The sequence below is a fragment of the Puccinia triticina genome, chromosome 12A (assembly GCF_026914185.1).
Source record: "Puccinia triticina chromosome 12A, complete sequence".
Taxonomy (NCBI): Eukaryota; Fungi; Basidiomycota; class Pucciniomycetes; order Pucciniales; family Pucciniaceae; genus Puccinia; species Puccinia triticina.
In genome coordinates, this window is record NC_070569.1 from 4,098,614 (window position 1) to 4,230,715 (window position 132,102).

Sequence of the window (132,102 nt, forward strand, 5' to 3'; positions counted from 1 at the left end):
GCAACTGAAGAATGTGTCACACAAAAGTACATGTGCATGTTTATGTGACACTAAAGTAACATACATAAAGATTTTTGGAATTTATGATAAACACATGATAAATCCAAATATATCATTCCTCATGAAAAACCCCTTTTTTCTGCATATTTGATATTGCTTTGCAAGGCAGTTTGAAATGTGTTCTCAAATAGTTCCAATAATACATAGAGTCAAGTTTGGGCTGGTTTTCAATCAAATTCAACCCTTTTTCAGCATTCCTTCAGCTCAATTGAGCATCATCTCAACATGAATTCATCATGACTTCAGCATGTTTTGAGGTTAATGTTCCAGGATGTATCTAACAGGGTTCTTAAACAATATTGTGCAATGGCACTTGCACGCAAGTGCCAAGCAAACTCCCATGGTGGATCTATTTATTTTCCTATTGTTGAGGGACACCAGGGACTGAAACTGAGGGGCTACCAGTGCTCACGGGCAAGGGGCTTGACAGTGAAGAGATAGATTAGATTCAGTGAGGAAGAAAGGCAAGTGAGAAGCCGGTAGACAGTAGTGATGGGCTGCTTGGTAGAAGCATATCTACATACAAGCATACAAAGACTACTTAGTACTAACAGGCTTCAACATCTCAACACCTATCTCTCTAAAATCATCCAGACTTTCACATTGAGCTAGAGAATGTCAAAACGGACCCGGGTACCGGTTGCACCGCCGGTACCCGCGCGTTTTTTGAGAAAAACGGGCACCCGGCACCGCATCTGGCACCGCCAGGCGGGTACCAGCGGTCTTTTAGGCGGGTACCACGGGTACCAGCTGGGTTTTTTTTTATCAAAACTCACTCCCAAGCCCCGAAGGGAGGGCATGAAGACTCACTACCCTCTTGATGGCCGGCAGAGACCGGTCATTGAGAGGAGTGCACCCCCTCGATGACATTAAGGGGGCGGGGGGGGGGGGGGGGGGGGGGGGGGGGAAACACTCCCCTTTATGGCATCGCGAGGGAGATATAATCCCCTCCATGCCTTCGAGGGATTTAGAGGGATTCTACTCTCTAGATATTCCCCTCGGCTCCCCTCGGTCATTGAGGGGATGGTGCACTCCCCTCGATGGAATCGAGTGGGGTGTGTCCTCTTGATGACATTGAGGGGAATACACAACCCCCCTCGGTGTCATCAAGAGGACGCAATCCCCTCGTCATCGAGAGGACACACTCCCCTCGATGGAGGGGAGTGTGTCCTCTCAATGACATCGAGGGGGGGGGGGGGGGGTGCTCCTCTCGATGACATCGAGGGGAGTACACACCTTGATCCCATCAAGGGGAGTTTGTACTCCCCTCGATGGCACCAATGGGAGTCCATCCCCCTCTGGATGCCATCAAAGGAATGGTTAACTCCTCTCGATGGCGTCGAGAAGAGGACACGCTCCCCTGCCGGCCATTGAGAGGAGTAATTGATCCCCTCGATGGCCGGCCAAAGGTGGCCGCGTGCCGGAGTACCCGGCTCCCCGGCCGGGGATGAGCGGTACTTGGGGGCGGTACCCGGGTACCGCACCGCTTTTTGCCAAAAAACGGGCACCCGGCACCGCATCCGGCACCGCTGGGCGGGTGCCGGGCGGGTGTGGGCGGTACCCGCCAGGCGGTGCCGGGTACCTAGCAACGGGTACCTTTTTACATTCTCTACATTGAGCAATTCCACAATTTTTGTTTGAATTAGCAACACAAATACACCTAAAAAATGTGGAGTATGGGTTTTCATTTAACAGTCCATGCCTCTATTTCCTGGTTTGATCTTCCTATGGCAAAAGTCTTTTGCTCTGCCTTCCTCACCCACACTTGGTAGTTCAACTTTGAGAAGCAAAAACTTCACAACCTCCTAAGGAGTGCGCTGCGGCGTGCTCCTGAAACACCATAGGAAGTGTTTTAGATGTAATGGATGAGCCAAAATATCCAAATTTTGCAGCTTGGAGCACTGGAGGACTTGCCATGCGAGCTGGGACCCAGTTTGTCAAATTGATCAGGGGGGTTCAGGATTGAATTGTACTAAACTTTGGAGCTGGGCTTGTGAACCCCCCTATATTGAAACCTACTCCCGAGGACTCCCATGACTTGATTAAAAATGAGCTGAGTGTTTTCCCCGGGGCACGGGTTACTGCGCGGGTCCAATCGGGGAGGCACTCAAACGCCCAAGCGAGTTGTGTGCTTTGTACCACCAGTGCAGTTTGGGTTGAGACCAATAGACCATGTGAGTTATCTTTCAACCATTTGAAGTGTTTTGGGCCAGCGATTTGATTGCTACATAACGGTACGGTTTGTCTGCTCCTGCTGTGCTAATTTCTTCCCTTCGATTTCAAGCCACTTCGGTCACCCATTGGTATCCTTACAATCGCCCGACATTCGAATGACCGGTTATCATCTCATCATCACGCTCCTGGACAGATCGCACCCCAATTCATCACGACAAATCTTACGCGGATCAGCCTCCACTCGCTCTGCAGGCCGGACGCCACACCCCACGCCTACCGGTTTACCGGGCGAACTAGACTTCCGAATCGCTGATACACCGAGTTACTTCCCTAGTGAACCTGCTGGTATTTGGTCCGATCTTAGCCAAGCGCCGACCACCCGACTTGGCGAGAGGTGGGACAAGCTTGAAGAAGTTGCCCCGCTCAGTCCGACCGCCCTGTGGTATGAACCTGACAGCATCATCCCCTCAGCTACCGCCGGATCTTCGTCTTTTACACCTGGACCCACGTTAGATTACCGCTTTGGTCCCATCAGTCTCGATTGGATCGATCATCCCGGTAGTCACCCTGCCTTCTCATCCTTTTCCGACCCAGCTGATCACCAATCACAAAAATCAAATTCAAATTCAAGCTGCCATAAGAAAGCAAACATTCCTCTGAAAATGGCTCAGTCTAAGAAAGCGTCTTCAAGCTCCAAAAATTCTCAGAACACTGCACAGCCCTCTACGAGCTCATTACCACCAGCAGACCGAAAATCATCACCCGTAAGCTTAACCTTGCCCACTGCGCAATTCATCTCCGAATCTTCCGAAAAGGCCAAATATCAACTCGGCTCGACCGATTTCGGTTACGGTTCTATCCACCTTTATCGCGACTTTGAAGAAGCTTCAGCTGCAAAAAAGTCTCACGATGACGCATCAACCGTGTCATCTAATCAGAAAAACCCACAGAGGGGTAGTCCTCGCAAAGAATCCCTGGGCAGTGATCATCTGAGGCAATGGGAAGAGTTAGATGATGAAAATGGTATGATCGTTGGGGTCTTAGCAATCCCTTCGTATATGACATCGCAAGGTAAGAGTTCTTCAATCTTGATCCAAGGAAGCCGGATTCATTAAGTGTCATCATTTTTCAGATTTTCTCGCATTCATTTCATCTGTTGTTGAGTCGATTGAAAGTGTGCGAATGCTCAGGTGAGAATCAATCAGTGTCACTTTTCCTTCCGAAATATTTTGACGTGGTTAGTCATATTATATTCCCTTGACCACCGGGCGTTTCTTAATTTCTCTTAGAGATTCACTTCCGAACCGATGTATTGGGTTAATCAAATTCCGTACCGGCCAAGCAGCCAGGCACTTTGCGAGCGAGTTCAACGGAAAACCTTTTTCTCATTTACAAGTAAGCACTCTTTCGTACATTACATGGATGATACAAGAGGGGACTAAAACATCTTGTGGATCTCTGTTTCAATTTTATCTAGGACCGAGAGATTTGTCATACTGCATTCATACGCTCCGTTCGGTTCAAATCGTCATTAATCCCCCCATTCACGTTTCCTGCCCTACTTCCTCCGGACCTCTTAACCCATTCGACTCACGAATTGCCGACTTGCCCGGTTTGCCTGGAACGTATGGATGTCTCAGTGTAAGGGAATGCATCAGATGCCGCGTCACTTGATCAACTGGCCAAAATGCTGAAAGAAAAATGTGTGGTTTATACAGGACAGGCTTGATGACAAAGACCTGCTCTCACACTTTCCACTGCCACTGCCTGTCGAATTGGGGCGACTCGAGGTGTCCCATTTGCCGATATTCCGAATCAAAGCTCAATAAATCTTCTACGCCTGACCAATCGGAGTGCGCTGCCTGCGGAAGTCAGGCGAATCTTTGGATCTGCTTGATCTGTGGTCACGTTGGATGTGGAAGGTATCAGGGCGGACACGCCTATCGTCATTTTGAAGAAAGTGCTCATCTGTATGCTCTTGAACTTGGCTCCCAACGGGTATGGGATTACGTTGGTGATAAGTGAGTAGTAATACACAAAAGTCATGTGGGCTTAATCCACGAAGGTTTTAAAGGTATTGTGCTTTCTTTTCGGCAGTTATGTTCATCGATTGATACAAACGAGAAGCGATCAGATCGTCGAGCTACCTGCCTTATCATCTGCGGTCTTCGATAGCGGGGGTGGTCCTGGGAGGAATGAAGTTGCGTACCAATCTAAGATTGAGGCGATATCGGAAGAGTTTGGCCATTTAGTCGCCTCCCAATTGGATTCTCAGCGGGCGTTTTACGAGGAGGAGATAGAACTTCTGAGAAGTCGCCTTAAAACCACTCAGCAAGAAACAGAAGAGCAGAAGGCGATAGTCAAGAAACTTCAAGCCCAGCTACAGACAATGGAGGAGTCAAGCCAATCCTTAGAGAAGATGAGCAAGAAGGAGAAATCGACGATGGCCAAAAAGGCCGGCAAGACTTTACAACTCAGTCAGAAACTAGAGAACGAATTGAAAGAAGAACAGATCATGTCGGCTGGAATGCGGGCACAGATCAAGAAACTTGAAGAAGAAAAGAATGAAGAGAAAAAGAAAACGGAAGAGTTGAGCAAAGAGATTGTCGACATTAAGGAACAACTTCGAGATAGTCAGTGCAGCTCTCTACTTATCCTTTTGGTGGTCAAAGGAGTTGTTGCGAAGTACTCATCAGCTCACATTTTACTCCACATAGTGATGTTTTTTATCGATATGCAATCCAAGATTCAGAATAATGACAGTGGTACCTCTGAACTTCAAGGCGGTTCCATCGTCATTGGAAAGCCAGTCTCTTCAACACCCAAATTGACAGGTAAAAAGAGATAATGATTTATCTTTTGACTTTTCCCTTCGCTTGCTTATCTCAATTGATACCCGAGCATGTAGCTTTCTGTCTTAGTATCATTACGAATTAAGAGGGGTCTATGGTGTCATTGTCAAAACAACACAAAAAGATATCCATCCTCCCCGATTGTGGATTATAAACCGATGTAAATGTGTATTATGGACTCGATTGACTAGCCTCCCCATGCACGAATGTAAAGACTTCGAAGAATATAGCGCGTGTCACTGCTCACGCGCCCGTCGGACGAAGGAGCAATCCAGAGCAATCCTCATGTGTACAGTGCCCCCCACAACTTCTCAACTACCCCGCGCCTGCAAAAAAAAATTGAACTTGGAACAATGTGTTCAAAGTCACAAGGCATGTATCACATGTAAACTATACATTTTTGAGCCCTACAGAAGTAGGAGAACTCAAAGATGTAACTTTGAAGTCTGTGCAATTCCTCAAAAAAAAGTTTCATTTTTTTCAGATGCAAAATTTGGAACAGCTGGTTTTAAGACCATAGAATGTGGTTACAGAAGTGTACTATGGACTTATAGACTATTTATTATGTATTTAGAGACTAGAATATCCATGTACATACATAATACAGGTGTAGGTATTTATGTAAATATGTACCTCCTTAGTTATTGACGATTCCCAGATCCATCAGCACACTCTATGGAATGCGGCAATGTGAAGAATATTTCTTCATTTCTCTCTTGGCAGCGGGTCCAGTAAAATTTCAATAACTTTGGCATATTATCATGCATGTTCCCAGGTCAGGTTGTTGAAATGTGACATTTGCATCAAAAAATGGGCCAAAAAAAGCTCAGCATCAGCCCACTTTTAATTTTTTTTTTTGGAAAAAAAATCTCCAAAATTTGGAACCCCCCTGTAGGGGTAGTTGAGAAGTCGTGGGGGGCACTGTATTTACAACGTATGCACATAAATTGATCACTGGGCCCACACCTGCCCACACACGTCCAGAAAACACCGTCGAGTCGCTTGGACAGCCGAAGTTCTGACGGTTTGGGGAAAAGGGATGACAGTCCAGGACAGTCCCTGAGAAGGTTCTACTGGAATTTGCAATTTGATGCTGTCAAAAACGATATATAATCTGCTTCATCCAATCCCAACTCCTGCCGCCCAACAAACGACCCGACTGCTCAGCTTGTCAAGATCCTGAACCACCCAATAACATCTATTGAAATGCGGTCGATCCTGCCTCTGATGAGTGTCTTCCTTATGGTCACCATACACTTGTATGCTGCTTCTCCTGCCCCTCTCGGCGATCAGGCAACACTGATCGACAAGAGAGCGAACCATTATATAGCCCCTCACCGGCGTGAGTGAAGTCCTTAATTTTTAATCCACCTGACACTAGGAATCTCCACGAGTTCCTCATTTGTGCTTTCCAATCAATACAGATTGTTTTCCACCGCAATGCTAGACCGTGAGGACGCATCAATCAATCGATAAAACAGCTGGCCATTCTCACCTTTGGAAGTTCCCCGTTCCTGCTTACATCTTGATAGCTAGAAATATACACACATCATTCTACTCCAACAGTCCTGCACCCCGTTCTGTACTGCTGTTCAATTGCTGCCTTTCTGCCACCAACTTGGGGCCAATCCATGAATCATCACAAATATTATTATAAGACGTGCTGCATTTATTTCTGCTTCTGCTTGCATCGTGATATTCAGACCCAACACTTGCATCCTGTTTTGTAATGCTGCTCAATGCTGTTCAATTGCTGTCTTTCTTGAACATTGAAATTCACCTAGAAAGAATCACCAAACAATTGGATTGATTGGAACATTGGCCTGTACATAGTGTCCCTGCTCCAAACCTCACCTGGGCAACAGTCACCAACACAAAGAAGAAAGCAACCTTTGGATCATCAAAAGGTCCGCAAATACCACCATTACCAACTAATACTCAATTGAACGAGTCCAAGTAAGCCAGCCTACACGGCGGATGCACTTTTAAGGTTTTTCGCCGAAAAACCTTCGAAGTGAGGGTTCTCACTTGGAGGACCTCCGAAGTCGCCGTCCTTTGGATGATCTTTGAAGAAAATCCGAAGATTTTCCGAAGGTGGGGCAAAAACTTCGAATGACATTCGAAGGTGACAGAAATATCCGTCCGACCACCGGGTTGGACCGGATAAAACCTTATTTTTTGACATCTCACTCTACTCCGAAGTCCATTGGGAGGAAGGACCCTCCCCTCCCAATATTCTTCGGAGGACCTCCGGAGGACCTTTGAATGCCGCTGACTTCGAAGGATCTTCGGAGGCGGAGCCCCCCCCTCCCAATATTCTTCGGAGGACCTCCGGAGGACCTTCGAATGCCTTTGACTTCGAAGGATCTTCGGAGGCGAAGCCCTCCCCTCCCAATATTCTTCGGAGGACCTCTGGAGGCCTTTCGAATGCCGGTGACTTCGATGGATCTTTGGAGGCGGAGCCCTCCCCTCCGATTATTTTTCGATGGACCTCCGGAGGACCTTCAATTGTCAACCCGTTCGATGGAGGCAAGTGGTGCCAACATCCATGGCGAAGGGCATTGCTCACCTGGACCAGTCTCCTCGACATCCCCCACCAGCTCCCCTCCGCCAACGAAGCCACCGATGTCGTCTCAGCAGGAGGACACCCACCCAACGGTAAGCGGGTTATTTTTTCTTCCCTCCTTGCTGACAAGAAAGAACTCACATTGACCACATGATTTGACCCAATAGGCTCGCGAGGATTCCTGCGACGGGTCGCCGCCTATCGGCCCCCAACAAGAAGATGTGGCGTCGCAAGAAGACAACCCCGGCCCCCAACAAGACAATGTGGCGTCGCAAGAAGACGACCCCAACCCCCCCCCCCCCCCCGGCCACCGAAACGCAAGTCATTCTTGGAGAAGTTTGTCGAACAGACGGACAGGTTCTTCTCCGGCGACTTTGGTGACGACAACGCCCACTCGCCAAAGGAGGAGCGGTCGTCACGGGTCGATCAACTAGCTTCATCCGGTTTGTCGGCTCATTTGACTCAATCTCCCCCGACACCGAAGCAAGTGAAGACCGACAGTCAACCCCAACCCCTCCAACCTCACCACGCGACCTGTCAATGGACCAGTATCTCGAATTGTGCCACATCAAGGCCGAGGACAAGGTGACTTGAGCTGTGATCGAGAATCATTCGCTCTACCACTGGACTATCTTCAAGACCACCTCTGTCAAGACCCTCTGCGACCTCAGGATGCGCTACGGGCCTGCGGTTTTGCTTACAGACGGCGTCCCCAAGGCCATGAAACGACTCAACCAGACCTGACTTGTTCCCTCCCGCACCCGCCACCACCCCCACTGCTCATTTGTTTGTTTAAAATGTCCTGTTACCCCTGTGACCCACCCCCTGCAATTCTTGTTTTGTCCCATAAGCTCATGCCCCCCTTGTGTGTTTATGATGGATTTATTTCTGCTGATTTATTCTATTGTGCTTGCCTCTATTACCAATCCTGCTCTCTCTTGGTTTGACCTGCAATCTCCTGCAAGCTGATGCAATCTCTGTGTCTTATTTATTGTTTTCTTGTGAATTACTCTGATGGGAATATCATGCTTATACAATTTCCCTCTGAAGAATACTTATCCAAATTACCTCTGAAGAAAAATAAAGAAGTCAACCAAAAAAACTAAGTTCAATTGGGCTATACAAAAGCATTCAGACTTGCTTGCACAACAATGATGGAGAGAAATTCCCAAGCTAGCTTCATAAATAATGATTGACATAAAACATGCTACACCCATTAATGAAATGTATGTGGTGAACAGCTACATCCTTTGGATGAAATGGTTGGGGTCCCTTGTATGAAATGGATGGGGTGAAAAATTCTACATAGTAGAGGAACATCCATTCAAATAAACAAAGACATTTTAATCACTGAGATCATCAGGCTCATTTTCTCCGCGCCACTTCTGGAGTCCCTCATGTAATGCGTTCATCATGAGTGATTCAGGAATGTATTGTGGCTGCAAAGAAGATTCATGGCGGTGGATCTGACCCTCATGATGTGCAAAGGAATTCAGCAGATAACTGTTATAGTTTGTGTGTTGGATGTGATGACACACAGAAGTTCCCTCCTGTCGCTTGTTGACTGGCACTGCGCCTTCAAACATATTGCAGCCTCCATCAAAGCAGTTATGCTGTACATTGAGACAACACTTGACCATCTGTTCGTAATTGTCAGGAATCAGCTTTCTCTTTTCCTTCTTGATTATTTTCAGTGGATCCTCATGTGTTTTTTATATCAGAGGGACTTACAGGGACAGGTACAATGGTTGATGTGGAACTTTTGGCCAGCGTCCACATTCGTGTATGATGATTTATCTGCCCACGTGTGCATTCCACTCGACGCAAATAGAATCGATTCCCTGGAGTGACCTCCCAAACTGATTGAACACACGCTATCACATGGCTATTTTGGGATCCTTGCTCCTATTAGCCACATAAAATGGATAGTGTTGTTATTACTGGTTATCAGTGGTAGTATTTTATGAGTGTTTTGCATGCATCTTTGCTCACCAAATAAAACATTCCCTTGTAAATGGTTTCCTTTGAATTAAGTTTGATTGAAGAAACTTGCCTGATTCTACTGTTTGGGAAGTTTAACCTCAGTGCGGATGGGATTTGCTCTTCATCATATGGATTCACTTTAGGATTGTGTAAGTAGGGGTATGAAATCATGTGGTTCACTGATTTTGAGTTGTAACCAAAAGAGCGTTGAATATGTTCATTCTGTGCAAATATGTTTGTAATTTCTGATGATGCTTGGAAGTATTCTCCTGTTTGACGATCATAAATATAGGCACCAGAGAATAAGAGCCTCTCTACATGATAATTGCTGAATGTGAGAGCCAGATCATGACTGGGAGCTTGTCTGTTGGAATGAATAGACGCAGTGCGGACTATGCCATTGTAACTCTCAAATTTCTCTGTGGCAAACAGAATTGGTGGTCCAAATTGCCTGATTGATTGAGGGAGGTGTAGTAGCATGTGAATCTTTGGTTTATTTGACCATCTGCCTGACATTTTAGATATGTGATACATAAACTGCCAAATAACAGCTGTCAGTTCTTGTAAATACTCTTCCATATCTTGGATGGTGGTCTGAAACACCATACTTGCTATGTAGCACATTGAGAACCATAGATCCTTCATGTCTTCTGTCATATATGGGAAAAAGACAAATGAGGCCACCTGCAATATTATTCGAAAATCTTTCCCAATGAAGGATGCATGGTGAGCCATCATGTAAGTGGCCTGAAGAGGTGGGAGATTGAGTGCATCAGTATTGAATGATCGTAATCTGGCTTCCACTTCTTTGAGGTGCCTCTTGCTTAGCCGATTTTTCATGAAGTCCGCCAAAAGGTATTTCACACAACCAAGTAGGACTACATGTAGTATTTCCACTGGTGTGTCATTACAACCATCAAAGGAGGCAAGTTCTAGGTATGAATTGAATATTTGTGGTCGTGCATTTGTTGCAAGTTCATTGATTCTGATCCTTTCATGTACCTTCTGTGTGTGCAATTCAATCAATCTATGGTTGATTTGGTCTTTCAACCCATACTGTGCAGTTTTGGTTAGGAATTCATTCTTGGTCTTTGTATAATATGTTTCCCAAAGATCATGAGATCAAGATCTAGTTTCATGCCACTGTCTGGAAACTGGTAATTCTGGGAGGCCAAAGAAAGATCGTAGAAATTCCAATGTGCACCTCTGGCTTTTGGATTGCACGCTCAGATGGCACATTCTGCAAGGATTATTTGCTTGGCCAGGATTGGGTGTGCTGGTAATTTCAGCTGCCATTGGTGAGTCCGCCAGGAATTCCAGAGGGACAATCATATACATCACCTCCTGTTTCATACCGGCGTCATATGCAATGCCACCTGCATTTGCCAATGTGCTATGTGCATTTGGTATAATTTCAGATTCAGATGTCCTTCCTGAAAAGACTTCAACATTTCAACATATATTGGACTTACTTTATTTCTGCTACAATTGGCTCCCCAATTTCCAAGGCTGATGCAACATTAGAGGTGGCAACAAAATGACAATTATACTCCATATTGGTCATTTCTGGAGGCAGGCCACCTAATGTGAAGTAGTATGAAACATTCTTGTTCCATTGTTTGGACTGGTTACCTGAGGTGTCATCCGAATATAGGGTGATGGGAACATGGCGGATGACCCTGTTGTCAGCCCTATTTCTCCATTCATTGGGAACTGGGATTGGTTCGGAATAAGTTGGCATTCCATGTTCTGTCATTAGATACAGATTCAAATGAGGTGATTAGTGAACATGAACAACCATGTGAAGCATGATATGTGAAAGGCAGCTTACCCCATATCACATTGCCACACTTGGACATCAACAATTCTCCAGATCTATGAAAGATCTCCTGGTAAGCCTTGTTGAATAATCTGACAGGTATCTCCTGTAAATCTTGGTCATGATACCCGATGTCTGGCCGTATGTAGCAATGGAATTTTCCTTCTTCATCTGGATGAGTGAATTTGGGCCTAATACACTTTGCGTATAAATCATTTTCTACCTCAGTGACCTTCTGGTAGAAAAATATTGGCACCAAAATGTAACTATCTGGTGATCCAATCAATGTGATTGGCTCAAAAATATAGTAATGTTGGTTTCCTACTGCAGCCATCTGCACACGGTGTTGTCGGGGGAGGTGTTCACACCATTTTGCACTTTGGTACAATGCTCTGATGTTCTTACCATTGGTGTCATGTGGGTAGAATTGTAAATGTGGGTGTACTATTGGATTAGCCAATTCCTGGAAGATGAGACAAGGCAGGTCAGCACTAGGTCACTATTTCAGAACTCATCAACAGTCAACAGTCATAAATCAAAAGAGGCCCACGTGTCCAATAATATCCCTCAGACTCAGATAATAGCAGGTGTTATTGAACACTGACACATGCTGTTTTAATTGAACATCTAACGCTTTCCTAATCAATTCCCGGTTTCTCTTGATGCTATCCCAGTGTGGGAGTTCTATGCCACACACAGTCAATATGATACGTATCTGATTGTACATTGTCCGTGACAATCGATTATGAAGGTGCCCAAGCATGAGAGCAGAGACTGCATACTGGTGAAAGGTATTGATATATATGGCCATGCCAAGCAAAAAATCAGCCATTATCTATTGAAACTATTGATGATGATGAGACATAGCTGTGAAATAGACAGCTTACCTCCTTGGATCTGAAAGGGAACCAAGAGGAATTTTTGCATGCTTCTGCAAATTGATGATCAGGGAGAGGTGCATCTTGACTAGGGAATAAAACCTCTTCATCCATCAATCCAGCCGCCAATGCATTGTGGAACCAGCGTTCCATTTCTTGGGGTCCACAAACAACTTCATGTCTTGCATCCGATCCAAAACCAAAAGCATCTGAATTATCCATATCCACCTCCACCCTTTGGGAATGGCCAGGTGGAGAGCCCTCAGGCAGAGGTGGAGGCAGAAACTCTGGACCAATGTCAACATGCAGCTCGGGGGGGTCCTGGGTCCAAGTGTGCGGTATTGATGAGGCAGGTTGTTGTGAACTTTGTGAAGAATGTGCCATCTGATTACGGAAAGCCTGTACTTCATTGAACTTTCTTATATGTGTGGAGGCTTTAAGATGTAATGGAATATTTTCCTCCTTGGCCCATTTTTATTTACACATAATGCATCTGTATCTGTATGTACCATCAGGATACATGTGATGCTCAAAACCTGATCATAAACCAGAAAATATCAGCAAGTTCACCCAATTGGTGCAATCAGACCCAACCCTGCTTACCAGTGTGAATGTTTGGGGGGGCTGTGGGCCGACCCCAGGGAATTTGTGGTAGCATGGCAAAAACAGAACCTAGGATATTCCCAAGCAAGCTTTACTTATGATAGCGGAAATGGGGCAAATGATATACGGTATTTCTGTGGGGAAATGGGAGGAATGAATGCCTTTATTTTGACTGTGTTTTTGAATGTGTTTTGTGTGCCTTTATTTTATGAAAGTGTGCTTTGAAAATTGTATTTTATCATTATCATAATTCAGACAGAGCTTGCTTTTATAAGAAAGGGAAGCCCCTGGACTTCAGTTGATGCACAATCCGCCCCTCTTAGCCGCGCAGTCCGCAGCGCAGCGCCGCCATGAAACCCCGACTCCATCGGACTCAAGGAGTCCAAACACTGCCACATCACCAGGGGACCAACCCATCACCGCCACTCGAACTCAATCGGACTCCACAACGCCCCTCGGACTCCACGGCACCGACACCATCCCAGACCCTCGGGCCTCGCCCACACTAGTCTTCCCAATGGTGCAACCAATGGCGCAACAGATGGCGCAACCAAATCCGATGGCGCCACAACCAAACCCAATGGTGCAACCCAATCCAATGCCCCACCCGAACGGTTTGGCGCAGCCCAACTCAATGGCGCAACCGCTTTTGATGTCGCAGGCAACCCCAGTGTTGCAGCCCCTTGGTGGGCAGCGATCCTGGGACGAGTTTCAAGGTAATTACGACCCTTTGGGCAACCATCAAGACTACAGCTTAACCCCCGGACATGACCCACGCCTCATCCCCGGTAACAACCTCTCCGGACACCCAGGCCCCCCATTTGGAAGCAACCCCGCCTCCTCCGTCGGAAACAACTCCCTTGCCCTCAGAGGGCCCAATCATCCTCCTGGTGAGTATTGATCCACTCACTCACTCCTTCCCCCATCTCATCTCCAACCCCCTCCCCTTCAGCTGAAAGCCTGTCAGGTTCCAACCCCCCAGACGTGCACAACCGACCGAGCGAGGCAGGACCCCAACGCACGCCCACAGTGGCCCGAACTGGCGCGCCGGCGTCCCCTTACGCCATGAATCCGTTACCACCCGAACCCCATCAAGCGTGGTCGCCAAGCAGCGCCAACTCGAGGCAACTGAGTCAATCCTCACAATTGAGTGCCGGACGGTCTGCGGCCCTTTCGCCCAAAGACCTTGAGGAGATGCAGGTGGCCCTACAAGCCATCGAGGGCACCTTTTCCCTCAGTCCCGAGCTGATGGAACGGGCCCAGCCCCTATTTCAGGTGAGTGATTGACCTTCTTACTCGGGTCAGGTAGTCTGTTGAAGCCTTCCAGATTTGCAGATGACGCCAGAAGCCCGCAACATGGCCATACTCCTATTGGCCCTCCATAATAATGGGCAAAGAGGGAGAGACCTGAAGCAGCACAGAGGCTGTGATGAGCAAGAGAACACGCAGCGAACACGGGAGCGGTGGAGGCACACCTGAAGCAGCACAGAGGCTGTGATGAGCAAGAGAACACGCAGCAAACACGGGAGCGGTGGAGGCACACCTAGAACCGAGTGAGTTGAGAGTTTGAGTGAGTTGATTGAATGGTGTAAACAAATGAAGAGATGAAGGAAAACGACAACAAACCTGAAGCAGCACAGAGGCTGTGATGAGCAAGAGAACACGCAGCGAACACGGGAGCGGTGGAGGCACACCTGAGACGAAGACATAGAAGGTGTGAGAACGTGAGAACAATAGTGGAAGTGAGAAGCATACCTAGAACCGAGTGAGTTGAGAGTTTGAGTGAGTTGATTGAATAGTGTAAACAATGAAGAGATGAAGGAAAACAACAGCAAACATAAATGGTTGAAATACTACATCTACACATAGGGTTTACAGTATCATCATCTAGGTACAAACCCTATCGGTCCAAGTCCGCAGCACGGCGCATGAGAGTATGCCCGGCCTATGCCTCAATACATAATGGCCTCAATCCGCGCTTGACATCCGTTGGCTCAATCACTATTCCGGACGAAACCGCTTCCCCCTTTGAGTTCAGCAACCTCTTCAAGACCCATCTCCGCGAGACCGTCCGACGAGTGTTACTCCGTGAGGACCTTTGATCTTACGGCAGCCGCGCCGCAACTTGGTTGCGAGTCAATGAGACCCCGGTCTCCAAAGCCATTGTAAGTCTCTCTCTCAGTATATTGCAGTACATTTTCTCACCTATCTCTCAACAGGGTGCAATCGAGAGTGCGTCGGCAGAATTCCGCGCCGCGCACTTACCGCCTTCGGGTCACAATGGCCCCGAATTGAAAGCACTTGTTACCGAGTACGTGAAGCAAGAAAAAACCGCCCAGGCTCTGCTCATCAAGGTCGGTCTCACGGGGGGGGGACCCCCTCCAAGGTACCCAACCTCTATTCGCTCATTGCGCACGTTTACTTGACTTTCCACCCCGATTTCAAAAAGGCGGACGATGAATTCATTCATAAGAAAGTTCCCGCCGGCGCCAAGATCCGCTTGTCCTACCTGCGCTTCATGGCCAACCGTAACCAAATCACCCAACGTCGACAATCGACCCGGAAGCAAATCTCCTTCTGGGACGATATCGACAAGGACCTAGTTAGAATCAGGAAGAAGTCGCCCACATACGGCGTGGCGTACTCTAAGCTCATCCTTGACCTCGACCAACAACTCTGGGACGGTAAGAAGACCGTCCGCGATGTCGACGACAACCCGGCCAAGAACCAAGAGCCCCCTTCCGAAGAACAAATCATGGAGCACGTGGCCTCCATTGCTGAAAATCCACCCCCCCCGGAAGTTGTATTACCTCCCAACTAAAACCCTATCCCTTTCTCTCTTTCCCCCTTCTCTCTATTTCCCCCTTTCTCTTTCCCCCTTCTCTCTATTTCCCCCTTTCTCTTTCCCCCTTCTGTCTCTCTCCCCCCCTTCTGTCTCTCCTCTGTACGTACAATGATATATTAGCCAAATGAGAAATACACGCAGCGATATCCCAAGCAATTGTGAGGGGCGGGCCCAAGGGCCCGCCCGATCCCGGAGCATTCTGTCCAATCAAGCCCAATCGGGGGAGCCCGATCAGAGGTGCCCAATCAGAGGAGCCCGATCAGAGGAGCCCGATCGGGGGGGCCGATCTGGGGAGCCCGACAGGACGCACACTTCGAATGGCCTTCGAAGAATCTTCCGAGTGCCTTCAAAGGCCAGTTCAAATGCATTTGAAGCCTCTTCGAAGTCGCCATTCGAAGGGGCTTTGAAGTAGCAATACTTCGAAGTTTTTCCAAAGGCCTGGCGAAGGATCTTCGAATGTCATTTGGAGTGCCTTCGGAGGAAGGTTTTCCTCCAAAGGCTCTCCAAAGTACATTCAAAGTTCCATTGAAATCTTCCTTCGGAGGAACTTCGTCAGATATTTTGACCAAGTGCCGACCGTCCGCTGCTGCTGGCGGGTACTTTGGAGGCTCTCCGAAATACTTTCGGAGATACTTTGGAGTTTTGCGTCCGCCGTGTAGTCATTTGTGTGAGAATGCATGCCTAGTTGAAAGGCATCAATCTCATAAATTGAGAGAGATGCCAGGATCTCAATCAGCTGCGGACAAAGGTAAGCAAAAAGCAAACCTTTTCTGCAGTCCAAGACTGCGCAAGCAAAGTTGAAAAAACTGATCCACCCCTTGGGTGTATGCAGCAGGACCCAGGTACAGCATACGCAAGCCAGAAGACCAGGCTTGATGATATTTCCAGTCCCAAGACACTTGGAGAGAGAATCACAGCAAGCGCCAAAGGTAAGAGGCTGGATTCCTAACCAAGATGTAGATGAGATGAGAGCCAACCCTCTGTCTTGTTCCTTTAGACAAAGTCAAACAGACAAAGACCAGGACCGATTCCACTCAAAGAGTTGGAGAGACAATCAGTAAGCCATAGGGATGAAAGTGGGTTGGGTCAACCCGGCGGGTACCCGGCCCGTGTTGGGTCTGGGGCTGGGTTTGGGTTGGCTTTTGTCTCAATCAACGGTGGGCCGCTACGCTACACCAAAAAATGAGCTAACAGCGGATTACGCGGCCCTTTCCGCAGCATTTAACCACTTAAACTGGTGAGAATATTCTATGAGCCTCCCTGATCAAAATGGTCCAGCAGGACCATTGCATCAGGGAGTCAGGACATCCTGGTTACCAGATGCAGAGCCAAAATTCCATTTTGAGGACAGTTCAGCTAACATGGTCTGTTTTGCAGCATTCAACTGCTTGCCTTGAGTGGATTGAACTATAAGCCTCCCTGAGGGATCAGTCAATTAGGACTGCAAAATTCAGGGAGTTTGGAAAATCCTGTTGCCAGCTGCGCTGCTGTAATTGGAAGTTAGCTGATTTCTAGCACAGCGTAGCGGCCCACCGTTGTCTCAATAACTGGTTTTTGACCCAACCCACCACAGACCCGCTAGATTTTTGGGTCAGGTTTGGGCAGCCTATTTTCTAATTGGGTCGGCCTGTGACCCAACAACAACGCCTCCAATAGTAAATTTGGGGGTTTTTGGCGCCTAATAGGTTGGGTTGACCCAAGACCCGTTGGGTCAGAAACCAACCCAACCCAAAACAGTAAGACATTGGGTTGGGTTCGGTCAGCATATTTTCAAATCTGACCCACACTAAATTCTGGGTTGGGTTTGGGCACTGTTTTCTGGCTTGAACCCGACCCGGTTTCATCCCTAGTAAGCCCCCTGTGTCCACTGCTAGCTAGACACAAAGAGAAAAAAGGCTAATGAGGGCAACAATCAATGTAAACACAGAAAACATTGCTTGACTCCTCAGCCGTCGTGAGAATAAAAGCTGGTTGGTGGGTAGAAATGACCACTAGCCGGCTTCTTCAAGAATATATGTGTCCGGGCTGAGTGATTATTGGTGTCTTGGCTCTGCACTGCTACTATCCGCTAGCCTTCAGCGCTCCTCAATGATCCTGATCTATAGCGTAATAATCTGCAAGGGAACAAAGCTCCGCACTCCGCAAGTGATCCTGTAAGTAAAGATAAGGTCACATGAAAATCTTCTAATACTCTTGTACGTCCGTAAGTGTAAGCAAAAATGGGTAGTTACATTACTTTATTTCATCCACATAAATTGATTAACGTAACTACTGTGAGCCTGAGTCTCTATAGTGACAACAGGACACAAGAAAATGGGGGGCAATATTTGAATTTCTTTGGATAAAGAAAATACAAATATAAGAGAGAGAGAGAAAGAGAGAAAGAGACTGAGAAGATTCAAGATTAAGCAGATATTCAAGATTATTCTGGTGGGAATGCACGTCCACTGGCAATGCTACCTCTTTAGAAGAGTGCTGCCAAGCTGTGCTAGAGAGTGCAACAGCCTCCTCTCACCAAAGAAACGTGGAGGGCTTCTGGATTAGACAAATTTAATCCAGCCACAATTTTTTAGCTTCCTTCTGGATAGTCAAGGTTCTTTAAAGGGAAACCTATGTGGTTTGTTTCTTACAAAAACCACAGAAAAAGAATGATGTTAAAGCAGGTGCAGACCTGTGATCAAGGATGAGGCAAAAGCCAGCAAAAGAAGAGCAAATCAAGCAGACACAGAGTTGTACCTCTGATATAAACAAGGTTCAGTGAAATAGGTTACTTACTGTCAATATCCTAGGCGCCTGTGACGGTAGGTATACTGGGAGCGTGGTAATCTCTTTGGTGGTGATCCTGGGGTTATCTGGGGTGTGGTTCTGGTGTGCTGAAGTCTGTATCCTCCAGCTGCATGGGGGATCCTGACTTCGAAAATTTTCAAAGTTGGATGACATAATCACACATGTACATGTGGTTTGGAGCGCTCAGGCGCGACTACAAGGCGCCGCTGCGCATGTGTGTCACAAACCACAAACTCTATGAAGGAGTAGAGATATTGGAAAGTGATCAGTGAACGCTAGGGTCAAAATTGCATTAGAAATCAGAATATGAAGTCAAAACAACCTTATGTCTTAAGGTTAAAAGGATATGAACACATTTAGATATAAAATGGAGATAAAAGGCAGTTTTAGGTCAACTGTGTTGACTCTAAGGCTGACAACTACCCTTGTTAAGTGTAGCTCCCCGTTATGTTAGTAGTAATGTTCAAACTTTTTGCCCTCTGGGTAGCGTAACAAGATCCTCTTCTGTTTTTTTCCAGAGGGTTGCTAGTGTAACTGTGATAACGGCCTGTAGCAGAGATAACACGTTGAAAGGCGTGTATTGCCCCTTGCCTGCGCAAGAATTCACCAAAACAGGGTTTTCTACTGTACAAAAGGCTGGGTGGCTTTCCCGACCAACCTCAAACACCCCTATCCACCCCACGCTCCCCTCCCATTTTGCCTGAACTTAGCCGGCCCATACCCATCAAAAATACCTCCATTCACCATGGTTTCAACTTCCACACCTCAACAGCCAATGGAAGAAGAAGAAGATGCTGGAGACCAGACTGACTGGTCTCAACTGCGTCAATCTAAGCGCGCCTCCTCTGTCACCATCATACCAAACATGGTACCAACCTCTTCAGCCTCTAGAGTACAAAATTCTCAAAAAAGGCCGCCAGCACCCTCTTTGGAATCTGGAGATTCACCTTGGAAGAACAAAAAGAAAGGGACTAAGAGGCCTCATCAAGTTGGATCCTCTGGTCCTGCCAGTGCCACCAAGAAAAGAAATCAGGCTAAGAAGACTTCCAAAAACAACAGCCAGAAGTCTGTGGTGGATAGAACAGTAAGGACAAATGTTGGTTTATAAATTTTAAAATAGCTGATTTGCTGTGTTTTTATCTTGTGCTTGGTTTAACTTTGGATGATTGAAAGGCGGAGAGGGCCACTCAATCTGCTGACTTTAATGATTTCTACGACTACGACCAAGATTTGGAGGACGGATCTATTGAAATTCAACCTAGGGAGGCAAAAAAAAAGGAAGAAAAGTTTTCTGATGTGGTTGAGTATTACCACGCGCCCTTTTTTAAGGATGGCGAGGAAGAAAAGGGGGGGGGGGGGGGGAACCTGTGAATTATAGGTGCAGATGGTGTCATAAGATTTATTTTGGACATGGATCAACCAATGGAAATCTTGTAATGCATTGTGATGGCTCAACTCAGGCTGGACGGAACACTAATGGCTGCTGTGGTGCTCCATTCCAAACCATAAGTAGTATTTTATTGCTTTCCTTTACATATATTCATCATTACATTGCCTATTACCCCATCACCCCTTCACAAAAACCTCATTATTATTGCATATTCAAATTCTACGCCAAATTTCACCTATAGTCACTTATACATAGTACCCCTTTATATTCAATGGTTCAATAGTTATAGAGGATATAAGACTTACAGAAACCCTACAGTCTTCATTAGTTACAATAATCATTTCATTAGTAACCTACTTGAATCATTACAGTACATTCCTTTTACATAGTTATTCTCACATACTAAATCCTTTACATACATTGCTCATCATGTACTATGCCTATTGTACACATTACATCATTGGATCTGTGCTTACCCTTTTCAGTAGTGCTCATCATTACAAGTTGTTACTATGTTCTCATCACTCTTCCCCATTAGTACATTCTTTTATTCCCATAACCAACATTCCCCTTTCAGCATTGCTCATCATTACATACTGTTACTATGTTCTCATCACTCTTCCCCATTTGTACATTCCTTTATTCCCATAGTCAGAATGCCTCCACTGTCTGTGCTCATCCTTTCTTCATATAAGAACTTTCCTTCCCCCCTCACTTGTACCCTATGCAGAGAACTATATGCAGAATTTATAGAGAATTTCAGATACAGAAATTATAGTGCCCATTCTCATCAGCCCATTGCCATTGAATCATTACCAATTGCTTTCCCCTTCAACCATTGCTCCAACCCTCTCACCCTCAGTAGTCAGTAGTCAGCTCATAGTACTAGCTCCTAAGATCAAGTAGAAATCAGCCACACCTTTTCTTTCTTTTTCTTAGTGTTACTCTCATCCCCTCAGCATTAGTCAGGAAGGCAGCCTCATCAGCACCCTTGCATAGCTTACATTAGTACTAGTGTTGCTATCCATTTCCCTTCCAAGCTCTATTCTCCCCTTTGAGTAGTTTCACAAGTGGTGTCCCAACAGTGGCCTTTCTATCCCTCAGATATCTTCAGCTCTAGTAACACTTTTACCATCAGCTACATACTACTTCACCTACACTCCTCAAACTCCTCCTTTTATAAACCAACTTCCTGCTTTTAGAATCTACTTCAACCAACAGTAACACTATCAGCACTTCCATTATCAACCTTCAACACCTTTAGATTCAAACACAACTTACTTATCTCAACCATGTCAGCCCAAGGAACTCCCAACACCAATGTTGCCCCCAGTCTTTACCCTCCAGTGGATCCTTCCAGTAATGTTGCAACCCAGGACTCCACCACTTCCAATGCTGGCCAGACTCAGGCTCCTCCTACTGGTCCAGGTTACCAACCTTCTTCTACTGGTCCAGGTCCACAGGCTCCTTTCAATGCTTCAGATCCACAGGGTTCTTCTATTCCACAGGCCAACTCCAGTTCTTGCAGACCTCCTCCTAGACCTCAGACTTCCAGTACTCCTAGATTCACAGGATACAGGGATACCAATCAGCCATCAGATGATTCAGAGGATTTAAATGCTCCACCACCCCGCTTTCCCAGATTTCAGCGCCAAAGGGACCATTCAACTCACTCTACCAGGTCCAACACCCACTTCTTGAACAGAGAACCAGCCATGCCAAGGTACCAGGATCCAGTCAGCAGAGGAGTCAAGATTAAACCCATGGACAAGGAGCTCTTCTTTGATGGAACCAACATGCCTGTGGAGAAGTTTATTAGAAGGTATGAAAGTGCTGGAAGAGATGATGGTGCTAACTCTAAGGAACTAGCTGGACAAATCATTGCTTTTATCAAAGGACTGGACCTAAAAGATGAAGTGGAAGACATGTCAGGCCATGAAAACTTGGATTGGGAAACCTTGAAGAAACAGCTACTCACCAGGTTTGGAACTTCTCAGCCCTTGGTCAGATACACTAGGGAGGATCTCAGGAAACTAGTCTACAAATCTTCTCAGGATGGAGGAATCAGCACCTTGGAAACCTTCAACACATTCAGAAACAAGTTTGAAACCATCACTCACTATTTGTTAAGAATGGGGTATAGTACCAGCTTGGAGGAATTCAGACATCTTCTCCTGAAAACTCTCCACAAGGATTTGGACCAAAGGGTTACTAGGAACCTGATGAGGGACAATCAAATGCTAGCTTCAAAAGATGGAGGTGATATTTTGCCAGACACTGAAACCCTTCTTACCTACATTCACCAGGAGGTTTACTCAAGATCAGTGGTCAACAGAAGGACTGAATGGAGGGCAGAAGAGAAATTCACTTTGGACACCTCACCTAGGACCTCCAAACCCACACCTGCTACTCAAGGAGCTGCTCCTACTGCTTCTACTTCTCTGGACAAACAAGTGGAACTCCTTACCAAACAACTTGCATCTCTCACTGCTGGCAAAGGACTACCTCCCCACATGGACAAACCTGCTAGGACCTGGCCATTCAAATGTTATTATTGTCACCAGGAAACCCATGGAACCAACAGCTGCTCTCAACTTGCCCAGGACATGTCTAGTGGTGCTGTTATCAAGGATGGAAGAGATTACAAACTTCCAGACAAATCAGTTATTCCATGGATTCCAAGCAGGCCAATCAGAACCCCAGTGGAAGAGTACTCTAAAACTAAGCTCACATCTTCTTTTGGCCAATTAGAGGAGGACCCAGCCTATTATCAAGCCCATAGTTATGAAGCAGACCTTGGAAAGAGGACCAGAAACAATTCTAAGGATCAGGATGAGGAGGAAACAGCCAAGTCAGACAAAAGGATCAGAAAGGAAAAACAGGACCTAATGGACATGGATACAGAGGACTTACTTCACATGGCCCAGCCCCCCACTCTTAGTGCTTCCAAATCCCCTGCTTCTAAAGGCTCCCCTCAAGTCAGATTCCAGGATAAGGACAAGGATTCAACCACTGCACCTAAGGACAAACCAGTTAAGAAGACCTATTTGGAAAAGACCTTGGCCAAGGAATACCCAGGAATTGAAGAAGAAGTGGCTAGTAGGATGTTGACTGCAGGAAAGATGGAGTTGGCCTTTGGAGAAATCTTTGCTATATCACCAGGAGTTACTGACTGTATCAGGAAGAAGATCACCAACAGAAGAGTCCCATTGGATGGTGTCAAATCAGCAAACTTCACAGACATGGAGGATGAAGAAGAACCAGCACAGGAGTCACCCACTACTCACTATTCCTGTCCTCTTGGGTACATCACCATCACTATTGGAGGAGAGAAACATCAAGCACTCTTGGATACTGGGTCTATGGTCAACATTATTCCTGAAACTCTTGCACACAAGCTTGGATTGGTACTTACTGCTAAATCTATGAAGCTCAAAGGTATTGGAGGCCACCTTACTGATATTCCTGGGATTGCTGAAGATGTAGAGGTAACCATTGGGAAAGTAGTCAGGACTGTTCATTTCTGGGTAGCCAAGGGACCAGTTCAGATGATTATTGGAAAGCCCTTCTTGATGGATGTCTCAGCCAACATCAACTACAATGGAGCCAGAGGAGAAGCACTTTCAATTATGGATTCAGCTGGTCAGACTTTCTTGGTCCCAATCATACTCCCTAGCAATCAGAAGTGGGAAACCACCATACCTTCCAATTCTGGCCTAGTAAATTTTTTAGATTAAGACCAGGTTTTCAGTTCCCCTCTCTTACAACTGCAACCCTGGAAAATAACCAAAAGCAACAAACTGTAGTCACTCATTCAGCAAAATATAAATCAACTCTAAAAAAAATAAAACCAGTAAACCAACCAATGCCATTATCTCTCAACCCTCCCTTATCAAGGCCACCACTCTCCAGGGATCCTTACCTCACTCCTTTGAACCCTTTTCCCCCACCATTCATTCCTACCTCCAAGATTACCCAAGAAAGGCTGGACCTCATCAACTTTGGACCTCCTGGATGGCTCTCTCCTCAAGAATATCTCCTACTAGTATGGGTAATTGTGATTAGACAAGGTGCTTTGGCTTTTGTAGAAACAGAAAGAGGCCTTCTTAAACACACCTATGGACAACCTTATATCATTCCAGTCATCCCCCATGAACCTTGGCAACAGAGACCAATTCCAATCCCTGCACCCATCAAAGACCAGGTTATAGAATTGGTGAGGGAAAGACTCAGCACTGGCCTCTATGAACAATCCTTTTCCAGTTATTCCAGCCCTATATTTTGTGTAAAGAAGCAGGATGGTAAGCTCAGAATTGTACATGATCTTCAGAAACTCAACAAAGTCACCATTAAGGACGCTGGACTACCACCAAAGACAGAGGAACTCATTGAATCATTCACTGGAAGGGCTTGCTATGGACTAGGTGATATCATGGGAGGATATGATGAAAGAGAATTAGCTCCAGAATCCAGACCCTTAACCACCTTTGAAACACCCCTTGGAAGATTTCAACTTACCAGATTACCCCAAGGAGCCACCAATTCAGTTGCAGTTTATCAGGCCCAAATGATGTGGATACTCCAGGATGAATTACCTCAGCATATGGGTATCTTTGTGGATGATGGAGGTATAAAAGGACCAACCTCTGACTACAATGAAGAAACTCTAAAGGACAACCCCCAGATCAGAAGATTTATCTATGAATATGCCATTACTCTGGAGAGGATACTTTTCAGGATTGAAGAAGCTGGACTCACTATCTCTGGGAAGAAATTTGCTTGCTGTGTACCTGCTCTGGATCTGGTTGGCCATGTGGTTTGTAAGGAAGGAAGAAGGATATCCATCAAGAAGCTCAACAAGATTGAAACCTGGCCAACTCCCACCACTCCTTCAGATGTCAGAGGATTCCTAGGTATCTGTGTATATGTTAGAATGTTCATCAAAAATTACTCAACCATCACTGCTCCACTCAGAAGACTCACCAGAAAAGACTCCTCTTGGGATTGGACTGAAGATTGCCAGGATGCCTTTGAAGACCTCAAGAGGATTGTTGGAACTGACATCACCCTGAAGAAATTGGACTATGGACCTGATGCTGGCCTAATCAAACTCTCAGTGGACTCCAGTGTTATTGCTGCAGGTGCTGTACTTACTCAACAGGATTCTGATGGAATGGATAGGCCTGTGTTATATGAGTCAGTAGTCTTTTCACCCAGGGAATCAAAGTACTCACAATCCAAATTAGAACTCTGTGGTGTTGCCAAGATCCTCAAGAAACTTCAAACCAAACTGTGGGGCCAACATTTTCAACTCAGAGTGGATGCCCAGTGCCTTATTGGAATGATCAACAACCCTTCACTTCCCAATGCCCCTATGAACAGATGGATTGGATTTATTCAGTTATTCTCCTATGACCTTGTTCACACTCCTGGAAAAACTTTCACCTTACCTGATGGACTTTCAAGAAGACCCCCTGATTCTGATGAAGATGATTGTCCTAGCTTTGATGAAGATGAAACCTGGATCAAACCTCACCCTGGATTTGGAACTAAACATTCTTCTTTTGGCCTGCTTCTGGGGACATCAGCTAAGTTGGGGGAGGGGGTAAGTAACTTGCAGCAAGGAATTTGGAAGCACCTCCAGGAATACCTTTCAACCATGAACAAACCTCCAGGATGCAGCAGCCGGGAATTCAAGCAAATTTTGCATAAATCAGCCAACTTCTTCCTTTCCAATGGAGTCTTGCACAGGATCAACAAACCATTCTCTCAGATAGTAGTCACCTCTCCTTCAGCTCAGAATTCCATCCTCAATTCCCTTCATGAATCTTTAGGCCACAGAGGTATTGCTGAAACCTACAGAAGAATTAAACTTAGATTTTGGTGGCCAGGTCTCAAGAGAGGTGTTACCAGGTGGGTCCAGTCTTGTGAAGCTTGCCAGAAGAGGAGTTCAAAATTGCCAATGGAACCCAAGAAACCTACAGGAGCAGCAACCATCTTTGGAAGAGTCAGTTTGGATACAGTTCACATCAAAGCTGGCAAATGGAAATACCTGGTAATTGCAAGAGATGACCTTTCTGGATGGGTAGAAGCAGTTGGACTAGAAAAGATTCAAGCAAAGAAAATCTCTCAGTGGTTCTTGGACAACTGGATCTACAGATATGGAGCCCCTTGGTCAGTCACTGTGGATGGAGGCTCTGAATTTGGACAACAATTTCGAAAATCCCTTCTGGAATCTGGAATCAAAATCAAAGTCACCACCCCTTATTATCCTGAAGCAAATGGTATGGTAGAAAGAGGACATCAGGCAATTAAGGATACCTTGGTCAAGCTCTGTGGAAAAGAAGGCAAGAAGTGGAGGAATTATTTACCTTTAGTTTTATTTGCAGACAGAATTTCCACCAAAAGATCAACTGGTTACTCACCTTATGAACTAGTTCTTGGACAGCCTCCCATCTTACCCATTGACCTAGAATTGGAAACCTTCTTTGGAGTGGATTGGTCAAAGGTAGAATCAACTCAGGATCTTTTATTGGCTAGGACTCAGCAGCTTGAAAACAGGGATCCCATCTTGCAGCAAGCACACCATCAGCTTATGGATTCCAGGAAGAACTCTGTGGACTATTGGAACAAGAAGAAAACATCAAGACAGCCACTAAAGAAAGGTCAATTAGTAGTAGTGTATAATAAATCTTTGGACTCTCAGTTTGGCAAACTCTTTGAAAACAAATGGAATGGCCCTTACAGAATCAAGGCTCAAAAACCAGGAGGATCTTACATCTTGGAAGAATTAGATGGCACAGAATTAGCCAGAAGGTTTGCTGCAGTTCATGTCAAGGAATACCACTCCAGGTGAAAACAATAAACAAGGAATAATCAATGCATTTCTCTTCTCTTTTTCTCTTTCTCATCTTCTTACACAATAACATAAAAACAAAATCAAAATCAAATCTATAAACAAATCAGAAACAAATCAGAAAAAAATCAATATAAATCAGCTGCAAACAATCTCAAATAAAATAACTAAATATAGAATCAAAAGCTCACCTCTTCTTCTTTTATCATTACATCACCCTCTTCCATTTCACTTTCCTCCTTCTCCTTCTCCTTCTCTTTTCCCTTCTCCTTATCTAAAAATAAAAAAAATAAAATCAAAAGACATAAAAATAAAATTAAAGCATAACATTAGTAAAAATCCTCAATAAAGAATAAAAAAATAGAATATATTAGAACTTACCTTCAGCTCTTATCCTCTCCATTTCTGCTTCTACCCTCCAACCATCTTCTTCCTCTTCCACTTGGTCCCTCATCCTTAATAGCTCCAGGGTATTCCTCTCCTCAGTTTCCTCAACCATGGCCTCTATGATGGAATGAGTATCCATCTAAAAATCAAAATAAAACAGGAATAAAAAATATTAGTATTGTAATCAAATCTCTCTCTCTAAAAATTCTCTTCATATACATACAGAATCAAGTCAACATACATGTGCAAAAGCGTCGTGGAACCGGCTATACAACCTAAGGCGTGCGTTTCGTGCGGCAACCGGGTCGTCCAGGTCCTCGCGAGCAAAGGAAAGGAGTCCTTGTTGGATGTAACGGCGCAAGGCATCGACCTCTTTGGGCTTGAAGCTATCCCGCATGCCAGCGTTGTACGCGTGGACGTTGTTGACGAACGAGTGCGCTCTTCGAATAGAGAACGGTATTTCATAAGACGGTCTAACGGCGGCCTCTTCGTCTAGATGCGATGACAAGACGGAGGTATCTGACGGGTGATTCACAGGAGTACTAAGGTTTTCTTGAGACAACGATGGCGGGGAGGAGGCGTTGAAGAATAACATTACGGATAATGATGGATAACGGAACTTTCCGTTGGCCGATGACCAGGGCCTTATATTTACGTTCTCCTCTTCATTCTATGACGTCACTATGGACGCCTTCACATTTCAGAAGCATTTGGCGCGGTTTTTCTTTCATTTCTTTATTATTGACTCTGGTGTTCGACCCAGTTTAATTAATCCTTGGATCACTTTTGGATCGCCTACACGTCATTCATTATTCCTAAAATCTTTTTCAGTCGAATGGCCAGCTTCAGGAGTCCATTTGGACAGTTTCTCGGCGGTACCTTTGGCTTATTTCATTATGTATTCCTTTAATTTCAACTCCCTTGCGGCGGAAACCGCGGAAATCATAATGAAACTTTGAACCATTCCAATAACGATTCGGCCGACCTCAAAATTAACATTAATCTTTCCAGTTTTCATCTTCCCGATCTCACCTTTCGTTTGAACTTGGTTTCAGCCGATTCTATCGAGCGGTTTCGGAATTATACGCGCTCAAAGTCACCCTAGTGTTTCCACGGGCTCATTCACAACTTTCATTCAGTGTTCACGGCGACCTATTGGTCGAATTAATTCTAAATATACCGTAATCCTTAATTCATCTTCTCTTTCCGTTCTTTCAAACGAATCCGGAATTAGACAATTCCATCGACTGAAAGCTGAGTTATATCCGAAAATAGTTTGCCTTATATTGACGCGGTGTTACTACTACGCGCACCCGCGGATCTCGCTTGGATCTTTAACCGGCCCTACACAATCGATACTCAACCCTTAAAAATAATTAGTATATACCATTTTAATCTAGAGAATCGTATCTTTCGAATGAACTCGGTTTCAAGAAATTTCATCGAGCCGTTCCGAAGATACAGGTCGACCATTTCCTACTTTTCTTTTCGTCAGTCCGCATGCGCGCCTCCCGCACGGAGCCCCTGCTCAGACATCAGGACCCCTCTTGCAACAGCACACGCGCATGGACCCAGGTTCCATTCCTCATCTGGACAAAATTCAAGGCTTTTTTTTCGTAGAAATGTTGAAATAAAAGACCATTATCAATGATTCCTCCTGGGAGGAAATGAGGGATTTTTTCCCCTCCATCATCAGAAAGAAAAGAAGAAATCATTCATTCATTCCTCATTGACAATTATCAATCATCCAATCATCCATCATCATTCCTTACCATCCCATAGCAATTACTGGACATCCAACCACCTCAATACTGGAATTTCCTCATCATCTTCACCATGTATTCTAAGAATTATTGAACCATCAATTCAAACAGTCATTCATTCACCATTATAATCAATTTCTTCCAACACATGGCAGCTCAGAAACCACTCAATTTGAGCAAGAATATTCTTTGGACAACTTATCAACTTCTCTGGACTTCAACTTCTCTTCACAGAACTCTACAATATATATTCAGATACTCAGAAATTCAGTCATTCAACTTCAAATCATTCACAACCTTCAGAAATTACAATTATCAACCCCATCAATCAATCATCATCAATCATTGCATTCTTCCATTTGCCTCAGTTAGGCAGGAAAATTAGTGTATTCTTCAGAATGGAATCTAGTCTAATATGTGTCTGTCTCAAGGATATTGCCTTCAGCAGAGTTAGATCTTCTTAAACATTCACCCCTCATTGATAATTGGACCTTCTTTTGGATACTGGACTCTTTGGATTGGATACTGGACTATGGATACTTTGGATACATAGGACTATTGGACTTTGGATTGGACTTGGATACCTTGGACTCAGATATACTGGACTTGGATTATACTTGGATTCTATTGGCTTTGGACACTGGACTTTGGATTTGGACTGCTACTCAGGATTTTGGACTTCACCTTTTGGAGGAAGAACACTGGACTTTGGACTTTGGACTCTTGGACTCAACATTCTTCAACTCTTTCTGGATCACCCTTCTCTTTGGTGCATTGCCTGGGGACAGACAATAAGTTGGGGGAGGATGTGGTGCTCCATTCCAAACCATAAGTAGTATTTTATTGCTTTCCTTTACATATATTCATCATTACATTGCCTATTACCCCATCACCCCTTCACAAAAACCTCATTATTATTGCATATTCAGATTCTACGCCAAATTTCACCTATAGTCACTTATACATAGTACCCCTTTATATTCAATGGTTCAATAGTTATAGAGGATATAAGACTTACAGAAACCCTACAGTCTTCATTAGTTACAATAATCATTTCATTAGTAACCTACTTGAATCATTACAGTACATTCCTTTTACATAGTTATTCTCACATACTAAATCCTTTACATACATTGCTCATCATGTACTATGCCTATTGTACACATTACATCATTGGATCTGTGCTTACCCTTTTCAGTAGTGCTCATCATTACAAGTTGTTACTATGTTCTCATCACTCTTCCCCATTAGTACATTCTTTTATTCCCATAACCAACATTCCCCTTTCAGCATTGCTCATCATTACATACTGTTACTATGTTCTCATCACTCTTCCCCATTTGTACATTCCTTTATTCCCATAGTCAGAATGCCTCCACTGTCTGTGCTCATCCTTTCTTCATATAAGAACTGTCCTTCCCCCCTCACTTGTACCCTATGCAGAGAACTATATGCAGAATTTATAGAGAATTTCAGATACAGAAATTATAGTGCCCATTCTCATCAACCCATTGCCATTGAATCATTACCAATTGCTTTCCCCTTCAACCATTGCTCCAACCCTCTCACCCTCAGTAGTCAGTAGTCAGCTCATAGTACTAGCTCCTAAGATCAAGTAGAAATCAGCCACACCTTTTCTTTCTTTTTCTTAGTGTTACTCTCATCCCCTCAGCATTAGTCAGGAAGGCAGCCTCATCAGCACCCTTGCATAGCTTACATTAGTACTAGTGTTGCTATCCATTTCCCTTCCAAGCTCTATTCTCCCCTTTGAGTAGTTCCACACTGCGCCAATTGTAACCAAGCTAAGGCAACTGGTGTCCTATTACCACCTTCAGTTGCAGAGCGGAGGCTCATTGATGCCAAACAAATCCCAATGAGCACTTTCCTTAAACCAAAGGCGCCGATGTTCAACAACCGTGTCTTGAACCAAATACTTATGATTTGGCAAATAAGGCAGGCACTTGCGTGGGCCCAAATTGAAGACAAGTATCTGCGTATGGCATTCATGTATGCAAATCCAAAGGCGTTGCTCTATGGCAGAAAATGGTTGGCAGACAAGTCAAAGAAGCTGTATTCTATCCTAAAGAATGCAGTTTTTAATGATTTGAAGGTAGGATAATTTTATTGGACTATGTACTTGATGTGTTCAATGTTAAAAAATTGAAAAAATAAGTATGTGTCATGTTCTTTTGTCTCAGAAACTCAACACCAAATTTACCCTCATCCATGACGTTTGGACAACTATGGTGTTCAAAATTGCATATGACACTGTTTACATAAAATCATAAAGCCAATTTTGGCTGGGAGATGTCAGTGTGCATAAAACTTAAAGTGACATCTCCCAGCCAAAATTGCAGTTTATGATTTTATGTAAAAATATCCTATGCAATTTTGAACACAATAAACAAAGGGAAATAGATTTGCATTTATCGGCGCCGCAGTGGCTTACATCAACTCGAACTGGGATTACGTGGTCCATCATCTAGCGCTCAAAATGATACCTTGGAAGCACTACGGGCATCTACTAGCCCGTCCAATTGCCGCTCTCCTTAAGAAGGTGTTGGAATATATGCTTCAAGCCTCATCTGAGTGGCCAAGCTGTATGATCTAATATCCAAAAATCATCAGTAAGACCAACTGTGTGTTTAGCTCAGTGGTCTAAGAGCAGCTCTCATGAATGTAGAAGGTTGTGGGTTCAAATCCCACAACACACAATTCTTTTCACCTGAGTAATTTCAACAGAAAGGTGATCTGTACAAAAATTTGTTGGCTCAGACAACTGATTCTGGCTCAAACAACAATACTATGGCCAGTACAATGTATCATCTGCTTGAAGATAACAAACCAACTAAGGATTCAGAACATGTTTGGAACCGGCTAGCATGCATATTCTATGCTTCTGCCATAAGCTAGCTTTGATTGTGAACGCTGGCTTGGACACATTGAATCTCAAGACTTTGCCTCCCGGGAAGGCTAAGGAATCAGTCATTGGTTTATTTCCTGTGCTTGGAAAAGTTCTTGAGGAAGAAAAGCCTGAATCTCTTGACGTAGCTTCCAAACTAGCCTGATAAACCCAGTCAAACTAGAACAAGAAGATGAGGACAAAGAGTGGGAAAGTGACTGCAGTAACGCCGACAACATTTCAAATGACAAGCCTGCTGCTGCTGAAAAGAAAAAGGATTTCAATCACTCCAGCTCTGCGCAAACCAATGTTGACACTGCTACTAGTACTCGGGGACAACACACGAAGACATTGGAACTCAAGGTGCTTATCACAAAACTTGACATTATGATTAAGTAGATAACTCAATCAGCGGCCCAGCGGGCCAATGTTTTGAGTTGCCAAAGAAATGAATGTCCAGGTGGCCCCCTTAATTGCCGGCTATGGCATCTGCTGGAACATAAAGTACCAGAGCCACCAGAAAGCCATTGATGTGCGGGAAGTTATTGACCGCTTGCTTAAGGAAGAGCAGGGCCAAAATGGGCCTGGGAACTTTGAAGATGCTTTCTTCCTGCCTCGCGACTGGATGGAGATTGACACTCTCAACCGTGAGCTCGGGGTGTGTACACAATACCTCCAATTTGAATGACATCATTTTTTGTTTGGAACTCATCCATTTACACTTTTACCTCGGTTTTTGTCAATATGAAATTGCAGATGGAGGGCAATCAGCCCACTGGTGCCCATGTAATCCCAAATTACCTGGATCTCAAGTAACAGCTATCTGAGAAGCTTAGTAGCTCCAAGGAAGATGACGCTTTGTACCCAATGTTTCATACTATGCTCCAAAAAGTCATCAAATACTTGGATGAAGCGATGGACTGCGAGACTCTGGTGCTTGCCACAATCTTGCATCCGTGCTTTCACATGCACTTATTTGAGCTTGGATTTGGAAGCGAAAGCATTGAGGTCTCCAACTGTCTCAATCTACTCACTCAACACTTTCAAATCTACAAGGAGAAGGCCCGCAATCAGCGTGCTGTACCAGAATCAGAAGTTGTGGAGATCAAAAAACCACCGCCCGCCGAGCCCCAGACATTCATGGCGCGCCTGGCCTCAAGGATTTTCAAGAAACCTGCACCGCATGAAGATGAAGTTGAAGCGTTCTTGAAGGCTGATATAACCTTCAAGAACAAAGCCATCAAGCTCAAATCAACACCATTAACATGGTGGAAGATGAACACCAATACCTACCCGGTACTCTCCCAGATGGCTCAACCTTATTTGGGAGAATCTGGGAGCTCTTGTGCTGTTGAACACCCATTTTCTGCTGCAGCAGATGTATGTTCAGCTAACCGGGGGCGCTTACTCCCATCAACCATGTCACACTGTGTAAGCAGCATGATGTGGCTTCAGGAGGAGGTACCCCTCACACAAGTGTTTGAGGAAGCGGGGACGGTATTGAGATCATTAGCCTCCCACAAAACAAAATGATTCTTCTGTTTCTATTGTTTCTACCCCACACAGCTTATTCTAGTAGTCATGCGTTATCCGTAACCAAATTACAACTGCCCCAGTGATAATGTAACTCAAATTCTATTTTTTTTCCCTGCCTATTGTGGACAGCGTCATGGGAAAATGAAAAAAGCACCAAAAAAACAGGTACCATAACTATTACACGTTACACGTAACGGGATGGATAACTTAAAAAATCTTGTTACGTTACTGTTATCTGCAACGTAACTACCCATTGTTGGTGTAAGTACAATGATGAGTAGTAAGTAAGATGATAGAAAGAAAAGAGAAGAGAAGAGAAACTGTGAACCTCCACCCCCTTCCTTCCCTCCATGCAATTTGCCTTTCCCACCCAATCCCGCAGATTTGACACTTTCCCGCACTAGTCCGTCAGCTCCGCCCGCTTTCCCGCACGCCACTATCCCAGACTCCTCTCCTCTCCAACGCTTGAACTCCCATGCCATCTGTCTAGCCCCCGTCAGTCAGTCTATCGCCACAGCCTCCGCCCAGTTCCAACCGCTGGTGGAACCCTCTTTGGCTGCCTTGGCTCACCTGCTGAAATGCTGTTGCTGCAGTCCACAAGTGTAGTCCGCCGCAGTCCAGCCCTGTCTTTCCACTCCGGTCCGCCTATCCAATCCGTGATCCGCAATCCGTGCATTCCATCTGCGCGTGACTTTCCGTAAGCTTTCTTAGCGTGCTTTCTGACATCATCCTCAGTGCCGTTTCCGCACCGCCTGTGCGCCGCACTGATTGCTCCGTCGACAATTTGACACGTGTTCCAGAGTTTATCACCACACCACCTGCGCTATCTCCAAGTGGACATTCTACCACACCTTCCTATATAAATCACCACACCGTCTTGCTGAAGCGCCATAAGCCGGATAGAAAACAAGAAACAGACTTGTATCCATATTGATCAAAACAAAGCTGTTGTTTTATCTTTTGTATTTTTCATACTTTGCCAGAGCCAAAAATCACCTTCTCTTAGGCAATTTGCTTTCCTAAGAGCTTAAGATCAACACTTGTAAATAGTTGTGATTAAGATTTTCCTTGTTGTCACTTTGGAGGCACAGGCCCACAGTTGTAGAGATAGTCATTCGGTACCCGCGGCGGGTACCCCCTTGCACCCGCCTCGCACCCGCGCAGTGGTGCCGGGTGCGGTACTAGGTACCGGCTTTTGGCCGGAAAGCGGTGCGGTACCCGGGTACCGCCTACAAGTACCTCCCACCCCCCGGGAGATTGAGGGCCTTGACTCGGTAGATCCAGCTCGGCGAAGGTCTCCCAGCAAGCTGGGAGGATTCCTCTCGGCATTTCCAGCTCGCCGAGGGGACTCCTCCCGGGGAGCTGGATACACATATTGTATCCAGCTCGCGGCCGCCGAGGAACCTCCTGATAAGCTGGAGAGGAGTCCCCTCGCCGAGCTGGATACATATGTATCCAGCTCGCCAAGAGGAATCTTCCAAGGGAGCTGGATGTGTCCAGCTCGCCGTGAGACCTCCTTAGCCGAGCTGGACATTGTGTATCCATCTCGGCGAGAGATGAGTCATCTCGGCGAGCTGGATACATATTATGTCGGCGAGGGATGTCCACCCGGCGAGCTGGACGCATATCCAGCTCGCTGGGTGGCCTTGCCTCTTTGACCGGAGCCATTCCTCCGGTCAAAGAGGTGTACATGCCTCCAATCGGATGGATCAATTCCTCCGGTCAAAGAGGAGAGCCAGTGCTTGCCGGGAGGAGTCCCTCCCGGCAAACAGTGGTCTTTTTGCCCTCCAGCTTGTCGCAAGGGCGGCAACAAACTGGATGGAGCAAGCAGGACAGCAAGATGCTGTCACACCAAAAAATATCACGGGTGGTACCCGCGGTACCCTGCAGCGGTACCCGTGGTACCTCCCAGGCGGTGCCGGGTGCGGTACTAGGTACCTGAAATTGGCCAAAAAGCGGTGCGGTACCCGGGTACCGCTTGGTACCCGGGTCCCAAATGACTATCTCTACACAGTTGGCCTGACCCGTCCAACTCAGCAGGCAGGCCAACTCAACCAACTTGCTATGTTGGTGTGACCCTGTGGCTGAAACACAGTTAGACATGTTGGGTAACCCACCCCAGCCAACCATAGGTGGCCCTGACAGGTGGGCCCACATCATTCTCTGGTTGGGCCCATGTATGGCCAACCTCCCCCCCCCCCCCCAAAAAAAAAAAAACCCTGTTTTTTGTGCCTCTTTCCATGACAGGAAAAAGGCTACATATGTGAGAAATTACAAAAATCTCCTACAGAGATTTCCCGGTTTCTGAAAAAAAGGCTACCCATATGAGTCTGAAACTTGGGCGCCTTGCCTTGACCCTCTTCCCAACAGCCTCTATTTATACCTTTTGTCTCCCCCATATCTACAATGTATTCCCAGTACCCTACTTCAAACCTTTGTTCTTCTCTTCTGGCAATTGATCTTGTTGTTTGTTCTCTGCATCAAGAAACTTTAACCTTAATTTTGACTATTCATTGTACTTTCTTTACCTCAAAACTGAACTCAATCCTGCACCGTACAAATGCACAACCGGGCTGATCCTGGCTGATTGTGAACCACATGAAACAACTCTCTCTCACACCTTCCAATAGCAACTCTTTTTGTGTTACATACATAGAAAATGTAATCTTTACAATACCCTTGACAACAATAGGAATTCTTAAACCGACTATCATACCTTTTTGAAATGTACAACAAAAAAAAATCCTTTATGAGACCATAAAACGACATCAGCAATAATTATTAGACGTTCATTCCTTTTCCGAGCCATGAAACAAAACTCTCCATGCCTTTTTCGACATCACAACAACAGCATATCCGGTCATCCTCTTGCTATCATTGCTCAAAACAAAGCACCAACATGGCCAAACGGCGAATGATAGCAATAATTATTAGACATTCATTCCTTTTCCGAGCCATAAAACAAAACTCTGCATGCCTTTTTTGACATCACAACAACAGCACACCCGTTCATCATCTTGCTTGCTCATCATTGCTCAAAACAAAGCACCAACATGGCCCAACAGTGAATGATGATACTATTTGTTGAGTTTTTTGCCGTGACAGCTCTGCAAAAGGGCTGACTTGTGTAGAATTTGAAATAGTCTCTCAGTTCGCTCACTCCATCCGTTGGTTGACCTCCTTCAATCCCTCCCTTCCTTTGCTCTCCCAAAAAAACCACTATCAACTATCCTCTCTCTCTCAGTCTTGACATTGTTCAAGATTGAATCTTCAAACCGCTACTCTCTCTTGACATCGTTCAAGCACTCTCTCTTGACATCACTCAAGCTCCTTGGCAATCATTGGATAGGCTCTTCTCTCCAATTTGGTGAGAAAAGAAAGGTGTTACTCTTGGTCCCTTCCTCCCTTGACTAATACCTTTTCACTTCTTTCTATTGTTCTTCAGTGTCCTGGTCCCACCTTCTCTCCTGTCCTTTCCTTGGTTGTCTCATTGTCTTAAATCTATTGTGGTGTCTGGTTCTAAATTCTTCAGCAATACAGTCTAAATCTCCACACTATTGTTTGGAAACTCCACATTGCTGGCCCACTTTAAAATTCCATTATTCACCTCTCAACCAAAAACAATTTCAAATATTCTTCTCACCCAATCACTGGTCCTTCCTGAAAATCTCCCCTCACTGGCTTTCAGAAACCTAATCTCCACCTCTGTCATAGTGTTTCAAAACACTAACATCAAGCCCATTCCCTTTACCCAATTGCCAGTCAAATTCACTCCCCTTGCACAATGACCAGACCTGTTGTCAGCGCCTGTCTTCATATTTCAAAACTCCACCTTGTCACTTCCACCCCTTCATCCATCACACACTTGTACTCATCTGCTTCACTTCCCCCCTCTACAATTACTGATCCTCTTTACAAGATCAAACTCCACCGTTCAACTGAAACATCACATTACCTCAATAATTGGCTGGTCTTCAAAGGCCACCTCAATCTGTCAACTATTAATTCTACATCCATCACAGCCCACGTAGATGTAAAATCACAATCCTGGACCTTTGCCAAATATCCATCCCCCACAACTCATAATCAACTTGAAATTGCCGGCCACCTACGCCTCTTAGCAATGGAACCCAATTCCCTTGAAAGTCAACTCTACCTCAGTATGCACATGGGAGCCTCAATCAGCTCTGCGCCGGGACCTGGATCAAATAGACTTGACTGTGTGGGACAAGATTTCACTGCAGAATTGACTCTTGGTAGAAGCAGTGGATAGGTCTTTTCGTGACTTGAAGGGGCGCAATGTTCCATTTGGTGGTGTCAAGGTCATCTTTGGTGGTGATTTTTGACAAACTCTACCCATTGTTAAGTTGGGGGACATGTTCTCACAATATAAATTATGCATGTTAAATTCTTCATTGTGAAACAAAGTCCGGAAATATCACTTACGTTGCAATGCTCAATTATTGGGCCCTTGGCCTGGGTCAGTCCCAAATGGAGCTGTCCAATTCAACAAATGGCAGCTCAACGTTGGCGAAGGTACAATTCAGAGGGAACTGGTAGATCAAATCCCGTTGCGTTTTTGGTCTCTGTTCAGGAACAGTTCAATCAAAGCCCTGTTTTCCAACATAATCAACTTTGTATATGGTGATTTGGCCACAGCTGGACAGGACTTTTCAGAAGATTTTCTGACAGGGTATTACAAATCACAAGCAATAATTGCACCTTTAAATAAATATGTGAAATATTACCATTGAAACTCCACACCTCAGCCGTGATCAATCAGATAACTGATTCTTCTGAAAAAGCTCTGCCTGAAGAAATTCTGAACAAGATTGACGCACCCAATTTTCCTGAATACAAGCTGGAATTGAAAGTTGGGCAGCCTTTAGTATTACTGCAAAACCTATGTTTAGAGGTTGGGCTAGCCAATGAAACAAAGCTTCTCCTCCTTGAGATTGAACGTACTGTTTTGTGTGTCAAAGTTTTGACAGGTACTGCAGCAGGAAAAATTAAAGCTTTGCCTTGAATAACTCTTAAATACAAACTGGATATGGAGTTTGCCTGTACCTTTACTCAATTCCAGTTTCCGGTTGCCAGCGCTTTTGCAATGACTATCAATAAATTTCAAGGCCAGTTGTTGGATCATGTTGGGTTTCTTTGCCAAGGCCTGTTTTTGCTCATGGGCAATTATATGTCGCCATCTCCAGGGTTAGGGATTGCCTATGTTCCCAAGCAAGACACTGAAGTGACCACCAATGTTGTGAACAAAAGTTTGCTCTCATCACATCTGAACTCATGATTTTCAACTGTGCCCATAACCTGTCATTATGTTTTAATTCTCAATATTTGTGTTTCTATAATGATATGTTCAATGTGCCTGCGATGGATTTGTTATATATATTTTTTTTCTGAAGTAACAATCATCGGCATGTTCCGCGGCGCAGCCGCGATTTCCCTAGTAAATAAAGAAAACATAGACTTGCCAAACTTGGGAGGTCTGATACACTGAGGATACTTGTAATAATGTGTAGTTATCTTGAAGTTTGTGGTTTCAAGCCCTGGTGGTTTCCCTGGCAGATCTAGGATTTGGGACAATTGAGCCCAAATTTCCCCAGAAAATCTGGAAACATCTGAGTTCCCAGATTGACAGGAACTTCCTGTCGCAATCTGGGAGCAATCTGAGAGCCTCCCAGAGTCTCAAAGCCTCAATTTCCCTGCAAAATTTGGCTCAGATCTGGGTCTGGAAGGGGTTCCCAGATTGATGGGAAGTCCTCCATTGACGGGGAGTCCTCCAAATCTGAACTTATTTTCACTTCTGGAGGATAATGGAGGACTTCCCGTCAATCTGCAGCCCCCTGCAGAACCAGATCTGCAGTCAGAAAACCTTAATTTTTGTGGGGAAATGCTGTCCCAGGGGCTGCAGATCTGGTTCTGCAGGGTCTGTAGATCTCGACGGGAAGTCCTCCAATTCTCTGAAGGCCAGATTGGGGGCCCATACACGTCCAGAAAACACCGTCGAGTTGCTTGGATAGCCGAAGTTCTCACAATTTGGGGAAAAGGGATGACAGTCCAGGACAGTCCCTGGGAAGGTTCTACTGGAATTTGCAATTTGATGCTGACAAAAATGATACATACATCATCTGCTTCATCCAGCCTGAAGTCCACCCGCTCAACGAGCAAACCAACTCCTCAGCTTGTCAAGATCCTGAATCCCCCAATAACATCTATCGAAATGCGGTCGATCCTGCCTCTGATGAGTGTCTTCCTCATTGGTACCATACACCTGTGTGCAGCTTCTTTTGTCCCTCTCGGCGACCACAAATCCCTGATGCACGAGAGAGGCACCTACCATCGTGAGTGAAATCCTTGATTTTCAATCTGCCTGACCCTGGCTTTCGAGTTCCTCATTTGATCTTTCCTATCGAAACAGATTGTCTCCCACCGAATTGCTAGACCGCGAGGACGACCCGCTCATTGTCTGATAAAACAGCTCTGCATTCTCACCTTTGGAGGTCCACCGTTCAGACTTGATAACTAGCAAAAAAAACATTCTTCTCCAAGAGTCTTACACCCCGTTTTGTGCTGCTGTTCAATCGCTGCCGCTCTGCCAAATGTTTGTCGATAGCATCTCCAATCCATGGATCATCATAGATACGACGTATTGCATCCATTTCTGCTTCCCTTTGAATGATCAGCCTAGTCGAGATAGTGTTATATCATGGAACTGCCTTTCATCAGCAATTAGATGGCAGCAGAAATGATACAATCGATCTTATTATTGTGATTAAAAGGATAGCACGATTGTTGCTTATCGGAAACGAAAATCCAGTGGAGGACTTCCTGGAGTCGTTAATCTACGAGGAAGGGCTGGACGTTACTGGCTTGTAAAGGTTGATTGAGTTCTTGCCAGCAAGCTATAGGCTGAAAGCATCTTTTCAAGTCAAGCCATTGTAGGCAACGGGAAGATGACTTCCCGCCGGCTGTGTAATACTATTTGGGAAGGACAGGCTGAGCCTTACCTGCTGGGGAGAGTAAGTTGAGATAGATGTTTCACCAGCAAATAAGACAGTCAAACCATGCCGTTCGAAGAGAAGTCCTCTAGCGATTTCCACCTGATGAGTTTGACAAGAAAAGCGCGAGCATACATCGACGACCTGGTAAATAACATGGTCAAGTGGCTCGCGATCGAGGCAATGCAATGAAAAATGGTCTCATCAAATGCAATTTTCTGGTCGCGGAATTTTGCTTCGGCAGACTTGGACCTTGGTGGGCAAAAAGATCATCAAGTCCATTGGTGCCGAGCAAAAAATAATCCGCTCGGCAGTTTCTACTACGTACTTCGACAACTGCAGGATTTGAACCTGCGCGGGAAATCCCAATTGATAACGAGTCAAGATGATTCGAGTCAATCGCCTTAACCACTCGGCCAAATTGTCTGTTGTGACACTGAGGCAAATTTTTAAGTTGTAATTCCAATCTTGAAATTTGTCAAATTAAGAATGCGCGTTGTGCAAATTTCTCTCGGGATGCAAGAGGATGGAGTGCATGGTTCATGGGACGGTACCCAAAGTAGTGATGGGATTTCTTGAGTTATGCTACAGAAATGGAAGTTGCAGGAGTCTATGAAGCGAGACAGATGAGGATGGCGATGGCGACAATACGTTAACCAACTTCCCCAGTACATATTACAGTGTTCTTTTGAGCTCCTTCAACCGCTTCAAGCCAATCCGGGAGAGATGAAAAAGGAAAGCCCCCACGTCGGAGCTCTTGATAGATGGAACTGGCCACTTTGGATCCGATATCTGTTGTATTTCCTGCTGGAAAAGTCAAACGAAGAGCTTGTTTGAGCGGTGTTCTACCGGGGAAAGGGTCCACAAGTTTCATTCCGGCTGAGAGCTTCATCTTCGGTTTCCGGACAAAGGAAACTCTGAAGACACGACATGGCGCTAAAAGGTTGCCGGTGATGCTGTGACCGCAGATCAAAGTCGCCGAGTCAAGAGGAGACCTCGGGAGACCACTAAAGATCGCCAAAACAGGACCCACCTCCATCATCATCAAACAGATTCCTCTTTACCTTTCATCCAGTTACCTCTTCTCCGGCCAAGTCACCATCAGTACATAGCCCTGCCGTCAGTGCCAAGCTTTGGGAACCTGAAGGGTCACTTGACTCTCCAAGACCAAGGCAAAGAGAATCTGCGGAACGCGAAAATCACAAGCCTGGTCAAACAAACAAAAGCTTTTCAATAGCCAACCAAACATACCTACAGCGCCTCTGTCCCTCGAAAACCACACAAGTTATATAATTCGATTTGACACCACCCAACACCCTTCCTCACCAACTCCCTTATCCGGCCCCTAGAGTCGAGATTAACTTCGCTCTTCGAGTCTCCTCTACCCCTGGCCCATCTCGACTTGCCTTTCCCTATCCCGAGTCCATTCCCCGTAATAATACATTTAAAATATTTGCTACCCTTCGTCCCCTTCCTCCCTTGCCTCTATAATCCCAAAGTAACTTATCTTAGTGTCGACTCTGTCCATCTCTTCATCCCGCATACATTCCTCGCTAGACTCGGAAGATCCAAGCTAAAAACCCGATCACTCCAACCCTTGACCGCTCACCACCTACACTCAAGGTGCTCTTGGTCATCGACTCAACTGGTCCCCTCCAACCCGAAGCTGGAATAAAGCACTTCCCATAACAGAAGCACCCAGAGCGAATTCCGTCAACAGAGCCCCAGACCCAGCGTATCGATCATCCACCAGTGCTCTCACATCTCTCACTGACATCATCATGACCAACCCGATTGCATCTGCCGGTAGCAGTCTAGCCTTCGCAGCTGCCATCATATTCATCTTCGTCGGAATCGCAAACTTCACACTCGACCAGGTAAGTTCTCGACCCTCTCCCCTCTCCCACCCCACAAACCTCACGAGGAGTCGGCTTCGGCCCTCCGTGACGATCGTCTCCACGCGAGTGCGTGTTGACCCAATCGGTACTTCCTCCCCTCACTCTTAGGTCGTCCCCCGCCACATCAGATTCGTCGAGCTCACAACCGAAGGCCTAGGCGCAGTCCTCTCGAACTCCGGCGCACAAGCCCGTGCCGTTTATGGAGACCCAAATGCGCCCGACAACACGCGCAGAGTTGGGGATGGTTTGCGACTGTTCTACACTTGGGGCCTATGGAGTATGTCCAGAAGATAGTTTTCTTTCGAATCCATGTTTTGGATTGTAGGTTTTGGGGGCTGACTGGCCCGCTTGGTTTCCTTTCCAGATCGGTGCGCCGGTTATACTGGCCGCTCGGACCCACAGTACTGCACGGAGAGCCGATGGGCTTACAAGTTCGAGCCGACGGCGGCGCTGTTGGAAGACGTGCCGAACGGCCTGAGGGCCCGTGCGACGAGTCTACTCAGTGATCAGTACAACACTGACCGCTACTTCGGGGTCTGGAGCCGGATCGGCTTCTACTTCATCTTCATCGGCGCCTGTCTCGTCGGACTCATCCTGCTCTTCTCGCTCATCCACGCCCGCGGCCCCGGCAGACTAGGCTCTCTTAACCTCTCCATCGTCAGCCTCCTCGCCTTCATCAGTAACCTCATCGGCACCGTCATCTGGACCGCCATCGCTGGCATCCTTAAACACCAGCTCAACCGTGATACTCTCGGCATGAGCGCCTCTTACGGCAATGCGATCTGGCTACTTTGGGCTATCGATGGTCTCTTGCTCTTTGCCAGCTTCGGCTATCTAGGCGTCAGTCTCTCTGATTATCGTCTCATTTTCTCTTGATCGTAACTAACTCAAGCCTTTCTCTTTTTATTACAACTGCTAGGGCTGCATCAGAGGCAGGAAATCACAAGTCGTCTAAGCGTCCTGATTCGCTCCCCTGTTTCCTGCTCTGAAACCCAATCAAAACAAACACGCGAAAAAAGGAATCCAAGGACTATTTCTCCATTTCCGACACCATTCCTCTGAAATTCATTACCGCCGACACCATCCTATTAATCATCTTCATCAAAATCAAGAGGGACTGCAAAGAAAATGTCTCTCTTCTTTTGTTTTTATTTTGTCCATGCATTCGACCACCCACCCCACCAAAAAGGTCTTATTCAATTTTTGCTCTCCTCCACTGTTTTGCCAAATATATCGTCATTCTAAATCATCGGACTCGAAACACGTGGGAATGGAAATCAAGTTTAATTAGCATGTCTCCAAACATCCTTAGTTGTATCATCTGTGGTTTTCCTCCATTGTTCTTTCTCGCTTTGTTTTATTACATATTTGCTTATCCACTCCCGATGAAGATACATTATATCTGCCCGTTTTTTATTTGACCGCTATACTCTCGGAATAAATAGCTTCGGTCAGGAGTGCCCAATCTGCATTTTCTATGTTTAAATTTTTATTCATTTCTGATCAATAAATATGTATGCCAAACATGGCTTTCAGTCAAAGGAGGTTGGGGTGATCGAATCAGTCATGAGTTAGTGATTATCTTCGCCTGGAGTGGAAACAGCCCTGCCATGGATTGAAACTCCTTGTAGTCACATCAGTTGTGAAGTTTGAGCGGCCTTGATATTGATAAACTTCTTTGCCTCATGATCCAGACTCAGTTTCCACAAAGCTCTTGCAAGATAAAATCAATGATCTACTCATTATTGGACTTGGCCGCTTTTGTGGAAGCTATGCATGACAGCAATTACTCCTTCCTTTTTTGTAGACAAATATTATCTTTCTTTGGACAGATGATTTCGCAACAGAGAGCCCACCTGAGCTACTGGACTACTAGCTTTTTTTGAGTGTTGCCCTTCTTGTCTACCATGAATAAAAACAAACCATACAAGAGTGTCTGTAAACTTTATCTATGTAGTCTTCTCGTTATACAAGTTTTTATAGAAGTGAAGCAGCAAAGTTTAAATTATTCACTGTCCTGTTCATTAACAAACTATTCAATATTTTTAGCTACAGAGCAAGAAATTCAAGTAAAAATTAAGAATTCATATTGGACCAAGGTTGTTAAAAAGTTTACATCAAACAGATATTCACATGTTTGCACAAGTATGATTATTTGAAGGAAGCAAGTCATTTTTTCTAAGGACAAGCAAGGAAAGTAATTAACGGTTTTCTTGAGTTGGAGAATCAAAGCATTGAAGGATTTCGGTGTGGACAACTGTATACAAACAGTCCAGCTATGTATCAAAAAGTATGCATGCCCCACTACAGAAATTGACCACTCAGACGGCCTGGTCTGACATAGCTCTTAGACAAGCAGTGTATGTAAGTTCTGCACTCTTGTGGGTCCTGGTTGCAGAACTTGTTGGCCAAACTCTGCCCAACAACTGCTCAGACGGACTTGTACAAGCACTTCATATCTGCTGTACCCCTGGAATCCGGATTTGGATTTTCTTTCTTGCTTCGTGGTGGGGCTTGAAGCTGTCCTTTTGGTTCAGCGGCCCTTTGTAGCATCCATCAATATCTGATCGGCTTTTTTTTTGACGAAACAAAATTAGAGAGAAAAAAACACGACTTCAGCTCAATGCATTGGATGAAATTGAAACTTTTGGAAAGCTCATCGGATGAATTTAGAAAACAAGGAGATGAAGAATAAATTCTGACCATCTACTACTTTTTTTCGTGTCTGCTTTATCTTATCAAGTGTCTGTGCGAACTGTTTTGGATCTTTTTCATCTCGAAATGTGCGCTGGTCAATATCTTTCCTGTGTTTTGGAGAGTATCAGGCAAAAATCTTCAGGAAAACGTCCAGCTTGGATCAGAAATAACGGAGTGAAGATTTTGAGATGTCTTACAGGTACGTGGCTTGATCTGCAGTGACTTTGGTTATTGTATCCTTGACTTGAGGGAAGCCTGCGCCAATTTTCTCTCTAGCTCCCGAAGCCCGATTTTGCTATTATGGATTCAGCCAATTCACACCACAACAAACCAACAAATAAAAAAAATCAATAAAAAGGCCTTTCAAGAAATTTCCAAACAATTCTTCCAACTGCTCACTACTCGAATAATCGTATCGATTCTGCGATTGATAATGCTTGTATCGAATTTCTGTTTTCCGGCAACCATTTCGTCGAGATCTTTGAATTGAAGGTCGATTTTTGTAGTTAGTTTGCCCAAAATAGTAGCAGTAAATACCGCCTTCCCTTTTAGGTCGCCCCCGGACTTGCTTCTTCCTTTTCTCTTGACAAGAAGTCCCCTGATGTGATGTGGGTGTTTGTCGGTCTCGCCCAATTGTCTGGAAAAGTGTTTTTTTTTTGTCTCATTCAGTATGAGAGTCCGAAACCAACAGAAGGGAGTCGATTGACTCACCGTCTTTCAACCTGTTTCTCTTCAAGAGTCACTGATGAATCACCATGGTAGGGGGCTGCACATACATAGCCCATTAGGGTGAGGAAAGCAAGAACTGCCAAGATGGCGTGTCGCGTCATAAACAATTTGAACATGAAGTCGCACGGATAAAAAGATTTAAGTATTTATGTACAACGGAGGTGTATGATTTTTTTTTTCGTCAAGCGGATTAGAAACAGGGTGACGTTGGACTTTCTGATGTATCCCAGAATCGGAAAAGAACATCAGGGCGGTTGATAAGATAGGCGCTCCTCCACTGCAAATAAAAAACACAACATCAACCGAGTCAGAGTGGCAGGTCAACCGAGTCTTTCAGATTCGGCCACATAGCTACCCACGACACGATCGAGTGTATAGATTGTACGCTAAGATCATGGTCATTCAACCCCATCATGGGGAGTCCGACTCCGAGGGAGATTGGAATTCATGGTGATGAATGCCGATGGGCGCAGCGGCATAGCCACCGTAGAATAGCAATAAGTTTTCAAAAATAATAATGTGGAGCCGAAGATAGGGACCGAGTACGACTGCGTCACAATCGTCCAGCAACCCAGAAATCTGTCTTGGGAACCAAGGAGAGAATACTTCAACCCGTGCCGTATTGATGGTGAAGTTCAAGCCCTAGAAAGGGGTCGGTGGGGCGCGTCAGGCCCGGCGGGGGCCTCTTAGAGAACCCCTTTCGAATTTGAACGGAAGTGCCTGTCTCACCACTCAACAAGCATAACACGGAGCGAATTAGGACGGGCGGGCAGAGAAGAGACACCACCAATCGACAGCCGACCCAGAAAACTCCGACATCTCCAGGTCCACATCATGGCTTCTCAGTACATCCCTCGGGCCTTGAACAGGCTGAACCATCAAGCATCTCCTCTCAGCCGCCTCTCCGTCTCTCCGCGACTCCATCGAACCCCTCTCCTTCAGCAACATATCCAGGGATCATTGCCATCAGTGGTTAGGTTCAGCTCGGGCGAACCACATTACAGTTCAGCATCATTCCTCTATCAACACGCTCCTCTTCGATAGACGAAAGAAAGAAGGAGACCGGCTGAATTCAATACACTGTTTGCCACCCGTTTTCTCTTAGATCAACCCTCGGGCTGGCTGTTCGGCGAAAAGCCATTGAAACCAGGCCAGAAAAGAGTCCGAGAAGACTGGGAATTGATCTGGTATATCGGCTTTTGGGGCACCACTTTCGTCGGAATAATCATGCAGATCTACAAGCCTGATCGATCGTTGAGTTTTCCACCCTCCATCTACCCCTCCATTCGGCTCGTATTACTTACCAAACTCTACTGTTTTTTTTTGTGTTTGACGCCAACTACGACGCCCATTTCCTTCTATAGTATCACCACTTGGGCCAGACACGAAGCTGAACAAAAGATGGAAAAGCCGACTTATGAGAAATCTTGATTGTTTTCTTTCCTTTCTTCTGTTTTCAGATTGACCAAGAAAAAGCATATTATAGTATATGTACTGTACCCTTCTTTCCTTGTGAAAATTCAAGACATACTGGAGTTTAAAACCGCGCCACGTGTTCCAGTTCAGCCTTCTCCGCCAAAATCGGTCTCCCTAGATCACAGCTCTTGACATATTCACCACGCCTAGTAGGCATTCTGCTTGCCATCAAGGTTCCGTGTGTGCCATTTGAACAGATTGCTGTGACAACTTGAGGATTGTGCCTAGTCCAAAGACGGCTTGTGCTGCCAAATTATTTGCTGTTACATACAACAAAAGCCTTGTAAAAGCTGTTTTTTTTTTGCTTCCCTGTGTTGCATTGAGAGGGAGAATGATGCAAATCATCTTTCTGGGAATGGGTTGGAAGAAGCTCTGTCTCTGTGAAATTTTCTTGTCTTTCACATGCTGATCTTGGGTGCACTCAGGGTCTGCAACAAACAAGTTCTAAAGACTGTCATATCTAGACTTCAATGTTGTGATTTCAGAAGATAAAGGCTCCGTTTGGCTGTCCACAAAAATGTGGGAGCGTAATAAAAAACTTTGCAGATTATTTTCGGGGGGACAGGGGATATTACGCTATCCCCTGTCCCTGTTTGGCAGCCCACCGAGCGTCATAAAGTTGAAGACAGGAGTTCACGCTCCATTATTCCCCCCGCCATTTGGAATATTTCACCCTGACCCCAAAACTTGCGGTCATAATCGCTCCCTTCGGCCTCGAATCCGTGCGACTCAATGGCACCCCGACGCAAGAGACCTCCATCCTCGAACCCTCCCCCCAATCGACCGAGGCTTCAATCCCGCCTCCGCTTCCTGACCCAAACGAATCGAGGCTACAATCACCATCAAGATGAACAGCTTGATGACTTTCTGCTGGTGTTCGTGTTGGAAGCGAGGCGAGAGGCAGCTGTTGTCGAGGGTTGCGGAGCCCGGTGGGGGCATCGTGGCATCGGATTTGAGGAGGAGAGAAGCGCAGGCCGGACTTGTTTTTGAGTGGCGCACCAAACAGACAGGACTGCTGTCGCTATATGACGGTGGCCGTCCCAAACGGCCCTCTATAATTGTGTAAGCCCAGTAATAATACAAATAAGGTTTAATAAAGCTTATTCGGATTATTACGTTGCGGTTTATTACCACATATGACGCTGGGCCCTGCCAAACGGGGCCAAAAAAAACCCCGCTATTTCATTATATGACCACAGCAACAATATACATAGTCCAAGGAAAAAAAAGTGTTGAGACTGCAAGTAAAAATAATAATTTGCTGGACTGTTGACAGGAAGTGACTATTCCAATCTAGGGTAAATATCATCTCTTCTTTGATTGAGTATCGGCATAGATTTCCTCAGGTGCTCTAAAGATGACAGATCAATATCAGCCAACGCAAAACTAGTGCTCCATTGAGGATTATCTTCAATTGAAGGGGGAGGTAGAGAAGGGACGAGGTCGGGTACTTGAGCAAGCACTGTGCCCCACGGATCGATAACCATTGCATGGCCCCACGATTGTCGCAGCGGCTTATCGATGTGCGTTCCTACCTGTGCTGCTGCAATCACATAACACTTTTTTCATGTACACGTAAAACTTAGTTTTCTTGCCATAATCTGTCCCGTCTCTCGGATTGAGGCTGATTAGTTGAACTGTTTCTTACTTGTGTTTCGATCGCACGTGCTCGCAATAGAGTTTCCCAATGTGAACCACCTGTTCTCATAGTGAATGCGGACTTGCAAAAAATCGACCCCCCGGTACGCTCATGAGCTTCACCATTCGATGGAAAGTTCCAAGACTATCGTGCAAATCCTTACCGGGAAAATCAGGATGTTTGCACCTCTTCGACGATGGATTAATGCTACTTCAGGGAACCTACAAATATACATTTTGTAGAATATATCAATACTCAAGTCGACTGGAGAATTGACTTTTGAAGTTTGAGAGGGTTTTTGGCTTGCTGACCTTATATCATAGCATATTAGTTGTCCCACTTGTTTTGTGGGAGATTGAGGTTGTATGAGTGAAAGAAGTTGCTCAGATTTTCTTCTTGATTGAAACAGCGCGACATGAGTCGTTATTAGTAGTGAAGTTTCTTACCATGTCCTATTGGGGTTGGAACAGGCTCCTCGATGGTCTTCCCAGGTATAATGTACTTGGACTCGTTTGCTGATGTACTATTCCCGAGGTCCTGAATAATCATGTTTAATAAAGTTTCAAAAATAGAGGGAAATTACAATACCCGCGAGTGGAATATGTGAACTAACGATGTCGAAAAGATGAAGTTTTCGGTAGGCTTGCTGAAGGATCCCATCGTTTGAGATAATTAAGCTCGTATTATGACACCTGTTTGGATCGTCTGTACTCTAAGTCGAAGAGGATCAAATTTGGGCTGAGTTGGGACCAGTACGATTTTTCTTCGTAATCTGATGCGGCTTGTAATGCGTTCACCTTTTCATGGACGCCGACGGAAACCCAACAGTTGTTTTGCTGAGCGGAGGCTTGGATGCCTTGGACAAATTGACTGTCTTTCAGAGGTTGAGCCAAGGAAGGTGATTGAGAGGCCGGTGCAATATAGTCGGATGCTTCGGGGAGGAAGACGATCTGTATAGGGTACAAATTCGAAACCCATTCACGTAGCCAAAATGTTGCGTTCTTTAAGATGCCACGACAGAAAAACAAGAAGAAGACAGCCCACTTTAGCCCCCGCTTTAGCAGACCTGCTGATGATCGACTGGCATCTGATCAGGTTTTCTACCACGTTCCCTCGACTGTTCCGAATTAAAAGTGTGCAATGGAGATTCGGATCGATGGGAAGATATATCCAGAGATTTAAATAAATAAATATGTATCGAAGTTCTCAAATCGGCCTGGGTTTTTGTTATTTACCTGCAGAGTTGGCCAACAGCGCACAAAACCATACTGGGGATCTCGTCTCGTCTGAATCTGATGCCTTCACTGACACTCACTCGAGGATGGCATGGTTCCAATGGGTGCTGCATCCAATTATTCCACCGTCATCTCCCGGATCTCTCTCGGATATGGGCGGAGTCCATTGATCCGTATTCAATCTACGCAACCCAATCCGACCGCACTCGAGCTCGAAAATCGGATATGATGCCACTGGTCACTGGTCACCCAATACATAATTTTTGGTTCAGGCACATGGTTGGCTTGGCACTAAAAATGTTTATGCTGTTTATGTGGATGGCGGCAAAGCGTGGGTTGTTGTGCTGCAAATATTTACATAATTCACGTCGATCAGCATCGATCTAATTTCTACAAGCTCTCGTTTGCTCGCCGATCTTCCCCACCTCACTCACTCCCACTCGGCAGTCCGACAGTCGCACTCGCCACCCCTTGCTGGCAGGTCTATCCCCTCAGATAAAGTCTCATTCTCGCCATCAAAGAAACCGACCAAGTGTACATAAATTACATAAACATTCACTTTTGCTATCCAAAGATGATGTCCGGCAGCACTGCAGCTCAAGATGAGAGAATCAGCTACAGCGCATTCTATCCCAAGACCTTCCTGTTCTCACTCTTCGTCGCAGCCTACAGCCACCGCCGTCGGTCGCTCCAACTCTCGGGGGCAGTGACTGCCAACCTGATCGGCTACCTTACCCTCGCGAATCCCAACCCGATTTTCGGCGGCGCACTGCTCTCCTTCTTCACTTTGGGAACAATCGCGACGAAATATAAACAAAAGATTAAAGCGGGTCTGGTCGATGAATCCGAGCAAGACTGTGTGCCATCCGATCAGCACCATCACCATATCAGCAAGAACGATAAGACGAACAAGCTGCAGACTGGCGGTCCATCACCCACACCAACCGGCCATCCTCGTCCCGCTGGTAGGGACTGGAAACAAGTACTCTGCAATGCCTGGTTTGGTACCCTTTGTGCACTCTCCTATGCTTTCTTCGACCCTCTTTCTAGGCATGAGCTACTACTAGGAAGCTCTTATGACAATCCGTTCGAGATTGGCCCACTCCGAAAGGCACTAGTCTCTGCTTCTCTTGCATACTGGGCTGGCTGTGCAGGCGACACGGTCAGCAATAAAGATTTAATCCTCTGGAGTGTGTGAAACTGGGTCATTGATTGTCTGACTCTTTTAAATACTTCAACGATCGGCGAACCATAACCGCGACATGCTCGGTTACAATTTATCCAGTTTGCAAGCGAAGTAAGTTTGATTTGACACTTTCTATGTATCCCCAAGTTATCCATCAAGTCTTTCTCCCACATCTTAGACTTCAAGTTCGGGAAGTGCACCAAAACCCACTTCATTTTAATGTTTCTGGCAGAGTGGTAGTAGTATTTACACAGGTCCTGGACCCTGGTGGCCGGCTCCTATCTCTAGCCTTCAGCAGAGAGACTTCTTTGTTACAATAAAAGACTTATAGGTCTCAATAGTTTGAAACCCTTGAATTATGTTCTTACCCGGTAACGATTACTTTACAGCTCGGGATTCTGTCCCGATCCAAACCGAGGCTGATCACGAATCTCAAAGAGGTGGGCCAGACAGCTTTCATCCATGCCTTCTAGTCAGTCCTTGTCTACCTGACCACCTGTCCGCAAGGACGGTGAGAAGGTTTTCCTTTTATGAGCACCTTCTTGACCATATCTATTTTCATATTTCAGGTACCAGCCGGGACTAACGGAGCGGTGAGCATTCTGGGCCTAGTGTTTTCAGCCCTGGGGGGTCTCTTGGTGGGGGGAGTCAGTTCGTTCGTCGGCGAACAACACCAGTCGAGACGATCGATGATCGTGAGCTGCGGCATCTTTGGCTTGTTTTGCTCGATGGTAAAGCTGGCTCGGTTGACTTCTCTTCTAGATCGACCCCCGAGCTGATCTCAATTTTAAACCAATCCTTTCTCCTCTGCCTTCAACCAAACTCGTTCTCAGGTCGACTCGGTCTTGGGCGCCACCTTGCAACAGACCGTCTATTCCAAGAACGAGAGGAGAGTGGTTGCAAAGTCCAAAGTTGAACTAGGCGGTAGTCGGGAAATCGTGGTGATCTGTGGAATCGATTTACTTACCAACAATCAAGTCAGTAATTTTCTCCTGCAGCCCACTTGGCGTCATCACTTTGCGTAAGGGTCTCATCCACCATCATTTTTTTGGTTAGGTCAACTTGATATCTTCAACCGCTACTGGGCTTTTAGCTGGTTTACTATCTTACTATTCTATTATCCCTTGAGCCAACCCTTCACATACCCATGAGCTCAAGACACCAGTACCCAGAATCGAGACCGAGCGCCGATCATTTGCCTCATCACATTACACTCGTCGATACTGCTTACAAACAACAACTATCTGGGTCATCCCAAAAAACAATCGTCAAGCAATTACTGACTATCAACACGACGATCAGAAGGAATTGGGCGTCTCAAGTGATGGTGTTTGTGGCGAAACTTGTTGATAGATAAATCCAAAAGATCATGTAGCATATCAAATAGGAAACAACACCCTGATATCTAGTATAGTGTATCAAGCGCGTCTGGTTACATGCCCCAGTCACTCTCGGCCGAGCGCCGCCGAGGGTTTGGTGCCCAGGATGCCACAGCACCCCTCTGGATGACTGGTTGGTGCCATTCATTGAGAGGATTCATCCCTCTCAATGATGGGTGCAGACCGGTGTAGGACTCCAGGGATGGATGGGTAATCAAATTTCCTTTGAGGGGGAAATGAATTGTATGATAGGTTGAAAGGCTATGACAATTTACGGTATGGAGCTCCTACAGTGTCAGACCGTAGGCAGCACTGTGAGGGGATGGTGCTGGGAAGCTGCCCTTGTGGCGGTCCATTGAATCAAGCAGAAATCAGCAATCAAATCTGGATAGCGGAGTGGTGGGGAATCTGTTGAGAAAAGCAAGGGGGATGGATACCCTTGGTGGTTGTGTTTAAGAGGAGAAAGAATCAAGAGTGCGGAGTCAAGTCCGCAACAAAGAGTGGAGCGGGATAAACAAGGTTTGAGGATCAGGGAATGCGTGCGGAGTAAGTGGAGTCAGCCAGAAATGGGATCAGGATTGCAGAATAAGGCTCAGAAAAACTCCGGAGAGGGATCAAGAATGCTCAGAAAATGATGGTCTTCCCCTTGGATCAGGATGGAATTGCATAGGGGACTCGTCCAAGCTCAGTGGAGCCTGAACTTATAGTCTAAGATGAGCGGTGTGCGCCTTACCCTTGTGTCCAATGCACGTCCGCCGCTATGACAACAACAACAACAACAATACACTAGACGCTCCGCAACAACAACTAAAGAGATCAACAACAACCGCTAAAGAGATCAACAACAAGAAAAGGAACAAAAGGTGGGAAAGGATAGTAGAGAAAGGAAAGCCATTGGACAGGAGAGAATGAGAGTAAAGCAAAACAGAGAAGGAAAGAGAAAGAAAAGAATGTAGGCTGTAGCTCCAAAATCCAACTAAATAACCAAGAGTCTTGTAATCAATATTTAAGAAAATGTGGCAGATTCCAAGATAGCTCTTAATTTTATATAGTAATCTCTATCAGAGCTAGATATCTAATTCAATGCAGTTTTGGACCTGTTACAACTATGGATAACGTGGTTGTTTGGAAAAGTTTTTGTACTGTTGTTGATGTTTAATTTTCACTACTACTTCTACTACTTCTACTACTTCTACTACTTCTACTACTACTACTATTAACATGCTAATAAGGAGAATGGTTTGTTGGTTGGTTTTTAGTTTTACTACTGCACTAGAAATTTAACATAATAAACTCTATGCTACTCAAAATTACTACTTCTAAACTACTAGCACTGCTAAACTACTATATATGACCAGACCTCTGTAGGTTAATGATGGAAAAGAGACACTATGGGGGGGAGAAGAGCTCATTTTATATTGAAGAGTGAGTGACTTTAGCTTCAGGGGAACATGTGTGAGGGAATTTAGCTGCAGGGGATCAGCTGCACAGCATATGTACACCTGTACTGCACAGTCACACAAACAATGAGAGAATTACGCTACAGTGACACTCTTGTACACCTTATCTCAAGGGTGCAACAACTACAATAAACTAAATTAGCTCCCCTAAAACTAAATTGTAGCTGATACCCACTGAATTTTGGGGCTATTAGCTAGAGCTGTAGTGGGGAGCCACTAAATCACACTAGAGATGGCCCCTGTGAACCCAGGTACCTGTTTGGATGTGGGTACCCGCACGCTTTTTTGCCAAATGTTTGACACCCGCACCCGCACCGCCTGGGGCAGTCAGAGCGGGTACCTGCAGTTACCCGCCCCTCAAAATTGACCAGAAGGAATATTACTTCCAGTCCTGTAACCCCTTTGACCAGAAGGATTCCTTCCAGTCAAAGAGGTTTAACCTCTTCAACTGGAAGGAACCCTTCTGGTTGAAGTGGTTTTGTAACCTCTTCAACTGGAAGGCCTTTCCAGTCAAAGGGGTTACAGAACCTCTTTGACCAGAAGGAAGGCCTCCCCAGTCCTTCCAGTCGTTGTGGCAGCCGCCACCTGCCCAAACAAGAGCGGGTACCCGCTTGATTTCTCCCAGAAATCCAGCATCCGCACACACTGGCAGGTACCCACCAACCATGGGCGGGTACCTGCCAGCAGATAGCAGGTACCCGCGACGGGTTTGTTGGGGCCATCTCTAAATCACACTAACATTAAAATACAGTAAACTACAGCTAATTAGTAGGTTACTCCGGCTAATTAGAGCCCCTAAAACTAAAACTACACTTTTTATTCAAAAATTATTTAGCTGGAGCTGTAGCTCAGCAGGCAGTGCAGCTAAAAATAGTTTAGTGGCACAAACTATAGTTTTCAGCTAAATTAATTTAGTGCACACTAAATGTAGTGTAGTTGTTGCACTCTTGCTTATCTGCCTGCATATATTGCACTGCCTGATGCCATGTGTGGCTATTTAACCAATCCACCTTTCACAGCCTTCAGAATGTGTTGCTATGTAACCAGGCCACCTTCCATGCACTCTGCACCTAACTGGAATATTCCTTCTTTCCAGGATTTGGGGGTCAAAGCCTCTCTCTGATCCTCCTTCCTCCTTCCTTCCTCCTTCCCTGTCCTTGTGTCTCCATCATGTATTCTTCCATCTAATCCGCCATGGTGACCAAAAGGGTGTATGTATGTAAATGTTGTAACTGTTGTGTAAGCTGGATCATCCTTGTGTAGGGTTTCACATGTATGTAACTGTACTATCACAATCTTTGCATATGTGCTTTTGGCATTGCAACAGACACAGCCTACATCCCCCCCTCCCCCAACTTGATGCTGTCCGCAGCATTCCTGTTGCAATGCCAAAAAGACCTGCACCGCCACTCAAAAACTGAAAGAATTTCCAATAATAACATCCATCTTTGTTGTGATCTAATCCTTGCTGAGTCTGTATGTATACACCAAAGGGTTAATTGCTGTTCTATATTGTAACACCAATGCAGACTCCAGATACCAACCACGTCCAAGTCCAAGGACCTCCATATTTACACCATATTCCGCTTCCTCTATATCCGGATTTTTCTAAAGAAAAAGCTAGTTGATATACTCCCGCCAGGCTTGTTGAAAATCTCTATTGTAAGTAAATTTCTGGAAATCCTCTCATCCTTTCCCCATTGACAAAGTACCCTTATTATTCTTCAAAAAGGCAAACCCTGGAAATCTCAATTGTTGTTAACCCCCCTAATGGAAAAATGATGTTTTGCAATTGTAGGTGATTGAAGTTGTTTATTCTTAGGGTATTGCACCACATATGACTCAACCTGTTAGATATATATCTCAAAAACTTCTGAACATTCAGAATTCAAAAGCACAAATACATGAGCTACTGTGACAGAGTAGACAGTTGAGCTGGTCACTTGGGTGCTGCAGCGGTGCAGCCACCTTGTCCTCCAGTTTTGCCAATAATGACAGTTAGTTTGGACTTTTTTGGGTGACCAGAGAAATTCACTGCCCAGTGGGTGCTCTAAAATTTTTGGCATCCATTTTGGCTGCTTTTGGGCCAAGGAAGACTTGCAGGATACCAATTTTTTTCTTGCAGTGTCTCAGGGAGCTGATGAGACAGGTTGAACAAGAATTGCACATTTGCTACCTCTGGTGGGAATTGAATTTTTAAAAAATATTGTTAAGTGTTTGAATTTACTTGCTGGTCAAGGCCCAACATGAACCAGGCTGATGAAATTGAGGGGATCCCAATGCAGAAAAACCATTTATGAGCTGTTTATATTACAAAAAGGATTATTCTTTTTGAAGGAGGGAAAAAGACAAGGCAATAACAATTAGTTATATGCAACAAGAAAGTATATAGCATTATAAGGAAATTTATCACAGTTTTATACAAAGTGAAGAGAGGATAAGAGGCCGAGAAAGAAGAGAAAAGAGAGATGAAGAAGAGAAGAGGAGCACCTGGTATCTAAAAACCTATTTAGAGAGGAGATCTTTTGTGAAGGTTATATAAAAGATGAGAAATCAATATATGATTAACAACAAAAGAACAAAAGTACCTCTATAAAGAATTATTAAGTATATAGATATATATGTGTGTGTGTGTGAAAAGCTTCCCGAAACCGTCTAAGATACTAAGATTAAAGAAACGGTATAAGGACAAACCACAAAGTAAAGAATCTGTTGCTGGTAGAGGAGTAAGGAAGATGTCGAAGTAAGAGAAGACAGCCCATATATGTATATATATATATATATATATGTAAATTTTTGAAGATCTAAAAAAGAGTTATGGACATTATAAGCTAAGATAGTCATGCAATTGGCAGTAGTAGAAGTGGGAGTCGTAGAAAAAGGCATGAAAGTGGGAGGGGGAAATCGACGAGATAGCCGATGGAAGGTAAGATTGTCCGGCAGAAGAAGTAAATGCGCTGTGCAGGAGAGAGAAGATATATGCAATGAAAGGAGGGAGAAGGGGGTGTGGTTCAGAACAAGCCGGCGGCATTGGACGCGAGTCCGAACGATTCCAGCGCATGTAGGAGCACGTTAGGCTGGATCTTAACGGCGTCGCCGAGGGCCAACAGAACGTCATAGATGGGGCCGAGGGAGCGTAACTCGAGGCTCGAGATGACGTTTTCGATCCGGATCACCTGGTTCTCGAGGATCGCGGCGAGCTCTTCGTCGGTGGACTCCAGCCGGATCGGGTAGGTCAGCAGATGGCCGTTCAGGAGCTTCGATTTCGGCCGCTTCGGCGCGCTCCCTCCGCTCCCGCCTGCTCCTCCGCCCTCTCCTCCCCCGGGACCGGCTGTCAGTTTGTTCGTCGGGTTCGGCGAGCTGGGGCTGAAACTTAAGGGCGCATGGACCGTTGCTGCAGACACTGTGACGATTCGGGTCCAAGAAGGGACGTTGTCAATCTCCTTAAAATCTTACATAATAAGAATCGCTTGGGGAAAAGGAGGAAGGGAGAGAGGGCGTACCAGCCTCGAGTCTGACGACCAATGCAGCCAACTGTCTGATGTGATTGACGTCCAGCATCCTCGGGGCCGGTTCATAGACTTCATCGACCTTGGAGTCGGGCCCGCCGAGCGAGGCGCCTTGGTTGTTAAGTCTTCCGGCCAACGAGCGCGGATAGATCAGCGAGATGAACTCGGGCATCTCCAGGCCTTTCAGCCGCTTCTCGCCGATCTCAGAGACCCCGAAGCCCATCTTGCGGATCGATGCCACATCTCGGCGTGTCGCTGGGTCCACGATCGCATCCGTTTCGTGCGCTAGTGGATCGCTGCCTTCTTTCCCGTCGTTCTGATCAAAACACAGCGTCTTCACAATCTCGATCACGTCTAGAGAGGCCGTAATTTCTCCACCTTTGGCTTCGCCACTAATCCTTGCTGTTCTAATGTTCCAAATGTAATTTTAACGCGATCAACATCCACATATGATGATCATGGGTGAGTAGAATAGGAAAGAAAACAATACCTGTTCACCATCGGGCCAAAGTAGTCCATCCGACGAGTAATAGGATCTGCTTCACAGTGCGGGTTACCCCAATGGATGCCCATCCGCACGGACAGCCCACGATAACAGAGCATGCCATTGGAGTCATAGATCTCCTTTCCGTCCTCGGCGTCGAGGATTTCCTGGGGCCAGTCCTCTCTGAGGAGCTCGATCTGGACGGTGAAGCACCACAACAACGCACTCGTCACCGAGGGGAAGGAGACCATGAATGCATCCCCCTCCGTCTTCACCTCGTACCCTCCAATCGCCCGCAGCTGTCGTCTCAGTAGTTGGTTGTGCATCCGCATCGCCGACTGCATCCCCGGATTCGTTTCCCACAACGAGGTCGAATTCCGGATATCTGTGAAGACCAGGGCAACCATGCCTGTGGGCGGGGCCACTTCCCGATCTAGCAACGTCAGATATTTTTCGCCAGGTGCATCTAATAGCTGTCCTCTCCTTGTCGCGACCCGCGTTGCACCGTACAACTCGTCGTCCATCTGCGCTCCTCCCGCGCCTCGATAGGTATACCTTCGCTTAGCCTTGAACAAATCGCCAAGCGCAATCACCATCACCATCAGGTTCGATTCAGCTCCATAAGAGAGGGCAAGATCTCTGAGCTTCTGAGCAGCTCGCATCGGGTCTGCCTTTCGATTCTGGGCTCGCGCTACATCGACCGCTGCCTGATAAGTCATGTGTGACCATAAACCCGCGTTAGCGATGATTATAAACTCGTCGTCTTCGGACACATCAAGGGTTTGGATTGACGGTCGAGCATTGATCGCCGGATGGACGTGGAAGTATCCGAAAGATCTTGAGACTTCTACTTCATCTTCCACGAGACCTTTCTGCGACACCCAAGCTTCAGCCGACCGGATCCTTTCAATCTCTGTCGCATCGAACGGGTCATGTTTGTGTGCGAGTGGCAAGGCCACTCCACCTCGTTTGGCGACCACGGCTAGAGCGTCGCCCACGTTGGCCACATAAATCGTCTTCTTGGCCACGTACATCACCACAGCAGATGCTCCGCACTTGGCATCGACTCCACAGTTTGCAGTTATGCTCGGACGTTCGGATCGTTGGAGACCGACATTGGATCCTTTCCGGCGAGTATCGAATTGACTGGTGACCATGTTCCCGTAATCCCGATTGACATTCAGGAAAGCTCTTCGAAGGGCTTCAGTGACCGATTCATTCTCTTTCAATCTCCTCAGTTCCCCTGCCAGAGAAGTCGAGAAACTGTCATGCAAGAATTTCGCCAGCTTGCCGCCTCCAAACGGCGTCTTGGAATGGGCGTCAAACAGGCCAAATAAGGATTCGTCATCCCTGTTACGAAATCGCGAGACCACCATGTCTAAGCCGACCACATTATAATCCTCTCTGCCCATCGAATCCGCAATACCGTATCCCATCGAGCTGACCTCAGATTGAGTCACTCGAACCCGTCTGTCCTCGCTCTCATCCGGTACTGAGGGCGTGGTTAGAGTCACGTCCATCAAGCCCAGGACTCGTAGTCGACGCAAAGCGTTGAAGTTGGACAAGTTTTTCCGCTTGGCAGCTGCGACCGCATCCTGCTGTGCTCCTGCTGCCGGTTTGATCTCCAGTCGCTTGTTCCCAGAAAGATTTAGGTACTGGAGATCCAAGTTCCAATTCCTAATAGCAAAAATCCAATCGAGTCGAAAAGAAGTCAGTTTTACTGAGCCCACGTCAAAAAGAGGAAAGAACGTAAAAATTCGTACCAGTTCCAATCATAGGGCCAATTAGTCACATTATACTTCAAGAGATTAGACGAGACATCCAAGGATTCAAGGTGCTTAAGTTTGCCCAATTCGGCGGGCAGAGTCTGCAGCTTATTACCATTCAAGAAGAAAGTTTTCAAGTTGGAGAGGTTTTCGAAATCTTCAGCGGGCAACGAGGTCAACGAATTCCCAGACAGATACAACTCTTCCAATGATTCACATTTCGAGAGTGTTGAGGATGGGATTTCGTATAATTCGTTGAAGCTCAAGTTGAGCACCCTTAGCTCGCTCAAGAGCGAGATCGGGCCGAACACGTTATCTCCCAGCCCATTATCGCCCATAAATAGTTCTTGGAGACTTTTGGCTAGGGGGGGCAAGCAGCGATTGTTGGAGGTTGAGTTGCCGTTCGGAGATTTCGCGGTGGGCAAGGAAGGCATCGCTTTGAGTGTCGGCTTGTTGTTGTCTTCAGCATTCGGGTTCGAAGGATCGGAGGCCGCGAGAGGCATAGGGAACTCTTGGATGAGATTCGAGCTGACGTTCAGCACGATCAGCTGCGAACAATTCCATATTGTTCGAGGCAGGGATCCCAGATTGTTGTTCGCGAGATCCAACGTATGCAGCCGTTGAAGCTGGCCGATCGAGTCTGGAAGGGAAGTCAGCTGGTTGTTCTTCATCGAGAAGTTGCGCAGGTTGGTCAATTGACTGAACGAGTCCGAGAACGATTTGATCTGATTGCTGTCTAAATTCAAGCTTTCACAGCTGACGAGTGCGTCAAAGAATTCTTGTCCGAGCGACGAAATTTTGGCGTAGGAGACGTTCAGGGAGACCAATGTCTGGCCGGTGCCGACGAGTAATAATCGGGTGATCGAATTGTGCCCCGCGTTCAATTCTCGCAGTGAGTTGAACCGTCCATCCAGGATTGTCGCAGCGTTGTTTTCGCACAACAGTTTCTTCAGGTGGGGCAAATCGCTGAAGATGGCAATATCGCCCAACAAGCATCGCCGACAGTCTAGTTCCCGAAGCTGGCTCAGACCGCTGAATGTGCTAGGAATAGTCGAGATCGGATTTGCCAAGAAAACAAATCGTTCGAGGTTTTGGAGTTGGCCGATTTCATTGGGTAACGAGTTGATCATGTTGAAGGAAATATCGAGATCGACGAGGGACTTGATTTGGCAGATCACGCCCGGTAGAGATTCGAACTTGTTGTTGGATATGTTCAGCAGACTCAATGAACGGAAATCTCGAAAATAATCTGGCAGGGTCCATAGTCGATTGTTGTGTGCCTTCAAGGCCATGAGTTCGGTCAGATCGTCTAGTCGAGCATGTTCGAGATCGACGATCCGGTTGTTAGAGATATCTAATCTCATCAAGCTGTGGCATTGCCTAATCGAAGGCTGGACCCGTTTCATAGCCATGTGACAAAGCTTCAATTCGCGCAGGGATGTACAGAGTTGAATGAAGTCCAACGGGATATCTAATTTAGGATTCTTGGACAGATTCAAGCTGATCAATAGAGGTGCATGGTTGAAAAGGACGATCGGAATGGCCTGAATACTCCGAGCCTGTAGATCGACGAACTCGTAATGTTCATGGAAGTCCTCATCCTATTCCACAAGTTTCATCTTAGCGAGTGTTGACAATCGGGTAAAAAAACAGCTGTAAGGAAACGCTTACGGTGGCTACTGCTGTCAGTGATTCTTCCTTGTACAGAAACTTCATGAGGTACGAGTAATCCAGCCGTCCGACGTCATCTAAGCGATCGAGCATTGTGTATCCAGCCTGTTCGAGTCTGCGTCGCTGGAACACCAGCGGTTTCTCGTTGGGGGCGATCACGCGTTCTAAATCAGATTGTGGGTGTAAGCAACGGAGACAATCGTCTAAGCTTGTATGACCTGCTCACCCAGACCACGTTCTTTCATGTACAACTTGTAACCAGCAGGCGGCTTTTGGTTGAACAATTTCCGTCCAAGTTGGTGGCAAATCTCGGCGGCAGTGAACATCAGTGGACACGAGAGAGTAGCGAACGATCCATCGGCGCGCGAGATGCGAATAGTCCACTACGAGAGACCGGCCACACCATCAGTTGCTTCCCTGCCAAAAAAAAAGAGGGGGATTAGTGTGTGAAACTGACTGATTTGGAGCCATCCGCCTGTCCAGCTCGAGTCCCCAATTTGCCGTTCAGGATGGACCCGGAAACGGTTGAGCCGGCGGTCGGCCGGCCTCCGTGGCCACTGCCCTCCGAGCCGTCCATGATGCTCATCCCGCCAGCCTCAGAAGGGCGCCGGCTAGCGTTAGGGTTAGTTCCGTTGAGGTTAGGGGTTCCGAAGCCACTGGACTTGACGCTTTCGTCGATCGAGCCGAGCCGATTGATGGGAGGGATCATGAGTGCGGCGTTGGTGGCGCTGCTGCCGATGGTGGTCGTGCTGTAAAGGCTTCCGCTGATCGACGTTCCGCTGCCCAGCGAATAGGCCGTCGTCCCACTGACGCCGCTGAAGCTTCCATTGGTGGGGAAAGGGGGGACATGTCTCCCCGGGATGGGCGGACCACCGCCAGGCTCGGAAGGGCCGTCGTGGTTGTCCGGATGAGGGGGATAGAAGTCGGAGACCACCAGCCCGTCTTCCTCCCCAGACTCATCCGCATCGGAATCGCCCGAGTTGTTGCCATCCATCGGGTTGACGGCCCAGCTTTCGGGCGCCGTCCAGCCCGCAGCAGCACTGCCGGCGCCGAGGTTGTTCAACAAAGGCGTGTTGCTGTCTGACCTTCCGCCGCTAAAGCTGGGAAGGGCGCTATTTGCGGACGGGACGGCCATGGCGGCGCCGATGCCAAGACCGGTGATCACTCCAGGTATCGGATTGGGTCCGATTTGGTTGGAATGGCTGTACTGGTGTCCGGATGGTTTCCTCGAGGGCGAATTTTGGCCGCGAGTGGTGGCAGAGAACAGGGAGCGAGTGGCTGCAGGTGTGTTTTGCCCGCCGTCGGGATCGTGGAAGTTTGGGGGAAGATTGGGGTTGTTGAGACTGTGCTGGCTGTTGTGGCTCCCGCGTCGACGAGGATCGGCCGGGTTAAAATCACGGGCGCTGCCGCCACCCACGCTGCGATTTGATCGATGGGAGAGTGGTAGACTGGGGTAGTTGTGCACCGGCGGATCAGTGGGGCCGCTGATTGATCCCGGGCCTGATTCGTGGTGGAAGCCTGCGTTTCGGCCGATACAGTTGGGCGAGCCCAGGGTCCTTCCGGGATTGAAAGGGTCTGCAAATAGTGTGCCGCCGCCTAAGGCTTGAAGGTCAGGGTTGCTTGGGTGGGATGGGCTGTTGAGGAAGCTGGGAGCACCGCTAAAGCTGCTAGTCCTTCGTACCTGCAAGGCAGCGTGATCTCGATTGATGATTCCATCCATCTCATCCAAGTTGGTATCAAGTGTGATCACTTCGCCCTGATTGGCAGGCGCCGTCCGATTGGATTGGGCAAGATTGCTAGTCGAGCTGTTTTGATTTTGCTGGTTATTCAGTTGTTCTGTTTTATGAGTCTTCTCCTTTGAACTGAGACCACTACCGCCAGTAAGTTTTCTGATCCGCTGCTTCTTTGATGTTGTACTTGATGCTGTTGATGCTGCTGTTGTGGGTAGGACTGAAGGTTGCTGCTGCTGCTGTTGTTGTTGTTGTTGCTGCTGGGCCTGCCATTCTTGGTCGGTGAGACCGGTGAGATCTTTGATTTTGGAGGAGGGAAAGTTGAGTTCTTCGGGGAAGCTCCTGGTAGCGAACGAGAGATCGTCGGAGGCATTGATATCACCACGACTCGCCTTCCTCCGCAGCATACCAAAAAAGCCGCGTTTCTTGGTGGCCGAGCCTGAGACGGACGAGCCAGGTGGGTTGATGGGGAGCTGGGGCGTTGTGGGAGGGGGTGCATACTGCTCGTGGTTGAAGGCCTGTCCGGGGAGGGGGGCGATGGTGAATTGGAGCGGCTGGGGAGAAGAGTTGGACGAAGAGCTGCCGAAGTTGAGTGAAGACTGGGAGCTGAACTGTCTCAGCCGGGGTTTCGAGTGCGAGTCGTCAGCCCTGCGGGGGTAGGGCGAATTTGCGAGGGAGGAGATGGATGGATAGTTCTTTGGAGGCTGGGGCTGGATGAACGGGTTCTGGGTGGTGGTTGTTCGAAGGATGGAAGGGTGGTGGGTTTGGGAGGGCGAGGGAGGGGATTGCTTTGCCGAGTCCATCGTTCGTGGGCCGCTGCAGGAGAAGGCTGGCCGATTGGGAGTCGCTTCTTCGGCCTGCCGAGCCAGAGGTCGGCGTGCGTCGATGGTCGTGGGGGCAATCGAATGAAGTGTTCGTTGAGTGGTGGAAGCCTAGCTACATCGGAGGGAAGCCACAGGGTTGTTGTACCAAAATACACAAAATACTGCAACTGATCGAAGCTGGACAGCTGCTTCGGGGGGGACAACGCCGGGGACGGGGGATACCCGCAAAGAAAGATTCACTGCTGCAAGAGATCAAGAGATTTGGCTAGAGATGGCCCCGCCACACCCGGGTACCCGTTTTGGTGCGGGTACCTGCAGCTGTTTTTAGCCCAAGTAGGACACCCGCACCCGCACCCGCACCCGCGGAGTGGAACAGAGCGGGTATTGGCGGTACCCGCGCGGGTACCTGCAGGTACCCGTTACGCAAAATGCTCTCAATACTCTCACAAAGACAGATATCGTTCTTATTTCTTCACATAGTCTTGTATACATAGTTATGGTGACAGTGGAGTGGCTAAAAGTCACTCCACAGTCACCACATTCACATTGCTGCCGCTACTTTTCTTACCCTTACTCTTAGACTTGTTCTTCTCCTTTGCCATGTAATTGTGGAGGGCCAGAGGCTTGATCTTGTCGTTCTTCGAATAGAACGACAGGGCCATCCCTCGACTTACTGATTTGGCATTGAGTTTGTGCCTCCTGACAGAGACATAGTCTCGGCCGAAGCTGAAAGTGCGCTCAACATCGACTGTTGTAGCTATGTATAAAAAAAAAATTAGAATGGATAATCAACTGAAGAGGATAAGAGGGTCTCATCTAATCTTACCTGGGCAACTAAGAACGTCGAGAGCCATCTGCAAGAGACCATCATGATTGTTTCCGCCCTGTTTCTGCCCGGCCCACCAATTGAGGGCATTGATCGGCTCGCCATCCTCCAAAAATAGGCCGCCCGAGAGCCAAATGTCCAATGGATCTGACACAGGTTCAGCTGATCTGGCTAAAGCAGCCGCACCTAGACCAGCAAGAACACCTGTTTGTACCTAAATAACAAATTTGATCAGCTCATGGTGAGATAGCAATATCGATTGCAGGAGGAAATTTACCTTTGGTGGTCCTTGTCTTGGTATTCTAGGGAGTGAAGTTGAATTTTTTGGCTTGTACCATTTGCTATACATATCGCGAGTGAGTCTGATGGCCTTGTTGATCCATTCCCTGGGCCACTTGGCAAGCTTAAAGTATTCGTCTTTGAAAGACGGGTGGAGAACTGGGAGTTTGGAGGCAGTTTTGCTTAGTCAACCTCAGAAAGCATACGAGATTAGAAGCGGGAATCCACTCACTCATTGCGATTCTGTATATTGGCGAACAGTCCGTAAGCGAATAGTATTTTTTTGTAATTGCAAGCCCAGCTCGGCAGGCGTTTTGTAAAGCTGCAGGATAATCACCATCCTTGTTTGCAATCACCGCCGAAAGATTTGCAGTGATTTGATCGATCAAGACAACAACCTCGGCAACCCGAGCCAAGGAGGATGTTGAGACTTGAAGGGTCATTTCGTAAAAAGGTTTGAGAACCTTCACCAGGTCCGCCGCCAAGTCAAAGTCCTCTTGATTCACATGAATGCCGCGAGGGGTGCCAAACGTTTTGTCTTGTTGCCACATGATACTACAGAAATGAGGGTCAGCCTTGTTCACAATCTGAATTAATATTAGCAAAGTGGTACTTACATAGCGTCCTCGCATTGAACAATGCTTGAAAGCTGCAAGTAAGTTGAGTTCCAACGTGTTGGGACATCTCGCTCGACGTTATGAGGCCTCTTGCAATTCTTTTCTTGACAAAGCTCTATGAACTTTGCCTTGGAGTTCAGCGACTTGTTGAGTTTGGTTGCAATTCCACGAAACTGGATATGAGAAGATATATTGGGTCAATTCGAGTGTTTGTTTTACAGACCAGCCAATAAGTAAAAAACTCACCTTTGCAAGTGATCGGCGACAAGTTTCGGAGGTATAACTATCATCCACGCTCTCCTCTTCAATGTCTTCGAGGTCAGCCAGGGTCAGCTCATCGTCATTGCCAAGTTGTCCATGGGTAATATTGGGAAGATTGTTGCTGTCATCTTCTTCATCGGAGTCACCGAACTCATTGCTGGGGCTTTGGAAGCTAAAAAGGTAGATAGAGACAGAACAATTGTTCATGATCAGCGACAATTAATAAGCATAGTATGTGGTAAACAACGAACGTACCTTTCAATTAAATCATGGGCATCTTCTTCCTCATCGGATTCGTTGATCTCAGTAACTACGGGAGTGTTTGAAGGGGTTTTTTCTTTGCGTCCAAATCGTCGGAGTATCGCCTGGACTATGAGATTGAGGATGTGTGCGAAGCACCTGATCCAGTGCGGCTCACCTTGGAATTGCTTCCATTTGAGTTTTGCCAACTCTTCAATCATCACTCCGTTGTTTGCTGCATTATCGGAAACTATCCCACAGATCTAAGGGGAGTCAAAGAGGATCAGAAAGCTGAAAAGGGAATAAAACAAAATGAAAAAGAAAGAGTACGTACGCGATTCTCCAATTCAAACTTCTCAACTATGTATTGTACAACGCGAGCCAAGTAGCCACCAGTATGCCTTTCTTTGAGCTGGACAAAATCCAGAGGCATCGCATTTAAAACAACCTTACCGCTTGGATCATCCAATAGTCGGTAGATAACTGCACCGATGATATCGTATCCGTTCGGTGTCTGCCAGGCGTCAACACCCAAGTACAGTGCCCCATTGTGGACCTGAGTGCAAGTCGAAGTTAGTTTCTAATCAATCTGGAGAAAAATAAAAACAAAATTTTACCTTCAGCTCCTCAAGGAGCTTCTCCTGAACACTCAAATATAGCTTATGAATCGCGATTGATACTGCCTTGCGAGTTGGAAGATTCTTTAAGATCGTTGGGTGGAGAACCCTCTTGAAGCTGATTTCCTCCAAGGCTGAAAAGGGTTTTGCGCCCTCAGCGCACCATATAGCACATCGTTGCAAAACCTAGAGCCCAAGAAAGAAGGTATTCAGATGAGATGACCAAATAGAAAGACCTGGAAATAAGTCTCACCTCCCGCAGGTCTATGTCACCCGTGCCGGTTACTCCACACGATGCAAGCGAATTGTTACTTGAAGGATTTTGTTGCTTCCTGAGGCATCGACCCGCATGTGTCAGAAGATTGCTGCAGGACGAGTCGTATGTCGGGCGATTAATTTTTTTAGAACACCTGGTGAGAATAATATATTCAGGTTAGGATAATATATTCTAGTTGTCTCGAATAAAATAAAATATACACACAATTTACATTGCCATGCAATCATGCGGCGATTGAACTTATCGAGCTGATCTGATAACTTGGGTGGGTCGTAAGAAGCGTATGCCGAGCTCACTTGATTCTGGGAAAGTTTGATTGCATGTTCTAAGGGATTCATGCTGGTGAGCTGGCATATCAAAGTATAGATGATAAAGAATAGGAAATGGAGGCTTACCTAGTCGCTGCTCATCAGTTGATTCAGGTCCGGAGGGAACGTTTGCGCCAGCCAAGTCAAGATCTTGATCGTGATCTTCTTCTTTGTTGTTTGATTGGCCGGTGGGTCTGTCTGTTTTGTCTTCTGACCTTTGTCGGGGTCGCTTGCGCGCTCGGGCCATTGTGTAGGTAGGAGGTTGAGGGCGCCGGGTATGGTTGAGGTTGCCGGGTATGGTTGAGGATGGGTGAGGTTGCCGGGTATGGTTGAGGATGGGTGAGGTTGCCGGGTATGGTTGAGGAGGGGGAGGGGAAGCCCGGTCGGAGATCCTGTGGTGCGCAGCTGCAGCGCACACAAGTACAGCTGTGCGCGGGTGTGGCAAAAAATACCCGGGTACCCTATGGGATATCCCCAGAATATCAGACATCCGCACCCGAACACGCACACGCTGGCGGGTACCCGCCCAAGGTCGGCGGGTACCCGCCAGCGGATAGCAGGTACCCGCCCGCGGGTTCGTTTGGCCATCTCTAGATTTGGCCCATCTCACTCAGTAAATGGTCTGGCCCCATCACGCTGATGGGAATCACTTTTTGGGCCATCCAACAATGGCCTGGTGCTTGCTCAGTGCAAAATAGAGCTTTCCATTTCAACAAGAAAAGCTCATTTTGAGTCCAAGGAGACCCCTGTGCTGAAGTGCTGTTGTTAACCCCGCTCACCATACAATGACAGCAGCTGCCCCAGCTCAAACATCATTTTCTCTACCCAACCACTCCAACAACCCTCTCCTGCAGAATGGCAAGCTTCATGGAAAGTTTCCTTTTGTAGACTGGCAGGTAAAGGAGTCAGCCCACCAGGACTTGAAAACCAAAGTGCTTCCATTGACAAGTGCAGCTGCCTTGCATGCATGAATAGCCAAATATTTTTTTTTTGGCTCTTTGGTTGAGTATTTTATTCATAATTGAGATCTTAAATAAAAACCCTTGTAAACAGGGACTTTGTATGTGCAATGGGCATTTGAATCAAGTCCAATTTGGCAGCTTGAAATAACCTGGCTGAGGATCTTATAGTCCTTCCAATTTTTCAGAGATTAGCACTTATCCATGAATGAGGGTGTGTACCAATTGCAACTCCATGATTGCTTATACTCCTACCACCAAATCAATAAAGAATTTAAGATTTGATTTATCTCAACCAGGTAAATACCATAACTTCAGCAGCATATCAGGTACAAATTGAGCTCAGCCCCATTTAGGCCCCATGTGGACACATCATAAATGTAGGTGTTATATTGCACAAATCATTAACTAAAAGACAAACTATTCAAAATGTGGTACCTGTATTTTTTTCAGGCAAAGTGAACAACTGATCTTTATTTCCATCAGATTCAAAAAGATTCAGCTATCTTCAGTCTCATAACAGCAGTATTACACTTGTGGCCAATATGAAGTGTAATTTTGCTTTTGAGGTGCTGAAGATGGTCAAATTATTTCAATCTGATAATAGCTATTGAGCGGGTCAGGTTTGCTTGGGGTTATACCCAGGCCACTGCTCCAAGTATCATGGTGGCTTTGATGGAGACAAGATAGGCGCTATTTTAACTTGGCTTTTAGCTGAACCAAGCTCTAATGGTTTGTTTTTTATTTATTCAATGATTTGTGGAATATAACAGCTACATTTATGAGGTGTCTAACCAGGGCCTGATCAATGGGGTTGCAAGTCAAACAAAAATGATCTGGGCCTGCATGCAGAGGGCAACAGTGAACAGGGATATCGAGAAACACGATTGGTATCAACCAGTACTGCCAAGACTCTGATCAAGATGTTGGCAAGCAGCGGGCCGACTGCTTGCAGCTTGCTAGCAATGTGACAGGATGGCTCCTTTGCATCTAAGGTAGGATGTTGTGTCGAAGGACTGCCGACTTGGCAGCCAAGCGGCCAGCGCGCGCTGTTCATTTTTCCCAGCCTCAGCACGCTGGATGCTAGTGGTTGCAGGTTGTTTTTGTTGAGTATGTTGGGAGCAGCTGGCCGGGGACAGCGCTGGAGGCTTGTCGGGTTGGCTGTGGGTGAGAATCGTGCGAGTGCGCCCAGTGTTTCTTCTCTGGGCTGATGTGCTGGCCCAGGGTTGCCCGGGAGGCTGCTGGGCTGGCGACGATCGCCCGGTCTGCTGGGCTCGGCTGCCGGGCGATGGCCGTGGGTGTAGCCAACAGGGTTCTCGAGAGCAGGGTCTTTCTTCGCCTGGCTGGCGGGGTCGTCCTCGCCTGGTTCTTCCGCTCCCACATCATAAACACACTGACAACTGAGTTGGCCCCCCCCTCGGAAAACAAGCCAAGAAACAACCACCATGCCCCGGGGCTGCTGGCTGTCGCTCGTGCCCACAACCGACCAGCTGCCGACTGCTTCACCCTCCGCCAGCTCCGCCGCCGCCTCGCCCTCATCCGACACCACCACCAGCAGCAGCAGCCCGCCCACGCCCACCACACCCACACCCGCAACCACCTTCATCCCCTTCAGGAAGGCCGCCACCCCCCACCACCAGCACAGCCACAACCACCATCCCTCCCCGAACTCGTTCCTCAAACCCATGGTCCTCCAATCCCCGCCCCGCCGCAACAAGAAGTCTTCCGCCACCCACCCCCCGCCCAGCTCCTTCCACGTCCTGCCCCTCCTCGAATCCTCCAGCCCCTCTCCCAACAACCATCCTCGCTCGCGCTTCGAAGTCAGGTCCCTGCAGGTCTGCGATATCGAGAAAGTCAAGGAACTCCATGTATGATCTCGATCTCTGTCAACTGCCCCCAAAAACACAAGAAATTCACCATCAATTTTGTTTCTATTTTGGCGCGGGGGGTTTTTTTTTTTTTTTGGGCGATGATCGAACGCAGTGTGCAACGCTACCGGTGACCTATCCGAGCAGCTTCTTCTACAGTCTGTTGGGGAGTGATCCGAGCGAGAAGATCAGTCTGGTAGCCACGCTTCCGTCGACGAGTGTGCAAGGCTACTTCGACCTCCTGAGCACCCACCATCCCTCATCGATGCCGCTCGCGGGCAGCCCGGCCCACCACCATGGCCATCTGGCCCCACACCACGTCACCTCGCCCCTCTCCGGCCGCAAGCCGATCTCGCTCGATGTCGTCGGCTCCATCTCCGCCCGGCTCGCCTCCCCCCCCGCGCCCTCCGTCCGCATCCTCACCCTCTGCGTCAGCCCGGCCTACCGCAGGTTCGGCGTCGGCAGGCTGCTCCTCGACGCCCTCCTCAAGCAGATCCGGGCCCGCTTCGCCAGACTCGCCGCCCTCGCTACCCCCCAAGCCCCCCCCAAGATCCCCGTCAACCTCCACGTCCAGGCCTCCAACAGGGTCGCACACGCCTTCTACACCAGCGCGGGCTTCGTGGCCGTCTGCTTCAAACAGGCCTACTACTCCGACAACCCCCTCAAACCCCTCGATCCCGCACTCAAACACCCCTCCCGCAAACCCTCCATCCTACACCCTCCCCCTCCTGTGCCCCAGAATACCAGCCTGGAGACGCCCCACCCTTCGGCACCGGACGATAGTGACTCTGAAACTGACGATATCGACGCCTGGTTCTTGGAACTGTCTATCGACTCCTCTTGATCCTCCCTCTCTTCCACTTCCATTCCCAAAATAATATCCATTTGTCGTATTTGTTTCCCATTCACAAGAAATCAAGCCATGTTTGTCCACTCTTTCCCATCCTCCCCACTCAATCACCATCATCATCGGTACAACTATGCTCATTCCCCTCTCTCTCTCTCTCAGGTATGCTTCGTTTATGCCAAGTCTGAGTAAGAAAAGAGGAAGAGACAGATAAGAATTTTTTACCCACCATCACTCGTCTTTTAGTAATCGGATGACATACTTTGATGCCTATTCTCATGGTAGAGGAATCCCATATAACAATAGAGCTGGTTGGGCACACATACATTACATTAGTTCAATCAGCTTATACGTCTTGTTTCTTGGACCCTGTGCTGTTTCTACTTCTTGGGCGATGTTCTTCTTTTGTGTAGTTTTTGATCGTCGTCAGGCCGCTTTGGCCCCGCTTTGTATTCCTGTCCATCATTCCATCATCTTCCTTCTTGGCCATCATGTGCCCATATGTCTTCTTCTGCCAACAAGTCTATTTTCGGAATGTCCGGATCGGCTGGAATGGGTGCATGGGGGCTTGCACAGCCTTCGAACAAGTTTAACGCCCAGGCTTGCCGCCAGCTGCCTCCTGCCATCAGACTCGGAGCTCCAAACACACAACAAGGCCCGGCTTTTCCCCAGTTTTCAACCAGCTCATCAGTTCGCTCCATTCAAGCTACCGTGCGATCCAGGCTCCAGCACAAATATGTTGACTCCTTTGCCTAAGAATGTACAACAAACGTGACACGGAATCCATCTGCTTGTGAATACCAGGACTCTTCGTGAGCCTGTCATGGCAAAAGCAACTGGGTCAGCTGTTTGCAGTTGTGGGATGGGGTGTCTGAACGTCTGCAGGGCGGCCTGGGCACCAGACATCCGCGCGCCGGCTCCCCGCACATTTCTGTGACCAGGAGGCCGGATCTCTTGCGGGCGCTGAGGCTGTACAGCCTTGGTGGCCAGACCAGTGACCAGGAGGAAACCCTCCTTATACAACCTCTGCGACCGGTGAGAAAGGCCTTGGGTACCCGGATACAAGTGGGTGTACCTGGGTGACCATCTCTAAACCAGTTCACATGTCCTGAGGGAAGCTTGCGGTATTCACTCCAACCTTTCTCCATGGGTTTACTCTACCAAGCTTCAATAGAGGGGTCCACACTAGAACTTTAAAAGAACTTTGGAGCCCATTTCAAGGCCTTTGTGGACAACTTTTATTAAAAATATGAACTGTCCCCATTTGGGTGTTCCTTGGCAATCAGAGCAGCTTCTAAGTTTTTGAAAAGGTTGTTCATAAAGTCGTTAAAATGGGCTCTAATGTTCTTCTTAATTTCTATTGTGAACCCCCTGCGCAGTCACTGTGTAATGTGCACAGTAATTGTGCCAGAAAAGTCACTATGCAAAGTTTATCAGGTGGAGTTACAACAGCAGCTTGGTTGGAGCGTCTTGCATGTCAATTGTGAGCATTGGCCCAGTTTTTGCGGTGTATCCCACTTTGAAGATTGGGCCATGAGACACGCGGGTTCAGAAATTGCTCTAACCCTGCCCTTAGTATCTTACGAACAATCTAATATAGATGGATGGCATGATAAAATTGAATTCATCTGGTAACAATCATGTTGTTTGACATTTATCCCACAGTAACTTAAGTTGTTTAGATCTTTATTTGAGTTCATGGGCAATAGCCAAGATAGGAGTTACAAATGGGACAGTCCCATATTGTTTCCCTAGTTTACAGCTGGAAAAAGTTGATGCTTCATAAAGGCAAGGAGATGCATGAATCAACACATGGAAGCAATGTTTTGAGTCATGAGAGTGAGAAATATTTTAGATTGGAGGACTTTTTGTTGATCTGGAAACCCCAATTTTCTCAGATCTCACAGGAAAATGTAGGCGGATCTAGGGTTTGGGACAATCTAGCCTAGATTACCTTGCAAAATCTGGACAAATCTGAGTTCCTAGATTGACAGCAAGTCCTCCATTATTTGGCATCAGACAAAAATTACAAATAAAGGAATCAAAACATTGGTTGGTGATGTCTGGTTTACACAGGTCCCTGGCAAGCCTCTACTGAACAGGCTCATGTAATCCATAGAAATACAACTTTTGTTTCCAAAATGATGCTCATGGAAATTTGCAATTTGATGCGCCCCATTTGGATGCCCCATAATATGTGATAAATGTGTGTATTTATCATGTGCAACCCCCGGGGGCTCACAAAATTTGGTGGAGACAGGGGGAAAACTTTGGGTTGCTTGTGATAAATTTCCCCATTTAGTGTCGCACATGTACTCAGTTGCCATTTCATGTCAGAGATAAAATCAATAATGACCAAAAATTGTGGTTGTTCATTGAACAGTTTGTTGGGTCATGATTTGGGGCTATGTAATTTCTTTCCGTCTTGTGTGATTTGACCAATTAACCAGATAAATATACAAAGAAAGCCCAACAACATTAACACTTTTGAGATTCTTGATCGAGCTCCTGTGTGGAGGCCTGTCCGGTTAGTTAGTTCCTCATCATGACAATATTTCCTGAAAATAAGAATCCAATTTTCAAGAATAGGTTATAAGCTTTTTTGGCATGACAACACTAGTAAATTAGGCAAGGGATAATCTTACCACAGGCGATGCGGGCTTTGCCGTCATGAATTACTAATCCTCGGCCAACAATTCCATTTTCCGGTGCGTTGAAATTTAAGGTGTTATCGGTGTAAGCCAAATGAACGACACGCTTGCCCCCTGGTAAGAGTCCATGTTTCCCGCTTAGGTCCTGTAAAAGCAAGTTCCGTAGTAAGTTTGGTTTCGGTCTTGAATCAATTTCAGCTAAGACTGCGTACCCCTTCCTGACATGCTCGTGGAAGCGACGGATTACACGGCACAGAGTCGGGTATTCCATTTGGAGTCAAATGTCCACCAGCAGCCTCGCAATTACCATCGGCTCCTATCGGATTAGTGTGGACTGTCATAGGAAGATCAATTATGCATCAGGCGTCTTTTCTGCGTAGATCAACTGGTAGTGCAACGACTTACTGTGATAAGCATGTTCGGTGTGAGGAAGCAAGTTATCGAGTCCATATACTATGACTTCAACTTGAACATCTGTCAAGTTTGTACCGCGGAACTCGACGAGACCGTAGATGGGTGCTCCTATCGGGCTCATCAGTATCGCTCGGGCATGCATTGGCTGGGCCCCGGAGCGAAGTGTGCTTGGCTGGAAAGGAGTCTGAGGAGTCTGGGGATGTCCTTGTGAGTACTTGCAGAGGAAGAGCCAAACCGATCCGGAGATAAACGAGAAGCGCATCTCGATGTGAGCTGTCGTGGACTGGTTGAACTGAACTGGTAATTGGAGGCTGTCAAGTAGAAAAGTGGAAACTATGAAGCGCAAAGGTTGCGATTAATCTCAATCCAAGATTTCCGAGGAGTGAATGATGCAAATTATATGTGATTGAAAAGAAATGAGTAAAAAAAGATGCTATACTATTAATCTAGAGGGAAGAAGCCAGCTTCAAATTCAAGTGGATGTGATACTAGGGAGTGGACAGAGGAAGAAGTGATACAACAAGACGGAAAGACATCCTACTTCTCTGCACTTTTAAGGTCAGATTCAGTTCTCCAAGGCGCTTTCGCCTTAGACAGCAATCGCTCCGGTTGGCCTGGGTTTGCATGCCTTGCCCGCAGGCGTAGTTGAACGCCGAGTGGGAGATGTTCGTTGTTACCAGTCCAAAAATCGCTCGATGTTACCATTACCCAATCCCCTTCCAGCCCCAGGCCGGTCCATCTCCAGGCTGCAGAAGTCCTCAAGACGATAGCAAAACGCGCTCATCTGGGCTGGTTTGGCAAAAAATGCCAAGATGGGGAGCCCAATGCTTTACAAAACTCTTCTAATCCACTGATTCGAGCTTCACAGTCACTAGAGAGGGTAAAACAGATCTCAGAATGGATTCATCCGTTTCACTCGAAACGTAGGGTGAAGTATTCAGCAGTGAATGCCAATCCGCTGTACATATTCGAGTTCTTTTGGCCCAACGAGCCGCCTCCCTTTGCCCGCTCGAGCAAGGTCATCCAGCGCGAGCAAAAATCGTTCAAAAAAAAAACATCAAGAATGATACACCGGGATTGCGCTTTACTTCTGCTTTCCGTCTGGGCTCTTGGCCAAGTCTCATGTAACGACTTGAATCCGATCGATCGGGCCGGCAGAAGCTTTGACATCTTACCGCTGTCGAGACCAGAGAACCATGAGCGGGAAGACTTTTCAAATGCCGAGCCACTATCACTGTTTCCCATCTCTGCTGGGGAAACGAAAGACGACCGGAATCGAGCTCAAGCCCAGGTTCCCACCAGTCCGGGACCATTACTCACCCTTGGCGGGTACCATGCAGACGAGTACCGTGAAGATCTTTCGGCCAACAATGAGCAGTCAACCCCTGATCACGAACTTCTATCTCTGTTTCCCCTCGCTCCTGGGGGAGCAAGAGCCGACCACGAACAACATTGGGACATTCTCCCTGGCCGGGAAGGCCTCGTTCCAAACAGTCCGGGACCAACCAACTCCGATAGCCCCAGCTTTCTGAGGTTGGCAACTCGGTTTGACGAGGCCAGGCCGAACTCACCAACCCACAAAGAGAACCGTGAAGGGACACGCTCCGTGTCTCGGAACGATCTCCAAACAGCGCCGCCTATGGATGTGATAGCTGAGAAGCCTCTCAGCGATTCCGAAAAGACCATGCATGTTCATCATTCGGACTCGAGAAGTGAACAAGAAGAAGTAAGCTATTCCTCTCCCCAAGTTCTTGCTGAAGGAGGCCATGTTTCAAACAACCCAGGACCAACAAACACCGGTTCCCGGGAAGAGCCTCAGCCAGAAGCTATCGTGGCGCCGGGGGAGAGATTAAACAGTCGGAAACGAGTTCGGGAGAGTCTTTCTGAGGAAGACCACGTTCAAAACCGCCCAAGACTAAGTGACTCACCTGAAGATGGACATCGCCAAGATCTTTCCCGCGACGATAGAGAGCAGCCAGCCCTAGATGTGGCAAGCACCAGTTTTCCGAGCTCGACAACTCGGCTCGACGCGGCAAGGGATTCACCAACTCATGAAGAGCCAGGAGGTCCGGTGTCTCAGAACAACCTGCAAACAGCGCCGCCTATCGTTGTGATAGATGAAACGTCTTCCAGTAGTGAAGAGACCAGGCCTAATCCTCAATCGGGCCCCTCTTCAACGTCAAAAACAAGAAATGAGCCAGAAAAAGTATCTGACAAGAGTCTCGCGGCCGGAGGTCACGGCCCAAACTCTCCCGGACCCATCATCACCAGCACTCGTGACAAGCCCCAGCCAGAAGTGATCGTCGTCTCTGAGGAAGGAACAAGCAGCCGGAAACGATTGTGGGAGATTATTTCCAAGGAACGATATCTCCTAGAACAACTGCGGGACATCAGATTACTAAAGAGCAAAGCACTGCTGGAGGAGCGTTGGGTCAGAAGACGACGGAGGCGATTTCCCGGGCTTGATGGAAGCCGCAGGTCTCCAAGCTCCACATCTCGGCCCGGCAGGGCCAGGCTGGACTTACCAAACCCCGAAGAGCCAGGCTCGGTGTTTCGGAACAATGTACAAACAGCTGCACCTATGGATTTGACGGCTGTAAATTCTCTCCGTCACTCTCCAAAGACCACATCAAATGCCCAATCGAGCTCTCCTCCAATACCAAAAACAAAACGTGAACGAGTAGAAGTAAGTTCTTCTTCTCTCCAGAGTCAGCAAATCATTAATTTTTAAATATGTGCCTCCTCTGATCCCTGTGCGACCCAATCCACACAGTTTTGGAAAGAATTATCAAAGCGAGCTCTACAATGGACCCCACCGATGATTAGCGACCCAGCTAAGAGCGAGCAAGCGAAGCTTGCTGCATATTTCATGGCAATTCACTTTATAAGAGCACTCTCAAACATTTCGGGAAAGGCTTCCTTGGAACATTTACACCAATCAAAACACATCTTGCTTCCGTTTGCCTATAGATTATTGATGAAACCGCTTAACAATGAGAACTGGGCAAGGATTCTTCTGGTATGGCGTAACCTGTGGAATGAGGGAACGGTCAGTATTGAAAATGAGTATAGAAGGCAACCGGTCGCTGAAGTCTTGAGGAAATTTCTCTGGATCTCGAATTTCATCGATGAAGCAACCCTTCCTGAATTATATAGAGGCGTGAAGGAAAATCATGTGCTCCGTTTGGCACGACCTGAAAGCAGAATTTTGGGCGTATTATCGGATGGAAGATCGGCTGGCAGTGGGAAGGTAATATTGGGTCCCAGGCGACAGGCCGACCTGGACTACTTGAGAAAACTTCGAATTCAGGAGTGCTATGAAGGAAATCAAAATTCGGCCGAAGCTCCGGTGTGGGAATCAGAGTCTCCGATCTCGAGGTTTGTACTGGGTAAATTGGAGATGCAAGCAATCACTCTCAAGCCTAAGGATATTGAGAACTGGAACCAGGAAGCAAAGTGGAGGAATCTCTTTTACGATACCACCTGGAATAAAATAGCCAAAAAATCAGATGGCCCGGTACCTGCAGTACCATGCAGTTACCTCCCAGCCTATCCTCCAGGGCTAGCGTCAATGATCGGATTCATCTTTGAAGAGACTGGTTTTGATAACGCAGCGGATCTCCGAGTTCCAGCTCCGCCCTATCCTTCTTCAGGCTGGGAAAAACTCATTAGGGACCGTGATAGTCAGCTTCAAAAGAATGATATAGCTTCTTCAAAACATGAAAGCGCTAGTTTGTTGCCCGAAAGGCTACATCGGTGGTTTGATGAAAAATTCAAGGAAGCTCAACGACAGAAAAAGGGAAGAAAGCTAGTTTAATTGGATTAGCCTTTCATTATCCATATTCAAATCCCAAGTCAAGTTCCTCTTGATGGTTGTTCAACGCCAGACCATTCTTCTTCTTCTTCTTTTGACTATTTGAGTTTTGCCATTTTGGGTAACCTGTTCCCTTTCTTTTGACTGTTTCATCAAATCTCTAGTTCATGTGGTTGTACATACATGTGTTTGTAGTTGGAGTCCTCTCAACAAACCTCTGGAGCCAATTCTTCACTTGCCCAAGTCATGATTATTTATGTTGTTTGGTGGGAAGGTCAAGAAGAATTTACATGGATTGAATCTCTATGCAGGAAGTCATTTGTGCAAGAGGACAACCCTCCATGTGATCCATGGTGGCCCGTGGAACTAGTGATTGACAGGGTGCCCAAGCAGGAAGCTAGAGGAGCAGTATCATCATTCCTTGAATCATTGAATCTGTTGGATAATTTTGTTGTCTTTACTGACAGTTCTGCCCATCCCAAGGAAGGCCTAGGCGTGGCAGAGACCTGGTCCAATAGCAGGTATTCCAAGATGGCATTTTTGGGCCCAACGGTGTAGGGACTCTTGTGGGAGACTAAATGTTTATTTGGTGAAAATATCCTCTGAGGGGGAAATAAATTGCTAATAGGTTGAAAGGCTATTACAACTTACGGGTGGTTTGAAAGACCTGCCCCTCTAATGGTACTATGCAAATAACTAAGAGTCTTGTAATCAATATTTATAAAGATGTGGCTGATTCCAAGATAGATCTTACTTTTGTATAGTAATCTCTATCAGACCTAGATTCCTCAAATCACTATTCTTGCAGATCTGTTACAACTTCTGATGATGGGGGGATAATGTAATCCAGTGGGATTAATTATGTAAAATACAATTGTTGCTGGTGATGGGTTGTTGATGAGAAGGTTGGTAATGATCTCTTCCTTAAGCAATCTCTTGATAAGGCACTTTAATCAATACTAGAGCTCCTGATTGCTACTACTACTACCACTACTGTTTGTTATAATTTTTGATGATGAAGTTGGTAATAATCTCTTCCTTAACAATCTCTTGATAAGGCACTTTAATTACTACTAGAGCTCCTGACTACTGCTACTACTACTGACTCAAACTTAACACTACCACTACCACTACCACTACTACCAAGCTACCACTAAACTACCAATGTAACTAAACTAACCACTGTGACCAAACCTTCCTAGGCTGATGGTGAAAAGATCTGATGAGGGGGGGAAAGAGGCCTCCTTATATATTGAAGGGTGAGGGAATTTATCTCCAGGGGAACTCCTTGTGAGGGCTATTTTCTGCAGGGGATATCAGTTGCACAGCAAGATATGCATGTGTTGCACTGCCTGCCAAACAATGAGGTAATGGATTCTGCAGGAGGGGATATCAGTTGCACAGCAATATATGCATGTGTTGCACTGACTGCCAAACAATAATGTAATTGACTCTGCAGGAAACTCCTTGAACACCTTATCTGCCTGCATATGCTGCACTGCATGATATCATGTGTTGCTAGGTGACCCAAACAACCTTCCGTAACCTACCATATGCCTGCATGTCCAGCTGTTGCCTTCTTCCATCCAGAATATTGGGGGTCAAAGCCTCTCCTCCCACCTTGCTTCTTCCTTACTTCTTCCTCCCCACCTGATTAATACTTCCATCCATATCCCATCATACTGAATCCTAGACCCTTATAAAGTAATATACCACCCTTATAAAGATAATATACCCTTATACAAGTAATATACCCTTATAACACTGCCTTACTTGATACACCACACCATCCTCCCTTCCATTCCCGGTTGATACATGTGCTCCCAATACCTTCCACCTCTTCTATTGATACACCACACCATCCTCCCTTCCATTCCTGTTTGAGACATGTGCTCCCAATACCTTCCACCTCTTCTATTGATACACCCTTCCACCTCCCTGCCATCCTACCTAGTCATGGTCCTCCATTCCATCCCTGATCACGCCATCCATCCTACATAATCCTAGTCTGCCATTCCATCCGTGATAACACCATCCATCATCCATCCGTCTGTAATGACTCCATCCCTCCCATGTACACATACACTGCTTGTATTATATATAACTTCCTCCTCTTATAATGCATGATAGCTGTATCTATTCTGTCCCAATACCTCTGCAATGTGCTTTTGGCATTGTCACGCCAATGGAGCACCACAACGGTTTACACCACGGCTCATCCCAAGTCAACGTAAACATTGCCTTCTGGTGGATATGTATCCTTTGATTGCATAGACTGATCAGGACTCAGTTGATTTGTTGTTGGCTTTCACAATAAGCTCAAAAAGAGAAGTTGGTTGGGATTCTTACATAGAGCTGGCACTTTTGCACCCGCTGGCGGGTACCCACCCCCCTTCAGCAGGTACCTGTGTGTCCTTGAAGATACCCAGGGCTTTTGGGGAGCTACTTCCTTTAATTTTTGATAAAATGCAACACCCTGAACCTACCTTGATTACCTGCAAGGGACACAGTCACCTGCTGAAGGGGGGTGGGTACCCGCCAGCAGGTGCAAAAGTGCCAGCTCTAGGATTGTATGGACGATCAAAGCTTGGGTCTGCTCTAAGGGGGTGACAGCTGAATTGGTGGTTCATATTATGTGTAGAGAAGAACAGCGCAACACATGCTAACATAGGAAATCAACTCCAGTTTTTTTGTTGTTGTACATAGATGACAGGGTGTCTGCATTCAAGTCATCCTGTCAGGGGTCTCCAGGGTCCTGGCCACATATAAAATGTGTACAGTGGGTAGAAAATTGTATCCACCACACCATTTTTGGACCATAGAAACTCAACCAACCAACCTCAATTCACTAGTATTGGTGAGATGGTTCAAAACAGTCTTTGAAGCAAAAATCTGAAAAAATGAACGTACTTACTTTGCGCACTGTGGGGGTTGTTGTCTCGACGTCCAGCCCCCAGTGCGCGCTTCTGCCACTGCTTTTTGCGCACTGTGAATTCCCCCAAAAAAACAGCTGGCTTTTCTTGGAATATTTTTTGGGGGATCAATAGATAGACCCTTTATAACCCCCCAAAAAATAACTGAATCATTTGGGGCTCTCCTTGAACCTAGGGAAAATGGAGGAGAAAACATCAAATTTTAATGCAGGAAGCACCTGTAAAGCAGCTTTCTGTGACCCAGTAGCCACAAAAATTTTACAGGATAACCACACATATGTAAATTCATTGGTTGAAAATTTTCAGAATTTTCCTGAGCCTTAATGTATGTCAAATAGGTACTGTGTTAAATTAAGCATCTTGGTGCAGTGATGAAATACCTGGTCTCCTGAGTGATGAAAAGTAAATATTATTAGATTGATTGCAGCTGTGCAAGCTCTTACTAGCTTTGAGGATCCAATCTGGGCCTGCTTAAAGAGGTATACCCTTCAAAATTCAAGTTTTATCTGGGTGGTTTTATCCAAAACCCAGCAGCCACAAAAGTCTTACAGTATCATGATAAATATGCAAATTCATTGCCTGATTATTTTCGGAATTTTCCCTACCTTTATGTTTGTCAAATGGGCATTGCTGTAATTTATGCTTGTATCCCACTGTTGTTCCAGTTGTTTTGGATTCAGAATAAATTAGATAACCAATGCTTCACCACTCATTAAATAATTTTCTAATGATTTCTTTGTGTTGCTTTATAATCTCCCTGAGAAATCCACACCTTTGGATAAAAACTATTTTTGCCCAAAAAAACACTTGAATTTTCAATGATCTACCTCTTTGAGGGGGCCCAGTTTTAATCCTTACAGCCAAGAAGAGCTTCCACAGCTTTAATCAAGCTAAAAGAAAATACAAAACCATCACTCAGGAGACTAGGGAGTTGATCACTAAACCAACACACTTAATTTGCAGCAATACCTATTTGACATACAGGAAAGCTGGTGAAAATTCTAAAAATTATCTGGCTGTGAAATTGCACATGTACTATTATACTGTAAAGTTTTTGTGGCTGCCGGGTCACAGGAAGCACTTGCCGTGTTAAAATATGATTTTTTTCATGTCAATTTTCTCTAGGCTCAAGGAGAGCCCTTACTGACTTGATGATTTTTTTGGGAGATCATGAAAAGTCATTCTATTGATTCATATAAAAATATTTCACAAAAGGCAAGCAGTTTGTTTGGCGGAATGCACAGTGCACAAAGAGCCGTGGCAGAATGGTGCACTGGGGGCTGGACGTCAAGACAACAACCCCCACAGTGTGCAAAGAGATTTCCGCAGTGCGCGAAGTAAGTCCAAAAATAAAACCCAAAATTATGTAATTTACAAAAATTAAACAAGAAAACCATAAACTGCAATATTTTTTTCAAAAAAAATTTGAAGGTTGAGGAATGATAGTATTATAAGATCTGAAATGAATAATCATGAGTAAAAATTTAGAAAAAAGTTGATTATATGTAGTTTCAAAGATGAGTGAAGTGATTCATTCACCAGCATACCTGACATTCTGGCACTGCAATGCCCCCATTTTGACTGCAGATTGTCCACCCACCAAGCCAAAACCTTTTTGGGTCACATTTTTTCATTTATTATCATTTTTTTCATGTTCCATTCTTGCTTTCTGTCTATTCACCTTTCTCTGAAAGAAATAATTAGGCGCCAATTATAAACAATATTTGCGTTTTTTTTGAAACTTTTTCCAAACTTTTTTGAATTCGGCGCGATTTCATTTTTGGTTACAGAATACCAGCCCAAAATGGTTTCAAAAAACCCTCAAATAAAGGCAAAATTATAAACCGCTGGTGCATTTGGGTTCACTGTATCTCCAGAACTGGGACGACCGCACGGAACTTGAGCACAGGTACAGCCGGCGCATCCTTCGCGATGTTGTTAATGTTAATGTGGCGGCGGGAGTGGCAGCCCCCGGGGATAACTTCCCCTCCATGAGGACCCAACAGGACACAATCAGAGACTCATGATGTACCCAATAGCAAATTCTGTAATTGCTATAGTCTTACTTCAAGATATTTTCTTTGGGAATTGTTTAGTCTTACTGCAAAATATTTTTATTGGGAGGATCTGTGAAAGACAAAGGCCCCCAAGCATGATTTAAGCCTAAGGCAAAACTATTCAGGTACTAGGACAACTAGGGGTATGGATTCTGGGCTGCCCGGCGTTGTAATGCAACAGCTCTCTGACATAATGCGCAGGCAGGGCAGCACTGTGCAACAAACCCATGTTGCGGAGTGAACTCTCATTAGGTCATAGGTAAAAGGGCCAATCAACAACCCTATTTTCCCTTAATATGACCCGGGTGTTCCAATTGGTCTGGTCAATCCTGCAGTTGGCAAGGAACCCCTCAAGGATGAGTCCCCTTGTGGGCGGGGCCTGCAACGCGGATTGTTCCTGTCCACCTTGATGCAGTTGACGTAGTACTCGGGGTTGGGGCGGGGACGCCCTCCTGGACCGTTAGGAGGATGACCTTCAGCCCGTGCACATCAATGGCAAGCCAAGTAGCTATGTCTGGCTGGCTGAGGTGGAGCCCACAGGGGAGGGATAGCGGGTTGTGGTAGGATGGGCGGGGCGGCTGGAGGGTTTGGAGATGCGGGAACCCCGGGTTCCTGGTCAGCGTTTCATTGGTGTGGATTGGATATGGGGGATGGACGGGGATTGTTGCTGGTTGGAAGGGGATATTGGCCCTAGATAAATGTCAAAACCACTGCCATGCAGTGGTGTATTCATGATTCAATTGGAACTCAGTTGTACCGCTGAATACATCTGCAGTATGGCTGTACTTGGCCTCAAAATGAAAATTTTGAAAATTTTCCGGTCCAAATCACCTCCTCTAGGTGATTTGGGTCCCAAAACAAAAATGTGGGACCAAAAAAATAGTGGAAAAAACAATCAGGGAGATTTCAAAAATCTCCCAAATAAACGCCAAATATTGTTTATAATTGGCGCCTTAAGCTTGCAAGAAAAACTTACTTCTTTTAATTTTTGTTTTCATGTTCATCTTTGGAAGCCTATTTTGAACAATCTCACCAAAATGAATGACCTGAATTTGGTGAGGGGAGATTCTAGAGCACAAAACACTGCAAGAAAAACTCTAGAAACTGCCAGCAGTTGACATGTGGCATACTCCAGGGTAACTGTCATTGTAACTCCACATGATTACATCATGCCCTTTCATGCACAGTGACTGTGCACATTGCACAGTGACTGTGCATTCACCCTTGGTTGAAATAAACTTTGAGAAAGGCCTGAGTATCACCTCAAGCTTCCTTTGAGCTTCTGCATCTCAACTGCTAGCAGTTTCTTGTAGTGAAACAGTGTGGCGGATACAATTGTCTACCCACTGTACAGGAGTTCAAAAAAAATACACTCTGCTTGCTGGAACAAGCTTGGCATGGTTTTTGCAAGCATGTCCAGCAGTTCTACAAGGGGTATGATGGATGGTGGATGGCAGGCTGCCTGCGCAAGAAGCTAGGCTTCAAGGCAGCGGTTGATGTGCAATGGGCGCAACATGGGTGCTGGCCGGGCCTCAGGCCCGTCAGGACTCCCAAATTTTGATGCTTGGGGGCAAGCCTGTCGGTGAGCCAGAGACCCAGCGGGTCCCTCCTCCAGAGAGGCTTTGTTTATGCTCGTTAGATAATCCTCCCTCTTCCCCAACGGAGTCTATCATCCACCCTAACTCGACTGGACGAACCACCAAAAGCACTTGAACCTGACAGCGAACAATCATGCTCTCACTCTCATCAACCGACCTTATCCTTCTCTCACTGATAGGGGCACTCACCCTGTACTGGCTATACGCTCGGCTGTTTTCAAACTCATCAAGCTCAACCAGTACCCTCTCAAAACCAAACCAGCAACAAATCCCTGGTTTCAACAATCCAAATGGCCTTCGATCAGAATCAAACCCAGACTTACTTGCTGCCGGCAGAGACTTTGTCAAGAAAATGGAAGTACAGGTCAGTTTCTTTTTTTTTGCTTCTGTTCTTCCTGCTATCTCCTTCAGCAAAAAGGCTGGCACTCAAATCACATCATTGTTTTATCCACTTTCTCAAAACCTAACAGAAAAAGAAAGTGGTCGTTTTCTATGGCTCGCAAACCGGTACAGCCGAGGATTATGCGACCCGGATCGCAAAAGAGGCCAAGTCCAAATTTGGAATCTCCAGTTTAGTCGCTGATCCCGAAGAGTTGAGTGTCCCTTAAGTTTTCATCAGTCTACCGGAAAGAGTTTGCACTTTTTTTCAAAAAAAAAAAACAGATAAAAAATTGCTGTCAATCAGGGTTCTTTTTATTTTGAAGAAGAACTCTGCTGACGAATCCAACTTCACCCACAGCTACGACTTCGACTTTCTAGAAAAGCTCAGACCAGACCAACTCGCAATATTCGTCTTGGCGACTTATGGCGAAGGAGAACCAACAGATAATGCAGTCAACATGTTGGATCAACTGAAAGAACAACAGGCAGAAGGAAACCAATTAAATGATTTGAATTATGTGGTCTTCGCGCTTGGAAACCGAACTTATGAACAATTCTGTCAAATGGGCATAGTCGTCGATGAGTTATTAACTAAACGAGGAGCAAAGAGAATTGGAGAACTGGGGATGGGCGATGATGATAAATCCATGGAAGAAGGTATATTTCAATCATCACAACTACAGCAAGTTACGATCTCGTTGTTAGACGCATTTGACAAAGGGTTCTTTCTTCCTTAATACCGTGGACTCGATTGATCCTGAACAGATTATTTGGCGTGGAAAGATCCAATGTGGGAGGAAGTCCAGAAAGTCATGGGATGGGAAGAAGGCGCAGGCGGAGACGAACCCGACTTTTTGGTGAAAGAAGTCGAAGTCAACCCAGGCAAGGAAGGATCAACAGATGAGAGTCAAATTTATCGGGGTGAACTGAGTGGAAGGGCTCTGATGGGTACTCGGGGTATCTTTGACGCCAAGGTCATTATCGTCATCCTCATCCAACCTTCTTTCTTCCCCCTTGGTTGCTCAAACTGATTCAACCTTCAATTCACAGAACCCTTGTCCGGCTAGAGTGACCAACGCACGAGAATTATTCGCGGCCGGTGATCGGAACTGTGTACACATGGAGTTTGAAATCCAAGGCACTGGAATTAGATACCAAACTGGTGATCATCTTGCTGTATGGCCCGTAAACCCAGATTCTGAAGTCGCCAGATTGATGAAGTTGCTTGGCCTCTGGGAGAAGCGCGCAACAGCAGTAGAAATGTCAGTCCCTGCCTGTTTCTCTCGAGTTCAACTAAGTCATTGCTTGCTGATCTTACATCAAATAGCTCCTCGCTAGACCCCATGTTGGCCAAAGTTCCGTTTCCAACACCAGCATCGTATGAAGCCATCTTCCGACACTATCTTGATATTTCATGCATCGCCTCTCGTCAGCTGCTTTCAGGCCTAGCCAAGTTTGCGCCTACAGAATCAGCTAGTGCGGCTTTGAAAACCATCGGCTCAGACAAAGAGCATTATCAACGTGTTGTAGCCGGGCCCGGCCTGAGATTGGGAGAGTGTTTGATGACTGTCCTGGAAGGTGGATCTGAGAAATTGGCGGTCGAAGACCCACTATCCGACAGCTTTGGTCAAGGGTGGTCTCAGACTTACCAGATTCCATTTGACCAGATCGTCAGTGGTCTTCCCCGTCTCCAACCAAGGTTCTACTCAATCTCCTCCAGTCCAAAGATGTACCCCGATCAAATCCATATCACTGTCAGTAATTGCAACTACCTCGTTGACCTTGTGGCTGCCAGTTGACATTTCCTTTCCCTGTTCTACTTTACTCACTACGCTTGGTTTGGCGCAACAGGCTGTCGTGCTAAAATACCCTTCAGGAAGTCGAATGATTTATGGATGCGGGACAAATTATGTAAGATTATTTTCTGCTATCCCAGACAGGCGTATAAATTGGAACTAACACGGGTCGGTTTCAGATTTTGAATGCCAAGATGTTTTTACACGGCGAGAAGGAGCGGATGGAACATCAACCGATTGACCAGCGGTCGAGCGGAGCACCTCATTATACTTTATCTGGCCCCCGAGGCAAATACCTGGAGGGAGGTAAGACGCTGAAGATCCCGATCCATGTTCGACGGTCGAACTTCAGACTACCTACGTCGCCGAAGATTCCAGTGATCATGATCGGCCCGGGCACGGGAGTGGCACCTTTCAGGGCTTTCGTACAAGAGCGACTCATGCTGGTCAGGAAAGCGAAGGCTAAAGCCAAAGAAGCTAATGGCTCCCAAGGCGAGGCTGATGCTCTCAACGATTGGGCCGACATGATGTTGTTCTATGGTTGCAGGAATGAAGAGCAAGACTTCTTGTATAAGAACGAGTGGCCAGAATATGCAGCAGAATTCAACGGAAAGTTCAAGATGGTAAGCTGCGTCGTTTGATTTAAACTCTCAACCTAATGATCGTTGACTTGAACTCCCGCCATGTTAAATTTCCACAGTTTACAGCGATCTCGAGGAGACCAGAACTAGGAGGAAAGAAAGAATATGTTCAGGACTTGATCAAACTACAGAGTGAAACTATCTACAAGATGATCATCGAACAGAAAGGATATATTTTCATCTGCGGAGACGGGAAGAACATGGTCAAATGTGTCGAAGAGACTCTGAAAACAATCTTCGAATCTACTGGTGTCAAGAATGGAGCGGCTGAGTTGAAGTTCTTGAAGGATCGAAATCGACTGCTTTTGGTTTGTCGTCTGTTCTTTGTGATCTTCGTCGTCTCCTTCGCTCGATTGCTTACAGCTTGTCTCATCTATTCTCCAGGATGTTTGGTCTTGAGAAAGCATCTCTTCATCGTCATTTCCAAAGACCAGCGGTCATTTCTTGAACCTTGATTTCCTCCGATGTTCATTGCTATTTCTTGTGTGTGTTCATATCATTTTTACTCCCTTGTCTCCCTTTTTTTCCAACAAAACGAAAACAAAGCTGTTAAGTCTTCGTGATAGATATCTACACTCTTGATTTGATTTTTTTTTCTCTTCCATCATTATTAACTCATCAATCGTTGTCTTATCTTTGACATCCATGAAATGCCTACTTTTCTAGACTTTTTTTTCCTTGTGGTAGATAGTTGATTCAAGTCGTTTAAGATCATAGTCATTTTCTTTCGTGAACTTTTTCCATTTTAAACAAGCCAGAAGATAAAACATTAACAAATCACTAATTCTATACCAGCATACAGGTTCAGCTATCATCAAGAGCACTTATTTTAATCAGATATTCATTTTAGATTGTTATTCATCTTCTACATAGGATCCCTTTGACTATGTACATGTGTCCTCTCATTTTCTCTTGACCAACTTGGAATGCATAGAATCTTTCACCACTTATGAGAAGCACGTAATGGACAACTATACATTGAACCGGTTTATTTAAATGGTTTTGCAGCTCTGAGTCTACAAACTGCACAAGCCTTCAGTCTGATTTATGTTTCCCTTTCCAGGGATTTTTGTGCTGACTCCCTCGGAGGGTTGGTTCGCGGACCTATGTAACCGAACAGCCAGTGTTAGACTGGGAATCCCCGCTAAAAGTTGGAAATCCCGGTGGATTGAAACCTGCTTCAATCCCGCGCGACTTTCACGTGTTTGATATCCACCCGTCACTCCACACCGCCCCTAAACTCCAAACCTTGTGCCGACACTCCAAATCTTACCACCGCCAGCCATCACACAACAGCATTGGGCTCAACTCACTGGTCAAGGTTATCAACTAGGCTCAACCATGGAATCAAATCATCCATTCCTTGCGCGTAACAACTTCCGGCCCTCTGATATCCAACCCAACCAAAACATCAGTGCTACTAAAAACACGGTTCCGACCACGCTGCCGCATAACATCAATGATTTTGTCAACCCATCCCTTTTCCCTTCTCATCAGCCCCCTCAAATCAGTCCAGCTACCGCACCCGTTGGCTCCGCGCTGCCCAACAAAACAGTGACACCAGACAATGAAATGGAAATATACAAACAAAAAACCTTGCGGGAGCTCCGCGAACTCCAACATACTCACATCAAGTACACCAAACTCAACCAAGCAATCAAAGTCAAGGCACAAAATATTTACTTTGAATATCAAAGACAGCAGCATTTGCTTTTGCTCAAGTACAGCCACCCATTCTCAGCGTTAACCAAGTACCTCAGGCAGCGCCGCACCCGTCAACAGGAAAGCTTTTGGGACAGTTTCCGGAAAAATGACCCAGATGTGCAGAAGGCTCTCCATAACAGTAAGCTCAATTCAAGCCTTCCCTGTTTTTCAGTTCACTTAGGTTCTGGTTTGCATTTTTCCAGCCAAGAATAGTATTGGCAAGCGGAACAAGGAAGTCTCCAAGCTTTACAAGCTGGCTACTGCACCAAACAACTCAAACACGAGTGGAGAGCCAAAACACCAACCAGACCCTACTGACGCTTCTGACACTGCCAAGAGAGAAGTATTTGATAAGATATCCAAATCAAGCAAGCAGCTTCAAACAGAGACTAGGAATTGGGCTGAAGGGGTCCAGCTGAAAGTGAGTCTCAATTTTTCATCTATCCTTGAGAAATATCACGCTCAAACATTGAGTAACTTTTTTCAATTAGATGAAGGAGATTAGCAACTTGTTTGTTGTGGAAGGATTGCTTGTGCTTGCTGGGCAAGATCATTCCAAACCCTTTTTCTTCCAAGGTGGAAGTATGTATGGTGTTGAGTTCCTCAAAGGTCTCATTGATGAAGGTGATCTGATGCACCAGTTTGCTATCTGGACAGCAAGACAGAAAAAAGTTTTGGAAAGTAAGAGAAAGAGGAAACAAGCTGCCAGTTCTGCCACTTCTGGATTGACCAATCAGGTTTCCAGTCAGCCCCCAAGCAAGAAAACAAAGCTCAAACAGTTGGCTTTTGAAAATTGAGATGTTTGCCAAGGTTGGTGGTCTTCTTTTTCTTCTGGTCTCTGTGTTTATTGTCTGTCTATTCTTGTCAATTAGCTCTCATTTTAAACTAAAATTTTTTAGGTGGTTTAGCTTTCAACCACAAGTACATAGGCACCAAGCTTGGTAAATTATACTGCAAGTCTTATCCTCTGTGCCATTGCCAATCATTGGTAATTTCAAATTCTGATTGTTTGTTTGTTTGCTTCTTTGCTGCAGATGAGGTTCAAACAAACAGTATAAAGAAAGACACTTGGGTTTGGCCAGGAACCAATACTGCTTTCCATCTTGCTAGTTTTGATTGCAAACTTGTTGTGAAAGAAAACTCAGTTGGCCTAACATCAGAACATATTATCAACGTTCCAATCAAGAAGATGTCTATCCAGGTGACCTGGTTGGTCCTTTGTGACCTGAAAAAAAATGGATCACATTAGTCAAACATAAATTTGACACTCCTCTCAAAAGAACTAGGGTAAGAAAACGCAAGGCCTCCAAGATTGAAGAGCAAGAGGAGAATAGCAAACAAGACAAAGAAAAAGATGAAGACAATTAGGAACTTTTTTTGTCTCTCTGTCCCATGTTTTGATTGTTTTCTCTCATATCCTATCATTCATTCTCTCTGGCTTCCTGTTCAACATCAAATAGGAAATATTTGAATGCCCCATGTTGATGTAGTAGTTTCCTAATCAATGGCTCTGAGCAGTCAGCCTTAATTTGGCCTCCTTTGAATACATATACCTCATTGAGGGCTGCCATATTTTGTCAAGTGTCCTGAGATTGAATCATTGATTCTTGGAAATCACTTGCCATCAGCTAAAACTCTCCTTTAAGTAAAAGGCAGACCTGTTTAGGCCTTGCCAAACACCCAAGGAATTCTCAAGTGATGACCAGCTGATATCCTGATCTCCACGGAGAAAGGCAGAACTTTCTTGGCCTTGCTGGTGTGGTATGCTTTATGGTTACCCATCTACCCCATTTCAAAATTTCCTTTTTTCTCATATGTACACTCTCAAATCAACCAATATGGCGGCACCACTGGATTCTACGGCCAAAACTACACAGGACACCATGGACAACACACCTTACACCCCTCTGGATCAGAAGATACAACCCCTTCAAGACTCCATTGTTCAGTTACATACACACAAAACACCATACTCAGGTCATGTAATCCGTTACATGAACCACACTTACCCAGGACATGTAATCAGTTACATGGACCACCCTGGCAGCTTTTCTACCCTTTACATATCCTTTACCTCATCAGCTATGCACATGTCATGCAGTGTTATGCACACTTGATGCAGGCTTATGCAGTCTTATGCAGGTGCATGCAGACTAGTGTAATAGGTGCTGCAGTCTGACAGTTGACAGATGACATTATGCAGGTGTCAAGATAGCAAAAACCCCTCATGCAGCTTGCAGATGACATCATTTGACAGGCCAGGCCAGCTAAAACATCTCACCTCCTATTTCTCACTAGCTAAATTCCCTCATATGACATCTTGACCTCATGTGACCTGACAACCACCAGCCAAAATACCTCATTGTGGCTTTCAGGGCAGCTAAAACCCCTCATTCTCTTGTTCCCTTGGAGCTAAAATCCCTCACTCTTTTCTATTTAACAAGGCTCTCCTCCCTTCAGTTGTAATTTCTCTCAGCAAACTACTTGCACTCAGCTTACCCCATAACAGTACAATACTTGCTCACTCTACAGTATTAGCCATCAGGGGAGATTTTGATGCACTCTCCAGAGAGTGCCATACCATACCCTTTTTCTGTAACTGTGCTGGATGCCTTTGATGAATGTAGTGTAAGAAGTAATAATATATTCTGGAAATGTTCCGCAACTGATCTGAAACTGATCCTGAATTCATCCATAAATCATCCAGAAGTCATGCAGAAGTCAACTGGCACTTAATCAGAACACAGTTGAAGCCACTAGGACACAATGAACACAATAAAATCATAATTCAATTTGAACTGTTTGTTGATTGTGATGGTTTCTTGAGGTTGAATTCATATTATTCACATGCTCATGAAGGTGTTCATTGTTTTCACTTTGCTCATTTTTCCCTTGTGTGCGCGCATAAAAGGTTGTTACAAATTGCAGGCTGGGCCCCTTTCAGATCAACAACATGTACACCCCGGTTAGAATGATCTGAAACACCCATCTGAATTGGCATGTTTTCCTAAGAAAGGCAGGTATCATCAAGAATTGAGCCAAAAAAGGATGAAAATAGGGTGAAAGTATGAGTCAAGTCAAGCTTGGAGGTTGGTGGTACCATATTTCAGCTAGACAACCTGTCTCCTTAGCACATATAAGCGTGTGAGTTGTTTTTGTGTTTTTTTTGTTTTCCAATGTCTCCATGCACATGCATGTGAGCTTTTTTCCATTTTACCAATGTCACCATTGTGTACGCGCGTACATTGGGGTGACAGATTGCCAGAGGGGCCTTTCACAGCTCCATGACAAGTAAAAACTGGTCAGGAAGCCATTAAAACCCCAGCTAGTCACATTTATGTTGTGTGAAACCCCTTGCGCATAGAGAATTTGATCAACACAAATTCGCCATAAATGATTAACATTTGGGCATTGAATAACTATCATTTCATTATATGTTGTAATTGAGTTATACTTAAAGAATGAAACGGTTCTACACAAAATTGCATGAGGCCCTGTGATACTTCCTCATAAATTATAATAGACTTCCCATTGACTTATGAATGATTTATCAATCATTTCCAAATACACGTCTGACTGACATCAGACCCAGAACAACATAAAATTACAGTCAGGCACTCTCTGAAGAGTGCATCAAAGTTTCCCCTGGTGAGCCCCACTCTATATTGTGGTTTTACACCCTTACATACAAATTATAACATCATTACAAACACTTACACATCAGCTACATCACCATAACCCTTTAAGCCACCTGTTCAAAGTAGGCTATCTTTTGATACACCCCCACTATCACTACATAAACCTTCCAATCTAAGATTGGGGGCTTGTTTTAGTGTCTAGTGACCCAGGAAAGGCAGAGTTTACCTCATACATCCCTTTCCGCAACCAGCAAAAGGTTCTCAGGAACACTTTTGAGCTTTACAACCGTCTCTGCAGGCATGTCAAGAGACTAGTGTTCATGCATAACTTGAAACACGCTGCCAAAAGCTGTGAAAGAGTGAACTGGACTGAAGCTTTGGTGGCTCTATCATCATGCCACATGGTTAGATGAAACAATCATGTGTACTGATTCTCATAGTCTCTTAACCGACTTTACCATTGAACCTAATGCATCTTTGCCAAGACCGATTTTTCCGTGCGCCAAACAAGAAAGAAACCACAACAAGGAAAGTTTACGGGATTAGTATTACCAGGTTACCAAGCATGCCCGGAAAGCGTGAACTCAGGAGTCCTCAGCATTTCAAGGTACGGTCCGGCTAGACCCAACCTTGCCAAGAACCCTTGGCACACTGATAGATACAGTAGCTTGGCTTCTTTGTGGAGAAGAAAAATAAGGCTTTTCAAGGACCTCCGGGGAGCTATTTGTACAGAACCAGCTCACCGGGACTCTTGGACTGTCTTGGCTTTGTACCCATTCTGCGCTTTGGCAAGTGGGTACAAGACCAGCTCGCCCTACCAGTACATATGCCGGCTTGCCAATGACCGCCGGCAAGCTGTTAATGTGCCTCAACATGCTAAGGACTCCCAGAAAGCTGTAAGCTCACGCTTTCCAACGGCTCCTAGATAGCTCAACCGCCAGACTTTTCCGGGAGCCCTTTGCCAGCATTTTGTGCTCGCCTAAGGCTCTCAAAGAGCTGGTTTGGTACCCGGGCACCGGCCATAGCTATCTGGGTGAGCTGGGACTGTGGGAAATACTATCACACTGCAAAAAAATACCTACAGCTTGAAAAAGGAAAAGAAAAAAACACATGTGAACACGGAAGACCGCCTGTACAAGCGGAAAACAGGGTTTTTGCTAGCAAGGCCCTTCTTTTGATCAACTTTTATATTCAATTTGATACCATTCTGATAACTTTAATCTCTTGGAAACCAGATTTATGATTATGGCATATTTATCTGACCAAAACACAACACCTCAGAAGATTCAATCCTACATGATGAAATTTCTGCACAATACCCAGGCAAAGTGAATGGAATAATTAGTTTATTCATAATCTTTTTCAATACAATTGTCATGAATTTAATCCTTCAGAAACTGAAGTTATTATTATCATTATTGTCAGTATCTTCCCTGGGGCCTGAACACAATATATAGGACTGTAGAGACTGTAAAATGAAGATGTTTCTGGTGAGAGTCAAACTCACAACCTCAGCTATGCTGAGACACATACTAGAGTGCTGCCTTTACCAACTAGGCTACAGACGCTTGTGGCTGCCAGCTGGGTGGTTGGTTGGTAGTGCTCATGGGTCGATCCAACAGCCCTCCATACTGTGGTGATACATCATGGTAGCAGACTAACAGACAACTCAACAATTCAATGCTACACCGTGTCACCGGATCATCATATGATTTTCTATCTTCACACTGATATACTATCAACAATGGGAAGTTACATACGTTAAGATATCCAGAAGGATTTGAGTAACGTAACTTCCCACCGTTACCAGATAATGTGTTACCGTCATCTGGCAACATTGCGCCTTGGGCCGGTGGGTAACGTAACAAAGGGTGTTTTCACCCTCAATACCCGGAAAAATAAAGGAGATAACACGTTAACCGCGTTACCAGAGGTAAAAATGCCATAAGAGGTGGAAAACTCCCCTTTTTGCGCAGGTTATCCTCCTATAATTGCAAGGGATAACGTAACGAGGCTAGGAAGAGAGGGGAAAAAAATTAAAGAAAACGTAACAGAAGCTTTGCCGCCGTCATGGTAACGATAACGGCAAGGATTCCGTTACGTTTTTGTTACGCTACCGTTATGGGTAGCGTAACCTCCCATTGTTGATACTATTTACCACTTGAATCCTCCACAACACAAATTTATAAATATTACTCGTAAATGCCCACGCCTCATAGAACCAATTTTTTAGCATACACAAGGCCTTCATTTGATGAATTCTTTGAGATAATGTTTGATAAAAAATCATAAGGAGATGCATATTCAATGTGATATAGTTTTTACATGATTAGTCCACCAGAAAAATGCCATGATTTTGATAGTTTCTATTGAAAAGGGTCAAATTGCTTGCTAGGTCACATTTTGGTGTAGTTAAAAGCTATGCAGATTGATTCTCCCAAAGTGTTTATTATCTGTTTAAACTTTGCAAGAAAGTATCACATGCTTTGGAATGAAGAGACAGCATTGAGTATAACTGAAACAAGAATTGCCCACGTGAAATAGAATTGGACACTGGAAGTTGGGTATAATATTTGAAGAGCACATATATTTTAGTGGTCACATGGGTCTCATCCAGCCATATTGAGGGTTCCAGAGGAGTTATTATGTGTTTATGACCATCATGGAATAAATCTCATGCTTTTGAATGAAGAAAAAGCATTGATTATAAGTTATAACTGAAACAGCAATTTCCTGCCTGCTGCATGTTTTTGAAAAAATTTACACACATCAAGTGGGTGAAAGATCAATTTCAATTATACTTAATAAATTTTCTCCCTTAAAAAGCAAGGATACTGTTTGTGATGGTCATGGATAAAGCATAGATGCTTTGAAATCATCAATCTAGCTTGGGTAGACCCATACCAGTTGGTATTACCAAGATGTGCCCACTGGAATATATGTTTTCCTCAAATATAGACAATTGCCAGCCAATTCTTATTTCACTTACGCTCAATGCTTTCTCTTCATTCCAAAAAAATTAAAATGGTGACTTATTTTGTGATGGTTATAGACAAAGAATAAATTCTTTGAAAACATCAATCTAGCTGGGGTACACCCAGGCCATACCAACCAACATGTGACCCAGCAAGGACTTTGGCACTGTTTGATGAAATCAACAAAATCAAGACTTGTTCCTGGTGGAATAATCATACAAAAACTATATCAAATTGAGTATATATACCCATATTAATTATCCTCAATTTTTTTAAAGAATTTATTCATGTATCCAATGAAATCCTTGTGCAAACTAGAAAAAAAATAGCTCCATTGAGATCACTACTAATACGCATAAATCTGTGTCATGGATGAGTGAATTAATAAAAAGGGTATCAACGTGAAGATACAACATTGTACATAAAGACTTTTTATTTTCTAATGTGTATGCAAAAAACCAGGCGTGTAGCATTGGATTTGGAGGTCTTTTCTGAAGTTTGCAACTGTGGGGTATGCACAGTTGACTATTTCTCTCTGCACTTCCTTGCTTCTTGGTGTTTCTAGTCTTCCAAGATTCTTTATATTCAACCAGCTTCTCTTGACACCTCAGCCTCATCACTCATCTCCATCTTCAACAGCCGTCGCATTGCCTGTTGTTCTGCTGTGGTGATTTATATAGGCATGTGTGGTAGAATGTCCACTCGGGGATAGCGCGGGCGGGAATGCACAGAGTGGCCCAGGCAGAGTGCATTCCGGTGACATAAGCACTGAGGATGATGTCAGAGAAGCATGCTAATAAAGCTTACGGAAAGTCACGCGCGGATGGAATACACGGATTGCGGATTGCAGATTTCAGATTGGGTATTTGGACCGGAGCGGAAAGACAGGGCTGGACTGCGGCAGACTACACATGTGGACTGGTAGCAGCGGCGCGTCAGCCAAAGCGGGTTCCACCAGCAGTTGAAACTGGGGCGGAGGCGGTGGTGAGAAACTGACTGGTGGGGGCTAGACAGAGGACGGTGGGAGGGCAAGCGTCGGAGAGGAGCGGAGTCTGGGACAATGAAGTGCGGGAAGCGGAGCTGAAGGACTAGTGCGGGAAAGTGTTGGATCTGCAGGATCGGGTGGGAATGGTGACAAGCATGGAGGAGGGCTCACAGTTTCTCTTCTCTTTTCCCTTATCCTATGATCCTATCATCTTACGGATTACTCATTATTGTACTTAGACTTAGGACATACTTAAGTATTAGGAGAGTTATACGGACCTTAACTTTACTTACAGAGTTACTTGCGGAGAGCAGAGCTTTAGCCACTTGCGGATTATTATGGCTCAGAGAGGAGCGCTGAAGGCTAGCGGAGAGTAGTAGTGCGGAGCCGAGTTACCAATAATCACACAGCCCGGACACATATATTCTTGAAGAAGGCGGTTAGCAGACATTTCCACTGACATACCAGTCTTTATTCTCACACCACTCAAGCTCCGATGCCGCCCAGGAGGAACCAAACTGATCTATATAAGTTCCATTATTGCTCTCAACTCCCAGTAACAGAAACCCGCTCACAAAGAAAAGCCCGGCTCAATTGTCTAAAAAGAACCAAGGCAGAAGTTGGCAACCGTTCCAGGCAAACCAATGGTGTGACCAGTCAAAATCAAAACACAGAGGAATCAGCAGCTCCCTCCCACCCAAATCCAGGAAATGACAAACACGAAATGTTGGGTTTCAGCAAGAACTCACCCTGGGAAGATACTGGCGAGATCATGAATGAAGAAGCTGCCGCTTGACTCACTCATATTTGATCTTTTCACCAACAGCTCATTTAACAGAAAAAACATTGTAATTGGACCAATGTAATGGGAGCTTTGTTCCCTGTATACCTCCATTTGAAAAAACAGACCTTGAATTGGACCCTTTCCTGCACTTTTGACAATTTTTCATCCCTTGTTTGCAACTGCCCACCAGGAAGGTGCAAGCCTCGCGAGGTTGACATGATTGACTTAATAGGTAGATAAATTTTAGCTTTTGAGATGGTGCGTTGCTTCTTAACTGATTGTGTCATATTGTTTTGTTGCTGTAGGCCAGAAGAGGGCTAAATTTGTGTTTTGCGCTTGCACCCCAGATCCAGTCTGCTTATTTGCAAACAGATACTTGTTGTAGACTCTCATTTTCCCTCAGACATCTTTCTTTGTCCAGCTCCTGAATTTCTATGACTTGCTTTGAAATTTCTGCAACACACATACGGCATCATTCTGTAAGGTTTTACAGCAATGGAATGAATCCATTTTGAAAAGGTTATCTGTTGATAAATCAACCAGGGTAAGCTGCTAAATCTTTTAATGCTTGGTTCCATTGAATTTCATCCCGCCCGACATATTTTCTATCCCCGAGAGCTCCGGCGAAATTTAGTGGCATCAATTGATGTGTACCATAATCTGAAGAGCATGCAATGCAATCTAGTCCACACCGTTGTGGTGGTCAACCCGGTAGTCAACTCATTTTTCAGTCCCGAATTTCACCGGCGCTCAACTCAGATACTGTTAGTGAGAAGCTCAAATCTGATTTTGAAGATTTCTTTGGCAAGGTGACCTATCAGAGCAGGAAAATTGTTGGTGATGAGCTGGAATCCGTCCAGAAGGAGCACAAAGATTTGCTCCTAACGTGGCACCAGTCAGTTGAAGAAGTCCTATTGCTAGGATTTGTGAATCACAGCATCTTACCCAATGAGTGGTTTGCTCTGGTTCAATTCCTCCAACAAAGCACTGTGAAAGACTTCATTGAAGATAGTGTGGATCTGCTATTAGAAGAAACTTTCCTCAATGATCAAGACTCGGATGGAGACTCCCTGGATGAAGAAGCAAACAACACTGCAAATCCCTTGGAACACAGATTGCCTGATGAAGATGATGGCCAGCCTGGCAAAATTTAATAATAAATACAGCTTATTAGTTTTGTTCTTTTTGTTATCCCTGTTTTTTTTCTGCTTGTTATCATCATCAATTTTATAATTCAAATATATGTGCGCATCACAAAACAAAAATGATAATAATCTGTTTGATTCAGGATATAAAGCCTAGACCTAGAATTTGGCAATACAAGAGGAGGAACAAGTAGATATTTTTGGTGCAGTGTGGAACGGGGTGATGGGAGTGTGATGACCCTAATAGATGAGTTGTATAATTGGACACCGGTGGGTGATCCTTGCCGTTGCATGCAACTTAGGGCCTGTACCATAGGGCATGAACATTGGAATTTTCCAAATTTATTTGGCTCAAAATTTCTTGGGACAAAAACTGAGCCTGGCCAAAATGTAGGCTTGAGCCTAAATGTGAAGAATTTCAACATTTGAACCCTCTGCTAGTTTTCAATTTTTGTGTACAGGGCAAAAAAAGTTGAAATTTTTCAAAATTGAGGCCCATGGTACAGGCCCTTACACAATGACTTGTTTTTTTTTGCGGACAAAGGTTTGGAGTGTAGAGCCGCGATTTGGAGTGTAGGCGCGCTGTGGGGTGACAGATGGACAATGGACTTGTAAAAGTTGCGCGGGATTGAAGCGGGTTTCAGAGCAAGCAGGATTCAACACATTTTGTGAACTTTGCTAAGTCCCTTGATCGGAGGCGCGCGAGCGCTGTCGCAAAGCAACCCTCCGAAGGAGGGACTTACGCCCTACCTTGCAAAACAGTAGGCAGCAGAAATCCCATTTGGCTGGGGAAAATTTTCAAAATCTTCAACTCTTGATATCTCAACTCAAGTAAAAGCCATTGAAAATCTGAGCAGACAGATTTGTCCGCCTACATCTGCCCTTTCACTTTCCACCTTCCTGAAGTCGGATACCTCCAAAAACACTCTTGAATCCCAAATGAAACAAAAAGGAGTTCATGGGTTTTGGGAGGGCATTGTTCAAACAGGCCTTGGTCAAAGCCATAATTTTGACACCTGTCAAAACCTAGCAGCTCTTATTTTTTTTTTAAAAAAATCAAGCTCATGTGTTACAGGTAAAAGAAAGATACCAGCAGAGAGCCATGCTTCTTGGCTATCTCTTGAAGCAGCTGACTTGGCCCCAGCTGCCCTTGCGTAGCCTCAAAGTCAATGGAGGGACAAGCAAAAAAGGCTGAAAACAGACATCTGCTGCCTACTCTTTTGCAAGGTAGGGCATAAGTCCCTCCTTCAAAGGGTCGCTTTGCGACAGCACTCGCGCCAAAGACTAGCACAGTGGTATTCGTTGTTTTTTTTTGGGACCTTTGAATACTGATTTGTTGAATATTCAAATATTCAGAGATATTCGACGGAAAAACTTCCAAAATACATTAAAAACACCAAAAAATTACATTTTTTGTGTTTTTGACTTCTTTTGGCCCATTTCTGGGCCATACATTTTTGAGGAGGTCATCTGTCAAAATTATCATGGTGCCAAAGATGCTTACAATATTGCCGGAGGCATATCTCATAATGGCGGACGCACTACATATTCAGAGTGCCGGTGTAAGACTCAAAAGTGGTTGTGAAACCCTTTTGCTGAATGGAGAAGGGGATGATGGAGGTGCAAACTCTGCCCTTCTATGCTATCAGTCAACAAGACCCACCAAGCTATGCTTGGCAGGTTTTAATCAAGTGATAGGTCTGGTCTAATTCCAGATGAAGTTGTTTGATGACAGGTATGTGAGATTTGAGAGTGAGTTCAGTAGTTATTTGCAAATATACGGGATGTAGTGATGTGTGGTGGTGATGGTAAGTGTGAAGGGTGGTATGTAAATAACTGGTGAGTACTGAGCTGAGGAGCTGACAACTGGGGAGGAGAGAGCTCCTTATATAGACAAAAGTGGAGCCCCAGAGGGGCTTGTGGGTTAGGGTTTCAACTAATCTAGACAACAGTGTGGGGGATTTTAGCTGGTGGGAGTAGTTACAAATGATGTCATAATATGTCAAGGGTACATAAATGATGTCAGAAGAATGCAGTAGGGCCGCATGAAGGCTGCGTAAAGTGACAGTAGACTGCATGAGTTGACAGGTGGATGCAGGGGGTGCATAAATGAAGTCTGAGGCTGCAGAGTCAGTGTGTGATGACATCATAATATGGAAATAGAAGAGTACTTGATAATATGTAATGACTGTAGTCTGATGGGGAGATGTATGTTTGTATCCTGTGATGTGTATAAGCATAATGCTGTGATCCTTGACTTGAGGCTTGTGACAGGCTTGTGACTGGGTATGTTGAACGTGTGATGGGTGTCCATTGTCCAAGGAAGTGTAGGTTCCAATCCAGAGGGGCTCCGGTGACGCCTCCAGGGGTGACTAGGGGTAAAATTGGTCGTGGAATCCATTTCTGGGGTCCATTTGGTGGTATCTTGAGGCCCAGTATGAGTAAATCTGTTGACAAGGAAAAAACTTTTTATTTTCCCACTTTTCCGTCTACCACACCGGACACACTTTTGATAGTGGCGGACACACTTTTGATAGTGGCAGACGCACTTTTGATGGTGGCGGACACAATTTTAATGATAGTGGCAGACGCAGCACAGCGCGTGCTCTTTTGCGCCCTGCGTGCTTAGCGTTAGCGCAATTGCGCCTATCTGTGTTCACGCTACACTAAAATCTAAAATGTATCTGTGCTAACGCTACGCTAAAAGCTAAAATAGCTTTGCGCCCTGTGCGCGTAGCGTCAGCGCAGATGCGCGCGATTGCAATAACGCTACGCTAAAAAAGAGCGCATTTGCACTGCGCTACACTACACTAACAGCTATGGTTAGCGTAGCTGACCCACTTTTGGGCCTTTTCAAACTCAACTGGGGCCTTTGGGCCCCAGAAAAGCTTGCATTGAGCCATTATTCGAATTTATTCAAATATTTGAGCTTAAATTTGCCCGGGAATTATGCGACTCGAATCGAATACGAATACGAATACCCGAATCAATTTGATTTGATGTGCTAGTCTTCGCGAGCGCCTCCAATCAAGGGACTTAGCAAAGTTCGCACATTTTGGGGGGACACTCAGCCCACGACTGGGCTCCGCGCGCCCAGTCTAACACTGGCTGTTTGGAGGTTGATATTGAGGGACTTCCCTACACCACGGGTGCAAAAAAATATTTTGAAAACCAATTTGAATGGTTTTCAAAATATTTCCAATACACTCAGTCCTGGACGTCCTGAGGAACGAGTCGGACTAACCATTTTCAGATATTTTTAAAATATTCTCAGAACCACCTCAGGTGGTTCTGAAAATATCTCAAAAACTGATTTGGTCAAAGAAATATTCTTGAAACCACTTCAAATGGTTATCAAAACCAATTTGGTTGGCTGATAAGCGTTGAAAACCAATTTGGTCGGCCAAAAAGTTTGGAAAACCAATTGGGTTGGCCAAAAAGTTTTGAAAACCCAAATTGGTTGATCAAAAGGTTGCAGAAACTATTTTGGTTGGCAATTTGGTTTGAAAAATCAAGATTGGTCACCCAAATGGTTCCTAAAACCATTTTTGTTGGCCAATCCATTTGGATAACCAACATTGGTGAGCCAAATGGTTTCAATAACCATATTTTGGCTGTTAAAACATTCTCATACTATCTTTGGTTCCAGGAAACATTTGTGCAAACCAATTTGGTTTGAACAGTTTCGAGAATCCTTGCATTGCAATTAACCTATGCACTTAAATACATAAACTATGTACATAGAAAACTACTGCTGGTACCACGCCAACTGGCCACCCTCCAAGCAGACGGGCAGCGGGCCAACGGCCCCGAAATGGTCAGCCCGGCGGCGGCAGGCTGGCCAGCAAACCGTGCAATGTCCTTGGCCACCTGGGTGTAGAATGGGGCAGTTGCATGAGGCAGCCACAGGGTCAACTAACAAGAACTTGAAGTATGTTGACGTTCTGCGACTCGGACGAGGGCGGTGAGGGCTTGGGCGAGCGCGGCGTTGTCGGGGCCCAGGGAGTCGAGGGTCTGGACGTACTGGCGCAGGTTGGCTTGCAGCTGGACGGAGCCGGGGACAGAGACGGTGACTTGCTTGAGGTGCTTGCACAGCAGCCTGGCCGGGACTCGTCAGCTTCCTCTGGCTCGTCTTTGGACCAGAGGGGGGGGAGAGACGTACGTGTGGATGCGCAGGCCAATCTCGCCGTAGAAGACGTCCAGGATCTGCCGGTTTGAGCGCCCGACGAGCGCGCTCAAGAGCGCGTTGAGATGGGCGATGACGGCGAGACAGGCCCGGGTCGGGCTGGGGCCGCGCTCGGCCGTCTGCCTGGGACCCTCGTCCTTGGAGGAGGAGCTGGACAGGAAGTCGCGGGGGTGCTGGAGGTCGAGCAGGGTGCGGTCCAGGAATCCGACGAGCTGGTCGATGGCAAGGCTGAGCCCGTGCGCCGATTCCCGACTTGGGTTTTCAGGTAATCCTTCTTCGCCTCAAAGTAGTTCTGCGAGGAGACAATTCCGTCTCTGGTCAGTGGCCTAGCCTTGGCTCGTGAAAGAGTGGCAGTCGAGGGAACTCACTTGGAAGCCTTCCATGTAGGCCCATTGAGTATCTATGATCGGCCAGACGTCCATGAAAGAAAAGCTGTCAGAACTTGCACTTCAGTAACAGCAATAACTGCGGTTGACAGAACTAACCAGTGTCGACGTTCATCTGATGGAATTTAAAGGAATCGGTCAGTCTTTAAGACAGGCTTTGAGTGTATTCAGTTCTAAACTTACAAATGCAGCAGCAATGGAGAACATCGGGCTGATCTTGCTGAAAGCGGAGTAAACGTCCCACTGCGAGGTGGCAGATCAAGTCAAGAACCGGTGTGAGCTCAGCAATCTTGACGAAAGACTAGACAGCTAGGGACAAACAATCTGGGCAAGCAAAGAGGGGGAAGAGAAGAAAGATGTGCGATGGCCAATGCCCGGTATGGAATGGGTGGAGAAGAGGGACAAAGGTCATGAAGTGATCAAGATGGAGGCTACGTCTCCGGTCGGAGGAAGCAACTGGGGGATCCTTCCAAGAGGCCAGTCGGATAGTCGCTGCGCGGCCCGCAGTCCCCAGCTTGCCACGTTTGCAGTTGTCAGACTGCCTGCCCATGTACTGAAGGATGGTTCCAAAAAATATTTCTGGGAACTTCCATTGGTTCTGGGAACTGCTCTGCTAACCTTTTTGGTTTTGATGACCTTTAAACCAACCATTTTGGTTTCCAGAACCAATCCCACAACATTTGGGAAAAAGTTGGGAGATTGGTTCTGAAAACCAAATCTCTTGGAGGACGGTGGCCATTCTCTCACAAAATGGTTTTGGGAACAAAATTAGTAACCAAATGGGTTCCCAAACCAAATTCAGACCAATTCGGTCCCAAAAATCACTATCCAACCAATTTCGTTCTCAAGACCACCTCGGAAACTTTTAGTGCACCCGTGGTGTACTTTATGGAAGTGGTGGCCGTAACCCCCCTCGAGGCTCGAACTTGAAACCAGGCTGCTGGAGGCGTGTCACCAGCGACGTCTGGCTGTGTCAACACATCTCGACTCGACATCTTCACCGCATACCTTTGAACATGGCACCTCGGCCTCGCTTAACATTGCTCGATTATGGCCATCGTGCCATCGTTACAAGTAAGTACGCTCACATTACGTCCCCCAAAGGCAAGATCTCACTCTCATTTGTCCTTGCTCGTTACAGCATGTGCAGCTGCTTCGGTCTATGGCCTGTGGGTATGTGTTCCTGATCTTTGTCCCAGAGAAAGTTTGAGATGTCCCATTCTAACACTCACCAATAGTCACCAATACATCTTTTTCCAAACGGTTTCGGCAGGCTATATGGCAGATTCACAACGCCAACATTGCAGCCGGTGCAGAATACATGCGCATTCTGAAGATTGTAACTATATTCCCTTATTGTCTGTCTTATGGGAAAGTCTGATAGCCACCCAGTGTTTTTCAGGCATGATTTGATTTAATTTTTTGGACTCATTCCTTCATATTTTAGGAACAAGACAAAGCGCGAGCTGAAGGTCGGGTCCCACCGGAGCGACTTGATAAGCCAGCATCGTTTTACAACAGCAACGACTCTCTCTCCTCGGAATGAAGCATCTAAATTCGTCCAGATATATTCTAACAATCGATTTCATCTACCAGGATAGACTTGCACTCGAAGGCGATAAATTAAGCCGCCAGTCTTTGGTTAGATTTGTCCCCAGTCCTATATCTCAATCCAAGTCCCACTCAGGCACCTAGCGCGCCTATGGAAAAGGGTTACGTAAAGACTGAAGCTGCTGATTGAAAGAATGTTTGAGTCTTTCTGTCTGACCGTTGTTGTACACACTTCCTTTTCTTATGTAACACTTTGAAGGTTTGCTCTTCGTACTTCGCGACAGGAAACGTCCATTCTCGTCCATTGTCCAATTCTATTCATCCCATGCCACTTGACTTCCTCACGTGGCCCCCGTGAAGACTTGGAGATGGAAGGGATCACGCCATCCACCGCTATCCATCGACATTCGGTGTGGGAAGCTTGATGATATTGATACCAGGCTGGTATCCGAACCCCGGGTTACAGCCTTAATACCAGCGGTTGTTCCTACCACGCCGCCACGGTGCCTTCTACCCTCTTCCACCCAACGGTCAAGGAGAATTCAAATCATGCCTCGTAATTCGGTGTGGGAAGCTTGATTTTACGGTTCCACGCTGGCCCCAGGGTGTGTAAATATGTACCCGGTTAGCTGGTAAGGGGCAACTCTTGTCAATTTCCTCCCAAAAGATTAGACCGTAAACCTGGAGTTTTGTAGGAAGCCTTTTGCGCAACTGTATTTAATTGCACACATCAATACATCACAGTTCTTCGTGGGGGGGGGTCTTTAAAAAATCTCGCTCCCATGAGCCTCTTCTTCCCTAGCCCTTGCGCTCCCACAGCTCGCGGCCAAGGGAATTCGATCGCGCCTACATAGTTCAGTACACGCTGGTGGGAAAAAAGTGGCGGTGAGATTTTGAGACCAACACGAAGACGGTGGTGAGTGAACTTGTGTATCCAGGTTCGCATACATGATGCTATGTCCCCTGATTATCGACGTCGGGTCGGGTCTGTTAGTTAAACTTATTTGTAAATAAATTTGCATACATGTTGAGGAGAAATTGTTTCCTGGCTGACAGCCGGGGAACTTGGAGTGAGTGTCAGGCAGCGGCAGAATTGAGCTCTCCAACAAATGTAAACTAACTTCGATTCATGCATGAGAGTCCAAGAATAAATCAACTCGGCGATTTGACCGCTGTTGACTATAACCATTGAAATTTGATTGAATGCCTGCAAGACAACTTGGACAAGAGTGATTCATGGTTGGACAAGCGCGCAGTGTCGAAACTGGTTGGACTCTGGAGGCCGGACGGGCTGGATTTCCTCCCGGTCACTGAAGGTTTGCGACGCTAGGCATGAGAAGTGCCTTACACCAAACCTGATAAAGTCTTTATCTTGACCGAAGGCTCTTTCCTACCCTGTGATGAATCCTTGAGTATTTTACGCGCACAACAATTCCTCCGGTCTTTGTTGACAGCTTCTCCGGCCCCAATCTACCCGTCCCATCCGTTCATTCTTCACTTCCCCTCTGAGCCTCGCACTGGACCTCAATAGACTCTCGGCCTTACACCTCCGTCTCAAGTGGTGGAACGCGGTTACCCGACATTATTTTCTGGTGTTCAGACTCGCAAGAATCCTTGTTTTGGCCTTCAGCTTAGGCCAATTCATATACCTTCGCCAATCCGATATCTAGCTATAGCGCACAGATTGCTCACTTCGGAAGATTGATGTGTATTTTCCCTGTCTTCCACAGCGTGTCATCCTCCGGCCTTATATTTGGAAACTATTCTTAATTCATAATACTGTTTCGTTTTTTTACCCCACCACCATTCACTCGGTCCACCCCTCTCCACCTTTTCTACCCAGCTGTGGTAGCAGCTGAGAAAGTACTCCGCAATCTGCGCTCTCAAGCTACCTTAATTCACACAAACAAACAGTCAACCTGAGACCCCTTAGTGCAATCCCTCAATTCACGTACCCCGAATAGCTTTGTGAACCATGGTGGACTACCCTTTTGTGTCAAGTGCTGACAAAACCTACGAGTCGACTAATGATGAGGCGGATTGGACTAACACCAACAACGGCATTCAATCCTCAGGAAGCCCAGGTCCTCATTCATGGACAGCTAGCCAAACAATGCGGGAGTCGCCGGCCATCTTCCACCCATCAACATTTTACGATCAAGACGCTGATTTGGCTGAAGTACTCCAGCAGGAGGAATCTGAGAACCCCCAGTCGATTTCCCGCAAAGCCCATTTGTCCCATTCGCGCTCTTTCCCCGGTCTCCATCAGTCCCCAGCCCAGTCGGATTCATCAAACTTCCGCGCTGCTTCAGCTTCGCTGGAATTGGCACAACCAGGAGATTTCAATGCTTATTCTTTCGAAGCTCAAATGAACTCCTCATCCTCCCTATTTCCACCCTCCAGCGCGTGAGTTACGCGTTTTCTTCCTTTGGTATTAAAGAATGCGTCTGATGTTTGACTGACGCGTTTAATGTGCATGCCCAACAGGGTCACGCAACAGTTTTACTCGCAAGATCCCTACAATCAGTATAAGGAATATCAGCAGTCTTCCAATGGCTTGCAGCCAACGCTAACCGGAATGAGCAATTTTCGCTCCCGGAGCGACAGTGAGGGCTCGGGCTCGTGGGCCGGCATCAATACTCCGATGACTCCGAGTGATATGAATGTGAACAACGGAGGTTACAAACCTGACCTTCATGGGTCATCTGGATTTGCGCACAATAACAACCACCTGAGACTCCACACAGACCTTTCGGCGCCCCAATATCCATCTTCAGCCCCCGCCGACTCAGCTTTCCACAATTCGCGCTTTTCCACGTCGTCGCAATCAAGTCTTCCTCCATTTGACTCCGCAGATCTCCAACCACACTCAGCGCAACATGCTTATGCCCCTAATGGCTTCCCTGCACCGCCGGTCCTCCAGAATGTTCGCTCCGGCTCCACTGGCCGTCGGCCTCAAGATGCAGATGACTCAAATCAAGATGCAACTATCACCCTCAATCTTGAACTTCATCACGCCAACCGATCACTCTCGCCCAACACGCACTCTCAGACGCTCCATCCCATGTCTGCCGGCCCGGTTTACTCTCGGTCGTTGTCTATTGAAAGTAATGCGATGAGTCGGAATCGCTCAACGTCATCCACCCCTGCCGATTTCAGTGAGCATCTCCACGATTGGAATCCAATCCCACACCAATCTTCCCTCCCAATGTCTGCTCCCATAGGCCAGCAGTTCTCCAATTTACATTTAGATACTCCGGACCAACTATTTTCCGCTTTCATGTCTCCGAAGAGTATGATCTCTCGCGCAGAGCGCGAAGCTCTGTTGGCGTAAGCAACTTCCGCATTCTGAAACCGGGAAAAAGTGAACCAACTATTACCTGTTTTCTGTCCCTTTAGCCCTTTCATTCGACTCTACTTGTCCTCTACCAATCGATTTCTGCTGGGTGAACGGACAGTATTAGTCCTGTCTGGTAAGGTCGCGCAGAAGTCTTACGGAGCAGAGAAGAGGTAACTTGATTCTTCTACAGAGAATGTAGATTCATGCTAACTGCTTGCATTTTCAGGTTCCTATGTCCGCCCCCTTCAGCGTTATTGTTAGGTTGTAGCTGGTGGGCTGCCGCCGAGGCTGATCCTCGTCGTCCAATGCCAAGTCCCAATCGCCTTGCTTTACATCCGCCGACAACCATTATCAGCATGTCAGGAGAGCACAGCATTCCTACGGAGGCTTATTCCGAATGGATGTCCATGTCTGGACATGTTGTGGGTGATCAAGCATCTCTGGATGATGTTGTCATAGCTGGGCGTTGCGTCGGAAAGCAAGTTGAGTTGATTCTCAAGGCTGGCCATACCGGGCGTTAATTTATCGTCCTGACTCGATGTTTCTGCAGCTACATATCTCGGAGGTGGATGAAAAGACTAAGAAAGTTGAAGCCTTAGTTCGCGTGATTGCACCTGGGTTTGGCCCACCTGAGGCTCGTCACATCGGCACCTTCCCCAGTAAACCAATCAAGGTGATAAGCAAACCCAGCAAAAAAAGACAAAGCATTAAGAATTTAGATTGTAAGTCCAAACAGTCCACGTCTGGAATTCTTCATTGAACTTGCTAGCTTACCATCAATCCCGCCGCTCACAGTATGTATACACCATGGGACTACAATTGCTCTGTTCAATCGGTTGCGCTCACGTTAGTCCCGGTTTTATCTCACTTGTGATCACAACCAATTCACTTTACTAATGCTCGCAATTCAGAAACCGTCTCGACAAAGTATCTTTGTGTTTCTGGCCCATCAGCAAGCTTCCCGGCCGGTGATTGGCGTGCGATGAGCGGAATGGAGGAGAAGCCCTTTGCTCCAGGTGAAGATGCAACCTGTTTTGTTGCGCGCACTTCCGCATGGGATCCTTTCATAATATACCTAGTCGATCCATCTAAGCCAGCCACCGTAGCCGAAAATGTCGCCCCTGCCTACCCCCCTCCACCCGGCTATCCACGAGCCCCCTCGAATGCGCTTCCAGTCAATCCGAATGCTGGCCCGATTCCCATTTATTACAATCAGCCCATTGTCCTTCAGTGTTTGAGCACGGCCGTAGTCTCACCTGTGATGATCATCCGCAAGGTTGACAAAGGGTCTACGGCAATCGGAGGTGCAAGTTTGGAAGGGAATGCGTCATCTGGCCAGCGGGATATGCCCGTCGCGCCCGGTGAAGTCTTAGGAGATCCGGTCTCTCAGCTTCACAAGATCGCACTCGAAGTGATGACTGATCCACAAGGGGCCTACTTCGCTCCAATCACATCGCCCTACGCGGGTTTCCCCGGCTCTGGGTCTTTCTTGGCCTGCCTGGGAGAGAATGTCGGTGTTCATCGAGCAGAGTCAGGCCGCCAGGCCGTCCCCCCAATAATGACACCACCCCCCAGCGCATCCTCAGCTAGATCATTTGGCGCCACCAACTCCGATGCCCTGGCAGAGGCGAATTATCTCGCATCCCACCTCAGCCAGCCAATCGCTTCTTCCGGGAATTCACGTGCCCGTAGCAACACCCCAAGTGGCGGGTTAGAGCTAGAATTGGGTTCCTCCGACGGTGGTAAAGTAAAGCGACCTCGCAAGGCATCAACCTCCCTGCTCCACGGTCGCGCGCTTAGCAAAAATCGAAAGCGCGGAGTATCGATCGGCTCGTGTGGTCCTGACGAGCACAGTTCGGAGTCCGAGTGCAGCCAGTCGAATTCCATGTATCCCCACGCGTCGAAAGTCTGGACAATCGAATGCGGTGAACCTGCAGTCTGGACCATCGTTGGTTGTGGCAAGTTGCGAAATATCTCTACCCCCGATGCCCGATCGCTGTACTAACAGTTGAGCTTGTCCTTGACCACCCAGACGTTGAACGCCACACGTTCTGGATCCCACCTGTGTTGATTAATGGGAAACCCTCGTCCCCAGTTTCTCCGGGTGCCGTAAGCGATGTCTTTACAACTCCAATCCCAGCTACGCCGATCGGATACGACACCGCCACCCCGATACCTATGATCTCCAAATACCTGCCACCCAACCCGGCCGCATCTGATCCACAAGAGCTCAAGATGATTAGTTGAGTTCTTTAGTATGCATCCCAAAATTCAACAGTGTCTTCAACTGAACTAGTTTGAATCTTCTATCAAAACAGTTATTTACGGTGTAAATCTTTCGCCCCATTTGCATGTTTGGTTTGGTGACATCCCCAGCCCACATGTGGAGCACAAGTGTGCCGAGGTAATGTTGGCTCAACCTCCGCATCATCCTATGAACGGCCAGAACCCCACCGCTAGGCAAATTATCCTCGTTAGTGATGACGGGATCGTTTTTCCTTCCAAGGTAAGAATTCAGTTATACAAAAGATTAGTCTCAGATAATCTTTGGTCCTCTTTTACTAATCTTCAATACTTTTGCAGGTGTATTTTACAAGCTTCTGAATCTCCCGGTAATATTTGTCTCTTTTGTGTGTAATTTATACGGACCTCCTCCATCCTGTTGTATTTCCGATAATTCCTACTTGATATCACTTCCAATATCCCTGTTCAATCCATTACACCGTAACGGAACCTGTTTCTCAATTCTTTGTGGATATTTTGACGTTTTTTGGGGGTGGAATGCTGTTTCTTCTTGTATTTTTTTTCGATCTACAATCTGAAACCTGTCTAGTCAGTGGTTCCAGTTTTCCAAGCTCTTATTTCTACTCTCTTAAAGCAAGAAACATCCTCCTGATAGATTTTATATTGTATATAGCTGGCCCCAGCAGAGAAGTAATCCAGACCGCTACAAGTTGGAACATCCAAAATTTCTGTCCCCGCACTTGCGAGGCGCTCCGCGCCGCGCCGAGAGACTGCTGCTGAGTTCAGGTCCCCTCCAATAAGCTCCCATAGTTATCCTCGTTCTACGAAGCCTCCACGCCTTGAAGAGTGTGGGTTGGCACCCTGCATTCTGGAAGGTGAAGCACCTCAACTGTTGTTTTCACTGCACATAGTCAAGAATTTTTGCACACAATTTAGAATTGCGCTGATCAAAAGACCACGGAAAATTTCTAATACTAACAATGATGCCAATACAGCTCGATATTAAAGAAGGATGCGAAGTGAGCAAGCAGTTACAACAACAGATCAGAGATAGAAGCGGCGGAAGAGATGTCATAACCGGTTGAGTGATAAGAGGTACACAATAAAGAAGAAAACTACGCAGTGCGGTTCCTTGGGTCCTGTAAACTTGAACCAAGAAGATTATCTAAGGAGGCTTGTGAAAAGACGACTTTGCAGTAGCGCATAAGGGCGGAAAAGAAACCGAAGGGAGACTGATTGTTAATGAGACTTGCTGGTAAGAAGAAACAGATACGACTTGATGTTCATCGGATGAAATGGATGAGAGATAGTTTAAAAGAATGCGGCCGACCGGTCGACGACACCGGATGCTTGAATTAAGGAAGAGATGAAGATGAAGGATCCGTTCCAGTGGCAGATGTTGATGATGCAGATGTTGATGAGAAAGACAGAGACTGTGCGCCTGGCTGATGGAAGAACTTCAATGCTTTGGGTAAGGCTTTCTGAATGGTCTGTCACAGGGTATAAGGAAAAACAAACCCCGTTAGGTTTGAGAGCGGTCGAATGTAGTGGAAAAAAGAAGTGACAAAATACAGACTTGTTCTCGATCTTTGCAAGTCGGGTGAGTCCTGGTCCAAGGGATTTTCTCTGCCCATCCTACGCTACTATTTGAATTACTGGTTTCCTGGTCTTCTTCGAGTCGGTGTAGTAGATTCCATAGCTTCAATGCAGCGCTGGGATCGTAGCCGGCTCGAGCCATAATCTATAATAATTATGAGACCAAACAAGAATACTGCCTCAGTGAAATTCATATTTTTGAGGAAGAAAATAAGATCAAATGATCAAAACGATACCATTAATCCAAGCTCATCGGCCTCAGTTTCCAATTTCCGACTGTAAGCTTTCTGTACCACGACATCATTCAAATAGTTTATGCAGAAAGCGAGGCCATCGGACAAGAGAGGAAAAGAGATGGTGAGAGCGTAGGATACGCCTCTCATAGCGTCAAAGACGACTGCTGAGAGGGCTGAGAAGCCTAGATTTTCGACCGCATGTCTCTCAACCACGTGTGACACCTACCAAGAAACATCATGTCATTAAGCCTTATTTGTAAGTGCAGAAATTGAAAAAGGGGCGATTAGCTCAACTTCGTGCGCTATCACAGCTGCGGCTAATTCTTCGCTGTGTTTGATCAGCTCGAGGAGTCCCGTGTAAACAAATATCTGCTTCGTTGGAAGGACAAAGGCGTTTATTTGGGGTGAGTCACTAGATTTCGGTGCGCAGGAAAGAATTTTTAGTGATCAGAATATTATCGTTAGCGATCGTGATCGTTGGGTGTACTAAGTGGCAGATGCGTAGCACACATGATAAAAAGCTCCCAATCGTGGGACTCGAGTTTCTTCTCAGGGTTGCTCGATTCTGGTTTCCAGGGCAAAAGATCTGAGCCCGCGATGGCGCTAGATTTGATTTGTTTTCTTGAGGGCTCAAGTCGACGTCCGAAGCGGGGTGGATCATCGGCCTCAGGGCTTCTCGGCCAGGCGGCGGCGGAGACGGGCGAGTCGAGGTCTAAGGCGGTCATCAATCGGTCGCAGATCTCTTTGACCATCTGGGTTCTCGGGTCATGCGGGCCTACGATCATGTGGCCATCTGAGGCCACCAGGTCTTCGAACCTCCGACGGGACCATTCCATCTCCTCGCCCTCGGACATCAATAGTAGTCGCCAGCGGTGGGTGCGTGGACTTTGGTCGATGCCGATTGCGATGACCAGACACATCGCAAAGAGTGGAATGGTCAAGAGCGTCCGAGAGGCACGTGGGAAGTATCGGGCCAGTTTCCAGCGGTACCAGAATGGTAAGATCACCAGTGTGCCTCGGGTCAACGAGAGCAGGAATGACTTGAAGATCGGAATTGAACATGAGAAGACACCGAAACCAAGGAGCTATTGTTTTGTGGCAAGCAGGCAAAATCATTTTGTTTCATGTTTCTTAATCAGTTTACGCAGGAAGTGTGGTTTCTTGAGATACAAAGTAATTCAATCACATCTTTTCTGGGTGAGCTGGAGTGGAAAGACCTTCGTCTAGAATCGACGAAATGAGGAGGAGGGATGATATTTGTGGATGGTCTCTTGAGGAGTTGAGTGACGTCATTTGGTTGGAGGTTTGGGTATTGCGCCGTCTTGGGACGGTGCAGGTCTTCATGAGTTCGACGCAGGGATGGAGAGTGAGAGTGAGTGACTTTGGCGGTTGCTGATGGTATTAGTCGTCTCTGAGTAGATATGAGGATGTTTTTCATCGGGTGCTGAGTGCTGGGTGCTGGGTGCTGGGTGCTGGGTGCTGGCTGTTGAGGTTGGGGTCGAAACTTGATAAGTGGTGGAGGCACATCGGACACCGAGCTCCCCGGCCCACCACCCGAAAGATCCAGCCGGACAGCTCGGGTGCCCTGTATCCGGGGCAGCAGTTTCCGCAATCCGACACTCTGCACCGGCACCCCGTCGGATTACATATTTATGTAATGAGTACTTCCCTCTGAGGATTTGGCAACGCCGTTTACATACATAGCACCCGCGGTGGGGATGCTGTGAGCAGGAGAGGATCTGGGACTGGAGGACTTCCCGTCGCAATCTGGGAGCAATCTGAGAGCCTCCCAGAGTCTCAAAGCCTAAATTTCCCTGCGAGCTCAGATCTGGGTCTGGAAGGGGTTCCCAGATTGACGGGAAGTCCTCCAATTTCCCCGCAAAATCTAGAAAAATCTGAGTTCCCAGATCTGAGCCAAATTTTGCAGGGAAATTTAGGCTTTGAGACTCTGGGAGGCTCTCAGATTGCTCCCAGATTGCGACAGGAAGTCCTCCACTATCTGGGACCACCAGTCATTTTTCTACATAAGCTGGGACAAAAAACGGACCATGGGATCGCGAGATGAGCACAAACACTAGCACTGTTCACGTAAGCTAAACATCAGCAAGATTGAAATAAAGTTTATCCCATTGTGCCAGCCAATTTGGCTGGGAAAGTATGCTGATGTATATCTCTCACATGGTCATAGATTTCTTACGTGAACAGTGCTACTCACTGCAAAAATAACTTGGTCAACTGCTTGCAGTTGACATGCAGGATACTCAATCCAAGCTGCCATTGTAACTCCACATGAATGCAGAAGTGCCTTTGTTGGCACAGTCACTGTGCAAGGTGCACAGTGACTGTGCATTGAAGCTTGGGTTGAGTTAAACCTTGAGTAAGACTGGTGTAACACCACAAGCTTCCTCAGAGTTGCCGTATGTCAACTGCTCACAGTTGACACAGTTTTTTTTGCAGTGACTCATCCATTCCGGTGTTCAGTGCTGCATGGAATGCAACTGCTTGAAACAGTAATTATTTTTTATAATTTGTGAATTTTTCAAGTGTCTCTAGGAAATCTTGGTATCCAGCTAAAATTGACAACTATGGGCAAACAAAATTATTCGAAAAAAGCATGTTTCTCACAAAATACTAAATTGCTACTGCACTAACTGAGATCTAACCAAAAGGCTTAGTTCTGACCTCTTGCTTGTTGAAAGGATTTCCGTTTATGAGCTCCGGCCCGTCTCCCGTTGGGATTTTTCTCCAGATCAGAAATTGCAGCTTGTTTGCTTGAAGGGTCGACGTTCGAGAAGCTAAAAGACTGATTGTTCGTCCAAGTGACGATGACCTTGACTTTATCGTCCAACACGCCTGCGTTGTGAAGCTCCCAGTAGTTGTAGTCCCGCTTGTAAGCGGCCAAATTTTTCCCACCGGAGATGATCACGACACTTTGGACCGGGTATGAGCTATCGACGACCTTCATGGATAGGGAGTATTTCGAAGAGCCGTCCTTGTTTATGATCTTCGGAAACTTTCCGAATGGGCAAGTGACCACTTTCCTATATTTGGTAATGAAGAGTTTCAGAATAAATGCACCAAGTCTGGGAAGGGTTATCGACAGCCCGAAAAGAAAGCATCACCTACCAACTGAACATGCTGATGCCAGGTCTTCCGTCAGCATTGCCCTGTAGGCGATTGAAGAGTGTTTTTGGGATGTCGAGAGCTCCTGCGGGGCACTGCGTGAAATAAGAGAATCCAGATGTTATTTATAGTCAGTAAAATTGTGGGATTTGGTTCTAGACATAATCATCATTTAAAACCTACATCGGGGCAGTGAGAAGAAACTATCGCAACCACTGGAGTGTTTTTTGTCGTCTTGGGGGTGATTTCAATACACGCGCCGCAATATTCAGCGTTGCCATTGACATCTTTGGCCACTGCAACATATTCTAAGCCATTTGGGGCGCCAGATTTATAATAATCTTGCAAGAGGCAGCTATTTGTTGGAAGCGAGGGAAAGAAACGTAGTTCGGGGTGAAAGGATCGTTCACATAGTCAGCCAATTGCTCATATTGCGATCCAGAATCCAGCTACTGAGAGATGAACACAAGTTGCGTGAAATGATAGAAAGTGCGACGAACCTTCCGGCAAAAGTTGCACCGTTCCAAAAAGTTCCTTGCACTGATGGGAAACTTTTACCAACATTCGGGGCGACGTCTCCGGCAGTGACGATTGAGCACACGGCCAATAAAGTCAAGATTGGGAGTAGCGATAACATGCTTGATCGAGTTGTAGTAACCAGAAATTCTCGTTTTTGAAACCGTACCGGACGGGGAAGGGCAGTGCCTACTACTAAGTGAAATGGCGAAAAATAGAAAATCTAAATGCGATGATCGATGAACAGTCTAAACAAAGTCGGTGAAGGCCTCTGGGGCAAGCAAGAAGAATACAATGTGCGGGTTAACGCTGATTGAAAGGCTTGAGTTTAGTGGGGAGTGCAGCTCGACTATTTATAGATTTTCAAAAAATCTTTCTTCTCTGGAATCTTCAATGCAATTAACACCTAAAGCGGAAGGGGTGAAGCCCTTGCGAGTAAATACACGCAACACATTCTCATTGTGGCGTTGTGGTCGAACAAGAAACGGGACCTCAAATGAGGTCACGTCACACCCGTCATGACACAGGTGCCCGGGATACTCACCAATCATGAGACGTATCTCAGCCCCATCCCTCTCGTGTCGTCAGAGGGCAGAGCTGCATAGGAGAAGTGCTAAAGGATACAGAGTATATAGGACCCCCGGCCGAGCTTAACAACAACGAACTTCACCAAGTCCGTATTGCGGAGGCGCATAGCTCGGGTGGGCGGTTTGGGTTCGCATGCTGGATTCGTCTCACCCTTGTTCCATTGCGCCGACCGGAGGGAGGCACTTGCGCCCAATCGTCACCACCCCAACCTGGGATGGTTGCTAACTCAACACAAGTCCATCGGGTCGAAGGGCCCTAGTACATCCAGCCCTGCTGGCCGCTGAGGCGAAGTGCCTCTCGCGCGAAGGACGCGAGCCGCCGAAAGAGCCGAAAGAGGGACTTAACATCTCATTGGCAGGGAAAATAATGCCTTCAAAATGCCAGTGGGAGGGCAGTGGGATTGAAACGGATCTCAAACATTTGGCTCGCATCCTCAGTTAACTGTTCACGATTGGGTATGCGTACACGTGGGGTCATTGTCATCAAAGTTATCTTACAGATTTGTTTTGTGCAAGGCCAAGATTTTTCAAATTTTTGACACGTCAGGACTTGCATGAGCTGGCCCGCAAGTACTGTGGAAGTGTTGCAAACGAAGCAAGGAACATGCCAACGTGGTCACCACAGTTACGAGCAGTGGGTTTCGTGCTCTTAAACGAACATTTGCTGGACCCAATGCGTCGGTTTCACGGGTCGGATGTGTTCCGTAGAATCCATAATCCTGCTGGGTAAGGGGACAATGAGCATCAGCCTGTCCTTTAGCAGATTCGCCATTGATTGTGGTACGCTGCTGTCGAAGTTTTAAGCACGCACATTAGGTTTGATGTGTATGCATGACGTCATGCGTAGTCGATGCATGAGATGTATATCTGAATCAAAACTCACCTACATATGATAACGGAGAGCTGACATCTAAAAGGCAAGTTCCCGGATGTTTGGGAAGGCACCTTTTAGATGCCCTTCTCCGAATTGGCGGGCGGCTTAGAGCCGCTCAAGCTGCACCGAGTTCGCCCGCCAAATCACAGCTGCCCCCTCGACTCCATTTCTGTGTGCTTGGTCCTGTCCACACCGCACCTGGAACTCCAAACATGTGCCAGCTTTTATAAATATGTACATAGGCCCCGTTTGGCACCGATATAATTATAGGTGATATAATCACTGATTAATTAAATAAAAAATACAAAATTCAACATAAAGCCTCCAATTTTTTTTTGTAGGCAACCAACAGTGCTGGTCTCTTCAACTTTAAAATCAGATTCAACTGATTCAGCCATCTTCAGCACCATAATACCATTATATCACTTTTGACCAATATGAAGTGATATAATGGTATTATGGTGCTGAAGATGGCTGGAAAACTTGATTCTGGGTTCACAGTTGAAGAGACCAGCACTGTAGGTTGCCTACAAAAAAATTTGGAGGCTTTATGTTGAATTTTGTATTTTTTATTGAATTAACCGGTGATTATATCACCTATATTTATATCAGTGCCAAACAGGTCCATATTATCTCGTATATACATACACACAATTTGTAACTTGAGGTAACGTGTAACTTTGCCCGTGAGTGTGACTACATAGGCTCAAGAAAGCGCATCAAACATACCTCTCCATTGATCCTCCGAGTGTTAACTCGTAAATCACGCCAGAATAGTTTGTCAACAGGGAGAGAGTCTTGGGATGAGTCATGAATATCCTGTCCGGTTAGCGTTGGGTGCAACATGGAATGCCTGGAATAGTCTGCAATCTCCAGTGACATCCTTGGTTCGTTGGGCCCTGAAGCCCAGTTGGAAATGGGACAGTCTTAGAGGAACCACATTGTTGGGGCATCAAATGCTGAGGTTGTGAGACAAGCAACCATCTATATATGCTCACAAATCAAGCCCTTCAACATGAAACCTTTCTGGGCATCTGTGCGTGGTGTTGCAGGAAGAGTCAACAGAGGTCAGCTTGTTGACTCTTTCTATAGTATTGGTTTGGTATGCCATGCGGAAAATGGTCAACGGGCTGCTGAGCGAGCCGTGCAAACCCAAGCTGTGAATCCACCCAATTTTGCTGAGTACATATATTCAACTCACCCGGCCACATATGGCGGACCATTGGACTGGGATCTGGAAGAAAATGCCAATCAACATCAGGAGACGGGCCTTCCTAATAATATTTTTTGTTTATTCAATACTCTGCAGCAAAATTTTATGCTAGTGTTTACTCGCAAGATCAATCTTCTTGCTGCGCCAAAAAAACACACACAAGATCAGTCAAGATTCACTGAAGAATTCTTTAGAGCAGAATAGTTGCAGCAAAACAGAGGTCATGGACAACAATTAGAGAGATTTTATTTTTGCTGTGTGCCATGTTCAAGTGCAAAACAAAAGCATAGGTAAACCTAAAAGTGTGGTAATCATGTTGCAGCCTAGCTCCACAGAATCAAGTCCCACAAATGCCACATTAAATATTTCCTGTGCCACATCTTCAACCAAAATTAATCTTTGTTTTATGGAGGGTTATACTCCCCACCAATGTGTTTTACATTGCAAGCAGTGTTGAAGAGATAACTTACGCACAGTATACATATTACAAATCTTTCATGGTCAGGATTTTTACAAGCTTGGCCAGGGTGGTAAAACTGCCTCACAACCCAAACTTAACTAAGTCCCTCCCAAGGGAGGCCAAATGCCTCCCTCTGGGAGGGACTTATGCCTTATTGCCAATTGGTGAAATTTGCCTGAGAGAAATGCCAATATTCCTTACTTTTTTATGCTAAGGCCCCTGCACGGTGCCGTCTTGGTGTAATCACCCTCTACATTTACACTTAGACACATCAGATGCCTTTCCATCTCCTGCCACCTTTGTGTGCATTTTCCTCCTTCCCAAACTCAAGATACAAGGTGTGTAGTAAACAAAAACTTCATCCTGGCAAAAACAGTTGAAGTAAAACTTTTTTCAATTGAGCTCCCTCGGAATCTTGAGTGAACAGGCCCAAATGCATTTTATCACACAGTTGGTTAGCAAGGCTGGACATCAGTCCTGGATACCTGTCATTTTTTTTCTCAAGCCAAGTGTATGGATTTGCACTAAAAATGAGGTTTTAACGGAGCTCAGGCTTGGCTCTTGCAACCCCCCATCTTCAATGGGTTATTGTGAGCATAGAATGAGGAAATGTGATGATCTAAGAACATCAAAAATTAGAAAAGATGCTGGGCTTTCATAATATCCAGAAATCTTGATGAAATCTTTGGAGGTAAGCAAGCTATTGCAAGATTTGTTGGAAATGGTGTTTTTAGCCATTCCTCTCAGGCCTAAATCACTGATACCGCATAAGTCCCTCCGGTGGAGGCACTTCGCACCCCCACCTTTGGACTTAGCTAAGTTTTCTCACACCCTTGTTTGCAATTGTGCGCTGAAATTTCTTGGTTGAATAATAGCTGGGTGTAAGGGGAGTTCATATTGAAATCCATAACAACCACAAGTTGATTACAGAGGTATCCTGGCAATTGTCCCAGCAGGATGAGGGAAATTGCAAATTTTGGTGTGCTGCACCAGACTCTCCCCATAAATATTCTTCTTGCAAGCACATGAACCATGGCACCAGGAAACACCCAATCCCCTTCTGCAAGAAATTTAACCACACCTTTTGCTTGTGTTTTGAGAATTTATTGGTTAGAAAACACATTTGCACCAAGTTCAGATTCAATGGTATAATAATTTTGTTCAATTAGAATGGTCATGGAAGGGGTGTTATATTTCTAAAAGAATGTTTAGATATTTTAATTATTGGATGAAATATTGATGCATTCTTTGTAAGCACTGTAATAATTCTAGTCACTATCTTCAAAAAGAGAGACATGAAATACATGCAGATAGTTCAAGCATGGCCCTATGTTGAAACTTTCAAAGGGACTGACTAAACATATTTGAGTGCTTCCAAAGCATGCATTCATACTTCACTAGCTTAATGATATAATATCAAATGCTTTAGAAGCACTCCATCATATGGAGTCACTGTTCCAACATAGGGTCTTAAATCAAACTAAATTTGTACCTGTTTCAATCCTGGACCCTATTGGTGTTGGTACCTGGCCATCCCCAAGAGTCACCCCCACTTGCAGCTAAAGGCTCAATTAGTTTTGAATTTTGCCTGTTAACGGGTATCAAATGGTTGGATATGCTCACAGACCATGTTCCCTAGCACTTCAGTTATGTATTTTTCATTTTTTTGACAAGGCTTCCTGTTAAAGTGATGGTGCAATGGGTTATTGGCCAACAAGAATGTAACCCAATGAGCCAAAAAGCAGGTTTCCTTCTGTACTTTCACGCTAGGAAGAACCCCAGCATTGAAAGCAACATTACCGCTACATAGAATTGACCTCCGTCCAGGACCAACCTCGGGGTAGCTGCATAAAGCTACCACAAGTTTGGAGTTCCAGGTGCGGTGTGGACAGGACCGGGGACACAGAAATGGAGTCGAGGGGGCAGCTGTGATTTGGCGGGCGAACTCAGTGCAGCTCAAGCGGCTCTAAGCTGCCCGCCAATTCGGAGAATGGCATCTAAAAGGTGCCTTCCCAAGCATCCGGGAACTCGCCTTTTAGATGTCAGCTCTCCGTTAACATAGGTGTCAAAACTCTGCTCCCGAAAACTCTGGTTCAACCACACTCTACTCGCCGACAACTCTATTCCTCCCCTTCCTTCCTTTTTTCCGTTATCCTATCTTTCATCGCTACTCGTCCATCAAACATTCACATTGACTCAATCATTGACTACTAAAAACTACTCAAAGACAATCTTCTTCGGACCTCTTTGATCAAATCGAAGATCAATTTCAACCGCCGCCAACTCTAAGCACTCAGGAGGAGCTAGATCTAGTCTTGGGGCAGGTAGTTACTTCATGTTCTTATCAACTTTATCAAAGATTGTCTATATTAATTTTTCTTTTAATTGTTACTTCAGACTAGTTTGTCGTGATAATTCCGTGTGTTTGTTGCCGTCGCCCGTTGTCCTTGTTCAAGATTTGTATTTGCACTGGTTCTTTCTTTGAGGTATTTTCTTTTATTTTATTTTAAACTATCATTCAACATTCAAAGAGATCTAAACAAGTTTTGTCCCTTCTTTTCTTCGGCTATTAGCCGAAGAAAATAATGCATTAATGCATTTTTCTTTGGCTAAAAGCCGAAGGACAGCAGAGCTGGCCGGGCCAGCTCCACTGGAGCTGGCTAGCGCTGGAGCTGGCGCACTGGCTGGCGCTGGATGAGCTGGTATTGGTATGTATTGGATACATTGCTGTGTCCAATACAAATACATAGAGATACGTATCCGATACATAGCGATACATATCCAATACATACCTGTACAGTGTACTAAAAATACATACTGATACATATCCAATACATGCCAATACGTATCCGGTACGTACCGATACGTATCCAATACATACCAATACAATGTACTATACACCTTGCCACGTTTTTTTTTTTAAAAAACTGCCCTAACCCTTAACCCCTAACCCCTAAAACCCGACCCCCAAAAACCTGCCCCCTAACCACCAAATCAGGGGTGGGAGCAGTGGGAATTGAACCGGCAACCTTACTGTGAGGAGGTTTGCAGCTGCGCTGCAAACCACTAGGCTAACAACCATTGGTTGTGCTGCACAGGTTTTGTGGCTAGGTTCCTATGAACTCAGCTCCGCCAGCCCGGCCATCTCCAGCGCTCCTTCGGCTTTTAGCCAAAGGAAAATGCACATTTTTCTTTGGCTAAAAGCCAAAGAATTATAGTGCCACAGGTGATCTAAACATTGTTTTCAATTCTCAAAGTGTAGTTACTTTTATTGAGTTCTTAATAAAATACTGTTTCAATAAAGTACTTGTCTACCATTTTTACATGGTAGCAAGAGTCATACTTGACAGTAAATAAGAACTCAAAATAAGAAAACACTTCTAGATAAATACAAACAAGATGGCAGAACTTCTGGTAGTGCCTCGAGTCAACGAATCTTTGTCAAGTGAAAATGATCATTTATGGTTGTCAAAGTTGGAATTCATGCATGCATAAATGCGTAAATCATAAATTCATAAAAATTCTTTGGCTGGGAAAGCCAAAGATTACTTAAGCAGATTGGTGAGATCCCCTGCAAACAAAGTTTTATGAAATTATGATTTATGCATTTATACATGCATGAAATTCAACTTTGACAACCATAATTGTAGCAATAAAATTTGGATTACAAAGCTCCACCGCGATAATTGGCCAGAGTGGAAGAAATTGTTCAAACACCTTGTTACTGGACGTGGTGATGAAGAAGTTTTTGATCCCATCTGGCTTGAGGAACACAAGAAAGAGAAGAAGTTTCAAAAAAAGACATCAAATGCATACACTCTTCTTGAGTTATGCGTCTCTGCCGATTTGTACCCCGTTTGGCAAGCCGTCAATACATTTTCAGAAGCAATGACGAACTTGGCGGATGCATGTGGTGAAAGCTCATTGATAAAACTAGGCAATAAACTTTATTCACTCATTCATCTCGACTACATCCCTGGCACATCAATTGCAGATCATATTAGTAAATTTTAATCCATGTACACTTTGTTAAAATCTGCTCAAGTTACTACTCCAAATATGAAAGTCAATACGGCAATGGAAGGGATATTCTTTCTAAAGAGTTTTTTTTTTTGATGAATCATTGACTTCTCTCGTTGGAACTCTTTACGATATTGATCCTTTCACGTTTGAGAAATTGGCTACTTGTATGAGTGTTGAGCATAGTCAAGCTGAACAATCCGGTACCGCGGCGGTTAATGCAGTTTCATTGAAGCCATTTATTCGTCTGAACAAAGACAAATTCAAGGCAGTTGATAAGAAGTTCAGAAACATTGTTCCAACAAAAAATAGAACTTCCACCAGTAAATCAAATTTCAATCTGAATGATCAAGAACTTGATCAGTTAATCAAATCTTTGTCAAAACTTTGGACCCAAAGATTAAACTCTACTGAAAAATCAGATGATTAAGACGTAGCCAAAGCGGTTACTGAAATCTCAAACAGCAATGCGGAAGATACCGGATTTTTTTTCAAGGATGAACATACATTTCATATTGGTCCAATTGATAATGAAAAAATTCGGCTAGTTCTTGATACCGGTGCTTCGAAATCAACAGTTTTGGACATTTGCCTGTTGTCAAATTTGCAACCTATCAACAAGCCTATGCAAACATACTCGGGCTTGATTAACATCACTCACACTGATTCAATGCGGTTTGGGAAGTATAATATACAGACTTACTTCGCGCACTGCGCCTGAAGGGCGCAACTTTTTCAAATTATTTTTTGACCAATCAATAGAAAAGCTTGTTTTTGTCCTCTGTGAATTTATTTGGAGTTTTTTGAAGCTTCCTTGTATGCTTAAAAATCCCACCAATAAAAAACGGACTTACTTTGCGCACTGCGAGAAACTCTTCGCGCACTGCAAGAAACTCTTCGCGCACTGCGAGAAACTCTTCGCGCACTGCGAGAAACTCTTCGCGCACTGCGAGAAACTCTTCGCGCACTGTGGGGGTCGTCATCTCGACGTCCCGCCCCCAGTGCGCGCTTTTGCCACGGCTCTTTGCGCACTGTGCATTCCCCCAAAAAAACGGCTTGCATTTCTTGAGATATTTTTTGATGAATCAATAGAACTAGAGTTTAAGGCGGCTACGCCGCTGCACTTTCAAGCTCCCAGGGCCATTTATCCATATGTGTATTTGTTATTTGGCTACTTTCAAAACAATTACAAAACAGTTAAAAAAACAAGGGATTGTCTCAAAGGGCTAGTTTGTGTATAGCATGTCATCAGATTGCTTACCTGGAGAGAAGAGAAGATAAGAAATGGCAGCAGTTCTTTTTAGCCTTGGCTGGTACTGGATGTAGTTTTGGAAAGCTTGTACATGGCAATGTGGTCCCTTTGGTGAGAGATGCAACCTCCATAAAGCATCATCAAACACAGATCTCAAATAGGCTTGCCCCACTTGGTCCAATTGCATGTGGGAGCTGCAGTGAAGTATTGAGTGCGGATAGATTTTGCAGAACTGGGAAGGGTGTCAGCAGGGGCCAACTGCGGGTGGTGGGTTGCAACTTGAAAGTTGTGGGTTGGGTGAGATTTGAGGAGAAAGCCACGCTGACCTTGGGACAAGATTGACCTATGATGTGTTCTGAGGCAGTTGGTGGCGGCTCAGATGGTAGATCAGATAGATGTCTTGTCTATCTTACGTGATCCTCAAATTCGGCAGGAGTATTGGCGCCTGTGTCCGCCTCAGACACCACTTCCACCACTTTGACCGGCAGACATACCACGTCCATTGGTGGTGGGTCATCTGCCTCAGCAGAAACAACAAAACATAGGGGGACAATAGCTCTTGATGCTAGGTGAGCAAGATATTTCAAGGCTCATCCCTGCTGCTGTGTGACTGCTCAGGGCCAAAATGGCACTATTGGTGGGGTTGCCACAAGAGACACCGCGCCTGCTGTTGGTTTGTCTTCAGCAGCTGCGACAGGTGTTGTGATGGCAATTATGCTGGTCATCTCAGATAGCAAGAAGTTCAGCGGCTTTGCGGCGCTTGCAGGAGAGACAAGTCTTAATCTAGCGCAAAAGATTCCAAGCCAAGCAGTTGAAGGGCAACTATGTACCTGGCTTTTATACCTTCAAATGTTGCCCCTTTTAGTTAAGCTGTTTTCACCTGAAATCCCAGTCTTTATTAAACCCTGCGTGATTGAGTCTGCAAGAGCGTTAGTGTCAAGACTTCTGGTGACTCCAAAGTGAAGATTATTTTGGGGGTGGGTTTGATTTGGGGGTGGATGTGATGGGAACTTCAATGGCCAATTCAAGGGTGATACATAGTTTGGTTTTGGTCACAATCAAGGAAAAGTTCACGTATGAGGCTTTTTGGGTGGCTTGGGCAGCTGTCCTTCCTGGTTTCAATGAGCTAGACTTTGAGGGCGGGAGGAAAGTCCCATGGATACTGACCTGTGAAATTACTGGCAATAGCCTGGGCTCCGTTTTTTGCAGCAAATTTCAGGGCAGCATGTTGTCCATAGGGACGGGCAGACCCCACACAAACTTTGTGCAGCCAAGGGAACATTCACTGCAAAAAAAACTTGGTCAACTGCTTTCAGTTGACATGCAGGATACTCAAGCCAAGCTGCCATTGTAACTCCACCTGAATGCACAAGTGTCTTTGTTGGCACAGTCACTGTGCAAGGTGCACAGTGACTGTGCATTAAAGCTTGGGTTGAGTCAAACCTTGAGTAAGGCTGGTGTAACACCACAAGCTTCCTCAGAGTTACCACATGTCAACTGCTCACAGTTGACACAGTTTTTTTTGCAGTGATTGATGTCCTCCTCAGTGGGGGCCAAGCCCATGGCAGACAAGCGGAAGCCATATCCATGGGCCGGGTGGGTTTTTGGTTGGGATACCTAGCAGGTGGTCAATGGAGCGCTAAGAATTACCCGGGGAGAGATCTTGACAAGAACTCGGGATGGGTTGAGTTGGCAGAGAGGCATTGGTCGTGGGCGCGGCTTGCATTGCAGAGGTAGGCGTCGTTACATGGGCGGCCAAAAATGCACGGCGTATTAGCAGACATTGACAAAGAGGGAGTTGGCATGACTACACGCCCGGGGGAGTGTTTCGTCAGATCGGTGTCCTCTGCTGCGTCACCGTGACCCCGCAGGAGTTGGGCCCCATGGCAGCGTAGTTTGGGCGGATCACTTCTGGGCGCCATGGCTGGACGGCGTGTGGGCGCAATTGGAACGCCTTGAGGTTGATGGCGCATACAGAAAGGCAGGAATACATATTGCACCCTTCTGAAGTCAGGAGGCAATATCCTGCCACAAAGGGGGAGTGGGTGATTGTTGGAAAGAATGATATCGGAGATCAAAGTCACCCGCTTGGAGGGATGACACGGGATGGAGCTCATGCCTCACAGGAATAACCTGCTATGTACGTATGTAAACTTGCTGTTACCTGAAACCATTTGAACAAGGGTTTCAGATGGCATCAATGTCTGGGTTTCAGACGGCATGGATGTCTGGGCTTCAGATTGCATTATGGTCGGGCCGCTACCAGACACAATTTGAACACATTCCCATCGGGGGGCAGAGAACTGCGCCGGCCACAAAGAGCAGAGGCAAGAGATGGCTGGTGCCGCTTGGTCGATCGGCCCCAGCCAAGCCTGACGGTGGGACATACACTGTGGCCTCAAGCGTTTTAGCGACTCAATGACAACTGCTGACGGCGTCCTTGGGTCTCTTGAGTCACACGAGGTCACACGGCGTCACCAGGCCTGCGCCCGAATGGCGCCATGGCCTCACCAAACGCCCAGCGGACTCCTCCGTGGCGGATCAATCCTTTGAGCCCAGATGACCGGGGCGACATGCAAGCGCCCTTGAGATCAGCGTCACAAGGGCGCCCACACAGCGGCATGGTTTTTGTGGTGGCCCCATTGGGAAGTGGGGATCCACGACGCCCCTGACGAGTACCCTAAGGCGGTACATCTGGGGGAACCCACAGGTGGCGCTTTGTGTGCCCTGTGCCCCAATGTGTTCAACTCCCTGCCGGATTGCCGTGCGCTGGCTTGGGTTGGTAGGCTTCAGGGGTAGAGTGGCTGTAAGCCTGTACCAAGCCAACAATCGGAATTGTTGTACATATGTAACATCGCACTGGCAGCCATCACATGGCAATGGTCACAGTGGCAGCTTGTGGCTTTCTGGCCGGGCCATCCTGGGCCAAACTGAGAATGAAGCACTTGAAATCATGACAACTTGATATAAAGGGGGCATCTCCTGCACCAAGTTTTCTGCCCCAGGTTATCCTCCCTCCTCTTGCATTTGCAGAGAACTGGTGCCAATCCTCACCCTCCCCAATTGCACTTGGAATTGGCTGAGGGGTTTCCAGCCCCAACTTTTGCCCCACGCACTTGCGCCAGGCTGAGCGGGTTAAGACCGGTCTCTTTTCACCTGTGGCATGTCACAGGCTGGGAGTTCGTTAAATCCTTTGCTTTTTTGTACATAAATATATTACTCAATTGTGATTTGTATGGTTTGTTTGTTTATTAATTTAGCTTGTATTTTATTTTTATTTTTTTGTGATTGCTTGTATATAGGGGAAACCCTTGAATTTTTTTTTGGTGAAACTGTGGTTTTAATAAACTTAGATGCATAAAAAATTGGGGGGAGAAAACAAAAAAATGCTTATATAGGACTGGGAAAAGAGGCCGAGGGGCCATAGATACTGCTGTTCTCCATCTCTGAAACCATGAGAATCTCCGAACTACAGCTCTTCAACCTCAAAAATGTTCTTTCTTGAAATGTCTGTGTGCAAGATAGTAATGGAAATACATACATATAAATATAAGCATACATGCGCGAATTGGCTATGGCAACCCACTCCTGGTGGTTGCCAATGTAAGCATAAACTGCCCTGGAAATTCACAATGCTTATATAGGCCAGTCCTATATAAGCATACATTGATTTATGCTTACTTCGCTAAGAAGCATACCTCTATGTAAGCATAGGATTTGTGTCCACCATCCTTATGCTTACATGGCGGGGTCACTGTATTGATTCATCAAAAAATATCTCAAGAAATGCAAGCCGTTTTTTTGGCGGAAAATGCAGTGCGCGAAGAGCCGTGGCAGAAGCGCGCACTGGGGGCTGGACGTCGAGACGACGACCCCCACAGTGCGCAAAGAGTTTTCTGCAGTGCGCAAAGTAAGTCCGATAAAAAAAACAAGTACAGCCATTTGGGGACCTGGAATTCATATTCCCACAGGCCAAAAAATCCAAATAATTTAGTGAATCATATTAAATATGTACTTAAAAGTTTTAGAACTTTTTGGCCACTCTGTACAAGGACAAGGCTTTCATAAACCAGTAACTTTTTCTCAAGATATGCCAAAATGCGCCAGTAAGTGGTGAACTTTCCTAATTTTTAAAAGCCTTATTCTTGCACAAAGTGGCCAAAAAACTTGAAAAAGTTTGGATTCATATGTATCATGATTCACTAAATTATTTGGATTTTTTTGACTGGTGGGAATATGGATTCCAGGTCCCCAAGTGACTGTACTTGTTCTTTTTATTGGTGGAATTTTTAAGCATACAAAGAAGCTTCAAAAAACTCCAAATGAATTTACAGAGGACAACAATAAGCTTTTCTATTGATTGGTAAAAAAACAATTTGAAAAAGTTGCGCCCTTCACGCGCAGTGCGCAAAGTGTTTGCAAACTTCGCGCACTGCACAGTGCGCGAAGAGCTTTTCGCAGTGCGCGAAGTAAGTCCAATAATATATTCCCAGTTTATCTTGCACCTGACAGCAAATGCAATCTTATTTTGGTTTTGCAACTGGAAGATCATGGTTTTTGTTGTGTACACAAAAAAAAAATTGTTTTTGGTGTACATGGGAACAACGATTATTGAATGTTTTCCTTGAACTGGTGATTTATATATCTCATCTGGATCTAGTGTTATTACATCTAGGACTCTGTTTTCAATCAACAAAAGCAATGTGCTTAAGGATTGGCACGTTATTCTGGGTCATCCGTCCGACCAATATATGAAAAAATTCTTTGAATTGATGAAAATCTCACCGAATGAAAAATCCGGGACTTCAATAACTTGTGAGGTGTGTAGAATGGCTAAATTAAAGTGTTCCTCACACTCCAACCCTCTTCCGTCAGCTTCTTCACCTTTTGAGATGATTCAAGTGGACGTATTGCATGTTTCACCCAATTCTTGTGGTTCTTACTGTTACATTCTGGTTTTAATCAATGATTTTTCTTGATTCAATCGTGTTTTCCTAATGCAGAAGAAATCCAAATCTGAAGCTAAGATCATGTATTTTATTAATGAAATTAAAAATCAACTGAACATAACGCCTGCTATTCTTCATACTGATTGTGGGGGAGAGTTTGGTTCAACGGTTTTTAAATCATTTCTTTCTCAGCGTGGAATATGCCTTGAACAAGGTCCAGCAAATTCACCTCAAACAAACGGTTTGGCCAAACAATTTAATCAAAATCTTTTGATGAAGATGCGCTGTATTCTGGCACAATGCTCAGTACCGTTGAATTACTGGGATGAGGCCGCCAAATTTGCTTCAACGTTAATCAACATGCTGCCTACATCTGCGCTCAACTGGAAATCACCAAACTCAGTGCTGGTTGACAAGAACAGCGAGATTGAACAAGTAAGACATGTTCATACATTGATACCTTTTGGTCTAAAAGTCTACGTCCATACCCAATCCCCTTCCTCAAAAGTTCTTCCGCCCTCCAAACCATTCTTTTTTCTCGGCTACAAGCCCTGATTGGACGCAATGCGTTTTTTTGATCCCATCTCTTGCAAGACAATCATTAGCCAAGACTACACCCCATCAATTCTCTCCTTCCCTTATAATTCCAAATCTGCCATGATGAAGTTACCCTCAACTTTGCCCACATCATGTGTGGATTTGGCTCCCAAAGATGAACACATTGAAATCAACTACAAAAAAACAAAAGGTTTCTTTTTCCTATCCAACAATTACACCACCTCTCTCCGTTCCTTCTTTGCCTTCATCTTTGCCACCTACTCTTCCACCGATCCCGCCTTCTCCTGCATTGGATGTACCTATTTGTCAAACTGATCCATCCTCTTCGTCGTTGAAACAGCTAACAACTAAGCGCTTTACTTGCAAGTGGCAATCTAAAGACCATCTATCTCCCAAAAATATCAGTTCCACGGTTGATCCATCGAATATTGTAGAAGGATCTTGGTGTCTCAACAAAATTCTTCCAGATTTAAGTGTAGTGATTCTATCTGAGTTTCCAGAACTTAACATGACTCAAGCCGTAACAATCTCCAAAGCAATGAATGATAAGGCATCTTTACCTCAGTGGGAGGAAGAGTTATCATATGAATTCAACTCTCTTCAATCCAAAAACACCGGCACTCTTGCTCTGCCGCCATCCAATGACAAAACCATAGGAGGAATGTGGTTACTCACCAAAAAGTTAAATGAATTAAAGGAGGTTATTTGCCATAAAGCTTGTTGGGTTGTTTTTGGTAATCATCAAGAACATATGCTACATTACTTCAAAACCTACTCATCAGTAGCGCGGAATGAATCGCTCAAGATGATGTTGTCGCTCGCCGTTAACATGGATTGGTTGGTGTTTCAATTTGATGTTGAGACAGCTTTTCTATATGGTGACATCAATGCCTCAATTTATGTATCTCAAGTACTTGGTTTTGAGGATCCAGATCCAGCTAAAAAGGGATGGGTTTGGAAACTTAACAAATCTCTGTACGGTACTAAGCAAGCTCCACAAATGTGGAAAGCGCATCTGGTCTCAACTCTAAAGTCTATTGGGTTTGAGTCTTCAATTCTCAATGATTCATTGTTTCACAATATTGATAAATCAATTCTGTTACATATGCATGTGGATGATGGTTTGTTTATTGGTTGATCTTGTGCGGCAATTCTTTTGTTCCTGGGTGACTTGAAGAAATCATATGTTTTGAAGGTTAAAGAGAGACCAAATCAACATCTCGGATACATGTTTCTTTGGCAACCCAATGGATCATTGGTAGTTCATCAATCGGATTTTACTCACAAGATCATTGACGAGTTTGGAATGAACAACTCCACCTCGGTAAAAGCTCCGTTGCCTCTAAACTTTCATCGCATTGTGGCTTCAGAAACATCCCCTTTTGATGTCAAAACCATGCAAAAAGCTATTGGGATGCTAGAATATCTGGCACTTCATACTTGGCCAGATATAGCATTTACGGTCAACGTTTTAGCACAGTTTGCGTCCTCCCCTTCTTTAGGTCATTGGTCTCTGATCAAGCACCTCCTTCAATACTTACAAGGCTCGGCCAATTTTGGCATTCATTTCTGTAAAGGATAACAAACCAATGCTTTATGCGGATTATGGTTCTTCTCTAGTCACTAAAAATTCCATGTTGAGATACGTCATCACTTTCTTCGGCAATCCAATTTTGTGGACAACAAAGAAACAATCTGTGGTTGCTCAATCAACAACAGAAGCTGAGTTCATTGCAATTAACAAATGTGCAAAACAGCTACGTTGGATGTCAAACTTGATCACATCTCTCGACATTTCCATTGATCCTCCCTTGATTTTTAATGACAACTCCAGCGCAGTAACAATAAGCAAAGAAGCTCAACTCAATCCCAACACAAAGCATATTGAAATCCGGTTTCAATACGTTCAACAGCTCATTATCATGAAGGTCCTTTGAGTGAATCAAGTCTCAACGCTTGACATGATTGCGGACATCTTGACGAAGCCCCTTGGAAAAATAAAATTACTATCTGCTTTTAAACAGTTACATTTAGTTAATGTGCGTGTTTAGGAGGAGTGTCGAAGTTTTAAACATGCACATTAGGTTTGATGTGTATGCATGACGTCATGCATAGTCAATGCATGAGATGTATATCTGAATCAAAACTCCGCTCCCAAAAACTCTGTTCAACCACACTCTACTCGCCAACAACTCTATTCCTCCCCTTCCTTCCTTTTTTCTGTTATCCTATCTTTCATCGCTACTTGTCAATCAAACATTCACATTGACTCAATCATCGACTACTAAAAACTACTAGAAG

At 45.8% G+C, this 132,102-nt stretch overlaps 17 protein-coding genes across 17 annotated transcripts; 10 read left to right on the forward strand and 7 right to left on the reverse strand.

Annotated features, from left to right (window-relative positions):
- Positions 1-2,390: 2,390 nt before the first annotated feature.
- PtA15_12A385 (uncharacterized protein) lies at positions 2,391-5,083 on the forward strand (the record flags this gene model as incomplete). The annotated part of the gene is made up of 7 exons (XM_053161988.1): positions 2,391-3,306; positions 3,368-3,425; positions 3,525-3,630; positions 3,713-3,876; positions 3,954-4,256; positions 4,333-4,868; positions 4,953-5,083. The coding sequence occupies 7 exons, from the start codon at positions 2,391-2,393 to the stop codon at positions 5,081-5,083; spliced, it is 2,214 nt and encodes a 737-aa protein (XP_053025951.1).
- A 37,110-nt stretch (positions 5,084-42,193) lies between these two features.
- On the forward strand, positions 42,194-43,265 carry PtA15_12A386 (uncharacterized protein; the record flags this gene model as incomplete). Its single annotated transcript, XM_053161989.1, has 4 exons — positions 42,194-42,289; positions 42,419-42,587; positions 42,675-43,150; positions 43,230-43,265. The coding sequence occupies 4 exons, from the start codon at positions 42,194-42,196 to the stop codon at positions 43,263-43,265; spliced, it is 777 nt and encodes a 258-aa protein (XP_053025952.1).
- Positions 43,266-44,843: 1,578 nt separating this feature from the next.
- PtA15_12A387 (uncharacterized protein) lies at positions 44,844-45,792 on the reverse strand (the record flags this gene model as incomplete). Its single annotated transcript, XM_053161990.1, has 5 exons — positions 44,844-44,881; positions 45,014-45,114; positions 45,205-45,302; positions 45,407-45,644; positions 45,719-45,792. 5 exons carry the CDS (start codon positions 45,790-45,792, stop codon positions 44,844-44,846), a joined length of 549 nt encoding a protein of 182 aa, XP_053025953.1.
- A 778-nt stretch (positions 45,793-46,570) lies between these two features.
- On the forward strand, positions 46,571-47,167 carry PtA15_12A388 (uncharacterized protein; the record flags this gene model as incomplete). The annotated part of the gene is made up of 3 exons (XM_053161991.1): positions 46,571-46,739; positions 46,842-46,989; positions 47,101-47,167. The coding sequence occupies 3 exons, from the start codon at positions 46,571-46,573 to the stop codon at positions 47,165-47,167; spliced, it is 384 nt and encodes a 127-aa protein (XP_053025954.1).
- Positions 47,168-48,495: 1,328 nt separating this feature from the next.
- Positions 48,496-50,118, reverse strand: PtA15_12A389 (uncharacterized protein; the record flags this gene model as incomplete). The annotated part of the gene is made up of 9 exons (XM_053161992.1): positions 48,496-48,771; positions 48,861-48,932; positions 49,015-49,072; positions 49,163-49,190; positions 49,298-49,388; positions 49,465-49,563; positions 49,649-49,801; positions 49,896-49,968; positions 50,087-50,118. The coding sequence occupies 9 exons, from the start codon at positions 50,116-50,118 to the stop codon at positions 48,496-48,498; spliced, it is 882 nt and encodes a 293-aa protein (XP_053025955.1).
- A 542-nt stretch (positions 50,119-50,660) lies between these two features.
- On the forward strand, positions 50,661-51,284 carry PtA15_12A390 (uncharacterized protein; the record flags this gene model as incomplete). Its single annotated transcript, XM_053161994.1, has 1 exon — positions 50,661-51,284. One exon carries the CDS (start codon positions 50,661-50,663, stop codon positions 51,282-51,284), a length of 624 nt encoding a protein of 207 aa, XP_053025956.1.
- A 346-nt stretch (positions 51,285-51,630) lies between these two features.
- On the forward strand, positions 51,631-52,400 carry PtA15_12A391 (uncharacterized protein; the record flags this gene model as incomplete). The annotated part of the gene is made up of 4 exons (XM_053161995.1): positions 51,631-51,744; positions 51,842-52,003; positions 52,106-52,249; positions 52,329-52,400. 4 exons carry the CDS (start codon positions 51,631-51,633, stop codon positions 52,398-52,400), a joined length of 492 nt encoding a protein of 163 aa, XP_053025957.1.
- Positions 52,401-57,122: 4,722 nt separating this feature from the next.
- On the reverse strand, positions 57,123-64,074 carry PtA15_12A392 (uncharacterized protein; the record flags this gene model as incomplete). Its single annotated transcript, XM_053161996.1, has 8 exons — positions 57,123-57,514; positions 57,615-58,027; positions 58,111-59,781; positions 59,868-61,471; positions 61,542-61,705; positions 61,768-61,924; positions 61,999-63,403; positions 63,542-64,074. The coding sequence occupies 8 exons, from the start codon at positions 64,072-64,074 to the stop codon at positions 57,123-57,125; spliced, it is 6,339 nt and encodes a 2,112-aa protein (XP_053025958.1).
- A 5,488-nt stretch (positions 64,075-69,562) lies between these two features.
- On the reverse strand, positions 69,563-69,862 carry PtA15_12A393 (uncharacterized protein; the record flags this gene model as incomplete). The annotated part of the gene is made up of 1 exon (XM_053161997.1): positions 69,563-69,862. The coding sequence occupies one exon, from the start codon at positions 69,860-69,862 to the stop codon at positions 69,563-69,565; it is 300 nt and encodes a 99-aa protein (XP_053025959.1).
- A 302-nt stretch (positions 69,863-70,164) lies between these two features.
- On the forward strand, positions 70,165-71,191 carry PtA15_12A394 (uncharacterized protein; the record flags this gene model as incomplete). Its single annotated transcript, XM_053161998.1, has 2 exons — positions 70,165-70,347; positions 70,463-71,191. 2 exons carry the CDS (start codon positions 70,165-70,167, stop codon positions 71,189-71,191), a joined length of 912 nt encoding a protein of 303 aa, XP_053025960.1.
- Positions 71,192-73,726: 2,535 nt separating this feature from the next.
- PtA15_12A395 (uncharacterized protein) lies at positions 73,727-74,521 on the reverse strand (the record flags this gene model as incomplete). Its single annotated transcript, XM_053161999.1, has 4 exons — positions 73,727-73,752; positions 73,840-73,990; positions 74,058-74,179; positions 74,251-74,521. 4 exons carry the CDS (start codon positions 74,519-74,521, stop codon positions 73,727-73,729), a joined length of 570 nt encoding a protein of 189 aa, XP_053025961.1.
- Positions 74,522-75,322: 801 nt separating this feature from the next.
- On the forward strand, positions 75,323-77,085 carry PtA15_12A396 (uncharacterized protein; the record flags this gene model as incomplete). The annotated part of the gene is made up of 2 exons (XM_053162000.1): positions 75,323-76,967; positions 77,033-77,085. 2 exons carry the CDS (start codon positions 75,323-75,325, stop codon positions 77,083-77,085), a joined length of 1,698 nt encoding a protein of 565 aa, XP_053025962.1.
- Positions 77,086-84,794: 7,709 nt separating this feature from the next.
- Positions 84,795-87,878, forward strand: PtA15_12A397 (uncharacterized protein; the record flags this gene model as incomplete). Its single annotated transcript, XM_053162001.1, has 10 exons — positions 84,795-85,025; positions 85,132-85,253; positions 85,401-85,699; positions 85,808-86,016; positions 86,093-86,304; positions 86,370-86,796; positions 86,894-86,953; positions 87,018-87,461; positions 87,539-87,787; positions 87,864-87,878. The coding sequence occupies 10 exons, from the start codon at positions 84,795-84,797 to the stop codon at positions 87,876-87,878; spliced, it is 2,268 nt and encodes a 755-aa protein (XP_053025963.1).
- A 16,420-nt stretch (positions 87,879-104,298) lies between these two features.
- Positions 104,299-104,828, forward strand: PtA15_12A398 (uncharacterized protein; the record flags this gene model as incomplete). Its single annotated transcript, XM_053162002.1, has 4 exons — positions 104,299-104,356; positions 104,424-104,455; positions 104,556-104,621; positions 104,730-104,828. 4 exons carry the CDS (start codon positions 104,299-104,301, stop codon positions 104,826-104,828), a joined length of 255 nt encoding a protein of 84 aa, XP_053025964.1.
- Positions 104,829-106,808: 1,980 nt separating this feature from the next.
- PtA15_12A399 (uncharacterized protein) lies at positions 106,809-110,777 on the forward strand (the record flags this gene model as incomplete). The annotated part of the gene is made up of 10 exons (XM_053162003.1): positions 106,809-107,239; positions 107,321-108,163; positions 108,233-108,343; positions 108,400-108,655; positions 108,724-108,895; positions 108,969-109,019; positions 109,085-110,131; positions 110,206-110,415; positions 110,492-110,679; positions 110,757-110,777. The coding sequence occupies 10 exons, from the start codon at positions 106,809-106,811 to the stop codon at positions 110,775-110,777; spliced, it is 3,330 nt and encodes a 1,109-aa protein (XP_053025965.1).
- A 995-nt stretch (positions 110,778-111,772) lies between these two features.
- Positions 111,773-113,687, reverse strand: PtA15_12A400 (uncharacterized protein; the record flags this gene model as incomplete). The annotated part of the gene is made up of 6 exons (XM_053162006.1): positions 111,773-111,907; positions 111,994-112,158; positions 112,250-112,471; positions 112,544-112,661; positions 112,760-113,334; positions 113,436-113,687. The coding sequence occupies 6 exons, from the start codon at positions 113,685-113,687 to the stop codon at positions 111,773-111,775; spliced, it is 1,467 nt and encodes a 488-aa protein (XP_053025966.1).
- A 1,233-nt stretch (positions 113,688-114,920) lies between these two features.
- On the reverse strand, positions 114,921-116,009 carry PtA15_12A401 (uncharacterized protein; the record flags this gene model as incomplete). The annotated part of the gene is made up of 4 exons (XM_053162007.1): positions 114,921-115,290; positions 115,376-115,467; positions 115,556-115,727; positions 115,873-116,009. The coding sequence occupies 4 exons, from the start codon at positions 116,007-116,009 to the stop codon at positions 114,921-114,923; spliced, it is 771 nt and encodes a 256-aa protein (XP_053025967.1).
- Between the last annotated feature and the right edge of the window lie 16,093 nt (positions 116,010-132,102).